The sequence below is a fragment of the Cololabis saira genome, chromosome 17 (assembly GCF_033807715.1).
Source record: "Cololabis saira isolate AMF1-May2022 chromosome 17, fColSai1.1, whole genome shotgun sequence".
In the NCBI taxonomy this organism is placed as follows: Eukaryota; Metazoa; Chordata; class Actinopteri; order Beloniformes; family Belonidae; genus Cololabis; species Cololabis saira.
The window spans coordinates 29381402-29525580 of NC_084603.1; the positions used below are offsets into that span (position 1 = coordinate 29381402).

The following is a 144179-nucleotide window of genomic DNA, read 5'->3' on the forward strand; positions in this document are numbered from 1 at the left end:
AATGTGAAGACTATCAGGATATATAATACCGACTCTTTAAACTATGAAATTTGCAAAAGTGAAGCACTTTGGGTTATGCTTGAGTTTAAAATGTACCGCATGAATAAAAGTTGATATGAGCTCTGATTTGTCTATCCAGCAAAATTTCAGTTTGGATCAGCATTTGTGGCCCAGCAGCATGAACTTAAACACATCTGACCTGCAAACGCCACCCTCTAAGATCTTTACTGCCCCAAAATATACTCTATATTTAAGGAAAACTCTACTTATTGGCCTTTTATAGTGTAATTTAAAGAATCTTAAGAAGAATCGACACCTTCAACATACGTAGATAAATATGTTTTAATAGTTACAGAATATCTGGAAGATATTATTTCAAAAGAGGACTATATCACATTTGAATCTTACACAGAGAAAAACTGCTACAACGGTCATGAGCTGCAATTTAACAAGAGGGAATTTGATAAATTGACCTTGAAGGACCCTTTTTTTAAGACTAAATCTTTTTTTATAGTGTGTGATAAGTCATTCCCTTTCATATTGAATTCATTCTGCATCCACATGTGTTAGAGTGTATATATATATATATATATATATATATATATATATATATATATATATATATATATATATATATATATATATATATATATATATATATATATATATATATATATATATATATATATATATATCATAGACTGATAAATGATTGCATGGGAACAAAAGACCATTAATGCCACTAATGCTAACATATTTTGTTCCTTGCTTATTGTGCTTGTCACTGACCTGACAGTAAACAAAATCATCCCGTCACTGAAAAAGAGACATCAAAACAGAAAGAGCTGTGCGTTGCTTCAGATGAGCCACAATATATCCCTCTGAGAACAGTATATCTGCAGCACAGTTGCATCACGCTGTCCGCTGTGCTCAGATTCACCGCCAGTGGTGACATGAGTTACAGCACTCTGTCTCAAACCACCTTGTGAAGATTTACGACTCTGGAATAAAACCCTGAATGGGAGAATATTTGGATTGAAGCAAAGAATTGAGGAAAAGAAGCAAAATTGATCGATTTTTTCCCATGAGAGAGAATATTTAGTTCAAAGAATGATTTGAATTGATTCAAAAATCAAAACAAAGTTGTGGTATTGTTTATGGGTTATAAACAATGTCAGATGAAAATGGTCAAACTTGAACGGGATCGGTCTTAAATATTTCATGTGACCTGTGATTATTTCCAAAATCAGTATTTTCAAATATTTCTAGTAACTGACAGAAGTTAAGGAGGGAACAATGGAAAGTTGCTGCTTTTGTTTTATTGCTTCTATCTTACAGTAGAATGAGAACTGATGAGAAAAATTTGACTCAAGCAAAACGTCCTGTTCCTTCAGCAGTATCTGCTCTATCTCCTATTTCAAACCAAACAACAGTGGTTCAGCTAAATGCTTTGCATGGCATTTGAAATGTATTGTACTACCACATGCTCTATTCTTTTTCACTTTTATGTATTTTCACTTCCCCAGGCAAAGAAATCTCTAGCAAATAGGACACAGAGCATTTTAGATGTATGTTAATGTTACAAATCCTACTTTTGAACTATTTTTTTTCTTCTTTTTTTTTTAAACAAAACTTGTATCCTATGAATCTGGAACCCCAAATCCCCAAAAATGTCTAAAATATAAATAAAAACCAAATGTATTATAGATATCATAAACACATTCTATTCTCATCACAAGTCCCTAAGACCTGAAGATCACAGGCGTCCAATCCTGAATGTCAGCCTTGTCCCATGCACACAGAGATTTCTCCAGATGCACACAATCTTTATATTTATATTATGTAATGTAGATTGTGAAATATTCCAAGTCTTAGCAATTGTGTGCTAAGGAAAATTATTTTTAAATCATTTTATAGTTTGTAGATCCAGTTTGTCACAGAATGGACACCCGCTGCCCATTTTTACTCCCCCCTTTGTCTGCATATGGTTAATACCATGTTTGGCAGAACCCGACAGCCACATATAAACGCGTTTTAATCTTGCAAAAGAGGGTTTTTTTGTGTATGCACGGGTGTGTGTGAGTGTGTTTCCTTCACCAGCCCTCTTGACAGTCTAGCAATATTTTATTGATCCCAAGAAGAAAAAGAAAAGATTCTGCCAAAGAGGACGACGATCATCGACGGTGGGACGTGAAAGACCAGGAGACAGTGATGGGTGCAGTTTGGTGACTGTGTGATGTGTTTTAGTGTATGTGAATGAGTGTATAATGTGTTGTGTTGGAGTAAAAGGAGACATTTAAATATAAGAGAAACTAGTATTTAAAAACAGAACAAGACCACTTATATATATGTACATATACACATATACTGCTCTTCATAAAATTGAAATATAACAAATTTGACCTCTTCTCATCAAATGACTGTAAATGAAAAGAGGAATAAAATTGGGGAATGCGTCTAAAAAACAAAATTATTCCAACTTAATGGGTCCCGGTGTAAATATAGATGTAACTTAATGGCAACAATGCTATGAAAAGCTATGAGAAAGGCTTTAACCATTTACTATTGTGTTACATATTTTAAATTACACTTTTTGATGATTTAAAAACTCTGGATTCACATTGTTTCAGATTTGTGCGACAGTCCTCTGTCAATCCTCTGTCCATCCTCTTCATGTCGAACCGTACATTTTTAATAGGACTAGTCAGGTTAGTCAGGCTAACAGGTTAACAGGCTAGTCAGGTGCACACACACACACACACACACACACACACACACACACACACACACACACACACACAGTCTCTGAGGCTGTGCCGTCGTAAGAGAATGGTGTTATTCTGTATTGCAGTACAGAATCATGCCTGAAGAATCTGTCATTGTTCACTTGAAGGAAGCATAGACTTCCGAATAAAGACTCACCTGGATGTCAGCATAAGTCTCTCCAAACTTCCAAAATTCTTCTTCTGCATCAATGTTATCCTCACTGATATGCAAGTCATCCAAGACACTCACACTGATGTACCTCCATTTAATCAGAGACGGTGGCTTTCCTCTTTTTTCCCGATAGCAGCCCGGTTTCTCTTTATATTTGGCATGTGGAGATTGACCGTCTTTCACATAAACAAGCCAAACTGAATCTCTTTGTTCATCTAAGATAAGCACGTGTCCGGAGAAGTCACTAAAATGTTCATACAGAGTTGATTTATGGCTTCCTGTTAGCCTCATACATTTTCAAATTACATTTCTGAGTCAAGCGCTAGGCTAGGCAGGGTGACATTGGTTTTCCAAGGGGCAATGGTTTTCCACGATAACTCAAGCAGTATCACCGGAGGGCTTGAGGACCACTTGCCTTGGTCTTTATACAGTGAAATTTCCTGTGACTGAATGTTTTTACAATACTCGTTACTGTAGATATTGCAAGACCCCAGTTCTTAACACATTCTTTTTGAACAATCAATGATTTTCTGCAGTTAAGCCTTTTAGGAATGTTCCTTTTGTACCCAATTCTGATAATTACTACCATTACTAATCAATGTACCAATTGCAAAGCTTTCCAGAACAATGTTTTTTGTATATTCAATACACTTTTCTGTCTCTAGATACAATGTTTGTTACTGAAGACACGGGAATTTTTTTTCTCTCTTTTTCTGTTAAAAGTTCAAATTGATTAACAATGTATGTTTTTTTTTGCATTGCAAGATTGAAAGAAAGAAGAAAGAAAGAAGAGACTTTCCAACTTTTCTAGGAATAGGTTGTGCAGTTGGAGACGGTTTCAAGATTCCTGGAAACTTCATTCATGAAGGCTGTTAATCATCTTATGATGCTCTGTTGGAGCTTCTACGGGAAGTTCTCTTCATATCCTGTTATTATGGCTCAAACTAAATCATATCTTTATTTAGCTTATCGGAGTATTGTATGACTATGGGGACCTCTTTTTTTTCCTCTAGGAATTCTTGGTTTGAAGGTCCATATCACTTTATTTCCCTGCACCACAAAGAAAACCTAAATTCAGTTACAAAATAAACTGATGTCATTTTGCATTTCTAAAAATAAAAATATCAGTCTAACATACATTTTCAATCAATCAATCAATCTTTATTTCAGACTACAAGATCCATATTGACAAACATGATACAACATTTTGATCAATTTTGGATGCATAACAAATGTTGGTTTCAATCAACAGTCTGGAAGGATTTAATTCAACTGTAGTCTTTTTTTAAACTTTGCATTGCCGTAGGGATCACAGACTCTGTCACCTGCAAATCAGCTTTTCATTGTCAAGAATATCTTCATTGTTGTTTTCTAAGTATGTCTAGGGACCAGCCAAAATTACTTTTCCGTCAGATTTCTATCTTAGCTGTGCAATGTTTAGAGGTTCTTTACCTCTCATGTGCACATGGTGAAGTGGACTAGGACAAGACATTGTACCCCACACTATGTTGAGGTTTATAACTGCATTTTAAGCCCCATTCACACAGACACAGATTTGTTTTGTCTTTGAAGCATCTTTATTTAGCCTGGTTGTGTGAATAGCAAGAACATGGAACATTTCTTTCTGTGGCTGTACCTCTTTGGGAGGTAGTAACAGAGGTGTAACAGGGATGTATTGGTGTTGTGGAAAAGTGTAAAATTGAAATTACGCTCTGATTACAGTCAATGCTTGGATGTAATTAGTCAGTGATGAGGATGGTGAGAGACACCACCTGATCGCTCTTGTCTGACTGCACAAGCACCTATCCAATTGAGAAGCAACCTAAAGACTGAGGAGGAAAATCAAAAACAAAAACAAGAAAACAGCAGGTTTTTGATATCAGTGGTTGAAGAGGCAAATACGGAGCCTCCTTTTACTCCGGAGGGGATCCAGTTTGGGAACCACAGGATTTCGTCTTTGCTTTTTGCGGATGACGTTGTCCTGTTGGCTTCATCAGACCGGGACCTTCAGCATGTGCTGGGGCGGTTTGCGGCCGAGTGCGACGCGGCATGGATGAGAATCAGGACCTCCAAGACCGCCTTCTCTGGGTGGGTGGAGAAGTCCTGCCTCAGGTGGAGTTCAAGTATCTCGGGGTCTTGTTCACGAGTGACGGAACGATGGAGCGGGAGATTGACAGATGGATCGGTGCAGCGTCCGCAGTTATGCGGTCGATGTACCGGACCATCGTGGTGAAGAAGGAGCTGAGTCGAAAGGACAAGATCGCGGATACAAGCGGCCGAGATGAGTTTCCTCCGCAGGGTGGCTGGACGCTCCCTTAGAGATAGGGTGAGGAGTTCGGTCACCCGGGAGGAGCTCGGAGTCGAGCCGCTTCTCCTTCACATTGAGAGGAGTCAGCTGAGGGGGCTTGGGCATCTGTATCGGATCCTCCTGGACGCCTCCCTAGGGAGGTGTTCCAGGCATGTCCCACTGGGAGGAGACCCCGGGGAAGACCCAGGACACGCTGGAGAGACTATGTCTCTCGGCTGGCCTGGGAACGCCTCGGACTCCCCCCGGAAGAGCTGGAGGAATGTCTGGGGTGAAGGAAGTCTGGGCATCTCTGTTGAGACTGCTGCCCCCGCGACCCGGGAACGGATAAGCGGCGGACGATGGATGGATGGATGGAAGAGGCAAATACCAGTTGGATTTACCGTTTAACAAACTTTATCACGCAAACTGAGCCACTACCGACTAGTCAAAACATGTTGCTTTACCTTATCATTAACATTTAACTCCATACCCTGTTGCATTACTGTCTTGTCATCATATTTATGGCATGCCAAGTAGTGGCATGACCATATTGCAATCGTCCAGAATGGCCCAAAAGGCAATGTTGCTAGTATCTAGTTAGAATCAGAATCAGACACAATGCCTGACAAGACAAAGTGAGAAATATTCCGTGCAGCCTCTCCCATTTGGCAGCCAGATTACCAAGATAATCAATTTGTTTTACTCTCATTCAAAGGTTTTGTCTCTGGTGAATTGCTTCATAATAGGGAAGAGTTTGAAAACGTTCCATCATTTTTGTTTACAATGGATAGCTTGCAGGGAAGTCTGAGATATCTTAGATTATCATAAGAAATTTCAATGGGAAACACTATTTCAGGAATAATCTTGTCATGTTTCCAGAGTTAATAACTACGCAAGGCTGCACAACCTAACCTAAGTCTTCAAATTACCGCTCAGTTGCACTTTGGGGTGCCGCACTTACGTAAACTTCAGGAGCAGTGCTGAGGGAAAAGGACAGTGTCTTGTCAGGCCTTGTGTTTCCATATTTTAAGGGGAAGAAAAACAGAATGAGGCAAGCTTTGGCAACATACAGCGGTGGAAGGCTTCAGGAACTCGGCCAGGGGGCTCCTCCCCTACAGGGAAACATTGCAGGCAAGTCTTGATATCTAGAGGGATTAAGTATTTGTTTGCTTTTCACATGTAGAGAACAAAGCAGCATGAAGATTTCATGTGGATCAAGTGGCAAATCTTTAAACCTAATCTACATGTACGTTTTCATATACATGTACATCACAATTTAAATCTACAAGCAGCTTGTTTTATCTCACTAGAAAGTGCTTTTTTGAGCACACTATTATAATATCACGACTTTATAACTTCAGATATTTGTCGTTTCACCCTGGGGGTAATATGGGAGTTAACTATCCTGCTGAAGGACACTTCAAAATGTTCAGAGGGTGGGGATCAAACCACCAATTTTCCAACTTGAAAATGACCAATCTTCCACCTGAGCCAAGGCCACTGAGTTAACATTTTATTGTATACCTGAGAATCCCTCCTTCCTCCTTCATTCTGCCCGTCATGCTTTTTATTTCCAGCTTTCACTTGTGTCCACATCGTCAGACGTAAACATAAAATCAAGCCAGCTTTCCTGTTCACTTCTCCAGTGGGCGCTTCGTTTTTCTGTGATGTTCAACAGACCGTAAACCCCTCACGGCCGCACTCCTTCTGCCTCTGTGTTTTAAAGACCCGGCCTGTCCATAATGCCATATAAGATAAACACATTGTGTTTGATTGGTAGACATAAACATTGACTGTGGCTGGAGCGCATTTTAACGCCAGGCCACAATTCACGGCTGCCGTTAACGGGCTTCATGCCATAACTGGGGGAGCGCCAAGGTCTGTGGCTGCCCTGCTCACTCAGGGTCGCAGAAGAAAACAAAAGAATTGGAAGATGTTTGGAAAATGATGTGGGGAAAAATAGTAATTTTAACTATTTGATAGACAGATTGACAAACTGAGGGGGGTAGATGGAGAGCTTTCAGGTCATTTGAGCTTATACCCCAGGTCAACATTTGTATAAATGTGAATAAGCCAAGGGAACCTGAAAAAAATCTCCAAAAGGCATCAATTTCCAGATGAGATAGTCCTAAAACATGTCAAAAAGAATCAGATCCTATTTACATCAAATACACTTTGAAAAAAGCAAAAAGGAAAAAAGACCCCAGGAAATGTTTGGCCACCATGTATAGTTAATACCTTGTACTGCCCCCTTCGGAAAGCTGAGACCTGAATTAACCTGACAATGTTATAGCTTGTTCTCAATCATCATTAGGAAAGGTGATGCAAATTCAAAAGTTTTTTAAATACCCAGACTCATCTGACTTTTCCACAACAATCAGCACCATGAGTTCCTCTAAGCAGTTGCCCATAACCATGAAACTGAGAATAATTGATGTGCACAAAGCAGAGGAAGGCTATCAGAAGATATCAAAGTGTTTTTTCACTGCCAATACTCAAGGTCAAAGTCTGGGAGACCAAGAAAAATATTAGAGAGAAAATCTAGCCAGGACCGACGTTTGAGACCGGCCCAAGATCTGGCAGACACTGGAGTTGTGGTACACTGTCCAACTATAAAGCAATACCTGTACAAATATGGTCTTCATGGAAGAGCCATCAGAAGAAACATCCTCACCACAAAAATCCGCATTTCCAGTTAGCAAATGAACATGTAGACAAGCCTGATGAATTTTGGAAACAAGTCCGGAGGACTGATGAGGTGGAAATAGAAGTTTTTGGCCGGAATGAGCAAAGCTACATTTGGAGAAGAAAGGGAACAAAATTTCATGAAAAGAACATCTGTCCAACTGTTAAGCATGGGCATGGATTGATCATGCTTTGGGGTTGTATTGCAGCCAGTGGCAGAGGGAAGCACGGATAGAAGGAAGAATGAGTTTGATTAAATTCCAGCAAATTCTTGACGCCATCTGTGAAAAGCCTGAAATTAAGGGGTGGATGGCTTCTACAAATGCATAATGGTCCTAAACACACCTCAAAATCTTCGATGGATTACGTCTCGAGGCTGAAGGTTTTGCCATGGCCTTCACAGTCCCCTGACCTCAACATACCGGTAATAGAAAATCTGCGGATAGACCTTAAACGAGCAGTCCGTGACGGACAGCCCAGAAATCACACAGAACTGGAAGACTTTTGTAAGGAACAATGGAAGATACATCAAACTAGAATTGAAAGGCTCTTGGCTGGCTACAAAAAGTGCTTACAAACTGTGGTACTTGCCAAAGGAGGCGCTACAAGGTATTAACTATGCAGCGTGCCCACATTTTTCCAGGGGGCTTTTTCCCTTTTCTGTTATTTTGAATGTGTAAACAATGATTTATTTATTTTTTTTAACATGTATGGGGATGGGCAGCACGGTAGCTTGGTGGTTAACACTGTTGCCTCACAGCAAAAAGGTTCCCGGTTCAATTCCCTGGCCTGGCGGGGTCCTGTGCGTGGGTTCCCTCCGGGTACTCCGGCTTCCTCCCACAGTCCAAAAACATGCATATTAGGTTAATTGACGATTCTAAATTGCCCGTGAGTGTGTCTGGTTGTTTTTATATATGTGGCCCTGCGATGGACTGGCGACCTGTCCAGGGTGAACCCCTGCCTCTTGCCTGAAAATTAGCTGGGATATGCTCCAGCAGACCCCCGTGACCCTGCAAAGGATATAGCGGGTATAGATAATGGATTTATGGGGATGTCTCATCTGTTATTTGTTGCCTTTGGGAGATTTTTTTCAGCTTCTGTTGCCTTCATTCTTCACATTTGTACCAATTCTGACCCAGGCTGCCCAAACTTTTGATCCCCAAGTCTGCTTTGGCCAGGGCAGTAATGCATCTCCTCAGCTATTTGAGATCTAAACTTACTAAAAACAAATGGATAGATGAGAAACTATTCCTGAGAACCATTTGATATCCCATCTGCCTTCTTTTAATTTCTCTGAACATGGTTGTTTTCATTACAAGTAAATAGTTAATACTTTAATCATGACAGAAGATGCTACACAAATGCTACCATTTAATGTTAAATGTTGAAATTTACAACTGTCTAGGGCTGATTTCTCATGAAATTGTGTCCAATACTGGTAACCCGAAAACCGCAAAACATCACGTGAGGGGGCACCACAGGGGTTAGCCGACTTAATACTGTCTGGTCTCACCTCTTGGGGATCAACATGCCGTTCAGAAAATCAAGGACAGAGTAACACCCCTTTTCCATTATACAGTTTTCGATTGGACATTACTCGCCTCTACTCTTGTTCCGCATTGGTCCACCGAGCGCCGTCTTGATGCAGTTCTTGGCCACAAGGCACTCGTTGATGCACCTCGTTGAGTAGGTATGCTTACCATTTTTCACTGTACCAAAGTTTAGTTAAAAACTAAATATCGTTGTTGCTGTTGCCGGTATTTAAATATGGCGGAGGTGACAGAGTTGTGAGATGTTATATTCTGGCCAATCAGTGGCATGCAGCCTGGTGACTCAGTTGGAACCCCGGCCAAGTAGGTGCGAAAAATTGAGGCACTAACTGGTAGTATCACCTAGTCAAAAAGTCTTAAAACAGAGTAGAGTCAAGCGGAGCTGAGCTGAGTAGGTACTAATGGAAAAGGCCCATTAGAGGGTATTTCACAGTGGAAGGGGATTTTCTGAAGAACAAGAGTTGATGGGTTTTGTTGCAGCCGCAGAGTGGGGGTATGAAGACCTGGAAGATTGCAATAAAGCCAAATGTGATCCCATACATACGTAACCATCTTGGTCTATGAATGTTTTTAGCTTGCCAGCTGACCATTGACAGTCAACAAATACATAAATACATGGGGAATCTCAATACATGGCATTTGACTGAGATTATTTTTGGATATGTAAACATTCAACTGAGATCTATTGTCTTCCTGCTGATTTAATTCATGACCCTGCACCTTTTGTGGTCAGATTTGGCTTCATCCCAGTCTTCCAGGTCTTCATAAATGATAACTCTGTGGCTGCAACATATATACAAATATACCAACTCTTGTTATTTTTTCCCCAGAAGTATATAATCCCTTTCTCTGTGAAATGTCGTCTAACTCCCTCCTTGATCTTCTGAAAGCCATATTGATTGGCAAACTCATCTTCAACTCTTCTTCATAATTTTTGAGACGAAACCAGAAATGACCAGGTTTGCTAACCCCCCCTTCTACTCCCACATGATGTGTTGCAGGTCTCAGAGTTGTTCAGTCTCTGAAAAGTTCATAGCATATTTAAACCTCTAAGTTTTTGCACACTACACTTTGTTGGCATTTGCCACCTTCTTTCAGGTAAATTGTAGAAACAAGTAGTCACGACAAAACAACAGCACAAGGAACATGAGCCACATGAAGAAAGCGTGGCTCAATTAAAATACCACGCCTTTCCTTGTTGACAAAATCATCTAAAATGTTACATGGAGGAATTCTTACTTCAAACATCATCGTAAGCTCACGAGAACAGATGCAGAAGCAGAAAAAGAAAAATCTGAAACTCTCTTTCACGATGGATTTATAAGTAGTCAGTTTCAGGTCTGCTGTGTAAGGATCCCAGATGACCTGCTACCTGAAGTGATCTGCGACCAACTACAAGGTTTTATTGAATCATGATAGTCCAAGTGATTTTGTAATTTACCAGCCTGTGAAAGGAAATAAATGTGATGATCTATGAGGTTTATGTTATTCTGCCTTTGCCTATAAAATCTTGACTGTTGAAATTTCTGCTACTAAATAAAAGTCAGCTATGATCACACTACCAAGGATACCATCAATCTCTTTCAGGAGCAAAGGAGATGCTCATAGTTTTCAGTTTTGCGAGCTAACTGTTCTCTGTTTTTCAAGATGAAACACTGGCTGTTGCCATTTAATGAGAAACCAACCAGAAAAACGCACAAAAAATATTTCTAACTTTAATTTGGTTTTGGTTATTTCCCTTACTATTTTGGGGGGGTCACAGATTTCTCCAAAAATAGTGATGTTTGTTGACAAAATGTCCTTAAAAGCTGTGGCAAAACGAGCCTACATTATCTGCTTTTCTTTACAACAGCTTTTTTCTGTCTATGGATTTTCAAATGGAGGGGTAGCTGGAGGGTAAACTTCTTTAGAGCATGTTGATAATGCAGCTGGAATAGGTTCAGCTAATAGATGATAATATACAGAAATCATATAACTTCTTTGCAGACGAATGCTGTGTCTTTGGGATTGTTATATTTACATCTTGCAGCATCTGTTAGTTTTTTTTGTTTTTGTTTTGTTTTTTGCTTTCCTTTTTGTTTGTTTGTGTGTAGGTGTGAGTAAGAGTGAATGTGTCCTTCACCTACCCTTTTTGACAGTCTAATCTAACATTTTTTTTATTAACAGATGAAAGCCTGTCGGAGAGGTCTAAAATCAATGATGTGAAACATGAAATGGCAAGACAGAAAAAAGAGGCATGACAGTGATGGGTGCAGTATGTGCAGTATTTCCCTGGTGTAGATATTAATGCAGTGTTTATGTGTTGTAGTGTATATAAAGAAATGTGTGGCGAATTATGTTTAATCAAAAGGGCAATATATATATATATATATATATATATATATATATATATATATATATATATATATATATATATATATATATATATATAAAAAGAAAAGAACAGAAAGAAAGAAAAGATGAAGAGCACTTTTTGCAGTTTTATATGTGTGTGTGGTGTTTGTGTGGCATTTTTGTGGGATGCAGGCAGGTCTGTATTTGATATTGTTGTTCCTAGTGTATAAAGCATCAGCTGCACGATAAAAGGAAAACTCAAAAAACAAACCAAAAAAATGGTAACATTGCTGATGATTGCACATATCTGCCTTTTAAGATCATGCCATGAGTGTTTTGCATTGAGTTAAACTGCCCCACATGCCCCACAGATGTCCAAGGATGCATCGCTTTCCAGGTTCCAGAGATATTACATGCCAGTTTTTTCCTTTGCAAATTTAAAACAAGCCTTTGTTTTGCATGATGCGTAACTGTCACACACAATAACATGGTTTAAAGTGCTTGTAGGAGTTGAAAAGTGCTGTTACACCCCAAACTATCACACCAGTGAACCGCATTCAAGTCCAATCCAATCAATATTGGCCAAGGAGTTCTCACTTTTCTGTTTCCTTGTCAGTCATGTTGCTAAGGGTTGAGCATGAAAAACACATGGAGAGGGATACAAAATACATGCTTACGCTTAAACGTTGATAACTACATAGTTACTGCGTTGCATGTTGTCACATGACCCTTTACAAAACTACAGGAAAAGTAAAATGTTATCATCCGCCCCTGTATGGTGACAGTGTGACTACATTCACTCTACCTGATTGAAATGATCCGTATCATATTTTTCTTGTCTTTTTCTCAATGTATGACTCTTTTCAAGGCTTTGTTGCCACAAAAATCCAATCCTTTTCAAATCAGAACTGTATCATCAGTTACATGGTCCTAGATTAACACACAGAGAGCAGACATATCAGCATTCATATGGCTTTTAGCCTATATGCATGAGCTGAGCGTTGTCGTCATGGAGCTGCAACAGCACCATGACAGAGATTAGTAGTCCTGACTTTAGTCCTTAGTCTTTACAGTTGAACAGGTCTTTGCCCTCCTTTTAAAATGAAATGTCCTAATAACATTGCTGTGACTGTTTCCATTCTGAACCACTTGCACCCTGCCTCAGTACAATCTCCATATCATTTCACACATACAACATCTTCTCTTGTTGTTGCTATGACCCATGCTAGATGGACAGATGACAGCTACTGTCATCAAGCCTTATCTTAGTCAGATAAATCCGACATGATTGCACAACACTAGCTGATAGATTCATATTTTATTCCCAATGTTATTATTTTATTATTATTTCTGGGGGTGCAAACGCACTTTCATGCACTACGTGTTAGTGTATTAGCAGCGTTACCCATAAAGGACAGATTTACTTCATGACATACTCTGTGTAAAAATGGATGCTGGATATTGCTGGATATATGTGGGATTCGGGAAAGCTTTAAAGCCTTCTCAGTTTCGCATGTAAAAACACATATTTAGGCCACTGCTAAGATAACCGTCTCACACGAGTGCCTCTTGTTTACCTTGAGATTGTTTTTGGCTCATTGGCATTCCATTTGGAGGTGATGACCCTGCTAGTCCATTTTCCTAATAAATTCAGCTGTGTGTTAGTCACCGAGCGCCAGCGTACCACTCCTTCATCCATCACGGAGCTTAACAATGGCTGCGTCTTCAGCTGCTTCTGCAGAACTAAAAGCTTTTCATGTGAAACCTGCAGACCTGCTGTGTGCGTTTGGGGGGTGCATGCATGTGTCCATTTGATGAGGCCTGAGAATTCTTGTGTTTTTTGTGTGATTCATGTGGCCTACAGCCATCTTTCAAGCCTCTTATCTGATGGATGTGTTTGATATCTCCACTGCCATGTATAGATAAACACCTCTTAACCACTAGCAGGTTACACCAACTGAGCTGCATGATTAAACTTGGATGTTTAGGACTTACGTTTCACTACCCTGTCACTGCCCACTATGAAGTTGAGGCTTTCACATAACATCAAAACAGTTGATTTTTAAAAAAAAAGAAGAAAATTGTCCTCGCAGGAGATTTTTGTCTCGTTTGAAAGCCAGTTGGAAGGCGTGTGATCAACAGCATCCTTGCTGATGTCAAGATAAGCAGCAGTTTGGCTGGCCAGTGTCTCATGGGGTTGCATCTCACCCTCCATTTACATAACAAACCATCCTCATGACACCAACGCCTCGACAGATGTCAGGCTTGTGAGTAAAGTTTTGGCTTTCCATCATGTCGAAGCTTTTGTCAGTTTTTGTTCCGGCTGTTCCTTCAGTGTTTTTAAACCACCATTGTTATTTTGAAGGGAGTCTCTTCCAGTCTCGTGGTCGCCCGTCTTGGAAAAAGTCACTTGAACGTCATAAGCATCATATATGGGCAGAATAAAAGTAAATCTTATCAGAAAAAAGTATCATTTTTGAAAAAAAAAAAAAAAAAACTGTGTCTAATAATGAGTATTGGAGGAATTAAACTTTTTAGATGGCAAACTGTGAATTCTAAAATACTTTTCTGACTTTATTTATATGTTTGTAAAAATGAGTATACCTCTAAAAAGCGATATGTTGTTACAGGTTAATCCCAGTCCAGTTTACATACCCTTTTACATGTAAAATTTGACAGCAATTTTTTGCAGATTTTTTCTCCCTTTTCTAGAAGAAAACAGTTTTAAGTACTTTGTTGATACAAATATGGATTTCTACTAAATAAACAAAAGATTTCAACATTCTTTTAAATACCAGTTGACATGCAAGGGGGAAAAAGATTGCTTTGGTAGTAAGAATTTATTATACTGCAGTAAATCTACATACAGTTTAAATAAATGTGCAGTTGATTTGGTCGAAAATGTGCTCATCAGTGTCAAGCAGCAGTATTGGTGTTTTTATGGTTAAATTGGCTTTAGACCATTGTCCACACATAGTGATTACTGCATGATAAATAAACTATCCAGATCAAACTCTTCAACAGTAATATTTTTCATCACGGCTCAAATTCCACTAAAGATACATTTGGAAACTAAACTGAGGGATACAGAAACCGCAAGCTCCACAGTCTCGGGGTCTCAGTGTTTCACACAAGGCTCGCAGAGTGTGGGGAATAAAACATGGCAGCTCAGATCCTCTCCTTCATATTTGGTTGGAAGAGTAAGTGGCCATTGGTGCTCCCTGCTGTTTCTCGTCGCAGGGGAAACATCTTTATCACGGTGTGTATTATTCCAAAACACAGCTTCCAGCATGGAAACGCTCTTCCTCGTCCTCAGTCCGCCTGCCTTACTGCATTGCTTCTTATAAACTGTCCGTGGTCCATAAATTGTGCTCTGCCGAATATAGCGCTGCACAGTGTTAGGACACCCGTCTCCCTATCCATCTTCTCTCCCTCTCGCTCTCTCTCTCTCTGTCTCTCTCTCTGTTCCTGAGCTCGCTCAGATTTGTTTTGTAAATTGTGCGATTAAGTCCTGGAGCTTGGAGAGCAGACAGAGAAAATGATGGGGAAAGAAGTTTTCATGGTTTTGTGTTTGTGACTCACTAGGCTCATGCAGCCTAGAAGATGTGACAGTTGTTCACTTTTCCTGAAGAACAGTGGATGTATTCATCATGACAAAGACAAAGAAAGCTGTCCTTCACTAGTTACTTTTGTGAAAAATGTTCAGTCCTTTAAGATACCAATTAACATGTTTGCCAAAATTGAAGACAAACTGCTTACAACCTTTACTATAGTACTTTCATCCCAAACATTTCAGAATTAAAAGAAAAAGCCAGGAACTAGCACATTTTCCATGCACAACATTTTTCATAGTTCTTATGCAGTTGGAGTCAGTCCCTCTTTTATGAGTCTTTACTGTCAGAAACTGAGCACAATAGTGCCAAGAACTTAACTTTGAAGATATTCCTCTAAGAAATATTGTCTCAGATGTAAACAAGTGTTCATTACTGTATTTATCCATCCACCCATCCACTCACTACAGCGTATCCAACATTGGGTTGTGGGTATGGGAACCTAAGCAGAGAGCCGCAGACCTCCGTCTCCACGGCCACCTCCTCCAGCTCTTCTAAGGGAACGCCGCAGCATTCCCGAGACATAGTCTCTCCAGTGTGTCCTGGACCTCAGGCAGAAGCAGAGGCAGGCAAAACCTTTTTTGAAAAAAAAAAAAAGAAAGAAACAGAGAAATGAGCCATTAGTGAAGTTCAATCTTCATTGAGCCAGTGAGTGAGGAAATACAAGGCAATTTTCCCTCATCTGACAGCTGCCAGCCAGCTGTTGCATCACTGTTGCATCGCTCCTATCAGTGATAGAAACTTTCTGTACAATAAAGCTACACATACCGTACAGAAGAGGTCAAGCTGACTGGATGGCCTACTATTTTCTTATTTTAGCCATCACTACTTTTGACCAAAGAAATGCAGTCTGTAACTTCAACTGTATGTTAATTTCCTGGCCAGTACAAAAAGAAGTGGACAAACCCATGGGTTCCTGCATCAATTTCTGAGGAGTGGTTTTGAAGCCCCCTTTTTCAGATATGAGGGAGAACAAACGCCAAAGTTAGCTCACCTGCAGGGACTACCTGAGCTGGGACTGAGAGGTTGTCAGTAGGCCACAGTCGAGCAATGGAGACCATGAGTTTTTACTTGTTTATTTTTTGATGTAAGTTGGACATTTTAACATTGGGGCCAGGGAGAGGGACATGCTTTTGGACGCAGCACCTAGTGGTTATTAGAAGAACTGCACATTTTGCTTCTTAAAAGTTGGAGACTGTTTATAGCAAGCTAACTTGATTAGATAATGTAACCATGAAACATAAGATATCTGTTCATTTCGTACTTCAACCCAAAAAGCCTTGGATATGAAAACAAAGCTTCTTTATTTCAACCTAATCCTCTTTCTCTAAACATAATGTTACACTTGTAGCTTCATACAAGTAGAAAAGTGTTACATTTAATTTGATCCACTAGAAAAACCTGGTTTCTTTGTATTTACATTAGGCTTTTAGTATCAAACAAACCAAATAAAGCATCAGCAGAGATGTGGAAAAGGTGACAACCTGACTGGACCGATTACCGGTACTTTAAACTCTTTACTTCTGCCTCTGGAATACTAATATTTATGTGCACTTAAAGTTGTAACACAGCTTAACACAAACACACTGACTGCATCTTGACTAACTTACAATTTCTGACAACAATCTGTAAACAATTATTACATTTAAATGTATTTTTTTTAAACCTTCAAAATATTGGGAACTAAATAGAGTCCAAATAGCAATAAATAAATACATCAAAGTTTTTTTTCCCCTTTAATAGAGTACCGACCCTAATAAACAGGTCATCCTTGTCTTTTCTCTTTTTTCCCCTGAACTGCTTCAGAGAAGATAAGCAGATGCAGATACATAGCAAATGCAAAAATTACTGGAAAACTGAAACGGGAGCGCTTCAGCAAAAAAAGACGCATTGCTTACATGTAGATCCACCAAAACAAATCTGCGTCCGGTCACCAACCGCAGACAAGCTGGATGATAAACAAAACAAAACAAAAAAGACACTCCTCAATGTATGTAATGTATGTAATCTCGATGAATCTCCTAAACATAGTGAAAGAGTTTCAGTGATCAAAAGTTAAAACCAGATTAGTTACATGGATTGGAGGGAAAACCGCACGAATTCTTGTGAGTAATTTGTCAACCACAAATCTGATTTGGAGTTTTTTTTTTTTTTTTTACTTAAATGAAAAGTGCAACGCTGGTTTCGCTGAAAAAGTTGCCCCTCCTTACAGTCACACTCGTGCACACACACACACACACACACACACACACACACACACACACACACACACACACACACACACACACACACACACACACACACACACACACACACACACACACACACACACGTCTGGGCGCATTTGCAGAAAAAGGGAGACAAAACAACAGCAGAGATGAAGACGCACATTTTCACGGTTGGAGGGCGGAAAGCAGTTGACAGGGCGAGAGCGTGGAGCTGACATTTTCCTTTCCCCATCACTGATGTGAGGCTGATGAATATGTGAGAAGGGTCGCACTTTCACGGAATCGGGCCTATCAATTACAGCAGTCTGGGGGTGGGGGTGTGGGGGGGGGCATATTTCTGCCAAATATTTCACTTTACAGCTTTGTTTGGTGAAGTGTACAAATGCTGGTGCAGCTCTGCTGAAATAAACTAAGTGGCCTAAAAAGGGAAATCATTTTCAGCTGAAAGCAACATCCTGTATTAGTTCTTTTGAACATTTTTCCTCAAACGTGGGAGTCTCTGTTAGCTCTGGATATCAAATATTTCTGTCTCTTAATTATGCCTTTAATACGTGTTGTTGCATTTCAGTGACAAGGTTGCAGCCTACTGTACCTCCGTGAGCTGTAACGCACTTTCAAGTGGCAGCATTAACAATTTAAACACCGTTCTCTTTGGTAAATAATCAAACAAACAATCTTCCACTCTTCATTGCACCCCAACAAGCGTCTAAAAAGCACTTAAATGCCCACAACAAGCCGAATCGCAGTTTGAGATCGCAGCCGTAGATTGGACCGCGGAGCGAGCGGTAAAGTAGCCTGCACACACAAATAAACTAATGAAAGTCGTGGCCCGGGGCCAATGCTTTATCGGGGCTTTGCTGTGGCTGGAATTCAGCCCCGCTGCTCTGTCTCGACTTGCTTCCTTACTGTTTACTTTGGGAGGCCAAGTAGTCAAGTCAGTCGGCAACGACAGAGCTGCAGCACAACCGAATTATAACAAACCCGCGCAGCCACGCACCAGTTCATGACGACACAGATTTAATAATAGTGAGAAATAACAAATAACAAGAATAATGCAAAAGTTTTTTTAGATTTCAAATCAAGTGCTTGACATTATGGGCCTTTTTTCCCCTGATGTATATATTTTAGAACTGTGGATGAAGTTTTCATTTTACTCCATCCCTCTTCTGGGACTTGAACAAGCGCATCTGAACAACTGAATCACTGCCATCAAGTGAGAGAAATCAAAATCCTGCCAGGATGTCAACACAAATAATCATAAGTTTTCAAAGAGCTGAATGAGGAAGAAGAAAAAATGTAATTGTAGTTTGATTGTGACACTTAACGAAGTATAAGCAGATGGGTCTTGATGTGTGTCAGTTATCCACTGGAAGGTGTGATGGGGATGGAGGGGAGAGAGCAGAGTGTGACTGTGGTGAGTTTGGGTCTGTGGTTGGATCCAGCCTCTCCAGGTGAGCTGGGAGCACTTGACCCCGCCTCTCTCTGCTGTTTTGGCTGTCCTGCTCTGCCTGGCGCTTCCAAGGTGACCTTCCACAGAGGAAGAGGGGGGAGATGGATATTCAGGAAGGTGCTGACAGAAACATCTCTGCTTATGAACCAGCCGCGGTTTGCTTCCCTCCGCTGGGAAGGTGCGCTGCCAGCCGCGTCAACCTCCCCGCAGCAGGGGCACCGGAGCAGGGGAGGGGGGGGATAAAACCCTGGCCAAACCCGTGTTATCCCAAGCACCGGATGAGAGTCTCTGGTTTAAAGCTGCGGAGCAGCGAAACACACCACGCGCACCACAAGATACGCCGAGTTGTGTGTGTTTCTACCAAGCAGTGGCTTCAGTGTTTACCTGTTGCCTTCTCGTTTCTCTCCGAGCCAGGCTCTCTGTCGCTGCTGCGCCTCTGGTCCCGGCCCTGCATGCACATTCTCCGGTCCCCGGCCTATAGTAGAGCTGCATACACCTACATACATATGCACCACATAGCTGCTGACAGGCGGCCCGTGTGCGCAATGACGCGCAGCGCGCTCAGGGCAGGAGGCAGACTCCTCCACGGAAACTACGGGAAAACATCTCAAAGGAGAAAGATTTTCTTCCTAACAGATCCGTTTCGGTTATAAACTACACGTCATGTTTCTCTTTGCTCCAGATAACCATTTATCATCATCTATTTGGGGAAAATCATGAGCTGGTTTAGAAACGTTTTAATCACGTCTTTTTTCCCCCCAGAAGAAACAAACAGACGTGAAGGCTGTTAACTATTTCTCTGAAGGTCATTCGGTTCCAAGTTAAAACTTCTTAATTTTGTCTGCATTGATGATTATTTAACTTAATTTGTGTCTGTGTTAAAAGTCTGTAACTGTGTCTTCTTTGTTAAGTTGAGAATTTGCCAGCTGTATCCGTGAAAGCCACTTATGATAAAGTAATAATGTTGTTGTTCCTAATACTTGTTTAGTGAGATGGTAGGCCTGTCATAATTGTTTGGGAGTCTCCGTCGGACCGTGAAACTGGATCTCTCGACTCCATCTTTCCCAATTCGAACTTCTGCAAAATGCATCATCCGCCTTATGATCCTGAACGCATTTCCCCAACCCATGTGGCAGACACTAAATATCTGAGTCACATATCTTCAATTCAGCCAGATTCATCTGTCAATGTTTTTTTTTTTTTTTTTTTTTGACACGCGTAAGGTCAGTTTGAACTCTAAAAAGCAGAAGGGCGTGTTAAAGACGTTTGTAATCGTCACAGATTGTGCGGCAACTGCAGCTGGAGACCAAAGTTGCGCGCTGCACTTCTCGTTTGTAACAAGGAACACAATACTTAAACATGTTGCTTTCACTTTTTTTTCTATAACTTGGGGTTAAACAAATGAAACAAACTCTTCCCCTTTTCCCTTCATCATCCCCGTCTTCCTCTCCTGACAGTAAAGCCTCGGAGGAGAGGAGTGCAGGCTATTTAGCCTGAACGCAGAAAGGCTACAGATAATGAGAGCTTGGTTGCATTAAATGGACAAACAGCAATCTGGCATCTCCTGACCCCTCGATGCTCCTCTCGGCTCCATTGATCATCCCCCCCTTATGAGATAATGCAATTACAAACATCAATAAGGAGCTGCGAGGGGAATCATTATGTGGTGACAGTGATAAATGATGCTGCAGAAAATAGCGGGCTCCTCTCAAACAATCCGTGCGCCCAAGGGGCTTTTGAGGGCCGGGGCCCCGTCGCCAAGGAGACAGATGACATCCAAAATGGCTCCCGCTCAACAGTCCTCTTCTTTTTTCTCTCTTGTCCTGTGTCTTTCCACCTACAGATTTTTTCATTCTCTCCCTCTTTTTCCCCCGCTTTCTTTTGTTTCAGAACCAGCTGCCACGCGACGTTGGGAGGCTGGGATTTTCGGAGGGTTTGGACAGTTTGTCCTGCTGTCTAGAGATTAAAATGGCATTTATGTTGTTGTACATAATGATTTCATTAAGTTGCCTAATATTTACGTGGTATCTGAAATATTATTTTAATGTGCAATTAATTTTTGCTCAGACAATTATGAAAATAAAAACGGTCTGGTATTGCCTTAACGGCGTTGCTATATTTCTAACACTATTTCCATGTATTACTTCTATAGCCAGTATGGGGGAGAAATAGTATTGACATTTTTTATTGTATAGATTCCGTTTAATAATCCCAATTTAACCCGTGGATTTCTAGAAAGAAAAGAAAAACAAACTAGGCTATCCACAAAGACTAAAACGTGGATAAATTGTGTGATTAAAATTAGATTTGTGAGTTAACAAACTGCTGTGATGTCTCAAGTGTTGCAATTTGCAGGAAAACACACCAACAATATTATTAAAAATGCACTAGCATGAGGAAGAAACCATCAGGACAGCATACAGGTTTGATGCAGTGCAACTGGAGCATGACATGAAGATGATATCAGTCTTAACTAAACACACTAAACAGTATTGAGTAAGAGGCCGTGGGGTTTCAGGCCGGTGATTTTTGGACTCGGAGCTGAGTCTTCACACGTTGCAGTCGAGATCTGTCATGGCTTGTACTGCAGGACAGAACAAGAGGCGCACGGTTTAGGCTACTTGTCCAAGTTCCCTGTTTCGGTCATAAAAGTGCGTAAATATGTGGCATGTGGGAGGACGACAGGCGTGTGTGGGCACCTCCACTGCTCTGAAACACACTTCATTACTCACCCCGCGGTCGGAGCGTGTTGGAGAGGCCTGATCTGGCCTAATATTACCCCCGACTGCAGAATGCTTCATACTTACAAATTATTTGATGCCGAATGGCAAATGACGGCTTTAAAATGCGGAAAACGTCAGTTTTTACATATAGGTCAACTATGACCTATATCTCCCGAAGCAAAAGAGAAAGCAAATAATAATGTGAAAGTTACTTTTACTTGACACTGGAAGAGTTCAAATTAAAAAAAAAAAAAACTCTGCATGAGTAGAAACGTATGACGCATTTGGTCTTTAAATGTATTTCATTAAAATGCTTAAAGAAAATATCCCTTAGTGACTTTTGTGTAAAAAGTAGGCAGGACTTTAATCATAAACACTGAAATTAAAATGTATCGACTATTATTAGAGGTAATTACTTCACTAGTCTGGCAAGTTTCCTCTGAAATAGTCTAAAGAATCGTTTGGTTTTCATGTTAAACATATGGTCAGCTAAGATACTGGAGAATGCATTTCTTTAAATTTGATATTGTAGATACCTTCCTGGTTGCAGACAAACGCTCTGTGTGAGCCACCTCAGCTTTTCCACTTCTAACAAAAATCCTAACTTCTTTTTTTCTTTCTGTAAACGCTCTACTTCCGTGCGTAAAAGGAGACGTGGTGCCGTGCGCCGTTTCCAAGAGTCCCTTTTCCCGGACAGTTACCAGGCCTCCCTAAAGAGGGCAGTCAAGCATGGGCTTTCTGCTATCTCCACAGCTCCCAGCGGCCACAGACCCAGGAATTCACATTTCACAGCCTCGGATTTTCCAGCCGTGGTGGAAAGGCGAAGCAATTAAAACGTCGCCTGGGTTTTTTAAGAGCGTATTTTTTTTTTTTTTATTCCTTCTTCTTTAGTGTAAATAGAATTCACTTCGGCAAAGGCAGTAAAAGCACAATAGTTGCTCGGAGGAGAGATTGAGAGAAAGGAGGGCTGAGTATTGATTTATACGCGCATATTGTTATGGATAAAACAGACTCCCTCTTGTTTGCTGGTTTAGAAGAGAAAAAAATAACAAAAAGAATACAGTGACTTTGGTATTCGAGTCTGCTCCCCGAAACGTATTAATCAGGGATAACTCGGCCCCTCTTGTGTTGCCTCCTCGCTCGGCTCAGCCTCTCCCTCCTGAAGCGCAGTGTAATCCCGGAGACAACCTCGGCTGCGTGAGCGCTGCGCTTCAAGCGGAGCCCTTTGACTGCGGGCAACAAGGCGTGAGGGAGAACTAATCTTCCCATTTACACGTTTGTAGCAATTTTACCTAAATGAATTTTAATGCCAAATGAAGGATAGTTGCCTTTTCCTCGCATCCCCTCAGTGTGTGAGGAAATTATGGCAGAACGCATGCATTAGCTGCACATTTTCTGCAGCAATGGGAGGGAAGTTTGAATGAAATCCGTGCTCCAGAAGTAATAAAAGGGACTTCTGCACATGTCATATCCGTGTGTAAGAATATAATTTGAGACTAGTTCTGAGTTGTGTTATTTCAACAAAAAAAGTATTTATTTACAACACAAATGTACACATATACCCTCCAAAGTAAAAGCATAAGAATCATGACTCGTCTTAAAAGGAATTTTAAAGATGTGCGTAATACATGTTGAAGCAATGGATAATGGAAGCATGATAACACACGCAAGCTCAAACGCACACAGACGCTCACTTAAACAAGCATACTGACCCTCACGTGCACACACACACACACACACACACACACACACACACACACACACACACACACACACACACACACACACACACACACACACACACACGCACACACACACAGACCCCCAGACGCAGTGATTTTTACATTCTCCCCTGTCTGTGGATCAGCATTACATCATCTGGAGAAATCAAAATGAAAGGACTGTGGCATAAATGGTGTTTTCCCGGTGTCTCTGCCTCTCCCTCTTATCAGGCCGCATCAAATGAGGAGGGGAACAGAACCCATTGGCCATGTGAGTGCTCAGCCATGTGACATTAAACACATCAATAAGACACTGGAATAGACCGGAACAGGCACACACACGGAGAGAAACGAGGAGCAACATGTTCGTGGAAAGCATTTGTAGTTTTCCCATCCCCTATTACTTTTTCTTTTGTAAGATTTTTTGACAGTGTGTCATGATGCTATGTCTGTCCTTGTTAGTACAAACTGGACAAAGGCAACCTTGTCCACTAAAAATGTGAATTTCTAGAAAGCATGTTTGGCAGATTGAGAGTTTGTCCAATGAGTCTCTTGATCCCAAAACTGTCCAATATTTTCCAGTAAAAACTTTAAACTGATATGAAAATATATATATATAAAAAAAGAAAGAAAATCACTCCGTTTAGAGTTACAACATGTAAACAAAGCAACAGTGATACAAGTAGCTGTGCCCTGCATGTCTGTGAGGGGCTGTGTGTACTATGTACTGTATCAGGAGAAAAACAAAAAGAAACTTTCTGGACCGCCATCACTCTCTAGAATAATCCAAATAAAGGCCACAAGAAATTAAGAGTGATCGCATTGTTCATTTATTCACTCCTTTCTTAAAAAAAAAGCAGTATGACTCAATGGAGGGTGGGGCAGGAGGGCAGATTTGATGGCGAGCGCACACACACGCACACACACACGCACACACACGCACACACACAGTGTGGAAAGAAACCAGATAAAAGAGAAAAAAAGTTCACATCCTTTTTTAAAAAAATCTATTAGAAACAACATAATATGCAGAACAATACAATAGCATTTACAATACTTAAAATTCCCAGTTCTTGTGAGAGTCCAGCGTAATTTTACAACAGTATACAGTATATTTTCTTTATCCACTCGCTTCCCAGACTAGGGGCTGATATAGTTATTCTTAATTTCTTTTCTCTTGCTTTCCCTCTTTCCAGGTTTCAATCCACTATATTTTTAAAGGGCGGCCTCCTTTGCTTTGCTCGTGTCCTGTCAGATACAGACATTGGCTTCTCTTTGGTCCAATTCCATCGTCCCAAAGAGTGGCGTGCTCCTCACAGGAAGCCTCTTTTGTTCACCGAAGAGTCAAGAATAAATCATCAGGTGTCACATTCACCGAAGGTAAGGGCAAATGACCCCATCGAGTCTCTCGTGTGTTGTCTATGCTTGCAATCACAATCACTTTAATGGAGGAATCCATGCGGGCCTAGTCGGCGGCGGCAAGGGGGCATAGTCTTGTGCCCAAAGGAGAAGGAGGAGGAGTCTGTCAGGAGAGGGGGAGCTCGTATGACGTGGGCAAGGTTTCATATTCTTTGCATCACCATACGGATGCAGAGAGAAATATTGTTGGCAGCCATGGAGAGCTTCCATGCTGTGGACATCGATCAAATGGTGTTGGGTCTTGGAGGTGAACGGAGGGGTTTCGGATGGTTCTTGTCATCAGGAAGTCGGGGAGTCCCGTTACCAAGCTCTTCAGGCCTCTGTGAGACACATGATCCCCGGTTCGCCCTGCAGCTCTGAGGAAAGAGAAGATCAAACCGGTTAACCATCAATGATCATTTTTCCACAGGTCTCACAGATGAGATGGTTTTTTATCACTGTGATGTCAAAACTCAAAACAGTTTTCTATAGATTGAAACCCATTTGGTGTCAAATGACCAGTTCTGATGTTGCACAGACAAAATACATAAATAAATGAATAAAATAACACTCCCATTTACATGCAAATATTGATCAAACACATAATAGGTTGGTGTAACATTACCACCACAGAGGCGGCAAGCATTTAAGTCCAAAAGAAAACTATTGAATGAGTTAGATCTCATTAATCATTCATTAAATACAACAATAGATCACCCTAGACCTCAGAAGGCAGACGCTTGGGTTACATTTTCTGGCCGACAACACACGAACATTATAGGATCTGCTGACAGGACCCAGTAGGAGCCGTATAGTATGTTGTTGGTGCTGCAAACCCAACACTGTGCTAATCTGGGTCAGAATATAGAGCGGAGCCTGCTCTCAACACACTGTGTGGCTATATGAGGGAGACAGAGAGAGCACTGGAGGGTTTAGTAAGTTAATCCTACACCAACAGTAATGCTACTTTAACAGTAGGAAAGGACTTAGAGGCCAAACACACACGATCGACTTGAAGTGATACGGAGGTTAAATGAGTAGCATTTCCTGGATAATCTGTTTAACAGGACTACAAGGATACCTAAAATTAGCCTCAGATGCTCCTCTTAAATGTTTGCAGTCAGCATTTTTTTTTATGTCTACACTGATTAACAAGACTTGAAACTGTACTATTTCTGTCACTCAGCCAAAGCAACTAAAACTGGTGCAACCTGCTTCATGCCACCAAACCTGCTCAGACAATGAGCAGGTTTAAGTAAAGAAATCCCTCTGCACCCTCTCCTGTCCCTGCATTGGGCTCTTTGACACCAACAATAGCAACAATAGTCATTTTTCTCTGCAGGTGGAAAGTCACAACTGGGGACCAACAGCAATTGTTCAAACCGAAGAGGGAGAGGTGATGCCCACGGCTGCCCGTCACCTGAGAGCGCCCCGAGCCCGTCCACGTGCTCGCCGTGCACGCAAGAGGACGGGAGGATGATAGCAGTGAATGCATTCGTTAAATCTTCACATTTATCAGTTTTAACCAAAGCCGCTGAAGAGGAAGGTTGCGTAACGCAAGTGTGAGTTATTGACTCAGATTCATTTAGCTTGTTTTGATTACATAACCTAACTAGTCATCAAATTAGTGGCTTTTGAAGCATGATGGCGAAAGAAAGATCAATTACTTTTCAGTAAAGGTGAGGTCAAATGGAAGAATCACCGCAAAATTTAGATTTCGTACATTTTTACAAAAGACAAGCATCTAGAATATATTCGTGCATTGATTTGCCAACACAAGATATTTGACTTTCTGGCATTTTTACATGGGGATAACGAGACCGCCCTGATTACTGCAGTAAACCCATGTCAAGGGTCTAATAAATGCTATGCGTGCTTGAAAGAGCACACATCGCTAATAAGGTTTTTCACTTAATAAGCCAATCAATACATTGAGCTGAAAGCCTCAGTTTTTAGACTCAGAGGGAGGATTCCACAGGGGCCAAATCAACAGGGACACACATTCACACGGACAATACAAGGGGGCACAAATTCCCCACTGGGACCTGTGTTTCTCTTTTTTCTTTTTTTCCCCTCTCCACTGTTCGTTAATAGTAAAAGTTCATCCAGCAGAAAAAGAAGTTTAGGGCTGGGGGTGACGGTGGAAGCCGGTGGTTGGGGCTGAGGGAAGGGATCTTGACCTCTTCAGCGCAAGGTTAACAAACTTGTGCTTAATGACTGCAGCAATGAATTCTGGGACAAAGGGTCTCCAGCCGAGATTGGTAGCAAAGGGGTTGCAAGCGGCGCTCACTGAAGCGTTCTGCCCGGCATTTTGCGAAAAAAGCTCCTGGTGGGTAGGGCCGAGAAAAACCTCATAGTCTTTGCATCGTAATTAATTCTTCCTCTCTGTGATAACTATTGTCTAGAAACTGAAAATTGCGGCTTCCAAGGGGCCGCCCCCCCCTAGCTAATTTTGTGGAAGAGGGAGAGCAGGGGAGAAGAAAAGGGGAACGGGGGTAAGGGTCATCCGAGAGTCACTCTCGTCGCCTATCAAAGGCTCAGCTCGCTTCTGCTTCAGTTGCTGGACTTCATCTCTGCTGACAGGTGTATTGTTTCACAAGGGGATATGAGCTCTGTAATCATCACTGGGTGGAAAGCATAACGCTCTTCAGTAAGCAGGACTAATTGGCTTTAGTTTTAACTAATGTTGCAATGTGACTGCTAGGCACACCTTCTGTATCAAGGCTCAGCACTCGGCAAGCACAATAACCGCTAAATTCAGCCCCGCGGTAACAAAATCTCAACTCTGCTAATGAAAATTGCTTATAAAATAAAATGAACCTGTGCTCTCTTAATCAAATAAGCTAACTGTCCCCCCTCCCTCCTCTCGTGTAATAACCTATTAATTTAATTGGTCATGAAAGAATATAACACATCCCTTACAGATAATTGACCTAGAAAGGAAAGTAGCAGTATTTGACAAAGGCTAGCTACATTAGCAAGTGGCTCACTGGTGACTTGGGAAGAAGAGTCTGCGTTTTTTTTCGCCACTGTCCCTTCTCCCGACTCCCATTCTTCCTCCTCCCCTCCCTCCACCCCTCCCTCTTGTCATTTACTCTTGGTTGCCATCTCTTCATCCGCTCCTCCCTCTTTCCGTCTACCTCTCTGTCTACTTCTCTGCGCTCTGCCCGTCTCGCAGAGGATTCCTCTGGTGGCCCAATTACGGGATTCAGCAGGCAAATTGAAGCTGTTTAAAGCAAGGTCTGCTGGGAAGGCTAGCAGCTGCTGCAAAAGAGGCTGCTTGGACACGGCAAAGCAGCCCTCATGTTTGCACACTCGCACATAAACACAGACGCACACGTCTAATCCTGGAGTGCCGCTTTTTCTGTTTCTACTTCCTGCATTTTAAAACCTGCAGCATATGCCCCCTTCCATGTGACGGTTGCCGGTCTCTTTTGTTTAAGTTTGTGGGCATTTGTTACAGAAACAAGGGTGGTACTTTTTCACTCCAGTGCAAAAGCGAATGGGAGCATTTTGTGCGGAGGGTTAATAGTCTCTATTTTTGTAAACTGAATACGTCAAATCCATTGGTCACACCTCTGTTGATGGCATATTTAATTTGGATCTAGTCAATTAGGCCCAGCTAAGCTCCATACCCTGCTGGCTACCTCCTCCATTTTGCACCAAGTTTATGTCCCCCTCTCTGGCAGGAGTAATCCTAATACCATACACACACTTATACACCCAAACATCAGCACACGCATGTATTTCACACATGAATGTGCTGTGGTTTACGTACAGTCGCAGTGGTCTAAATGAACGCGGTGACACGGTGACTCAAAACAATGAGGTTTTGGACACAATTGGACTCAGAGCCACTTTTTTTTTCTTTTCTTTTTTCTTTTTACACACTGTGCACTGTGACAACACCAAGCCTGTATACATCCAGATTTATGTGGGAGACTGTTTTGCCCTGGGGCAAGAGTGAGGGAAAGAAAGGGAGAGCGAGGAGGGGGATGAGGTGAGAGAAAGAGGGGGAAGGAAAAAAACAGAGAAAAAAGGTGTTGTGTGAAAGAAATGGAGGAGGAAAATTGTCAGTGAGAAAAACCACAAAGAGGGAGCGAGACAGAGCGAGCATTAGAAAGAAGCAGAGAAGGTGATGGGGTGGGGTAGCAGGGGGGGGTGGGGGGTTAGCATGTGTGTATTAATGTGGCTCATGCACCAACAGCAACCCGGCAGATTTATGACACTTAAGGGGCGCTCACTTCTCTCCTTCTCCTTGCACCAGCTACGACTGCTTACATTTTTGCCAATCAGTCTGTTGCCATAGCGACGTCATACCTGCTACCCCCACTCCCTAGTCCCCCCCCACCCACTGTCCCAACCCATCCCTGTCCTTTTTCCTTCTCTCCTCTCTCTCCCTCTTTGCCCCCCTGTTAATAAAAGCATGCGTCAAAACCAGCGTACACCACGCGATTTATTGATACTCATATATATAATCACTGAATATCAATAATTGAGTTATGTTTTTTTTTTCCGCAGTTGTTATTAGTCTATTTTTCTTACTTTCACCACCTGATATGAAAAATGTTCATGTGCTGCTATTGGTTGTGCGAGAGAACGAAGCCCTGGGCCGTGCACACGCGCAGAAACATTACACGCACAAAGAGTTACAAGGTTGAGATCAAAGGCTCTTATCGCCCGGCCGAGGGTGGGAGCGTTAGAGAGAAGGTAGCAGAAGAAAAGGACTCTGGGAAGAACAAGAGCCTGTTTGTATATAAAACAAATTAAGACACAGAAAGTCAAAATGAATCATTATCAAACATTTAAGTTTGGGGGAAAGTCATTTTTCTGATCAAGTACTTGCAACATTTAAACTCCCATGCACTTCGTGTTTTTAGAGTTTTATGAGAGTACATTCTTTTATAAAATGACAACAATTGCTGCGTATTCTTGCAAGCTAAAAGCTACATATGTATCATATTAGAAATGCACAGCATATGTGAGTCTGAGACCTTTTCCAGTGTCTTCAGTGCTGAAAGGCTTCTTCATCAGCTGATGGAGAAGCTAATAAAAAAATAATCTGTCAGTCTAATCAGTTTATTTGAGTGTGTACTTACATTACCATTTGTGTTGTGACTGGTCGGACTCGGGTTGGGCTACATGTAGTGCCACTGACCTTCCATGCCCATGTTCATACCCATTCCTCCCATTGGTCCTGGAAAATGCAGAGAGAGAGGAGATAAATAAAAAGCGCGTGTTAAGTCCTAATTCATTATTTATTAGTTAATGCAGAAAATTGTAAAAAAAAACAATGAGTTTATGGGTGCGTGATGGGTTTTACTGTGAAACTAATTTGACAGACAGCGTAACAGCCGAGCCCTCTAGCTCTGGCGGCGGTGGTGAGATGTGTGAAGAGGATGAGGAGTGGTGCAGGCTGGTTAAGTAGCCCGGCAGTTTATCCAAACCGGCTGACTCTCGAGTGTAGGGTGAGGTGGGGTGAAAGAATTGAGAGAATCCCAGAAACCAGGGGGATATAGGCAGACGAGAGGGGCTTAAGGACAAACTCTGGGATTAAACCTGATGGCGTGAGAGAGGGACTCGGTGGGAGTGAGGAAGAGGATGATGGTGTAATGTGATCGATCACACCTGTTCTGGTTTGTATATGAAGGAAGGGATAGTGCATGTGCTGCACGGTTAACAACTAAACCACCACACAGCAATGCAATAGCCTCTTCTAAGTGCTTATGTAAGGGAGTTGGAGGGGGGACACAGGTCCCAGTGGGGAGGTGGATATTGTAGATTGACATCTAGATCTAAATAAAGTTAAGGGGACGGCATAATTGAGAGGAGGGAAAGACAAATCTGGAGAGATTCGAGGGGAAACGTTAAAGGAAGGACGTTCAAGAGAAGACAAAGGTATGAAAATGAGGTAACAATAAAAAGACGCAGGAAAGAAAGGGACAGACACGCAGAGGAAGCCCTACCAGGTGGTCTGATTCCCATGTGCTGCTGGCCGTCCATGACGAAGCCCCCCATCGGCTGACCATCTGGATTGTAGGGAGCTCCTTGACTTACTGTGGATGGAGGAGAAGACGGGGAGGCAGGGATAGAGGGGTGGGAGGGGGGAGGGGGAGCAGAGTGGTCAATTAGTACTTTTAATTAAGGCTCAGTGGCCAGACCGGGATCATCTGTTGGCTGTTGCACGCACAGGAAGCTGCCGTTGTCTTTAACGTCATTCTGCTCCATGTTTGTGCAGCACTGTAAGCCCCTGGTAGACTTTAATGCAGCTAAATACTCTAAGAGGGATCAGACTGGGAGTTTCATATACAGTATACCATGGTGCATTTAAGATAAAGAAGGACTTTGGTTTTAAAGTCATTATTTAATTATAGTCAGAAGCAAACCACTGTGGCGTGTCAGCGTATCTGAGTCCCTGTTTAATCACAATTTCATGTGGAAGATACTTTTGTTCATTGCCTTTGTGGTTATCACTGTTACTGGTCATAATCTGATTCCATCATCTCACAGCATCATGCACATTCTTTATAAATTTGCTTAATCGTTTGTTCTAAGGTTTGCACAAAACAAAAACTTCAAAGTTAGGACCACAAACATGCTGCATCTGACTTCTGTTAACCTTTTCTGCATTAATAATGGCGTAAGTTTGCCATTCCGGCATTTTTATTCAAGACATTGTTGGGATTTAACGCCAACTCACAAGTTTAAAATGTCTGTCTTGAGCTTGAGCATTTCATAAAATGATGTTTTGCCACATATTCATACGTAACCGTGGCACCCTTCGATGTATATTTGCACTTATATGACATTCAGCCTGATTTCATTTGTGACAACAAAGCTCTAGTTCATTCTTGTTGAAAAAAAACCCCCAGGATCTAGCTCCCACCTAGAGGTTTTATCTCATAAATACTGCCTAAAACTGAGCAGCGAGGATAAGTGAAACCTGATAGGGTTCCCATTTTTTGCTCCCTGCCATTGTTCTTTTTTTCATAGAAAACCACTTACCTTCAATTTAGGCTGTTTGGGGGTCAGTGAAGCAAAAGCAAGGCCTCGGCCCCGCTGAATGCCTTTGAACTTTACTGCGCCCCTAATGCCACCCTGACCTCTGAACCCTATTACAGGTAATAAAGTTTACGGCAGTCCAAACCAAGCCATGCACCAGGGGGACTGCTCACTCGCTCCCTTTGCTCCCTGAAACAGCCGCAAATGGGGTTGAGCAGGGGTGTTTAAAGAAGGGGAGGGGAGAAGGGTTGGGATGGGGGGGGGGGGGTAAAAACAGGTCTGGAGCCAAAAAGCCAATCAGCGGGAACCCCAAAAAAAGAAACGGGCATAGTTGTCGAGGGGGTTAAGAACACAGCTAGTTTTGTTTACAGCATGAGAAGCAAAAATAAATCCACTCATCAACTCATTTTCAGCCAAATTATTATATTCTTCAGTCAAAAGGTTTTTTTTTTCCACAACAAATGGCATGTCAAAGTTGATTAATGGTTGCTGTTAATGCTGTAATGTCTTGGTTCTTAACTTTAGTGGTCAGTAATGACAGCTGAGGGGGACGGGGGTCCCCGTAGGATTTGGAAGGGGCATCAGTCCCGTATTTACCAGCTGAGAGGCCTCCGGGTGCATGGAGTGAGGACGGCTTTCGCTTGCGCGACTTGAAAACAGTAACTACAGGAGACTTGCCTGCACGGTTTGACTGGTCGATCATGGGCTGCACTATTCTCCTCCTCGCATTAATGAACCTGAAGAAGAAGATGGAAAAAAGGGGAGGGGGGTGGAGGGGGGGGGGGACATCGAAACATAGTCAGAGCTTGATACGAAACAAGATTAAACAAAAAAAAAACGCTGATTAATATCTTGAAAATGTTGGCATGTAGCACAAAAACAACCGCACTGCCAAATCAGCCTCTTGCTCTCAGCCAACCATAACAGTGATATGGAGTAATTATTCTCCCATAAGCAACCCTGAGCCCCAGTAAAGCCCTGGTTAGAGCCACAGCGAAAGTCACATCTTAACAACCTTAATAACCGAGGCAGTCGTCTTTGAAAAAGTCCACAACTTGTGCAAACTTGCTTGAACATACACACAGTAAGCCCGAACACTGGGGTCTTTGTGGGGGGAGGCTTAACCGGGATTTTTTTCTCTGCCTGTCTGAAACATTTCAAGCCATCTCTGCTTTGTTGGAGAGGTTCCACCTCACAACGAGCTGAGACTGCTGACTGTTTAACACGCTTGGCTTGGAAACGTGGCGGTGTGAGAAGTGTTGCTGACAGAAACATATCGCGTTGCCACTGGTGAGAGGCATTGTTTGGGGGCGATACTCTGCTACGACAGGTGACCGCGTGCTACTCGTTCCTCTCCCTTTTTTTTCCCGGCGTGTACGTGTTTTAGGAAGGACGACATATTCCTTGCATGACCTTCTTCCATTTATTGAACACACACACACACACCATGACTCATTTTAATCTGCTTCTCACTCATTTTCAGCGCACTCTTAATCCCTCTCCCTCTCCCACCACTCCTGCACGCGCACGCACACATTCACGCTCTTGTGCACGCTCCCACAGACAGCACACTGGCCTTGCTCAGCCTAACCCCTTTTGAAATGACCCCTTGGCCTGTAATGACCCCAAGGAGAGAGGGCTCTTGGGGCTTCTGACTTGATTTATGTGTTCCTGCTGTTGCCCCACCGGACACTTCTATTTCTTCTCTGAAAGGGGAGCATTAGCTGAACTTAAAGGGAACAATAGGGCTGCGAGACTTTTAAAGCTGGAAGGCCAAGCATTTAAGAGCTCAAGGGAAGGTGAGGAGAAAAAAAGGACCAGAAACAAAAGGACACAAAAAATGCTGCATCTGTATGAACCCCGATACGTGAGTCCGCTATCAATGTAGCAACTTTTTAGTATTGCCTCAAAGCCGTTTTTTTTTTTTTTTTTTTTTTATCCCGCCTGCTATCTGGTCTGTTTCATGGGCTGAAGACAGAGTTCGAAGGGAATGAGGAGAAAGAGGAGGAAAGAGATGGATACCAGGGGTGAATGATTAACCGCCTAATTGTTTCCGTGCATCGTTTTCAATAACTGATCTGTTATGTCTTGCAAGCTGCTTTGAAAAGCACTTTCGTCAAGGATGCTGGCGGAGCTTTTTTTTTCTTTTTTTTTGTTGGTGAGGTGAAATCTTATCACTTGAACTTGAGGCTTTGGCAAGTTTTGTTGTCTGTTTGTTACAATGAAGTATGCTGAATAGGAACTTTGGAGGGGGAGAAAGAAACAGAAAGAGCAAAGGGAGGAATGTAAGAATGCACTGACATGGCAGAGCACCATCAAATGAGGGAATGTCTGGAGTTTTATCACCAACGCCCTCTCCCTCCCTTCCTCCCCTGCTACCCTGTTTTGCTGGGGGAGATATGCGAGGAGGAGCAAAGGAGCAAGGGCAAAGAGCGCAGAGGAGGCCCGAGCATTCCTGCAACTCTTCTCTCCTCTGCTCTCCAAACCTTTTACAGGAGGACGAGGTCAACCCGAGGCCAGTGCAGGCTAACTGTTGACCTCTCCTTCTCTTCACCTCCTTCCTCTCGCCCTTCATTGCCGTCTTCCTGCCCCCTGTTCTTCCTCTGTCATGCCTTTCCTTGCTTCCTATTAATGTCCTGCAAAACATGATTCCTTCTGCCATCATCAAATACACTGATGCAGCAATAGGGGGTTGTTTTTTCCAGGAGATGTGCACGTGTTTCTGACTACAACTTGACTCAGGGAGGAATATAATTGACTCGAAATGTGTCACCAGTGCTTGAGTACTGTAAGAATCAAACAGGCTATGTTTAGATGAACTAATATGACATATAAGTGTGTTGTTGTCACTACTCCTAAAAGAACAACAGTGACTCGGCCTCCTGTTATCTGTTTCCTTCTCCTGCTCGCTCCCTCCTTATCATTCCTTCCCTGCGTGGTGGAAACTGGCAGCCCACCTCCCATGCAGCGATGGATCTAGAGTCTGACCCACCAAACTCCCTCCTCCCAAAATCCCTTGCCGGTTTCCTGTCCCCGTCGTCCCCATATCAGAGGCCAGATGCACCATGGGGCCTGGAACAAAGGATAAAATGCCTCTCATAATAGCAGGCAGGGGAATGGAGCGATGGAGAGCAGGAGAATGGGAGGGAAGAGGGACTGGGAGAGTTTGTGGGGGGGGGGGCTGCTCTTGTCTGTAAACCAGACACTCTTGCTGTGACCGTTAATAAGCTGACGGAGAGAAAGAACGTGAGAGACGGAGAGAGGCTGTGGTGGGGAAGATGGAGAGAAAGAGGAGAAGAAAGAGAGGGATAGAGAGATAGAAAGAGAGAGAAAAAAGAAAGGCAGAGTGAGGCTTCACCTTTCGCCGACCCCTGGGTGCTATAGGGCCCGTGTTTATGGCCTGTTCACTCCCCTGCCTCCCATCACAACACAATGAGCTGCACTATTCGCCTCCACTCCCAGCAACAATAGTGGGGCTATTTTGGGGTAACACACCACTGGTGGTACGCCTGAAGTTAGCGAAAAAGATGACAAAAAAGCACAGAGGAGGAAGGATGGCCTTGTACCGTTCAAGGAATCCAACATCCAAGGAGTTGGAGCCCCACCAGGAGCACACATGTTGGACATAAGCATGCACCCATGAAGCGGTGGATCAAAATACATGTCGGCCACATGTTATACCAGAAGCTCAGGCACTAAAGTCATTTAAGGAGACTTTGTGAGTCTCATTCTCTTTGTCTTCACTCTATTTTGCCTTCTGAGATTGCTAATGTTGGGATTAATTCTCCAACCTCTCTCTCTCCCTCCTTTTCTGGGAAGACTGGAACTGATTGCAACGCCGTCTGCCAAGCCCCTCGCTAATGTCCTATTCTCATTACGGCCGAGGCGCACACACATGCACAGACACTCCGAGCCGAGTCGTCTGCACACAGGTGTACACGCGGCGCACGTGAAATGCCAAATTAAAAGCAAGAAATTGTCTTTTTCATCAGCTGCCTTTGTTGCGTGACCAATTAGGGGATAATTTAATAACGAGCAGTGGAAAGATGCAGATTGGATATACAAAAGGTTACTCTGCGAGCTCATTGATTTAAATTCATGTGCAGTTCTCGGTATCTGCGGCACACATACTCACACATGCACATCTCGTGAGCCTACGACTAATATTATATTAGTAATACGAGACACACTGAAACACACGAATGTGCACATGTCCTCAGCACTCACTAGTAGCATTGCATTAGTAATCTGAGAGAATTTGCACACCCCGAACCTGCACAAACCCCACATTTGTACACAGCTGGGTGTTTCAGCAGCACATACATTCATCAGGACCTGGCGGTGTACATGCATATTCAAATCTGAGAGCCACTTAAAATAACTGTGTAACCACACACTCCTCCGGCCTGCCAATCAATGTGATTTAAAACACTAAAGAGAAAGCGAGCTCTGACGGGTAGAGTCGTGTAGTTATCATCAGGTTGTCACCGCGCGGCTAGCATTGATTGTCTGCTGCTCAACCACAATTAACGCCCAGCCCATATAAATCCTTCCTACACACCAGTGACGCACGGACACACACTTACACTTTAATATGATGTAGTACAATATATTCAACTTTCTTATTTTGGATTTGCACTTGTGCACACACGATTACAACAAATTATAAGATACTTGTACTGCCTGTTTTGACTGCAACTATACTACATTATCCCATTCTGTGCCTCTGGAACTCTCCATCTCCTTAAGTGATTAGTTATTTTTATTATAGAGCTTATGCACAGCTGGAGGCGGGAGTGCATTCAAGCTTGTACCTGCACACACAGTTTGTGTATATATATTTGTGTGCATTCTGTGTGTGGGTGTGAGAGGGAAGTGCAGTTATGAGCTTCTCTCCTTTTTATCCTCACTTGACGAGCTCAGTCATAAATCACCTCCTTCTCGTTTCCCCCTCCATGTCTCCTTCCCTCCTTCCCTTCCTCTCCTCCTCAGTGTCGTTTGCAGGTCAGATGCCTGGATTAGATGTTTCAGATTAGTTTAAATAAACCAACACAGCTGCTGGCAGAACTCTTTTAGCAACTTGTACAAAAATAAAATCCCTATTAATTGATGGAAACTTAAGTAATAAATACAAAACTAATACAAATAAGTGGACTACTGAAAATGCTGTCATAAAATCTGGATGATTTATGATCCTGAAAGTTGTTCAAACTACTAAAGTCTAAATTTAATAAATTTCAAGGAGTTACAGGAATGTATTATATATAAGTGCTTTCTGAAAGGTCATTCTGATTGCTTCCCTAACAAAAATGAGATTACTTGATGTAAAATCCACCTGCATCTCTTTACCTCAGATTATTGCTTTAATTAGCAGTTAGCAAATTATTATATATATGTATATATATATATATATATATATATATATACCGTATATATATATATATATATATATATATATATATATATATATATATATATATATATATATATATATATATATATATATATATATACCGTATATATATATATATATATATATATATATATATATATATACCGTATATATATATATATATATATATATATATATATATATATATATATATATATATATATATATGTGTGTATGTGTGAAAAAAGTATTACTACATTGATTTTACTTTAGTTAACCACATATAAAATTATACACCTACAATTACTTGTTTTTAATTGAGGATTGACCTTATTGTATGTCTAAATTACATTATTTGTGAGAACATCGTTAGAGAATTATTCAACAAATGTCTCGATGTCTCGTTAAATTTTAATCTCAGATCAGTTAAACTACTTTATCTTCATTTTCTGGGGCTTTGGTTGGGTCTGCATGACTGGTGTCGACTATCCATCTCCATCTATGTTAGTTTCAGTTCGTTTCCCTGCCAACCACCTTTACAGATATCCCATGCCGAGTATTATGAAAGAGATATCGCATAATCCGGTTTACTACATTTTTATGACCATTTATTGAAGTTTCTTCTGAGGTTTTTAGTTACAATTTCTTTACAGTGGTGGATGTTGTTTTTTTTTCAAAAGATGAAATATACTTAAGTAGGCCTACAAGTAAAATTACTGATGTAAAAACTACTCCAAAAGGTACAAGAGCACACACGTAAAACTACTCAATTACAGAAAGACGAGTAAACGTAATTAGTAACTTTCGACACCTCAACAAGTACAAACATCTCCGAGCGCGCACACAGAAACCGACATACAGGCAGCACGCCATTCTTTACATGCTCTCACTTGTCACTGCATTGCATCGCTCCTACCATTTTCCCCAGAACTTTTCTGACCGACCACAAAGAGCTATACATACAAGAGAGGTGTGTAACTTCAACACAAACATTGCAACACAGCATTCCCATGATTCCTTGTTCTTTTCAACATCCCTCTTTAGAAAATGGCTAAGTGCATCACGTCTGGGTATGAGGTGTGCACAGATATGTATGGGCATAAGAACCATATGGACACAGATCTATGATTAGTATGGGGGTGGGTGAGGCCATGCAGGAGTCATGTGACCAAGCCCGAGTCCCGTTTGGCTGCATCCAGTTTGTTATGAGACAAGAGGCCTATGTTTTGAGTCAGCACAACATACAAGCCTTTTATTGGCAGGCGAACAGGCCCTGAACCATCTCCAAATGCATGCATGGCTATGCACAGACACACCCACAAACACACACACATAAACACATTCAGTGCATGCAGGGCTGCTGATCCAGCTTCTAATAACATGAGGTGGATTAGCAGGATCCAGCGCCACATATGGAGGCAAACTTAAGAAAACAGTGTGAAATTTAAAAGGAGCTTTAGACTGAGAACAGACATGGGGTCACTTAATCCCCATTACTGCACACACATAAAATGCAAGAACTTAAGTGTGTGCGCACACACACGCACACACACACACACACACACACACACACACAAGGTCCCGGTTGCTCCACTACCTAAGAGCCCACTGTCCATTAAGAGAGCCATGAATCTACCGCTAAAGCTGGTTTTACAGAGTGGAGCAACAGGCCAGGCAGGAACACACACACACACACACATCGAAAGGAGCTTGTTTTGTGTACGTGTGTGTGTGTGTGCCTGACAACCAGGTGCCTCAGTTATATAGAGGAAATGTTGACCACTTGAAAAACATACATGAACTCACTGGCTTTCCAATCTTTGCTGATGTCCAAAAGGGACTTGCCAACAAAACAAAACATAAACAACGTTAAGAGTAAAAAGGAGAGAGAAACACAGACCCTAATAACATAAAGAGAGTTAAAGGGAGCCTGTAGCTGCGGCATGTTGCCTCTGTTATTCTCTTTATCTCTATTCCTGCTTCCCTTTAGAAACATTGGACCAGACGTGGACGTGGTCGGCCAGTCATCCATCAATGCCAGAGGGAGGGGACGGCTTGAAGCCATGGCGGTGCCCTCAGACAACATGGCTGTCTCGTGCTGCCCAGTCCACAAACACGACACTGGATGGAGCCTGTGTCCTTTAGCCTTTTTGGCTCGGATCAAGATACGTGTGTCCAGACTCCCGGCGTAAGCCTATGTTGCTGCTCAGGGTTTGCATGTCCATGATGAACATGAATGCAGAGGAAAAAAAAAACTGTTTAGACTGCAGATAAACAACGGTGTCACGCTGAGCTAGTACTGCTGACTGGGCTCGCAGCGGTGACAGTTGCAGTCACCAGAGTGGTTGACCTAAATCCCCCCCCCCCCCTCCACACACACACACACACACACATACTGCCTGTGTCATATCCTGCGTCTGCACGTGTCACTTCCCCCCGCCGCCTCGCGACACAGCAGCTTTCACGACAGGGGATCCCTTCGGCTGTCCAGAAACTAACAGTTTCAGGCAGCAGATCTCTACCGTAAGCAGATGTAAAAGAGAAAAGAGTAGCACTTTTTAGCACGATTTTTATTCTTTCTCCTCCTTTAAAAAGACAAATCTCCCTGAGAAAAGTCAATATATCAAACCGTAACAATCTGAAGCCCTTTTATGCCGGTTGGGTTGTGGCCGACGGTGGCCACATCCATGTGAGAGCCCACAGACACAAGTCATTTACATGGAACCATCTCTTATTTTAACCAGATGAAATCAGTGCCAGCCCTCTGACTGTTAACGGCTGCCCTCTTTCTCCTCCATGTTTCATTCTGGCAGAGAACACTTGCCCCCGTGTCCCGCTGATTTCAATTCACAACAGTTGTTTGATCAACATAAGAAATCATCAGCATGAGAACCTCAACCGCCTGATGGCAGAGAGTGCGACAGCGGACATGTGTGCCTCTACACAGACCCCGGCGTTCACATTCCACCGCCTTTCATGTTTCAGAGCCCCCCCCACCCCCCCCACCCCAACCCTCCACTACAAAAGGAGATTGAAAAGCAAGGGAGAGGAGTGGGAAGAAAAGAGGAGGGAATAAAAAAGACAGAGAGAGGGGCGAATGAAGAGAAATGCAGGTTCAGCCTCGGGCAGCGTGCTGTGATGTAAGAGAATCAGAGAGAGGAGGGGAGAAGTGTGGGGGGGGGTACAGGGTGGCATTTGGTGTAGTGTGCGTCTCTGCACATGGATACCTGTGTGTTTAAGCACACAACCACACTGATTTCTGTTGACATAATACAGTAAAAGAGCAGGTTGTGTCTGCACAGAGCTGCAAGTTCCTGTAAAAAAAAAAGGATTATTGTTAGCCACGCACTCAAAACAGGAGTGGGGGGGGATTGGTTTAGAAATCTAAAGGTGAGGTCATATCTGAAATGTATGTGCTGGAATGTCACAGAGTTTCAGACTGAAGCAGCTCGACAGAGCTACAGAGTTTAAAACCTGCTTCAGGGCATGAGCTGAAACTTGGCCTGATAATTTCAAAGCAAGCACACACACACGCATGCACACGCACACACACACACACACACACATGCACATGCACATGCACACACACACACACACACACACATGCACACGCACACACAACTTAAGAGGACTTTCCATGAACAAGTTCCAGCATCTTTTTCTCTCTCAGCCTGTCAACACACTCAAACATGCAAATCATCTCACTCTACCTGTTTCTGTTTCTCATATTAGGAACAATTCAACTCACTTGCAAATCATGTCCAACTTTTAGTTGATCAAAAAACCCCCGTCAGATGTGATAGCACAGTATTCTTCACATGGACTGCCCTGAACTTTGAATATTTGATGGACATGGGACAGATTCAATCAGGGTAACACATTATCAGACCATCTACATCACCAGTGAAATCACTAACCACAATGAGCTACGGTGGGCAAAGTGTATTGATAAGGATTATTTATGGGGGAAAACCAGGAACTGCATCCCCTACTTTCCCCTCAGAGATGACTACGATAAGCTCCGGCGGAACCCCGTGACATTGAGCAGAATGAGGTGGTGCAGATGATGGATGGATGAGTCAGGTATTCTTTGAATATGACACAGTCACAATCTGCTTCACTTCCACCAATGTTTATGTTCATTTACATCTGAAAAGGTGAATACAACCAGCAAAACAATTACTTACTCATCCAACAAATGATTATTATGTTGGGTTTACCCTTTGTAATTAAGTAATAGTAACGCCAATACCTCATGTTGACCCAGCATATTTATATTTACGTCACTCAACAAAACAATTTCTTGCTATATGAGCCTATTATGATTAGGTGTAAATACTTTCCATAATTTTTTTTATGTTCACCCAACAAATTATTTTTTTGAGTGCAGATATGAGTTTTAATTCTCAGCTGAGATGGGTTTTTGAAAAAGAAAAAAAAGATTTGATCTGTTTTGAATGTTTTCCTGAAGTAGCGGATGTTTAACCTGCTTGAGGATCAGCTGTTTGGTGTCCAGACAACAAACATCTCCAACTTTCCTTCACGGGTGACATGAAGGAAAATCTTAAATGTTCCAGTTAAACAAAAAGAAAAAACAAAACCCGAGGAGTTCTTTTCCCTTTCAAGTGTGCTCAACGCGTTTTATTTGCTTCGTCGTCTTTCAGAGTTTGTTTCCAATTAGCCCCCACTGGACCTTGCGTAACATGGCCTGTACCTCCACGTCCTGACGGCCCTGTGCAGCCCGCTTTATTTGTTCCAAACCAGTTAGTGGAAAGTTGCCTGGTTCTGATTTTCTTGTTAAACATGATTCAACGGTTCGCCTCTATGTCGCTTGCCAATTATACGGAAACACGGGGCTGCGCCTCCTTTGTCCTGCTTTACATTTTCAGCTGTTTCACAACATTGCCAGAACATGACAATGTTAATACAACTTCCAAGAAACCAGATCCACAGAAACACAACCTAGGATGTAATGGCATGAACCCTGCATGTACGAATTTACCAAAGTCTAAACACGATGGGAACGCATAGCTAAAAATAAAATAAAATAAACATCTTCCATGTTCCCGTTTCTTTATCCCTCTCCCTTCTCACCACTTCCCTCCCATTCCTTCACCTCCTCCTCTCCTTTTCTCAGCTTATGCTTTCAGAAACCCGATAAGCGGCATATACACATGTGCCACACCGCTCATTCCTAAGTAGTCTAAACGTCCGTCTACTCTGCCCTTTTAAATACTCCCCACTCTTTCTCTCCCCGAACTCTCCCTCTCTGTCCGGGCTTTTAAGACGTTCGTAAAAGGAGGTCTTATTGACAAAACAATTGCTCAGCGGGGCTTAAACACTGCCTTTAAAGGGGTATTATTAAATTGCAGGCAGGAAGGGGAGGGGCCGCCAACAAGGGAAACCTGATGACCTCGCCATTGATTTTTACATCACCGGAGCGTTAGGAGAACTTAGCAGAGAGATACTGACTGCATCCAGGGAGAGACGTTTTATAAGTTGCCCGATGAGCTTTCAGCCGCTGCCTCTAGTCAGGGCGGTATAATTTTGTGAGCTGGTAAAAAGCTTGTGTTGTTCAAGAATAGTCTGATGCACTGCTGCCGATACATCCCGTATTGATAGGTCAATAATGATTTTGTGTACTCCGGCATTAGTGAAAGTTTCCATGCAGTACTAAAACAGCTGAGTATTGTCTTGTTTTCTTGCCTGCCAAAGCCTGGTTAAATTATTTCAGTTAAAGCCGGGCTATATTGTCTCAGATCCCACGTTTATACATATATATCCAGATGAAATACATATTTTACCTTCCAATGAATACGAATCCATGCGAGATTGGTTTACAGTGACGGCTGAATCGGTCTCCAACAGATCATTATTGTATTTCAAGCACTTATACAGACGTGTTTGAGTCTACTTATGTAAAAAGCAGATAATGTCCCTGGTGTTTAAACAGCTTGGACAATCTAATCCAGCTCTTACTTGCCCAGACAGATGCACTTCTGATCCCCAAGTATTTCTACATAAAGGAACAACGGAATGGCAAAAAAAAGAGTTCCTTTTGAGGAAATAAAAGTAAGTAGGTAAGTACGGCACTATAACTGCAATGTAAATGAATCTTTCCAGGTTTTATGGACTTTCACCGCACCACTTCAGCAGGGACTTCAGACTATATGTGGAAAACCTTTCATTTCAATGACCTTTGAGGGAAAAAAGAACCAAAAGACATAAAATTATGGTATATATCTTATAATAATAGAAAATATTTTTTTTTCCCATTGTGAATCAATATGTCCTGTAATGTATAATGTATACTGTATGTGTATGTATGTATATATATATATATATATATATATATATATATATATATATATATATATATATATATATATATATATATATATATATATATATATATATATGTATATATATATATATATATATATATGTATATATATATATATATATATATATATATATGTATATATATATATATATATATATATATATATATATACATATACATAGTTAATTGCATTTAGCTCATGTTCATGTTCTCCATATATGATTTTAGTGTGCAACTATGAACGTACCCCCCCCCACCCACTTCCCTGCTCACACAGATATACTTTCTCCATTCAAACTGAGATTCCCTGGTGCAGCGTATTTCTGCCAATAATTCATGAGTGATCTGAGCCCCTCGCCGGCCTTTAGCATTTTTATTTAATCTGCTGAGCCCCACCACGTGCTCTCTCATCAATAATGCACGCAGACATGTGTGTTAACACATCCGTGGTGCATGAGAGCAAGAGAAAGAGAGCGAGTATGGATAAGTAGCAGATAGTATGGGATATTTATATGTATGGTGAAACGCATGATAAGGATATCGTGTGTGTGTGTGTTTCTCCACTGCATTCTGTAAGTTGAAAATGCACAAAATTAATTGGTCCTGAAGTCCTCAGCTGTTGTGATGACATACATACCCGACCCAAAGTTCCTCTGCAGCAGTTTGACATGATTCAACACCAGTGGGCCCCGAGTGACTATGAAACACACTCCCTCGGAGTATTTTATATTCTCTGGGGTCCTGTCCGGTCTGATCTCACACATGCAAACCTCATTCTTTTGCAAGCAAATGCACGAGGAAACGTGTGTGTACAGTATTTGCGTTCTGGTGTGTGAATTTCGGCGGCACGCACGTCTGTCTATTTGTGAGTAAGTGTGTTTTCAATAGCCACTGACAAACAGAATCACATCTCGGGAAATTGACTCCACCAAATCAGTGGGTCAGGAGGTAACATCACTGGGGGTTGCTATGGAGACACCCAATGACGGGGCTTCCCATCCAGCACAACAACACGCCTGTGAAATGGCAGTTCCCCTAACATAACCTCACTCTGTCTTCCTCCGGCTCTCTCTCAGATTTTGTTTCATATTTTTCTCCATCATCTTTTCATTTTTTGCCAATTTTTACTCAACTTCTGTTCTTCTACTTCTCATCATTCTCCTTTTCTTTAACTGTCACCTCATTTTCCCTTCCTGTTCTCCTTCTCGATCACTCTTGCATGCTACAATGTATAGCTTGCTTCCTCAGACAACTGAACCATGCATGGAAATGTGCCTGTGGACAAGTGTGCACATGCGCACACACACACAAGCACGCACGCACACACACACACACACACACACACACACACACACACACACACACACACTTGTATACAAGGAAATGTGAGGGGGCAGCGGGATCCCAGCATGCAGGGTTTAACATCTAATACCCCTTAGATTAACCACCCCCGGTTCCTCTCTCTCACCCTCACACAGACACACACACACACATCGACACACATACATCTTCCACAAACCAAGATTAGCCACCTACGATTAACACATTGTGTGCGGTGGTCTTACGCAAACACACACATGCACACCTTCAGGGTTTGTTGCTATACCCCCACCAATAAAAATAGCAAACAGAGAGAGAGCACACAGTCAGCCTTAAGTGACCAGGCTACAGTTCATGTGACTGTCTGTCTGACTCCCTCTCCCTATCTCACACACACACACACACACACACACACACACACACACACACACACACACACACACACACACACACACACACACACACACACACACACACACACACACACACACACACACACACACACACACATAAACGCACACACGCAAGGGCACACACAGTTCGGCTTTATCACAGCAGTAAGAATTGATCCCCCTCCATGGATTTGAGAGGAGGTCACGTGATTTGATAACCTCTACAGGATTCCCTCTGGTCAGGAGTCAGTGTGTGTCTGTGTGAGTGTGTGTGTGTGTGTGTTTGGTTTTATGCCTGGTGTAATATCAGGTCTCCACAGACTGATACATCACACCCTAATCTAACGTCTGTCCATCTCTGAGGTCTCCGATTGAACAATGGCTGAGAATAATGTTAACATCATTAGGCTGCCGGTAATGGGGCGTTATCGTGTCTCATCTCTCGCTCTTTTCCCCTCTGTTCGCATCTTCTTCTCTCGCTCTCGTTCCTCATCTATTTTTGACTTGGTCTCGGCTCTTTAGCGATTCCCTCCGTCTTCTGCAGCTTTTTGCCTTTTCGGCACACTTTCCTGCTCATACCTTTGCAACTCACCGATACTTCCAAGAATTATTTTAAGGGCCGCGCAGATCAAACACCCTCCGCCTGGGCTTCGCCTCACTTACTCGTACTTCAGCCCCTTTAATTAGACATGGCTAATAACACTAAGCATGTGCTGATAGCCATCTCTGTGGTAAGACTAGCCGCACAAGGACATAGGGCCCCTTTCTAGCTTTTACAGTGTTACCTAAGGTTAAAATGGATAGTTAGCAGCCTTATTTTATGGCCCCAGCCCGTCACACTAGTGCCCAATTAACTGCCTAGTTGGCACTTACAGAGCAGTAATTTGCAAAGGCAGGTTAGCAATCAGGCTGTACACTTCTAAGCGAGTCTCCTTGTTAACAAGGATAACTTCAAATACTAAATGCATTATGAAAAAAGGCCAAGTACTCACCCAATAAAATCATTTTCAACTAAATAATGATCTGAAGACAACCAGCAGCTCCGGCTCAAGTGACCAAAAAGGCTGCTATCAATCAAAATGTTAAATTAAAGTCTTGCTTTTTCTCATTTTCCTGCTCAGACGTGTGTCGGTGTGGCGATCACGCCGTCCCTTTCCCAGCGTAAACACGTTGGGTGGCCGGCCATCTCTGTTTAGAATAGCAGGGGCATCAACTTTTTGCCAAGAAAGCATAAATGCGACGTTCACCCAAAGATTAAAACAAATGCTAATCACAGCAACGCTAGAAAAAAAGCCGCAACCTCCAAAATAAGTGAGCCAAACTGAAACCCTATAATTAGTCTCTAAGCTACCACTTTTCAAGTAATCATTCTTGTATAAGCTGTACATGTTGGATGATTTTATTGGATTTTTTGTTTCCAGATAGTAGTTAATTAACATGGATGGTCGTGTTTGGGCTGAGTTAGGCAGTTGGTTTGGAAAATCACTCCAGGCCAAATCTTTTCAGATGGATTGATCTAGGTGAGGAAGATTTGGTCGTGTGTGTGCGGGAGAGAGAGGGAGAGAGATGAAAATAGGGGTGGAGTGGAGGCATTAATTCCAATCATTAAGAACTGGGATAGCCCGGGGGGTCCAACCCCTGAAATCGACTGCATGTAAACTCTGAAAAGACTCACCAGTTGTTCACTTGTAGGATGGTGAGGCCCGTGTCTTGTGCCAGCTGTTTCTTCTGTTCTTCTGACGGGTAGGGATGCTGCAAGAAGGAAAAAGACAACACGTATGATAAAAGGCTGACCGCTAATTGTTTAATGAAGCTTCTTGTTTTGGAGAAAGCGCTTGATGCGCCTCGTAGCAGAGAAAAAGATGTTGCGGGGCGTAGGTTACGCGCACACACTCTCAAACACACAGAAGCGCACACCGTAATGAGAGGTAGAAAATGAGATGTGTGCTCATGCTCCATTGGCACGTAGGTGTCAGTATGCCAGTGTGTATATCTGGATGTATACTGTAAGTATGTGTGAGTGTATGCACATTAATACCCCCCCCCCCCCCCATCCTCCATTCATTAATGGAATATGAAATCTTGTAATTAATGGCAGCCAAAAAGGCAAGCCAATTAGAAAGTTAAGTGAAGTGGAGAAGCAGCTCTGGTAATTAGGCAGCTTTTTACACAAATATATTCGGGTCGACGGCCCCCCTTTCACCCCACTGCATATGTAATCAGTGAGTGGGGAATATGTAGCATTAACCCGATGGAATACAGACAAGCGGATGAAAAATCTCTTGTCTTTTTCTCCTGCTGGTTTCTTTTATCCAGACTGAGGTTGGTACACTGATACGACTCTGTTCATTTTGGCTTTTCTTCATTGGAGTCATCGCTGCAGTCTCAATGCCAAAATTTAACTGCATCCTTTCATCCTTTTGAGCTCCAGCTTAATATAGGAACCGGGATTTCCCCAAAAAGTGACACTTGAGTGAACGATTTAATCCAGTCATTTAGTCTTTAAACTTGAGATATCAAACCGTCCCCCGGCAGGAGGATCAAACGCTATCAAAACTCCACAATGTAGACATATGTTTTCACACAGAGATGAGTTAACTTCATCTTGATTTAGCTACTCAGCGTCCTAAATAAAGCTGCATCACTTGATTTTAGAGGCTTTCTTTCATCATTATTGCAAAGACACTAAAAGATAACTGACTTTACGTAATTTCAACTTTAGGTTTTTCTATATTCTAGCATTCATAGATGCAGGAGCCGTGACAAACAAGAGGTCGCTTGTTGGAGAAAAAAAAAAAAAAAAAAACTCAACTGACTTCAAGTCCAGTCCCAAACCGCAACCCCCCCCCCCCCCAATAACCAGCTGAGAACAGTTAACGCTGAGCCACCTGTTTAAATATATAGAATGAATAAATCGGATGAATGTGAAGTTGGCAAGTGTGTTGATTTATATTAGAGTGGGTAGTACCACAGTTGCACGGCGCCTTGTTCATATAGGACAATGAGCTGTTCATGACTGAGACAAGACACGAACTGTGCTGGACAAATTATAGACAGGCCATAAAAGAGGGGAAGAGGAGGGAGGAAGAAGGAGAGCAAAGGGGTGAATAGATTTGTGAAGTGATAGCACTAAATAGAAACATATTCATCATTCAAATCTGTGTATATATTTACATTAGAAAGATGTTCAGGACAATAATAACCAAAGGGATGTAATTTCAGTATCAATGAAGCTGATAAATGTTGGTATAAGTACATGTTTTAGATTATTTTTGCTTTCTTGGGAAACTACGCTGGAGGTTGCTAAAAGCCCCCATTTTTATTAGTTATAGCTGACACTCTGGTGACCAGCGAGCGCCGTCTCACATGTACGTGTAAGAAGACGGTACACTGCTGATAGTTAATCAGACAAGAGAAATCAGTGCGGCGCCAGCATTTTCATTTTTTTCATTACGGTTTTTTCAGCACATAATGAACAGGATTGTGTTTAATGCTGGGACGACCCAGCCGAGAGAGCGTGAGAGGAGACTGATTTTTTTTCCCAGCATTCCCTTGCACATGTGATTAGTTGCAGGGAATAGGAACACAAGGAGGCTAATTTCATGCGCTAAGTTATAATTGCATTGTCGCCTCTGGCCAAATTTGTGTCCGTTTCTCCTCAACAGCCGTGCTTTTACTGGGCTGTGCATGTGTGCGTATGCATGTACGTGAACCGTCCGTCCACGTGCCGCACCGTGCAAGTGTGTGAACAACTTTGTTTTCTATAATGTGGACTTGATCAGATAACTAGATTGAAAATAGCTGCAGAAAATCGGGGCCGCTGCTTTCCCGCTTGTGCTGGAAGTGAGAAAATATTATTCTTTTCGGGTCTTTGTCATCTGATGCACTGATGCATGAGACAGTGTGTTCATATCACTCCGCCTGTCAGCAGGGTAACATAAGAAAATAACAAGTTTACCTCATGAGAGAGCGTGGACAAAGGAAAGAGCCATCAAATTTGGGTGAGGATCGCTTTCTATTACAGTGTAGGACTACAGTCTCCACATCCCCTTCTCACACATAAATTATCTGCTGACATGTTAATTTCAGCTAATCACGTGGGGAGAACTTGTCTTTGAGCTCTCCCCTTCTCAAGAAAGAAATCAGCATGAGTACGGAAAGATCAATGAGTCCATTCTATGTATCACAGATCTGTGGAAGCAGGAGTGTCTTCCTCGTGATTTTGGGGGGCTCCAGCCATGCTAGAGGCCACAATAAAGCACAAATACATCCTGTTTCAATGCTCTCCTCTCTCTAGCTCCCAGGCATTCACACACACACCCTTTGACACAACGGCAGAGCTGCAAGACTAGTCACACACAGTCCATCTCCATCTCATGCAGGACATAAAGTACTCGGTTGCATGAGTGTGACTCTGGTTGATGTCAAGGGCAGTAAAAAGCCTAGGCTCAAAGTTGTTGTACTTACAATATGAATATAGAGTAAAAAAAAAAGTAATGATATGAAGAATAAAGAATATTGTCACTTTTTGTTCTTTAAAGTACAATTTTCTGGGCTGACTTTGTTGTGATGCTAATTAAACCTGGAGCAAATAAAGGTCACAAGCTTCTCTATTCATCAAAAACCTAATAATAATGAAAACTTTGGAAGACTATGAGTGTAAGAGACTATGAGAGACTAAGAGCAGCTGGCCTTGTAGCTAGTACATAAAAACTGTTTTCGTCCTCCTCTTTTTTCTAAACCTCCAAATTAGCTGCTATCTGTCAAAACATTGAGATCCAGTTTCTCGCTCAGCAACAAGTTGCCCGGTTTTAATATTGTGTGTGAGTGATTCTGGTGTCTTTAACGGCTTTTGGCCGTGGTTCAGCGGGTTGAGAGAGAGGGAAAGAAAAGGCCTTCAGTGAGTAAAGCAATAACATGTTCTTTAAAGGAGCAGATGGAAAGTTTCTGCACATCCTTCCCTCCCTTCCCTCTTCCCCGAGCCTATCTTAATGATATGTCTTCTCCAAATATACAACTCCTTTCATGAGAATTTCCACCCTGCTTGCTGCTCTCTGCAGGGCTCTGAGCATGTGGGTGCCAGGAGGGGAGTGTGTGTTTCTGCTTCTCTCTTGTGTGCGTCTTATCAATCCGAGTGTGTGTGTGTGTGTTTTATGGGTCGATTACACTCCATGATACTTTTGTTTGTCGATGTGCTTGTTCTCGTTGGAGATGCCGGGCTCACATACGAGTCCAGCTGTCCATGGTCGTACAGTGTTGTGTGAGAGCGCGTGAGGTTTGTGTGCTCGTGTGTCACGGAGCTTCAGTAGCATCCCCTCCCTGTCTGACCACCTTCCTCTCGGACCTCCACAGACAAGAACAAGAGACGAAGAGACAGAAGACGGGGACAGAGGAAGAGGAAACAAGGAGTCCGGGGAGCGACAGGAAAAATGGATATCTAAATTGTCGTTTCAAAAGTTTTTGGACGTTTTCTGACCGGAGAGTCCCAGTATAGCGGCACCGCTGCAATTCAAGACAAAGTCAGGGGCGACTGAATGCTTGTTGCTTTGTTCCAGTCTATCTCAACGCAGACTGAACAGGAAAGGTTGTCCAAACAAACGCTTAATCTCATCTGCCGGAGAAACAATTCTTTAAGATAAAAAAACAAAGGATGAGTCTCGGTAGGAAGAACTAGGGTGAAAAAAAAACAAACATGAAATAAGTTTGCACCTTCACAAAAAGGATCATTTCAAAAAGGTCTTTTATCTCGCACCTAGTCTTGCCTTGTCAGCAAAAACTGTCCTGTTTTCTATTTCAATTTCACTTTAGCTGACAAACATGGAAGATATTTTTCTGGTTGGGTTTGTGAATAACCGTGACGGACGTGCGGAATAATTAGTGAGCGCTGCGTAATGTTAGGAAGGATTTCAGGTGTATCCAGTTAGGCCACTAATACTGCTGTTGTGCAATCAGCCCTTAGTCATTAAGTTCAATTGTCAAGATTACTTATGACAACATGAGCCTGAACAATTGGCAGGTGAGAAACAACAGTTTACGTGAAGTAATAATGTAATAATGACAGGCCACATATCCCAGAGTCACAAGAAGACGTGTGTTTCTTGAAACGTCCGAATTGGACTAGTGTCACAATAAAAGCTGAGGAATATTACTTTCACGGTTTTTTAAAATGCCTGACAGATTCATGAAATGCAAAACATAAAGGGCATGATTTTAGCAACTTTTCTGGAGCCCAGAGAGAATAGTAATTTTAGCCTTCTTCAGCTTTTATTGTGACATTGCCACGCTTTGTTGCCATAAACCAAGGTGAAGCTGTGATAGAATTAAAGCAGAACGGGTAGCGAAGGGAAAAGCCAGCGCTGGCTGTGTGTGTTAGGGTGTGAGAGGTTTTGGGATATGAGGTGTTCTCAGAAGAGATGAGCCGCAGGAGATATTCTCGAAGGTGGAAGGGGACTTCCTCGCTCCGATAGCATTTTGGTGGCTCATTCCACGATGGTGGAGTGAGATATTTCTATTTAAAGCTGTGCTTCCCAAGCCTCCGTGCATCCCATTAAAAAGGCTTGACACGCCACATTAGCTTTATAAAACTGCGACCATGAAACAGGGTGGAGGGGGGAATACGAGAAAGGAAAATCATATGTTGTTGCAGCCATGTGATGTCCCTCAAAAAGAGGCCATGAAACTGCACAATCTGTGGATGAAAGACATGGGTCAGTGGTATTTTGACTTGGCTGACTTTACCAGCAGATGGTTGGGGTTCGCCACAAGGCACAAAGATGCAAGAAAACGTAATGGTTTACAGTAAACAACTTCACTTTTTGATCTCAACTCCATTTTCAGTAATTTAAGCTACCTTTAGTTATTTTTGGGAGTGCTCATACAAAAGAAACTCAATCCTGCTAATACCCTAAACCCCAAGGACCTTACACGCCAAGCAGGTGAAACACCAACAGTGTTTCCAGTTTTGGGTAAACGGCTTTGACATGGCCAGATCTGCTTCTCCCGCTGCTCACGGGCCAGATCTCAACGGAAAGCAGGCTGCTCATCAGGAACGCCTGACAGCCAATCTGGGGGACTTTTGGATGCATCATACATGCACACACACCCTTGCAACTAAAGTGTTTACTGGAAGTGCAGCCTGCTCTCGCCAGACATGTATGAGATTACCTTAAATATTTGGGAAAGGCAAGCACATTGTTATGCTAACAGCAAATGTCCTGAACCCTGAGCATGAGCAGACTTTAAAACAAGCGTTCCAAACTATAAGCCTGTAGTATTTCAGACAACAAGCCTCCAATTTCCCAATTTTTCTGCTCATTCAGTGGAAGTTTTATACTTGTGTGTTCATGCTGCGCTGCGAAAGCAACGCCATTTCAAATTCCTTTCTGTGTAGGTGGCATCGACTGACATCCCTTTGACTTCATTAGGGAGCAGGGACCCAGCAACAAAGCTGGCTCTGGGAGAAAGGGGGGATTAAAGAAAAAAAGGGAGTGAACAAAACAACAACAGCAAAAAAAAACAAAAAAAAAACAAAACAAAGCACCCCTAACCTAATTTCCTCTGATTCAGGCTGCTCCGACGCAAAATAACAAAACAGTGCAACAACAGATCTTTTGAGAGACTCAAAACGAAGCAACTACAAGATGAGAGTTTCAGACTCCCTTCTGCAAAATCTCTGCAAAATAAACGTCCCTTAGACTGTTACAAAAAAAAAAGAGAGAGGCAGCAACAGCCTCTTTTATGGTGTTGGTCTATCGTAAACCAGCTCAAAGCATGCATGAATAATTCACCGCTCTTCTTTTTAAGGGGAAACCTCGATATATGCACCAGAAATTGCGAACAAACCCCCTTTTCAAACTGTTTTTGTCATCAAATCTCTCCATCTCTTCTTGAGATAAAGAATAGGGGGGGGGAACAGATGTTCTTGGGTTTTTCCTTCATTAATGAGCACTTTCCTTCTTAAAAAACAGCTTTTGTTGATTTAGGGAACTCTCGCAGAGTTCTTGCCTATGGGAACAAGATAAATCTAGTTAGCTGGTGTGGCAAAGGGTGAAAAGTATGTCATTATAGCTTGAGTACAAAGTGGATTAGACAATGATCTGTGTTACCAGCGTTTCCACTATGATAATGGACGATTAGTATCATTCATTGCAGTCTCTAAGGGCACATAGAGTAACGTGCAGCAGCAGCAGCAGCAGCCACCACCATAGCCACTGCTGCTGGGCTACAGGGTGTGAACAATGATCCATGAGCCTTTCAGTTGGGTGGTTCTCTTACCTACGTGCGCTCAAGCTTTCAGCATGTATGCACATGACCAAGTCACAGGTTTTAACAAAGTGCCATAAGGTTTAATGCAGAACTTAAAGGGTGAGGTCTGTTGATAATGAAGCAAAGCATCTCGTATTGTCTGCTTCATGTGAGGTGTGCGTACTTGCTGGTTGCCTTCACTCACAGTGAAGGCATGCTTCATTAGTCCTCCCTATTCCAGCTCAGGGGAGGCTAAATTTATTAAGAGGGCCGGATGTTGCACAACACCTGCCGCTGAGCTTCCCTCTGTGCAATAAAGGGACGGGGGTGCAGCATGCTAGCTAGTGCTAGTGGTAAGTGCTGCTCTTTGGACTGAGGCTGATGAGCTGGGACTAATTCAAAGGGTGATTATGTAGTTTGCTGGACCACTAAACCTCTTTAAGCCCGTAATTACCGCCTATTTGAGCAAGGGGAGGCACTCCAAAGCAATCGGTACTTGCACCAAGCGGTGCAGAGAACAGCAGCCACAGCTGGAGGTGGGCTGCCTCGGGGCTGCCTGGGAATAAGGGGGTGTGTAAATGGAACCGAGAAGAATCCACAAAGCTTCATCCCAGTCAGGTACCACAGAAAGCTGACAGAAAACAGAAGGATGCCCCTCAGAGAACCAGCCAGCTCCGAGGTACAGTGCTCGGAGCTAGCATTTTAGCAGTGATCTCTGAGCTTAAAAACAAATGTTCTCTTGTTAAACACAGCTACCCTCCATGTAAGTCGTTACGAGGGGTTGCGAAGAAGCTACAAGCTCTGACAGGTGAGTTCAAAGCAAAACGCAAAAACAACTGCGCAAACAGACATCCTAATCACAGAAACCCTTCAGACAGAATTGTCCCTGGAAGTAATTGCAGAGGGAGTTGGATATGTCATTATGGTGAGAGACTAAGAAGCTTTTTTTAGACTCATGTCCATGACATACAAGAGGGAATCAGACTCTCAGATTGCAACTCGACCATAAGGGAATCTATTTCATTTCACTTGACTTTCAAGGAAATTTGACTTTATGTAATGCCACTGAAATCTGATCTCTCAGAGGAAGCAATTTGGGGTGCAGAGAACATTCTAATAACCCTGCCGATATTATTATGCTATTATCATAATTACCCTTTTGCCCCCAACGTTTTAATTAGAAACTCACCGTTTAGCCTGGGGGGAGGGAGGGGGGGGTGAAAAGAATCGGAGTTGGGGGAATGCAGAAACGAGGTAAAGGTATTTCACAATTGCTCCCTTATGCTCTTTGAAGCAGCAAGTCTAAGAAGACAGAAGGATGATGCAGTCAGAGTTATTGAGAGATGAAGGTTTTACTCTCTATCTCCCTCCTCTGTCTTTCTCTAAGCACACCTACGCCCCTCGCTCCTTCCTCCCTGCTCCCTCTATTTCCCCATATGCCTCACCCAACTCCACCCCCCTCCATCCCTCTGCTCTATTTTTAGCATTTTTCTTAACTGTCTTTTGGGCCGCCTCCTCCCTCCCTCCCCACATTTTCTCTCACCTCCATTTAACTCTCTTCTTTACAATTAGCAGTCATGTTTTCCGTCTCCTTACTTTTTCCACAGCCAAATGTTTCCCTTCATTTCCCTCCCTTATGGTTTATCTGCCGCCGCCTCCTCATCCTCTGCAGCAGAGGACCTTCTCCATCAGTGCACAGCTTTTACAAATCAATGACTTAATCTGTCGTAACAAATAAGTGAGCAGCACCCTCAGCTCTGTTCACTTCCTCCTGTTATTGCTAACACCATGGAGAGTCTTTGAGAAGTGAAAGGAGTAATTAGAGGAGAACGCTAACAAATATACTGTGTGAAATATACCGTACATCAGAGGGAACATATGTTGGAGGACACAAATACATTCTGTGCTATACAATCTCGTTATAAAGGAGAAAAAGAAGAGCAAGAAAGTGAAAATTGGAGAGAAAATGAGAGTATAGGAGGTGTTGATTTCAAGCTGCATCTTTTTTCGCAGCCCTCAGCTCCGTCCGACGGCTCAGCCACAAATGCCTGTCTGCCTTCACCACCTGGTTCACTAGTCATTATTTCCTTCAGTCCACTGGACACTCAGCTATACAGCACACATCACAGAACATACAAACATGTCCACATGACCACAGTCAGTCTGTCCCCTATCCAAAGGGCATCTTGGGTCAGCTGATCAAGTGTAAACACACCACCAAACTATGCCCACAGCTTGCGTACAACTTTCCCCTACAATGCATCCGGAGCTTGACAGCGTTTGTCCAAACATCTTCAATCCTAAGAACGGATAAGTGAAAAGATAAGGTGGTCACTGGATTTGGTCCATACATCATAGCTCTCTTCACCGCGCCTTTGAAACAACACAAGTGCACCAATATAGCTGTGATATCATAGTTCAAGGCCATAAAAATGTAAAGCAACACAGCTGTTCATTATAGAATTAAATGAGAGGGAGACCTGGAAGAAAGAAGGAGCGGGAGAGAGAAGCCAGAGAGGCAGAAGGCATCCATTAAAGATAGGGAGCCATATAGTCTCTCAGAGAGAAGTATGTTTTTCTTTTTTCATTGGAGACGGAGAAAAGGGGGAAAGAGAAAGGGTTTACGCATGGAAGAGAACACAAGTGGAAGGAACTGAATTGATAAATTAGTTCAGCCAACGTGCAACCTGATTACCACAACGGCAGAGCCAGAGCATCTATCGAGCACATGCATGGAATGAGACACAAAGACACACACACGCACACACACGCACACACACACACACACGCGCACACACACACACACACTGCTAGCAAACGAGACATGAGCCTGACACTTACAAATAGAACCACAACTGCATATGCAATCACACATAGATGCAGTCACGCACGCACGCGCACGCACACACACACACACACACACACACACACACACACACACACACACACACACACACACACACACACACACACACACACACACACACACACACACACACACACACACACACACACAAGTGTATCTAGGCCAAGCTGCTACAGCTGCTGTAAGTAAAAGGTATTGAGCTGCTGACTCCAGCCAGAAAATATCCACCAATCCTCTGTATCGCCAAACACAGCCTAATGGATAATGGCTAACAGCTAGCGCTAATGTGATTTCACACTTAGTAGAGTTAATATATCACTGTTTGAACAAAAAACATGCTGCACACTCAAGAGGGTATGCTAATCCCCGTTTCTTGATGGGTGGTAAACAAAGTTTTCTGCCAAAGATTCATTTGAATGGCTTAAAACAATAAAAAATAATCGTGAGGTTGTGTTCGCCCCACCATGAAAACAAGGAGCTAGCAATGCTAAGTTAACCTGTTGTTGAGTTAAAGATAGAAATGTTTCATTGTGCTAACTGCAGACTCATGACAACACTTTCCCTGATTTCACCGTACGTCAACTTGCCGCTTGGTCTCCAACAAATTCCACAGCAATGTTGGGGAACGCTCCCCACCCAACCCCTGGCCTCATCACCGTGGGCCCTGGTAAGAGTGTATACGTGTGTGTGACTTGTGGAGGCTTGAATTTGCATCTCAGTGTGCGTCTGAAAGCCGAGAAAGAGCCCCAGCTCTGGTTTTGGCAGATTATTGTAAACTGATTAGTGCGTACCAAACCAGGAGTGGTTTCACATATCTGAGTTACTGGGCCTGTAGCCACTCGGGGCACACAAACACACACGCACACACACACAGTACTCACATGCAGCTGATAATGAAAACTAGGACTAGTGTGAAACACAGCTTCAGCATAAAGCCATCAATCAATCTGACGTGCAACAATGAAACCACACACTGAACTGTTTCATAGTTTCCCAACTATGAAATTATATTTGAGTTGGAGGGGTGGGGGAGGAGAGACGGATGGCAAAGGGGACACGGGGAGGTGGTAGATATGATGATGATACGGTTTAAATAGTAAAAGAACATTTTCCCTCAGCTTGTTGTCTCTAAAGGACAAAGTAGATGAAAACAAGGATTTCAATGCAAAAACCCCCCCAAAAAGTAGACTTTTTTTACAAAAGGTTGTGTGTCTGCATGTGTGTGTGCGTGTGTGTGTGTGTAGTCTTGAGAGGCATTAGATCCCTTGATCTCCTCCAGTGCTACTGACCGACCTTGAGGGTCTGTAAAGTTCTCACGTTCTCAAGGAAACACGCTGGCCCGCCCCTTGACTGGAGCCAGATCAACGCACACACTCATGCGCTCGCTCTGGGTCTCGATCTGTGGCAGACGTTTTGAAAAAGTTCAAAGGTGACATGAATTAAAAGTTAACTGCCCTGGAGGGCTTTTAAACTGTAGGGTAAAATGATACAAGAAGTAGAGAGGAGAATGTGGGATAAAAGGGTGAACCTAAGCGTTGTCAGAAATGTAAAGAGACCTTATAAAAGACTTAGACTCGCATCTATATAAAGTCGTATCATATTTCTTAGCCTGCTGGGAGAAGAAGAATAATGGAAACATATTATCCTGTATCCTCATATGACAATAAATTTGGAAATGGAGAGCACACTGGTGTTAAGGTGCCTGATGGGGCTTTTCCCCCTTTGTCTCTTGTGGTTAATGTACCAAACAGGAGCGGCATTTTCCCTTTTTATTTCTGTTATTGACACAAAATTCTGCAAATTAAAATTAAAACAGGACTAATATTAGTGAATCCATTTGAGTTTGACACACACGCAAAAATTATTTTCAAAATTTCAAAGCAGCTTATATTTTCCCAGAATCAGATTACTGGTAAACTGGAACCCACTGGAAACGCAAACATGTGAAAGTACACTGGTTTCAAATAAAGAAATAAAGAATCCATCTGAGGTGTATAATGTCAAGATGTTTGAGAGCCAGCATGGATCTTCTGAGCTGCCAGCATGAACCGTGTGTGAGTCGCTCCATCATCTACTGTCCATCCATCTGCTCATCTACTCAACCATCCATCAGTCCATCCATCAATCACAACACAGATGGCCTTTCAGGGGTCTGTGTCAGGTCTGATGCCCCCTTTCTGCCCCAGCCATTCCATCACCCCCTCCCTTCCCCCACAGCCTTAGTACCCCACATACATTTACACACTCACACCTCCGTCAGCATGGACTGCATTATCTCCAGCACCCAAGGGCCATTATCTATCCAGTTGACCGGGAAAGGGTCATCAGTGCATCAGATTTTTGATACTGAGACTTGAAGTAACTTGTGTGTTTGTTCGTGAAACGGTTGCAAAGTGTGTGGGATGCAGGTCTGTTCGTCTGCGAGGGTCAGTCCACAAAGAGAAGCCCCCAAACAGAGCTGTCTGCCTTTGGTCCCTGGGGCCTGTCAAGAGGGATAATTGATGATGTTTTCATTACAAGGTGTGGGGTAATGTGGGGGCTGGGGCACAGTGTGTGTGTGTGTGTGTGTGTGTGTGTGTGTGTGTGTGTGTGTGTGTGTGTGTGTGTGTGTGTGTGTGTGTGTGTGTGTGTGTGTGTGTGTGTGTGTGTGTGTGTGTGTGTGTGTGTGTGTGTGTGTGTAGTGGGGATGGGCAGGTTGACTCAGCTGCCGCCTCTTTGACACTAACCTCTCCTGTGATTGGTACGGACAAGTCATTGCTTCCAAATGCCCTCGTACAAACATGCACACACACTTTTTCTCACACGCTCACATACTAAAGCAATCACACACACACACACACACATTTACACAAACGCTGGCCCTCAAAGACAGATGCACACAAACACACCCCAGAGCCAATTCCATTCCCAGAGATAAAGTAACTGCAACCGAATATAAATGCTGAGAATAATTCTAAGTTGTTCTCTTGTTTTCTCCTGCTGCTCCGTCTCGTCACAGTGTCATGCCAGGCCTTTGGCAGATCTGTCCGTCTGTCTGTCGTCTCTTAGGACCCCTTTGAAATCTCCATGCGCTGGCGCCAAAGATTCTGACTGCCACTTAGATTGAATTAAGTCCTAATCTGAGACACCAGTACACATATTACTTTACAGTATCAAGACAGATATCATGCCTTTATTGTCGTTTATGAATAAATGAAAGAAAACACATAAATAGTCAGCTGAGGTCCTCCTTTAAAGTTTGCTTCATGCTGTCTGGTTCAAAGCGATTCACAAGGCGTCCTGCTGGCTTGGACGGTCAATTGCAATCATTTTTCATGAGAAACTTAATTTGTGCAGCGGATGGATAAGACAAACAACTCTAACAACAATCACAGGACAACCGTGTCATAAAAATGGGAAAAATATTTGTGATGTCCCTGCGCTCTGGATTCAGTTCAAGCATTGTGCTTTTAACAAACAGCCAAGTACTAAAGATGAAAGTGACCAGAAGTAACCTTCTGATCCAAGACGGAAGACAGAACCAGAGGGGTAACACTCCTACAGGAACGGGTCGCCTCGGTGGGCCAAGGTTTCCATGGGTGACCAGGGTGCTGACATATCCAGGCTCCAGCAATAAACAGCGGAAGAAAAATGGTGTCTGAGGCAATTTTGAACTCTGACCTCAAAAGTTTTTTGCCCTCCCTTCTATTATTCAGGAAAGGATTTGAGTTTCTGGTTTGCAGTAAGGGTCTGCAGACTTTTCATGTTGGTTACGAAGGAGAAAATACAAGCGCTCGTCCCTCTTTCCCTGTGTTCTGATCACCGCAAACAAGAATAGGTCTTATATCTTGTCCCGTCCATATATGCATCCATGCATCCATGCATCCATGCATTCATCCATCCTGGGCCTCAATTCCTTCACCACCCAGGGCCCACCACAGCAAGTCTCCTGGCCTCATCTGCCAGTGCAGAAATGAATTATATCACTTTTCACACCTGTTTCTGCTCAAACCCCACTTCACACTGCTGTGTTGAGGGGGGAAGAAAAAAAAAAAAAAGTCCAAGGGGGGAACAGCGATCCCCTAGTTCAGCTACATATGCGTACGCAAGCGGCTAAATTATACTATAATTGCATTAAGAGAGGATTATGCCTTCCAGTTGGATTTTTTTATGCTCTCCCTCTCACTCTCTCTCTGCATTTTACACATTTTAAGGGAAGAAAGGAGGAGGCAGTGGGGGAAAGCAGCTCATTGAGGGTTTGCGGGTTGGCTTCTTTTATGAGCTGCGATCACGGCTGCCCCTCGTTACACTGCATCTGTGTACAAATAGGAGGGGAAGAGAGCCAGAATGAGAGCGTGTTAGTGATAATGTGCATGGGAGTGTGTGTCCCAGGCTGTGAATATACCAGTGCTAACACTTCAAATGCCAAACCCACTGCCCTTCCCTTCCACACACACACATCTACACCAGTCTAGCAAGGCAGCAGCCTAAATGGGAATACGGGTGGTGTATGTAGCAGGGAGGCAGGGGTGAATTCCATCTAATTACTCTATCACATAATTTCACAAATTGCCTTTTCATAGGGGAGTGGAGAGCAGAGCATGGGGCGCGTTGGGAATATGAGGCCTGAGCTTTCATTTACTACTCATTTCTTGTTAAATTAAACAAGAAAATACCATTTGTGTGGAGGGGTTGGTGGATTGCAAATGCAAATGATAAGACATTGTGGAATCTGAGATAAAACAGCAGTTTCTTTGGCTGGTATCAGATATACAGTCATCTTTTCTTTTAGTTATGTTTATCACATTAGTATATTCTACATGTTGGTTAATTAAAAAAAACATGTAGAAAAACAGAGAAAAGCACGTTTCTCCTATCAAATCTTTTATTATTCAGTTAGTAAAACCAACAACTTTAACGGAGGAGGTCAAATGAAAACAGACCTCAAAGGCCCAAATGGAAAAGCCCTCCCCTCGCCTTTGTTTTGGTTCTCCTCCAAGTTTACAGCTGCATGTCGAGCTGGCAGCGGGTCACATGCTCCAGCCATCAGTGACAGGAGGTAAACACTAATGGTTTGTGGTCGCTCCACGTCCAGCCAGTCAAATTCTTGTGAGGAACTTGTCTCACAAACGTTGTCAACAACACATGAGATCATTGGTTGGGTGTGTTGGAGAAATTGAGTGCCACTGCTCCGTCCGTTACAAGCAACGTTGCTTTTTTTGTGACCGTCAACAGCTTCCACTGCACGCACGATGAAACCTACAGGCTAGTGAACGGCATGCTTTTCTCTACACTGCTTACATTTAGAAGAAAGGATGGAAAATTAGCAGCGTTGATGGGTAAAACCTCTGCAACATAACACTAAAATAACAGCTAGATAAATACAACATATCACTTACCCTGGTGGTGCAACTCACTGAATAGCCCCAGTTTACTTCCCACCTTCCCCCTCTGCTTGGTTAAGTGTACAAACATCCGCTTTATTTCTAATCTATTTCTCCTCAGCCTCTCTCCATTCTGCTCATGCATCAGTGTAAAATTAATTTCATATTCCTTAAACTTGAGAAACAATAAGCCCTGGCTCTGTTATGCAGGTCTGTGTGGTGAAGATGATCATGGAAATGATGTGTTTATGTGTGTGTGTGGGTGTGCATGCATGAATCCCTGTGTTCCTAATTGGCATTGTGTCTATCTTTAAGAGGGCAGACTCACATCCCACATCCCTCTGAGAAACAAAGGCAGAGCAGCTGATGAATCCATGAGGATGAGCCTGGATCAGCTGTCTGCGCTTCTGTTAGTACCGGCAGAGACAGCGTGGCATACTAACCATGAAGCAGATACTGTAAGGGTTTTTGCATGAAAGATGCTACAAGTTGTGTTCATTAACATCGACATATGACTGCGTTAAAGACAGCACCGTACAATCTTTCAAGTTTGTTCGTTTTTTTTTGTTTGAAATTCTTTATTCAGTCACATCCCACTACAAGCATTCTCAACACAAACATTATCGACAAAATAGTGACTGAAAAGGCACAGGCAGAAGCATAGTGCTTATATTAATGCCTGTCCTACATACCAAAAAAGCAAACAATCAAACAAGCAATAGCAAGTAAACAAATAAGACCACAGCAAGGCATCTATGGAACACTAGTGGTATTTCGTATCACCAAAGATGTTTGGCATCAATTTTTTGGTTGTTTTCTTTGACTGTTTTGTGTCATAAATGAGTTTACTCATACGTGTCATTGTCTGCCTGCTCGTGCATGATTCCTCTTTGTCTTTTGCAAGAGCAGGGAAATGTTTGTGGATCACTCTTATCCCCCCTCTGCACGGCTTCGCCTTCTCCTCCTCAACCCCTGCTCCCTAGACGCACACTTATATCCTTCTAACTGTTTGAAATCTTTCAGTGAAAAAGCCCTCTATAAGCCCTACTCATGGTGTATTATGACTCAGGAGGTGCGTTGCCGTGTGTGCTGAGCTGCCTTTCCTCAGAGAGGATGTGTGCCTGTTTCAAACACCTTTCCTCTTTGGCTCTGCAGGTTTAAGGGGTGTGTGGGTTGAGGTCAGAAAGTTAGCCGAAAGGCTATCATATATGTGTGATGATGGCTTAGAGCAGGGTCATGAGGAGGTGGCGATATATACGAAAGATGCATGAAAAGAGGTTTGGAGAAACAGAAAAAAAAAGATGTAAAGTGCAAGTCTAATGAGAGGCATGAGGGTACGTAATGTGTACAAATACAAAATATATAGTTTTGCTTACATTCCACACCTCAGTAAATACGACGGGAAGAGTTCCTGCACTGTGTGGCTAACTGTCATCAACTAAGGAAGATACTGCACATTGCATGCCATCTGACATCAAAGTCTGGCTACAAATAAATAAATTAAAAGTTGAGCCCATGCAATATCTATAATCCAACAAATAAATTACTTTCCTCGGCTTCCTCCCTGTTGGCTTGTGCAATGCAAACCAACACCCACTGAGCCGAGCTGTATCATGTTCCCCACAAACCCCTGACGCAGGCAGAATATGAGTGACGCAGGGCTTGGAGAAGTAGTTTTGAAACATATTTCTGGAGGACGGCTCAGAGAGGAAATTTTAATAAATCAAGCAGAAATGAATACAAGTAAATAACTACAGTATTTCGAACTCTCTTTTTAAATTGCTTGACCAAAAATGTTGAACTTCATCTAAGATGCTGTTAATGTGAGTAAAACTTTTTATAGAAAATACACAAAGTTTATGCTATTGATATTTGATGATTTTAACAGGGTGTAGGAAGCTTATAAGAGGCAATGAAAATAAAACAAGAAAAGCAGAAAGCAGAATTAGACACAATTTAATTTAGGGGACATCTTCCCTTCAAATCAGCAAACTGCACCAACTTCCAGCTGAAGCACTTCACTTGACTCCCCACTGCAGCCACTTGTGCAAAACGCCACATCAGAAAAAAGAGGTTCAATGTGAATTGAACTTCTTGAGCCTTTGGATGTTACAGTTTTGAGTAAGATTGTTGGATTGATTCTAGTTTAAATAAATAAGTAATGAACTTTTAAGACCATAATAAGCTTACTATTGGCTCAATTTGAACAGTCACATTGGTATCTTGTGCTGTCAGAAAACATTTCTCCCCACAGTTTGTGATACTGTCGGAGGGTGATTGTTTTCTCTTATATAACTGAGGAAGAGCAAAGACAATAAAGCTGGGCATCTGATGAATAAAGGCCGATTGTGGAGTCATGGATGTATCCGCAGCAGATATGGCCAGGGGTGTCTTACCCTCATCCAGTTTCAGAAGATGAGGAGAGATCAGTAGCATATTACACCGGCCTCTGTCTTTGAAGTGTTCAATGTACAAACTGGGATACATGAAGACGGGGAGGAAGTGGTGCATTTTTCATAGTGTGTATGTTAGTGTGAATGAGTGGATCAGTCTGAGAGTATGTGTGTGTGTGTGTGTGTGTGTTCTTTTGAGTTGTTTGAAACTGTGTTAACGTTGCATGAGAGAGCAGCAGAGCCAGAAAGATATAGGTATGAATGTTGGTGGATAGGAAGTAACGTAGTCTTACTGGACTCACCGTTAGGTGCTGGAAGAGCCACGCTCTCATGATGTTGGTGGCCACCTTTGGGAAAATCCCCCTCTTCTTGTTGTGTTTCTTTTCTTTATCCGGGTCATCGTCATCCCCTGTGCTCGGCGAAGCCACACTGTTGTCCAGGCCATCACCTGTCACATGACAAGAAACAGGAAGAGACAGTGAAATATCAGACACACACTTTGTTTACTTCCCGCATTCGCTACGCTTCTGCGTTCAAAGGGAATAAATAAGATTTTGAAGGAATTCTAGAGGGCTTTGTATGCATGGACGAATGGGTATAAAGACACAACAATGGCAAGCAGAGAATGGCTGGAAAACAGCACCTCATAAATGCATTCATTTTTAATACATTTATAAATAACCCTGCCTTTCATTTCTCCCCCCCCCCCATCACTGAAAACACAGAAAGCGCTCGCATCTTTCTGTGAGAAAAAGAGGGAGAAAGGGGAGCACAAAAGACTTGTAAGGTCGCATTTCCCCACTCTCCCATCCAAACCCGCGCAGAATTGAAAATGACAGAGAGATTTAGTCTTTATTATCCTGAGGGAAAAATAGTTATTGAAGTGTCGCCCCGGCACATTCTGCCATTTTACCTGAGGTGGAAAGAGTAACACGGCACTACAAAAGGCTAGGTAGCGAGAAGGGGGGAAGGCAGGAAATAAAAGGAAAATAGGTGGGAAAAAAAAGGAAGTCAGAGGCACAAACAGCACTAACAAAGCTAGCTGCTTTTCATAACAATGGCGTTGTGTCTGCTTACAGCAACCTGTAGGGCTTCGATAAGACTCTATTAAGGCCAGTTAACCTCACCTAAGGGAAACAGCTCAAAGTATTTGAGCACTGAGAGAGAAAAGTGAAAGGAACGCGCTCCGTGGGCCTTTTTCTCTGCATTCAGGCTCAACAACATGCGCACACAAACACACCGCACATATTCAAAACCACCCAATTACTGTAAGCATTTGATACAGCTCCAGTGGAGAAAAAGCTGCTCTTCCCATCTGTGGCTATGAAAAGCCTAATTGTTATTATCATTATTCAAAAATGCGAGCCACCCTCATTGAAGATGACAATCATAAAAGAAACATGAGGCGAAGTAAACAAGTGGCGCCCTCACTGCTGGATATTTTAGTGGCAAATAACTGACTTTTGTCCCGCTTCGCCTCGCTTTACTCCAAGAGAGAAGAATTAAAAGAAGAAAAAGAAAAACGCGCCGAAGCAGTGCACAGAAATGGATCCGGTTATTTATTGATTACACACAAAGCACTTCTAAAGCATCGGGGTCTATTCACTGCAGCACAAGTAGATAACTGCACCAAAGCAGGCCGGCGCTGCTCTAGCTTGCAGAGGGGCGACATCCAGCACCTAGCTAAACCCTAAGCCCAGATTCATCGATAATTAATAGGGATGTTGGCGCTAATCCGGTTGGAGATGACTTTTTTCCAGCCTGCCACATCAATGGAATAATCAAGTTCCTAAAACCCAGGCCTTTGCTCCCCATTACCTCAGGCAAAAGAATTCCTGAAAGCATGCCTGGAGGGCACCTGAATTATATACACCATTAGGAGAGAGAGCCTCTCAACGATCCATACGAAACAACACACTTGACTACCACTAACTCTCTCTCGCGTCGACTGCTCTGGCAGAAGGAGATACATATGCACACATATTGAAGGCTTTTTAATGAACCTCATATGGGAGTGGAGGTGACGCGGCTGATGGTGGGGGAGGGATAAAACAAGAGCCAGCTTTGCATCGATGTTGCAGCGCTGATGCAAACGCCACCCACTACACACTGATAATGCACACATGGAGATGGAGCCGGGGGTACAGTAACAAAAGGGGAAGCAGCATCATAGGGCTGAAGATTTTGGACCAAAGTCGTTAGGGCCTGCCAGTTTAAACAGATGCACGTACAGGTCCTGTTTTAGTTTCTTTTCTTATTGTTTAACGAGGAAATACTCGTTCCACAGGATTTCCATGTCATAATTTCCTTATACTTTTGTTTGTTTGTTTTATCCTGAAACGGTGGCTATTTTCAAAAGCACATATTACAGAACAGTATGTACTGTATACTGACCCGGCAGTCATTGTTAGTATGTAGCATGCCACTGTAAAAACAGCTCCCACTGTAATGGTGCTTTGGCTTATGGGATGTAGTTTGACGGTAGACTGGTTTGTTCCCACATACAGAAGATTGTACAGTTTTTTGCACACCTATCCCAGCTCGAGGTCAAGGGCGTCTGCTGGAGCTTATGCCAGCTTGCTACAAGTGAAAGGCAGGGGTTCACCCTGGACAGGTAGCCAGTCCTTCTCAGGGCACTTTGTACTACAAGTTAATAAATGTACACCCTAGTCATATATAATGCAGTTTTGAAAAGAGTGAGTTTCTTCTTTATCCATTATGTATTTTTTTTCTTCTTTGAGTTTTCTCTAAGTTTGATAACTTCTTCTGTAGTTCTTTATTTTCCATTTTATTACTAACGCTGGGGTCCTGGCCAAGATCAGGAGCTCAGTTTAGCAGTAACACATTAAGTTTACTCAAAATAATGATAAGTATAGACACGATATACTAGAGGTATAAAGCATTATAATGTATACCATCAAAAAGTTGACCCCCAATAAGTTAAATATGGATAGTTGTGCTTATTTTCTATTGATGTTTAATTTAATAATTTTCTTGACTCTTCAAACATACTTAATGTTTTACTCAATGCAATCAAATATTTTGTGTGGGAAACAAAGTACCCAGGAATATCTCAGAGAGATGTCATATTCGTCTTTTCCACTTTTCCAGTCAAAAACCACAAAGATATTCAATTTATGCAAAGAAAAAGAGAAGAAAAGTAGCAAATCCTAACATCTGACAGTAAGTACCCATCAATTTTAGTTTGTATTTAACAATCAATTACAGTTGTTGGTTGACCAATCCATCAATTGATTAACTTGCCATTTCAGTGCTACACTCCAACACACACACACATACACACACATATACACAACGAGAGAGCAATATCCAGCTTCTCAGCCCCTCTCTGTCCTGAAAACACACTCACATTGCAAGCTTCAGTTACATCATTAGCCTGGGACAAACACAGCCTGATCCTAACAAGTGAGTTGAGTTTTTCCTTCCTACTGTTTCAGGGCTAAAATACACACACACCCCTCTGTCTCGCCTCTCCTCTGCCTGCTGGAAAAAGAGGGGTGAGTCGAGCTGAGGCTCTGTAATCTAAGACCAGATTTTCATTGGAAGCAAATGCTTTCAATCCGTTGTAAAGACCGGCTCATGTTCAGCAAAGCCTACAATAACAAACCTAGGGGCTCGTCCCATGCGAGTTGAGAAAACAGAAGCCAACGGCCGGAGCACCAGCTTGGAGCATGAGTGAGCGGGCATGCACACCCAGGGAAAAAGGTGAGATATCACGAGAGTTGTACTGATAAAGAGGAAAATACTACAAAAACAAAAAAAAAAGCACAAAAGTTAAAACTAAAATTCTCTTGCTACCATTACCGTCACAGATAACCCAAGCCAGACAAGGAAACACTAACACATCCGAATATTCCTTCCTTTCCTCTCCCTCACGTCTGACCTATAGACACGTATTTTACCTAGAAGGCAAGAAAGACGGAGCAGGGCTGGAGAATGGCCATCAATTTTATTGGCATTTCCATTTTCAGTGCAATTTGATACCAATCACCTCTACAAGGTCTGGGGCTAATTTCTGCTTTTCTTTAACTGGGGCGGGCGAGCGAGGGGACGAGCAAGCGAGGGGAGGGGAAAGAGTGGAGTTGGCAGTGAGGCAGGCTGAGGCAGGAAAGGTGCTGAAGCTGTGTTCAGTAGCGATGTTGGGGAAATGTCAGCGGTGTTACCACAGCCTGTCAGAGGAAGAGAGGCAAAAATGGGGGAGGAAGGCCAGAGAAAGAGAGAGCGGGGGGGTGAGATTGTGCAAGAAAAGAGGGAGAGATAGAGGAATATTCAGAAAAAAAACAAGAAAGGAAAGTCAAACTCAAGCTGCTGATGGAGGCAATGAAGGGGGAGAAAATAATGGATGTGAAGAAGAGACGCAGTGGTGCGCTGTAGTTAATCAGATGAAACAAAAAGGGAGTCCGTTGTTATCTAAATAATATTTTCTTGCTTCAAACTTCTGAAAATGACATTTTCTCAGAAGTTACTGTTTCCATGTTATGTTGGACATCCCAGTATCAAAGTGTTTTCTGTTTTCTCGACGTTGGCTCTGTAGTAAAAGTAATCATTCTGAACGCGGATTAGCATGCAGCAGAAAGCAGCAAGGCTCAAAGTGTTGCATGATTGTCCTCCTGTCAAATTGTGACTGGAGCCCATTCCGACTCCCCCATAAAGACGGCAGAAGATCATGTGAAGAGATGTAACAATATGTGGGGTGAATATTATAAAACAGATGTTTTTGCTGAACGTTAAAAGACGCTGCATAATTGCCTCAATGTAATGCATGTTGATATGCTGCAGGAGTACAAGCTACACAAACGTGTTTTTATGTGAGCACACACACTGGGTGATGACTCAAGCCTCTTGGGGCTTTTTCTTGTTCAGTAGACAACATTTCAACGTTTTTGTACTTTGTAAATATGCAGTCGCATGTGGCAAAGTTGAACGGGCAGAAATGATTTCAAATACATTTCTGTTCGCGTAAAAATGACCTCAGTGATACAATACTCGGCCGCTCAGCCAATTAGCCTTTTCGGTGGACTCATTTATTCTGTCAGGCTGTGAGCTGTCAGTCTATAAAGCCACCAAATCACTCAGCCAGTGAGCAAGTTGGTAGGTCTGTCATAAAACAAACTTGTCAGTCATTCAGTCATTCACCAAGTCACTCAGAAAGCTACATCGGCAGCCAGCAGGCCGTTCAGCCAATAAAGCAGTCAGTCACTCTCCATACGCAGGCTGCCAGCCTTATTAAGGGCCTCGGCAGGCTGTAACCCTGGGCTCCATGCATGCAGTGCGGGGAAGCTAAGTTAGCAAGCTCCAGTTCCCCACGAGGAAAAGCCACAGGCACAACTCTGGGCCTGGCCCACTGATCAGCCATGACAACGTCTTTGAGACTAGTTAGAGGAGGGGCTGGGAGGGGGGATGGGGGATGAATCAATGCAGGGTGGAAGGGGTGCATGTTTGTATGTGAAGAATGTATGCATGCATAGATGTGCATTGGTCTGTATGTCTGTGTGTGCATCTCTGCCTTTCCTCACCCATGTTGGTTTCCAGCCACAGAGGATCAGTGTGTGTGTGTGTGTGTGTGTATGTGTGTGTCTGTGTGTATGTGTGTGTGGCAATTAGGAGCAGGCCACTGACTGGAAGGAGCCAGGGGCAGTTGAAATGCCCCGGGGCCAACCAGGGGAAGGAATATTTTATCAGTCCCCTCTCACTCTGTATACAAAAATACACACTTGCACACAAACTCAAGCTCATATACTGAGAGCAAGGGGATGATGACTTCAAATGTTGTTAGCTTTCTTCGTGCATTACCACTAGCTTTGCTAGCATTAGCTAAACGGACACTGCTGTGTTCATTCAGCTCGGTGGCTTCGGTTTGATCCCTTCCTACTTCTTTCCAGGAGCGTGACAACCGGGTTGCTGTCGTCTCTCCTGAATGGAAGCTAGAAATGTCCCTGCTGTAAATCAAACTGTATCTTCACGCGCAGACATGAGGTTGACATTTTGTAGCGTGCCCAGTTATCGTGTTTTCAGCCTCTTCATCCAGCGAGCGCAAATTAAGCCTCACCTCCTCTGTTTCATCATCTCCCTCTCGCGTCTTTATCACTTCTCTGCATCTCTCTTTCCCAAGGCGTACGCTGGCATTATCAAAGAGTATCTAGGCTAATCTGTTATGATCTGATTATGAGGCATCTCTCAGCACAAGAGCGACACTGGTACTACCTGCCCTCTGCGCACGGGCACACGTGCCATTCTGAGGTGTCAGCCATTTTTCTGCTGCCTGGCAAATTAGCAGCCACAGACTCGCCAGTCATTCATCCGCGAACAGGGATCCTGTCAGCCATGTCCCTTCTAGCGCAGCGCGAGAGAATTATGACATTTAGCTTTCTTTTTTTTTCGCTTCTTTTCATAGTAACACTGGAGTAATGAGAAAAAAAGGTTATAAATATTAGCTTTGTGCCAGATGTCATGGGTGGGATCCTGTGTGAGAAATAATTCACAGATGGCAGAAAAGTTTCTGTTTCAGAGGGTACACTGAGATGTTTTTGTAAGGCTTTATAGGCTATGGATGGCCTGAGAGGAGACGGGTCTTTGGAGTTTATGACAGTGCATTTAGTCGAAAGGTTTATTTGTTGCAGGAGAGAGTGACTGTCTTTTACTGTGAGTGCAAGTGACCTGGAGCTGATCTCTCACAGGCCCCTCCTACAGTTTCACACCCCAGAAAGCTCACATGACCCTGGATTGGCTGGCCGGGCAAGGCCCAGGCCTCAGGGGCCCGCTATCCTGTTCCACATGGGAGACACACACATCTCATATCAGCAGGCGAGAAATTCATACGTACACACATGTGCACTAAAAACATTGACGGACAAAAGTGCGCGCACACACTTGCTGGTGTACATTCACTAAAGTGCTCTCTGTCTCACTTGTTTTTTTTTTCTTCTTCTCCTTGGCATTCACACAGAAACACACACTCACTCAAACACACATACATTACATTCCCAGAAATCCTCAGAGGGGTAAAGACGGGCTTGCGAGAAGGGGGGAGCAAAGAAAAAAGTGGCGTTTATTGTATTCAGGCCATTCATAAGCTCTAGACTTGCGGAGGGAAAGAAAGTGTGGAGTGGAGGGGTGTTCTCGGGGACCGGGGGTGGGGAGGGCGGGGGGGGGTTCCCTTCGCATGGATCTGGTGGCCCCTCCCACCTCCAAATATTCTCAACATGCAGGAATTTCATGCAATGCAGTTCCCAAGTAGTAGCACATTTTCAAAAGCATCTGCCCCCTTTTAGCACACCAAAACAGACACACACACAGACACACACACATCCACACACACACACACACACACACACACACACACACACACACACACACACACACACACACACACACACACACACAGACGCACGCACGCACGCATGCACACACACACGCTGCTCGCAGGCAATCGTTTCCTGAGCTTTCGATGAGAAAACTTTCCAATAATGACGACCAAAGTATTCTAAACCGACCCGCACACATTCGCTTCAATACAAAACACTCTCTGTGACCAATGTTGTTTCGTCTCCCTTTTATTCCTGCGGAGGAGGAGAGATGGAAAGAAATCCCCTAATCTACTCCGCGGATAATGACATGCATCCTCGACAAAACAATATGGCTCGTCTAGACTTCCCTTCCTGCCTTTGCCAGAGCGTCTCTGCTGTCTTTTGGATCTTTGCTTAAAAATTTCAGCCACTGGTTGGAAGACATGTCTGTTCAGAGCGTACAGCGGCTAAAATGTAACAAATAGATAGATCAGCAAACAGAGAAAGTCGTCATCATAACAAAGGGTAACAATTGGGGCCTGCCAGGTAAACAATCGGGGGGCCGAGCAAAGTAATTGCTTCCTGTAATCAAAGACAACTCCATAGAAGTAATTACAGAAAATAAGGAATGCTTTGTGAGAACAAAGCCAGTTACTTTGAATGATGACAGTTTTGTGGATCAGCACTGACAGATTCAATAATGACAGTAACTGGTGAGTCATTTACAAGGGTTATTTGTTATTAAAGCATACTGGAGACTTCTTGCTGTGAGAATATGAGCCAAGTTTAGGGCAATTATTTCATTTGTGGTGATCTGATTCGAGGAGGGCATCGGAAGTCAGTCGCAGCAATTGTGTTTAACTAAAAAAAAAACAAAAAAAACCCCCAAACCACTAGTTTCATATTTGGGAGATAATTAGAGATTGCGAAAACTTCAGGCCCTTGAGATTTACTGTACGTCACTTTCGCTAGAGCGGTTTGTATGTATTGTTTTTCATATAGTGAATGCCTTTAGAAATTCAAGTATGCTCCATGTGTAGCGCATTATTATGTGTGCTGGTAGCAATGCACATGTGTAGAAATGGATATAGCAGACTTGCAGACATCAGTTTGTTGATTTTGTTGCGGAAACTGATAATTCAGTTCACAAAAATAAATAAATCTTTACCTTCCTGTTCACCAGCGTTATGAAATATCCAACGTAAGAGCTGTGTTAATAGCCATTTCTCTGTGAAAATGTTCTTGTTCTCCTGTGTTATCACTGATAGAGGTGGTGGTGGTGTGTGTGTGTGTGTGTGGGGGGGGGGGGGGGTTGAGGTAGGGATTGGGGGGCTCAGGCCTGTTGACATAGCCATAGGTGATGGCAAAAATGTCAGTGTAAATGTGACTGCCCTCTCTGTGCCATTTTCCTGAAAAGGGTCATCACCACAGGCTGCCTGACACGCTGGAAAGCGCCTGAAGCGCAGGGCACCGGCTCGACATTAAACTGCAGTATGCCTCCGCGCACACCAGAGCACACACACCGGGACACACACACCAAAAACAAACCTCATATTCCCACTTCTAGATCAGTTGAGAAAGAAAAAAAAATGAGCAAGAAAGAGGCCTAGAGTACAAGTTAAAATGAAAGTGGAGGCCGATGAATCCACCCTTTCATGTTGAGCACTTTTGCTGTGTAACTATTGATTTTTCCCTTCTTGCCTTTGTGTTGCCGTTTTCTTTTTTTCCTAACCTGAAGACTGAGGGCCAGACTTGGTTCAAATGGGAGTACTTTTAAGAGGGACACAAATCTTTTTAGCCTCCGACAGAAGCACATACACACACATGCACGCACAAAAGACATGGTAAGAGTCCTTAAAATGTCTGTTTTGCTGCTTTCTGACTCTTAGCGCTGCCTCTCAATTGTTTCACTGCCTCTCAGATAGCTTTTGACACCTTCAGCTCACCGAGCTTCAGTCAAACTCGGCGCACAGCGAACAGAGAGGGAGAGAATCAAATGGACTATGGGAGAAAAACGGGAAGGGGGGAGGGGATGGTAGAAAGGACAAGGGCTACAACAAAAGCTAAGAGCACTTAACAGCACAATGGCACGGCAGTCTTTTCCAAAAGTCAGCTGATGTGCTGAAGGGCGTTCCAAAGTCCTTCAATGTAGATGTGGGACAAAAGGGGGGACCTTCAGCTCACCCTAATCCTGTCCGACTTTAATGTGGACCAAAACCGCAGCAAATAAAAATAGAGAAAATAGATACACTCGTGAACGTACTATAATCAACTATCAAACCATCCACACAACAAACATGAGGACTGAATGATTCTGCCTTGCAGAGCCTTCTACTAAGTTACCAAATTATCATTTTAACCAATATAAATGTGCCTTTTCAAATGAACCAATGCAGCCATAACTGTTGAAGTCCATCCAGTCTATCAACACAACTAGTTAAATGGAAAAATTAAGTGCAAATGCATAGTTTCAACGCCAGCGACTGGTCTGCTCCATCTCTAATCACACCTTCATGTCCAGGGTCTAGTCCCATTAACCAAGCTAAAGATACCCAGTTAACATTTAAGAGCTAACGTGCCAAGCACTTGTCTTTGCCTGCAATTTTAATAGCGAGTATATTGTAACTGTATGAATGACAAAACCTCTGATAAACTATTTTAATGCACATGGATTTTCCCACTCATGCTAATCAGCACCGGCCACACTGAAGTATGTTAATAGATAATAGAGGCACGCTCATCCTGCGGTGGCATGCTAATAATAGTGCATTAGCTTCCAGAGAGATTGTTTCTCTCTCTTTCTCTCTCTCTCTCTCTCTTTTTTCGAGTCACAGAGGATTTAAGTATTATGTGCGAACATAAGACCGTTTGTATCCACAAGCTCTAGTTAGAGAGGAGATGGTGGTGAAAACAAGATAAGTTCTTACCTGAGCCACAACCCACTCACTCAGATTGCTTAGTGGTTGCATTTGCATTTTAGGGGTTTAGCTTTGCTTTTTTAATGGGTATACACCCATTTATATCATAGAAAGGCCTTTTAAAAATTAATTCATAAGTGATTGGTGCTCCTCTGTAGTTTTAAAGATCGCCCCCTCACAGGATTGCTGGGTCTTCTCTCCCCCGTCCTTGTCAAGGCCTTGATAGGCACAGGATGTGGTGTTGTGTGGATGTGGGGCATTTGTAGTCCTATCAGCCTACCCATATACAGCCCTGATAAGACTTCTGGGACAGAAGAGGAGGAAAAGGAAGTGTGGGCTTACATCGACCCACTTCCTGTGGAGTACGGGCCCATGTGGACGGGAGTGATATGCCCCCCGTGGACGCCAGCGCTCTCGCCAAACAGTCCCACCAAGACACTTCCTGAAAGAGGCAGATCTCTCTGGGGGTGACTTCCTGTAAGACTATGACCTCTCTGTGGCTCAAGAGAATCTCAATGGAACAAAGACCCAGGACTGCCCACGGGAGCTGGTGTGTACAATACATATATGTAGTTGGTGTGTGTGTTTAACACCGCCATTCAGGCCTTTACTCCAAAGGTTATCACTAGAGAGAATCTCTGCCCTCAGTCCCTGCTCATCTCTTTGAGTTTCACTGGCTCGGAGCGAGAAGAGACGATCAAGTTACTTCCAAATGTGTGTGCTCACGAGTGTGTGCACCACAAGTGGCAAGCTTTGTGTTGCTCTGCAAACACAAAAAGTAAACACCCATGTTACCCTCCAGCCCAGCCTGGTGCTCCTGTGTTTATCTACAGGTTTTTGTTATCTAGCCCTCTCTTTCCTCCTCTTCCCTCCCCGAACTCTTAGAAAAGCTTGGCGAGGTCTTTATCTCTTCGTCGAATCCCTATAGCAGGTATCCATGTCAAAGGGACCAATAGGAGGGGGGTCTCTGGGGACAGCATGTTTGGTCTGGGTCAGCCTTGGGTCAAGCTTTGGCCTAGAGAACTTGCATTAAAACTATCCCTTACTTTTAGCCTACTGGCTGCCTGGTTACCTGGGCACACTTCATCAACAATAGTATTTCGGACATTTATGCTCTTTACTCACACAGTCGGCTAAACTGAAACTGAATGTTTAAACAACTAGTGTACAGCATAACTGCAGCAGCACCATGTGTCTCTATAAAGACACAGTTTCCTCCACAGATCCAAAGTATGAAATTACATTACACCAAAGTAAAAAAAACATAATCATTAGAACACAAGGAAGATGTATGTGTCACGTAACAGTCATAATTTCAGTTATGGCAAAAATGTAGGTAGCACTGACCTATATCGATACTAAAGCAAATCCACAGAGATGCAAGTTGTGGCCAAAGATGGCGCTTCTGCTGGTGTTCTCCTGGCATGAAATTGGCTTTGTGTGGGTGTCGTTTGGAGAGCTGGCTGGTAAATTCTCCCCTTCTTTTGTTCAGAAAGGCGGGGGGGTGCCTCCATGCATAATGGTCTTAGCCAGGGAGGTCTGGAACAGTGTCCATAAATTGAATTATTTCAATTTGAGGGAGCGAGTGAGAGAATAATGGAGAGTAGCTGTGAGAGTGTGTGTTGCATTTACATGTGAACATATGCATGTGCACTGGCAGAGAGAAGCTCATCTCTATTCTTCTACTGGGTTCTTATTTACAAGTGAGAATATAAGTTGCACAAGATTATAGAGGAGGCCAAATGCTACCTTGCAGCTGGAAGCTATAATAATAGATGAAATTTGGATTGCTGATTGTCCCATCTGAATGATACAGTTTCTGTATCTTTCACTTCTAGCCAAGACATTAACAAGTTATTTTACTTTATATACAGTGAGAATCCCCTAACTTTAAAAATATTAAAGCAACTGACAGGTTTTTTTTTACATATGTGCATGTCTGAGCCTGTAAAGGTGGAGGTGGGGTAAAAATATATTCCCGACACAATATAATCGCGAGGAGACCATATGGCAAACTGGAAACAAGCTATTTATCCTTATCCTCTTTGGAAGCTAAAATTAGCACTTTGCTGTTTGTAGCTTTAAGCTGGACTCCAACTACTGCCATAGTGCTAATAAAAATAAATAAAGAAAAGAAAAGACTTAAAAGGAAAGAAAACAGTGGGCGTTCCACCCCTTCTCATTTTCTAACTTTCTGTGCCCAAGTTTGTCTCTTTTTCACTTTTCTGTTTAGACTAGTTTCTTAAATTCACCTTTCTGACCAAATGGCCCCAATTTAAAGATCAAATAATCTGAACTCAGTCATATGAGCTGCATTAATGTCAAACAAGTGTTGCTTTAGCCAGGTTCCCTAGTAAGCCCATGTGTCAGGAAAGCCAGGATTTCCTGAACATGGACCCCCTTGGATAGCTTAAAAGCATGGGATGATGAGGCTAATCTCTTTATCAAAAGCCTAAATAAACGTTGGTGCTCAGTGCATGGTGTGTGTGTGTGTGTGTGTGTGAGAGAGAGAGAGAGATGCTTGTGTACTCTTGTGTCCCGCAAGGAGCCAAACAACAATTCTCCACCAAGCAAAAGTGCTAATACCCTGTCTCTTTGCTCTCCCCATCCCGTCTCTCTCCTGCTTTCCTCTCATAGCCTATTCATGGGAAAATGTTCATCTTGACCTTCACTCCTGCCAGAGTGGCAGAGATGAATTCACAAGTCCTATCAGGTGCTGTTTTTCTTTCCTAAAAAGTGAACATCTACCTGATCAGAGGCCTCCTGGGCCCTGAGCTCAGCTACTTCTCAAGTGAAGAGATGGAGAAATGAGGGAGGCACAGTCAGCAGTTAAAGGAGCGCAAAGAGGGAAGGAGGGGAGAGCATTTAAGGTCATTTTGTGGGCCAGGCTTAATGTGTTGTGACACATCAGCGATGAACGGCTGTGATTTTGCTGTCAGATTCCCTATGAACCTGTACCGCCACGATGAAGAACCAGAGCGTTTTCTGCCCGCACATGCATGGGATTCCAGGCAACGTGGAGCTGAACTAAACACTGACAAAATAAAGAACAAACGCTGGTGATATTTCCATATTTGTCACCGTTTTGCACCTCTGCAGCAACAACACAAGCGCATTCAAACAGACACGCACATGCATAACTGCACCAGTGAGCGCTTTTTATCCCGTTCATTTGCATGACTGCTGCACGAGCACACTTCAAATCGTTTATATTTGTAAATCAAAGCTAAACAATTTACTTCCAAAAAGGAGATATCTAGTAATTTGACAAAAGCGGCATCTTCTTTTGGGACACGATTACACTGGGATTGAGCAAATTATGGTGCTTTGTACAGAAATAAACCCGACCAGAGCTCTCAGATGACATTTTTCAAACAAGATAAATTCAGAAGCACCGCGTGACAACGTCTTCATGTTTAAATATGCATCTCCTGTGTCACTCTCATTTTCCTTTCCCGCAGACAGGTGACAAAATCTTGTGTATACATTTTCAAACAGAGCAGCTGTCCCCACTGTTACACGTTCAAGTTTTTTCTTGTCATAATCTCCCCGCCCTAAAACACAAGAGACATCTACAAGGCACAGTGGATGTGTAAATAGTATCTTTTAGTAAAAACCAGTAATTAGACATAGGCATTTGGCATTCTCACCAGTCACAAATTAAAGAAGAGCGCTTCCTGTGAGCAGACAGTGCAAATGTGTCTACATCATTAGTGTGCCACAATTATAATATGGGAGCTAAAGATACATTTGCGTCCTGCTTGCACTCCCTCACTGGAGCAAATGAAGTAGAACCTCTGTTTTTTTGTTTTTTATTCTTGCCTAGAAAGGCAGAAAACTATATGAAGTAATCAAAGTAAACTTATAGATAAAACAAAACAAGATGAAATGAATAAAGGACATATGTGATACGGTGGTTGTATTTTGACAGACTTTCTGAACAGAACACATCCAAAGCGAGCACAGAGGCTAAGTGAAGGCATATGAGAGGCAGGGGTGGCGAAAAAGAAAGCCATTTCATGTGGAGGGATGTCATGAATGAATATGTATTTCATGTAAATTGTGCACACAGGCACATTGTAATGGTCTGGGCTAGACTTTGCATTTCTTTGGTCATGCAAAAATGCTCACATGTAACCAACAGACAGACAGAGACGCGGGCTGAATCAATGCAGGGGAGATTTAAACTAACAGAGAGCGGAGGAAACGTTTCATTCACTTTAAAAATGTGCCAGTGTTTCCACTGAATGTTATTACAGAGAAGTCAAAAACAAAAAGTGAAAGAGACAAGCAAAGTGGGGAGAAATACAGCCAATATGCGGAAATATAGCGAATGCATTCAACACATAATTCACAACGTCGAAGCGTCTGACAGGCTGGGAGAACTTATCAAATGGTTTCATGACTATTATCTTCTCACGTATCAGTTAGGGTGAAAAAAAACGTAAGCTGACATGATTGACAAAGCAGATGGGGATCCCATGTGGGACGAGATGAGAGGAGAGGAAATCACATTGTTTACCCTCATTTCAGACCTCTTCCTCGCAAACTCAGCAGCCGTGTTACACCGGCCTTAATCCCAAAAGCAAACTGACTCCTCGCTGTGGGAACCTGATACAATTTCCTCTTTTTTTAAGAGGGGCAAACTAATGCCGCTCGGGTTTGCGTGTTGCTTATGAGGCAATAAAAGTCATGGAAGTCCATCGTTGTCCACTACATGATGGATATGCATCAGCCGACGTGAAGGAGGAAGGTTGTAAAGCTCTCAGGGAATCAGAGCAGATGACTGGACAGTGAAAAGCCAAACAGCTCTTTTCCCATGTCAACAGGTAATAATGTTTGAGATGCAGTAAATCCAACTGAGACTGAATAAACACGCTTTATGCCTCTCATATATTGATCTTCATAAACAATGTGTGGACGGAAAGTTAGCGCTTCTACTCCCACGTGGGGACTGCGTGCAAACCGATACTTCTCTTTGCCAGCAGTGATGTATGGACTTCATCAGACTCCAAAGCAAAACTAATCAGCACTTAACGCAATAATCAGGAGCAACTGCTCTGCTTCTGTCGTCCGCTCACCTGCTTTTGTACAAATGGTTTCAAAGCATTCTGCATGAGATTTTCCATTTCATCTCACTTTGGAGTTTTATTGTCTTTTTCTGTCTTTTTCTGACACTTTCATCCTTCTCCTCTGCGTTCACACCCAGAGGAAATCAGAAAGAGAATCCTGTTTGTGTCTGCCAGCTACTGCAGCTACTGTACTTCCACCTCCAATAACACCAAGTGCAGAATAATCAGGGGAGCAACACACCTTTTATCCACCCACAGAGCCTCACATTTAAACAGATTACCGGCAACGCAGAACACCACTAAGACATTTACCGGACCAGGGATCTTGCTTAGTTGTGTCTAGACATGTGTCTACACATCACACACACACACACACACAAAATAGAAAATATTATACAATAAACATAGTCTCTGTTAAGGTCCAAGACAGCATTTTGCAGATTTATGTATTTTAATATTTGGTCTAAATGAATCGATCACTGGAAGTTGCTACTGGATCACTGAATGTCTTTGTGGTAGAACTTAGCTCCTATCACAAACATATTTCTAGCAAGAAAAAAATAAAACTGAACTACTGGAAGAGAAAAACAAGCCAGGGAGAGGAATACAACGCACAAACACAGAGTTATCCCTTCCAGTCTACTGGACAATCGGACCAATTAATCAGTGACTTTGAGAGAGCCACGTGAAGCCGAATGATTGGCCGAAGCGGAGCACGTTGACGAGCGCCTGGCATCCCTGTCCCTCTCCACATTTGCTCACCATGGCTCTGGAAAGCGCCCAATGAGACGACTGAGAGCAGCAGCTACTCTGCAGCCTGACCTTGATGGAGGGCAGCGGGGTTGGCGGGCGGGTGCATGGATGGATGGATGGACGGTGGATGACAAACATCAGGAATATTCCAGTCTGATCGATGGGGATTCACAGTCAGTGCAGATTACACACACTGAACAGCAATAAACGGGCTAAACCTGGACAATCAAATACGCAACCGGCGAAGTTGACGGTTCAGATGTTTTTAGAGCGACATATTTTACCACCTTCATCCCAGCTGGGAATAGGAACAATATGGACAAATGGTTCATTTCCTTGACTTTAGAGCACCATCTGTTGTCTTAGTCAAGTGTCACTTTGTCTCCTTCCATCCCTTTCCAGCATCCATAAAACTTGAGTTCACTCTAATAATAATCATTTTTTTAAAGAAAACTCTCAAAGACGTGACGTGGGTCACGTCGCATTTGTATTGGTGTATATTTAGTTCACAAAAAAGCATTGAAACATCAGGGCCAGCGCTCAGACAGCAGCAATCCAGACAGACAGAAACACACAGCCTTACAGGGAGCCATTTGTCTTGGCGAAGCACACTGTACTCTTTACAAACGGTCTGGGTAATTGGTGATACATATCTAATATCACCAGTCATCGCCTCACTCCCTGGATGTTTCTGACTCGCAGAGAAGGAAGCCCTGTAGCTTTCAAAAACAGTGCAAACACTCTCTGCTCTGCTCCTCTGCTCAGCCAGCATCGACATCACTGCAGCTGACCGATTCATTGCCTGAATGTTATTCTGCTTCCTTCGCACGCCAGGCCCTTGGAGAAGCCAAGGGGTGTCCTTACAAACTCGCACAGGCAAAGAGAAGTACTTTATACTAGCGAGAAAAAGAGCAGGCTCGCTCGTGTGCATGAGGGACTCCTTCCCATCGCAGGCGTACACGATCTGTTAGCTTTTCCTCTGCCCTCCAAGCATTACTTTTCAAAGAAGAGCATGATCCAACGCTCCAGAGAAGCGTCTCCAGAGGACTTGTGGGTATTAAACAAAGGCGTCTGTTGGTAGGAACTAGTTAACACATTGCTGGGCTAATAGAGTGGGACTAATTAACTACAGGGTTGCTCTCTGACTTGACATGTCGATGCTTGCTGGATGTTTACAAAGATCTCCCAGAAAAGGGAGGAGGAAAAAATAAAAAGAGGCGTCTTTTCTTTGTCTGTTCTTCGGGGAGAAAGGAGACACCCAGGACTGATTTTAGTGACATGTGTGAAGCAAATGTGATCCTCTCTCTGTTTTTTTGGGGGGGTTTTTTTTGCAACTGCCAATGGAATTTAGCACTAAAAAATACCACTGGCATTGTGGTCAAAGCATAAACACCATAACTAAGGATGCAGCATGTGAGAATTGTCACCACATGCCAAAAATAAAAGGCTGACTTTTTTCACGTCGGCACCGTGACACCAACAAAGCGCTGCAAAACATCTGCGAGTTTAAAAGTTATCATCGACTGTTTTTTTGATTTTTGAAAAAAAAAAAAAAAAAAAAAAAAAAGGTTTTAGGTGATTTTCATCTCCCAAAACTTTTCTTTGAGCAAATGGTTCCTCTTTTCTCACACTCACCACCGATCGTGCATGATGCAGGAACCTCCTCACAATTCCTCCAGCTCCTGGATTCGAGAGTGTGAGAAAACATCCAAGTGGAAACACAAATTTTTATACCGGTGGGCAGTGACCCGTTAAGAAAGGATGACGGAGAGAGGAGCACGTGTTTGTCTCAAGGACAGCGTCAGAAAAAAGGCAAAAAAAGGAGAGAAGTGGGCTCACGGGTTAAAGGCCTTCAACTATCCAACATCCGTCCTCTGAGCCTCTCCGCTGCAGCGCGCCGGTACAGGGTGAAGGTTGGATGACCTGTCATTTTCTACATTTGAATTCAGACAAAACCAAGGTCATTTTCTATCTAACTCCACAGTCGGTGCATGGCATTACCTCGGCCTTCAGTACTACTGTGAGTAACCTTCGTAGCCACTCTTGACCACAATTGATCACTTAATTTACATATTATAAATGACTTTTGAAGAAGCCTTCCTTCATCTGTGTATTACGAGAATCGGGAGCATAATATCATAAAGCAACACTTAAAACCGGTCCCTGTCTGGCACCAGCCACAAAGATCACATTTCACCTATTTCAGCTTTTCTACATGCCACTTTGGGTTCAGGACACTGACACCATCTCTGCTTTCAAGATTCAGCCTTAAACACGCTTATATTTATCTCACTGACCTTTTCTGCACTGCCAGTCTTATTTTTTAACCCTTTTAGTTTTTCTTTAGTTTGATATTCATCATAATATTTTACGGCTATAAGCATAATGCTATCTCATATGTTTTTGTTTGTAGTTTAGTATGTAGTTGTACTTGCGTGTGAACAATATATAAATACAGGTCAGTTGAGAAAAGGACAGACAGCAGAGGGATCGGATCAAGGGGGAAGTAACTTAGAAAAAGTTTTTAAAAAAGAGGGAAGGAGAGAAAAAAACTGAAAGAATGAGTGAATGTGATAAAGATGAACATTAGTTGTAAAATTCTGCAGATTAAGAGGAAGTGTGAGAAAAGGACTGTCCTGGCCAGAAAGAAGTGATTTCAAGTTGTGAAGTCATTTTTAAAGATAACTTTAACAGCTTGTAAAAGTTCCACTTAGTTCATCATTAAAGCCACCTAAAACCCAGATCTTTGAAACTGGCTTTCAACGTAGAAGAGCTGACACATCACGCCAGTATGTAGTCTGCTTCCAAGCATCTTTTCCTAATCCTAACCAACTGGTTTCATTGCTTGAATCTAAGCAGATCCAAACCAACTGAGAGAGGAAGTGAAATTGAAGTAAAAAAAACTAAAAGAAAGAAAAGGAGCGGCCTCGAATGTTGGTGGAAACATTTAATCTGATTTCAGAAGCACCTCTGCGCTAATTTAGGCGGGAGGACTTCCTGAAACAGTCCAGTGGAGGCGGGAAGAAATGAAAGTTAATGAGAAAACTTAAGAAGTAACAGAGAAGGAAATGAAGACGGGCGAAGCTGAGAGAAAAAATAGAAGAAGGAAGGATGAGATGAGAAAATAAAAATGTCAGGGGAAGGGGAAAAAGTGAGCAGAAGAGCAAAAGAGGTGAGGAATAAATGATAGGAGAAGGAATGTTTGGAGGGAAAAAGAACGTCAAAGTGAAATCAGGGAAATAAAAGCTGTGAAAAAATGGAAGAGATGATGATGGGGAAGGATGAGAGCGCAAAGGGAACAAATACAAAGAGAGGTGAGAGAAAGGGAACGAAGAAGGATAAACAAAAGGTGGCGTTTGAGAGCGAGTGGGAGGCATGGAAGAAGAAAAAAAAGGGGGAGGAGAGGGAAACAGCGCAGGAGTTACATGAGGAGAGAGAAACCAACTGACAGTAAAATGAAAGAGAGTAGGTGGGAGACAAGGGAAAATTGCAGAAGAGAGGGAGGATGTAAAGATGAAAGAGTGAGAGAGAGGGGAGAGAGACAACAGGGTGAAGCTGTCAGTGAGGGAGTGAGCAAAGTGCCAAACCGATAAATAACCAGCTTACTGGGATTACCAAGGGAATGACACAGAATTTGCCAGAGCCAATATGACGTGGCTGCGATAGCTCTTAACCCATATAAACCTGAAACCGGTCCAAGATGTCCTGCGGTATTCACTGTTGTCACTGTCCTGGTGTTTTGTGTGTGTGTGTGTGAGTGTGTGCAAGTGTGTGTGTGTGTGTGTGTGTGCGAGTGTGTGTGTAGTTTATGTGGGTACAAACATATCATAGTGGCTGCAGGCTTTAGAGATCCAAGCCCTGCTGATGGTACCTGGCTTTAAAGATACAAATGAACAAGAATACACCTCACACCTCGTGTATTCAAACACCAAACATTTACCAAAGCTACAGGTGACTTAAAACTGTGAGGAAACGTAAAAAGCTGCCTGTTTTTTATCTCAACATTCTTCAACCCTTGCAAGGCGCTGTGGCGTGGGTCAAAACAACCCAAGCCAGAGGGAAAGATCTCAGCTCCTCGGAGGGCTCGTCTATCCCTTCGCGCCTTGCAAGGGTTAAAAATATACTTTTATTCACTTCATTTCAATGCCTTTCCTAAGGATCATGAATTCAGTTCAACAGAGCCAAAGTTTGGTTTTAAAGGTCCCAGAGTGTAAGATTTATCATCTGGAGGTTGCAGTTTCAGATTGCAGCCAACTCTTTTGACTCATCCTGGCTTTCCAGGTGTGTAGTAGAAACTGTGGCGGCTGCAAAATACAATACGGAGTTTGATTTAGTTCTGCTGGGTTAAAAGAGCAAGAGTCACCACGAGGAAAAATAAAAACGGCGCTATCTGTAGACGTATATCAGTCTTACATTTGAAAAGAATCCATTCATGACAGCATAACTAGGAATATTCAGTTTCTGCCTGGATATAATTTTTAATTATTTACATCAAACAGATGAAAAAAGGATAATGCAGTTAGCTGGAGTTGATTTGTCTACGATGTTAATGCAGCTGATTTAAACCTGAACAAGAATGCGGATGCCCACTAAGTTTTCCATGATCTGCAAAGACAGCAGAGGTTGTCACAGATGTGGTGTTTGTAGCTTTTACCGACAAAACTCAAACTAGAAAGAGAGTTTCAGTGGTCAACGCAAATAAATAGTTCTTGTGTGCAAATAAACTTGTGCAATATCAAAATATCACAAGTCATAAAATATTATAGTGGCATTAAATTAAAAGACCAAAAGAAACTATGTAATCAAGAATCACAGTTTGTAGCATTCATTGTATGACTTTGATGAACTTGACAACTCAAACCAATTTAAGCTGCTAATTCATTAAAATATTTTTTTCTGAGGTGACATTGTCAACTTTTTGTGGAGTTTTTTTTCAATTAACTGAAAAATTAGGCTATTCTCTGGTGCTGCCATCTCAAGTTTTCTTTATTTTCAAACAAGTTTAAAGACGTTCAGACACATTGCACGCACATGCACACACACATCACCTTTAGCTCCCAACTTGTGACACTTGGACAAATGAATATGACAAATTCAACATACTGACACACGTACAGGTTTATACACGCTCCAGCTCACATGTTACACTCTAATGAACTCCAGCAGCAGACGAGAGTGTACAATAGTCAGAGAGAGTTGGCGAAACCGGGATCAGAGGAGACAGAGAGATGATGAGAGAGAGCGTTATCGGAGGGGGACAAACATAAGGAGTGAGTCTATAATTGGAAAGATGTGAAAAATGAAGTGTCAGTTTGGTCAATAGGGGGCAAAGGTCGGAGAAGCAGGAGCCAAAACTCAGCACAGAGCACGCTCATTAGAGCGACCAATCAGATCTTGCCTGGCTGTCCCAGCCCATTACTCATCAAAGGTAGAGCCGTGCACACACACTCGCACAATATCTCTTTGTGCAGCCCTGATTCACTGTAAGTCCAGCGCTCTTTCATCAGTCTGTGCTTCTCTTCCACGTCATTTGTCCATCTTTTATTTTTATCCAAACTCTCAACGCTGACCATTACCGAAGCGTGAGAAGGAAGGGAAAAAAGAGTATCTGAGAGATAATAAGTTAAAAAGACAAAGGGGAAAACGGACGAAGAGGGGGGGAAAAAAAAGACAAAGTGTGGGCTGTAAATGCAGCTGCTTGTTGGAGTGGGCGCTCTCTGCTCACGCCCAGGCTTTGCCTTCTGGCACTGGTAACCCTGCTAACTACCCGTCCTGACATGGCCTTCAATAATACATGCTGTTGCTTTTTGCCTACAGTTTGTTTGCAACGCTAGCTCAGTCTCCCACCGCTGCCTCCCTCTGTGTGTTTCTCCCTTTAATGTACAGATGCACGCATAATCTTACAATGCACAGACGTCAAGCCGCAGCGGGGGGCTGGGACCATTAAAATAAGGGTCTACACAAATTAAATAACGGATCAAAAAGAAGCTGCATGCACATATTACAGTTTGCAAATTCAGAGCACAGTCGGATTCAGATCATTTTTTATTACAGAATAAGCTCAAGTGCAATGATTGAGCCTCTAACAAAGGCTGCAAGCTTCAGTCGTTGCCTCTTCATCGCTCTGCATCTTTTAATGTCAGAAACACTCTTTAGATGCTCTTCACATGCTTTCATCTAGACTGTTGTGTGTCTTATTGAATTTGTTGGAGGATATGAGCAGCTGTCTTGTATCTTGTATCTCTGGGAACAGGTGAATAAAACTAAAAAATCGCACCGGGAGGAACAAAACCAGAGGGAAACCTGGATGCTGGCCACATACAACAGAATGTCTACTCTGTTCCAGAGCAGAGTAAAGAATCATTAATAGGTCCAAGAAATGCTCTTTTTAAAGCTAACTGAGACCTCTCTGTCGGTTATTAACGGCGAGCGTGAGCGGTGGCAAGAAACTAAATCCTTTTGTGAAGTCACGTAACTGATGACACACTCAGCGTCTTGGTCTTCACCATGTCCGCGTCCTCCCATCATCGTCATTCTCCACGTGAGCTCTTACCCTGTTCGCTGCTGTTGTCACCGCTGTGTGATGTGTGTCCGCCGCTGGACGGTCCCGGTGTGCCGCCGGAACGCGTGGACGCCGTGTCATCATGATCCCTGTTCCAGGATGTCTGCAGGAGAGACAGAATCATGTCAGCAATGACGCGAGGATGCCAACGCAGACACAAAAAATGACCTTCAAAAAACACATCAGTCATCAGTGACGACTTTCGTGCAAAGGCGTTCAGGACCAGAAACCGCTTTTATGGCATACAGATTATTGGGGGTTGATGAAGAGGAAGGCCCAGACGAATGGTGAGCAAACATGTTGCATTAGTTCCCAGATTTCTGAAGCATGCAATCCACGGCTGCCTCCATTTGGCTCAAACCACTAGCAGATGAAAATACAAAACAGCTACAACTTAAGATGGGCAGAAGCAAGCGCCAGGGAGTGATGTCATCCAGGCAGAGCGAGGGAGGGGGAGGCAAATAACTCAAGTATTGCCACATCAGGATAAATCCTCTGTTTTGTCAAAAAAAAAAAAAATCAAAAACGAAACAAAGATAATATATATATATTGACCAGCTAATACAGAATTACATTTCTTTTTGGGAAGAAAGGCAAAGACATAATCAAATAAGCTAAAAATGTCCCATAGTCCTTTTCTCAAACAGCAAAATGAAACAAAATATTGCATGACCAACCAAACTGACGGGGACTGAAAACAAATGGAAAAAGTTTAAGAATAGCCAACTTTGAGAATAATAACCAAATTTTTGATGCTAAACTGAGACTAGTTTTTTTCCTTGCAGCAGCTGACTAGACAAGACAGACTCGGGAGACCTGTGTTTATACATAGTAAGTTGAAATCGTCGGAGGCCAGATGAGTGTCAGCTGCACAATGGATAGTGGGGAGCAAATGGCCCAGAGAGGAGTGAAAACATACACACACACACGCCACAAATTGTGTCAACAGATAGGTGGGCTGACAACAAACACAGACCAAGAACGGTCTCAAGTTTCGTCCCCGCACATGCAGATTTGCAGCTTACATACATGCAGGCATGCATACATGCTGCAAAGAAGGAAAAAAAAACCTGCACCAATCTCCCCCTGCCCCATTCGAAGCTGCTACACATTACTGAAACAAAAACAGATGTTGCTCCCTATCTCCCAATGCTCTGAGAAGTAACATTAGCGCTCGGGACAGGGGAGGAAAAAAATAGACTGATACGGAATCTAATGTCTTATCAAGTCCAGCTCGCTATCAGAAATAAACAAAACACGTGCACGCTTCTCAAGCCTCCTTTACCTCCTCCTCCTTCCTTGCTCTGTGAAATCCAATGAAACAGATATCATAGGGGCAATGTGGTGCTTGCATCACACTTTTAAGGCTCTGCGACGAAATGAGTGATAGAAACCCACAAGGAGGAAGAGAGGAGGGAGAGGAGAGGAACACTGTGGGGAACAACTGGTTTCAATTGGGATATTACAGCTGGCGCTGCTGCTGTGAAAAGGACTTGGAGTTGAGTTTAACTTTATAAAAGGCAAACCAAAAAAAAAAAAAAAGGAAGAAGACATTTATTCACGATGCCGGGTTTGTTTGGAACAAAACGTAGATGGAGTAGAATAACCGAAAAGAATATACAACTCAGCAAATTCAACACATTTGGGGTGTATTAAAGCTTGTTTGAAGTTCCTAGGCTATGAAATTGTAATCCAGTGCTTACATGGATGATATAATCGTTGTTTTCCAAATTAAGCTTTTGAGGATTTGCAATATAAAGAAGAAAGTCACTGCACAAGCTCATGCTTGGGATGGTGATTGGGAAGATAAACGCTTAATCAACAGGGATAATAACAAGGATAAGAGATTTTTTTTTTATTGATTTTTTTTAGCTGACCGTACAACGCACACGAAAAAAATGAAACGCTCATGCATGACCGAAGGACTCCTGAGAACATCAGAACTGAGGTAATCTAGACCACATGCGGAGAATACAAACAGTTAAAACGAGCTTTTGCCAAATTCTCCAGAAGTGCAGCTTTTGAAAATGAGCAGAACTTGTTTATTCAGAGTTCTGTGAAAAAGAACTGCACAGTACCCCAGGGATGTTGAGCAGCAAGTATTAAAAAACCCATGAGCCTCAGCTCACAAAAAAGGGGATGATTTTTTTTTTCTCATGTTCTTTTTGTTTTAATTCTCTAACAAATTCCATTTGAAAATATAATTAGAAAGTGCAGGGGAAAATGGCAAACTACTGCATTAGCTGTAATTGAACAAAAGAGCGCTTTGCCTGCTGGGAGGTGGCCACTGAGGCCCCATGGGAAATGGGGCGGGGCTGAGACAGGGCCTGGTGGCGTCTCCGCAGGGACGGGGAGTCTATTTATAATCAAAGGCCGCCCCTTGGATGGAACAGGCCCGGGACTGATCTAACACGCAATTAATACACACACGTTGTGAAATCACACAATCCACACTTACTGGTACACACAGGTCACACAGCGTGAGTGCTCACACACACACAGACACCCATGCACTTTTGTTTTTTTGCCACTAAGCTTGCACACATGCTCCCACACATTAAATACTTTTCATCTACCTTCAGCAAACACACTTCCGCGCACCTTGACCACAAAACACACAACAGCGAAAGCGCAGCGCACACTATGCCAACATCACTTCAGACCACAATAACGAGGGACACTTTCAAAATACGCACACGTAGATTCACAAGATGAAGAGATGCACAAACTGGAGGAAACAGAAAGAGGAGTGTTGCTCTGCACCCAATGTTGCACACTTGATTTATTCCGACTGCTTAATGAGCCACTGTGGTCTGTCACTCACTCTCCCTCTCTCTAAATCTTTCCCCATCTTCCTTGTTGTCTCTTTTGTACAGTATTGATTAAATTGATGCTTAAATGTTAAATAAATTACACATTTCCAAACTGTATTCTGCCTACGGCTTTAGCTGAAATTCTCAAATCCACCAAGCCATACCGTTTTCTTTCTCTCTTTCTTTTCTTTTTCCCATCACCATTTTTCTTCCCTACACAGGCCTAATTCACCGTGAAAAGATTTTCCTTGCTGGAAATTTTGATTCCACTATGATCGGTGAGGCATTCCAATCCAGCGCATTCTCATTGTGCTGCGTACTAAGATGCAAAAGGGGCTTCCCTTTTTCGCTGTGCCAGGTCCCAAATTATACAAGCACTCATGCAAGAAATGTTACTTTGCCAATTCATTTGCAATAATAAAGAAAATGGTTGAGGTTGTCGTGCTTTGCCCCCTGCTATTCCCCCTTTCTTACTCTGAAATTTCTTTTGTGATGATATGGATATTTACTTTTTGCTCCATGCCATCGAGCGTTGGGAAATAATCATATGTGCATATTTAACGCCACAGACATTAATATCCAAAATAACCCCCCACACATACACTCCTCAGTGGTGGTACATCTGAATTGAAGATGACAGTTGGGTTACTCCATCCCCCTGAATTCTTTGATGCATCCGTTCTCTGTGGTTGTTTTCTTTAACACCATTTTTGACCTTTTGCAACAGCACTGCTTCCTCAAGTTGAAATCGGCGACAATGCCATGTGTTGCAGCGGCAGGATGGCCTGCAATAACTCCGGACACATTCTCCCACTCCACTGAAAGCTGGTGGGAAAGCTTTAAGTGAAAGGGGCTGAAAGGCCAGCTATTGTAAACTCTTGTTTACTTTGCTTTCCACTGTGACTAGATAAAGCAGGATCTGCCTCTCTGATAACCGGCCGGGCAAGTGCTCGCCCAACTACCACTGCTTTCTCTGCCTTCTCCACCCCTCTCCTCCCCTCGCTGCAATATTAGTGCTTCCAAAATGAAAAGAGGGGCTGATAATGGTATGCGTGGCAAAAAAAAAGGAGAGCAAAAGACCCCTCGCTCCCTCCCATTCTGTTCAGCACTCCCCTTCTTCCCTAACTCTTAACAATAGACAAAGAAAGGAGAAATAACCTTATAATTGCTGAAGGGGGTGAGGGAGAAAACTGGATTTGGTCTCTTGGGTGAGTAAAGGATGCTGCATTGAATAGCCGTCAGGTACGCTTCAATCAGCTTTGTAAAACCGGTGGGTTAACTTCATAGAGACAAGCAAAGATAATTACACGTTTGAGATAATTACCAGAGCTTTCAGAGTCCATTTAGATACCTCTCGCGGAAACTGACAAACTGATTTTCTCCCTCTGTGGCATCTTCCACTTTAGCTCTCGCTATACACTCCTTGTTTACCCAGCGAGGGCTGACAACCAAACAAAAACATTAACTCAAGTGCTCTCCCCCTGCACGCTATATCTAAACCCAGCCAAAGCATATTTCTATTTTCTTTTTTTTCCTCAGTTGTGAATGAAAAGGCGGACGTGATTTTCTTAATGACATGTTTCGCTGCGGTTACTTGGTTAGCCTAGCCTAGCTTGACTTGTGCTGGGATGTTCTCGGCGGATTCCTTGGAGATGGGCTGTTTGTGATGGTGGCCATTGTCAGAGGCTTGCAGGGGGTTAAGGGGGGAGAGGAACTTTCCATTAGCTAAGTACACATGTGTTAAGCCAGGTTTTTGTTTACTTAGCCAAAGAAACCGCAGCAGGCCTCGGGGACAGACGTGGTCGCTCATCATAAGGAGTGGGAGGCACAAGCCAAGAACTTTATTTGTGATCGAGATCTTGTGGCTTCTCTAAGCACTACTTTCCAACAATGCTGCGAGGCTGAAAACAACAACCTATAAAACAACAAAAACAATTAGTACGCAAACTAAAGAGCATGAAGGTATGTAGGAAGTTCCCGACATTTCTATTATTTGAAGTCACTCCGGCACTGAGTTGCATAATCATAATCGCCCCTACTTGTTATTCTGCCACAATAATGAAGAGGCTAAGAAACACACGAGTCACGTGGTCGCCTCTTTGTATCACTTGTTGAATCCTCAACAGCCGACCGGCATTCACTCAGCAGTGAAAAAAGAAAAGGGGAGTTGAGGAGAGGAAGGGGGAGAAGAAAAAGGGAGGGGGTTAGTGGCGGTGGGGGTCAAACCTCTCCTCTTTCAAGCTGCAAAAGCTGCTATTACCAACAATAACTGCAATGCTTCAAAAGTTTGTATTAAGAGCAGCAGTGGGCCACTGTAGGAGAGCCGGAGAGCACGCCTGTTAAGTCGGCTGAAACTCGATCCATACCTCAACGAGAGGCAGATAGATTAGCGATAGCAGCGTACTGATTGGGAAAATAGTGGCTGACCCCTGCAGTCATGGTTTCCATTGAGTTAGGGGTTTGGGGGAGGGGGGTGGGGGTCACTCTTTGACCAGCAGAGTTACCTAAACCAACACTGCTGGGTCTCACTGACCTGGAAACCCACACTTGTACTGCATAACAGTGCCATTTGTTGGGAAAAGATACCACGATAGTCCTATCAGGAGTACATTTTTACGCAATGACCACAACACTTAGCTCATACGAGCGGGGCTTGTTTGCGAAAGATTACGCGGATGCAAGAAAAACAGCGGCAGATCCTGAATGTATAGATGTAATTTCAGATTGCTGGCCGTTTCACATTCTTTTGACATGATTTCAACAGCAGTGCCAGGAAGCCTCTTTAATATAAAAATACCTCTCCACTAAATTAACTCAACAGATTGACTGCTGAGCATTCATAATCATTTAAGACTCTTTACAGCCAAAAGAGAGAGAAAAAAAAAGAAAAAAAATCAAGCACTGAATATTTTTTAAGGAAGTTTCAATTATTTCCAGCCCCACTTCAGCCTGCATGGCTCAATCAAGTAGAAGAGCTCTTGAGACTTGGAGTGAGTCCTCAGCACTATTAGTAGTGTTCAGCTCGACAGCGGAGAGCTCGGGTCCTCAGAGTTCATTAGCAAATTGCTGCGCCCCTCCCAGTGCTCTTGGTGCAATTAAAGGCAACTGTGCAAATGACGTACAGCAGCATGGAAATACCTCCCCAGCTCTTCAGACTTGAGGTGAACATGTGTGCCAGGCAAACGGGAGCACAATCAGCAAAGTGACTGCAGCCTTATTTCCACAGTTTCAATGTGGACTAAAGCTCTCCCCCCATTAAAGGACTTGGGGAAGGCAACTTTTGTCTTTTTGTGTTTGTATACAAATGAGCTCAAAGCAGAACTAATGGGGCATCTAGAAATTTGCAGCTCGAGAGCAGAAATCGGAGGAAGGCTCTCCAGAGAGGCCGGCAGGGAAAGAGTTAAGAAAGTCCAACTGGTGCTAACCAGTCACTCCACTCACATAGTACCTGAGGGGGGTGCTGCATTTATCAGGCCAGTCTGAACACACACTTGCACGCAAAAGAGTGTACACACAAACACAGACGCACACATATGCATACACTTGCACACAGAGAGACATACACAAACATCGGAGGGTGAGCCCAAACTAGCTGAGTTGCATTCACAAGCCAGCACAGAGCCTCTGACTTTTTCACCTCTCAGCTATGCTCTGCTTTCTTTTGAAAGGGCCGCTCGGCGTCCCCTCAGCCTTGCCTACATGCAGGCTTAACAAAAAAAGAGGAAAAACAATGTAAAGACAAGTAGAGAATATGCTGAAAATTACTGTTATGACGCAAGGCTGCATAATGCAGCGAGACTCAACGCTGTAGGATTGTTGAGTTTAATAAATTCAAAGTATTTTTTTTTCCTCTGACATTTTTTCCTCTGCTACAGTCGCCTCGCTAGAATAAATTGGTTTATGAATAAATGAGCCCGCTTTCTCCATCTTGTTAACATTGTTCTTTTGTGTGAATTCTCAGCATTTTTTTTCCAGTCCACTTCAACTTTATGCCCGAGGGCATATATTAAAAATACATATGGAAAGAGATAATGCACACACAATGCAGATTCATTAAGGATGTCACCGCCTAACAACTGCAGATAAGATGTCACATAAAAAAGCCTCTCTCTCGCTTTCTACATACATACATACATATACAGTGTGTGTGTGTGTGTGTGTGTGTGTGTGTGTGTGTGTGTGTGTGTGTGTGTGTGTGTGTGTGTGTGTGTGTGTGTGTGTGTGTGTGTGTGGATACAGTCATGCAATGCACTGCTATTACACTGACACTACACTATAAGTGCTCAGCGGTAAGAAGCTCCACAGTCTGTCTGTTTGGATATGCTCCTTAAACACACAGCTTGTTGCTGTGGACAGTCTGATCCTGTGAGAACATCAGCAGCCCTCAACGCTATACATCTGTCAAAAAGTTTCCCCCTGTTTTGTTGTAAACTATGTCTGAAAATCGCTCAGATTATTCTTTTGGTGTAAACATAAGCTTATGTGGCTTTGCCCTGAATTTGCTATATGCAGGGGCCATCATTAGGAAATTAGAATCTTCTTACACTCAATTAAAGATCGGCATCAGTGCCTCGAGCACAAATATATATATATATATATATATATATATATATATATATATATATATATATATATATATATATATATATATATATATATATATATATATATATATATATATATATATATACATACATATAATATAATATAAAATATCCAAAGGTTTTAGCAGTCTATGTCCACATACCATAATGCTCCGTCTATGACCCCACCACCAATATCTATTGGTATATTTAAAAAAGAAAAGAAAAACTTTTTAACATCTGAATCCCTGAGAGAATACAACAGGCTGCTCAAAGAGACACTTAAATGCACAAGTGGCGTCTGTGTTACTTAATTCTGTTCCTGGATTAAATGAAGTATTATCTTCCGCGTGATCTTTCTCATTTCCATAATCAGCCATAAGGGCCGGGGATGGAGGAGTGCATGCGGCGGGGTGGGGGGTGTTGGGGTGATGGGGGTGATGGGGGTGGGGGGCTCTTCCCAGTCGGCCCCAGTCTGTTCCCAGTCCTGCCATTCAGCCCGGAACATAAAAGCCAGTGGCTGCCTCGCTCTCAACTCAGACCAACCACTCAACCATATGGAAGACCGCGGATTTAAATTATTTAGCCTAATCGCTTCATTACTTTTTATGTCGGACTATCCAGCTAATCCCTTTAATTTGGACACTTAATTTTTTTTTCCCCCACTCGTCCCCGTCCTATAGGTTAGACCCGCTCCTGATATAGCCCACTTCAAACTCAAATAGTTGAACTTATTTAAGGTGTTCTGTGCGACTCGGTGTCCCGCACACAAGACTGGAGACATGATTGGCCCAAAAATTCAGATTTGCATAATTTTAATCATCGGTTGCCGTTATCATTATTTAACGGCATTGTACGGACCATTAGGGTCATGCCTGCGCGCATACGATATCCCTGGAGTGTCAACAGTCAGTGGAGCACATAATGAAGGCTATGGTTATCTCTGATATCTGCACAAAAGGAAACACTCGCTAATCTACCTTTAATGTCCGCTCCTTCTGTAGCTTTGGAAATAAACCTTCTTATTGGTGCCGAATCTGTGCGCTCCGAGCGAAATAAAGGAGGGGGGGGAGAGGAGGGGTCCCGATAAGCAATGTGCACTCATGTCTAAGGAAAAATACTGACAAGACGCATAATGAACCGTGAACTCTACAGTGGAGAAATCGAGGCATCTAAACCGCAGTGTGCAGCCTATTCTGATCCGCTGCACAACCCAGAGGGACTCGGGACGCTCCCTTCATATGTTCAAGAGGAAAAAGAGGGGAGAAATTAAAGGGAGGCTCTAAATTAAAATCGACATGAAACAGGTCAAGTTTATGGCGATGCTTTTTCGAGGTAATCTTCTCAGGTCAGTTCCGGGTTCCAGTCTTAATGGGCCAATAATAGCAACATTATTCAGAATTTATTTTTTTCTTCTTCATTCCGATGGATAGAATGTAAAACGGCTTTAATCGTATGCAAATAACAGCGGAGCGGAGAAATGACCCAGAATAGCTGAATAGCCAACAGGGAGAACACATAGACACACGTACCACACACACACTCACCCTCACACACGCACACACACACTGAGAGAGAGGTAGAGAGAGAGGGAGAGGGGGAGAGATAGAGGGGGAGTTGTGCCCTACCTGATCTAGGGCCACCGATCTTGTGATTTCCTCGCTGTCTGATTTGGAGCCGCCTTCTCTGTCGTCTATGACCAAGTCGATGGGCATCTTGCCTTTCAAGCAGCTGATGTACCGGTGACAGAAATTATCGCACAGCTCGTGTACCTGCAGAGAGACGAGGCAGAGGCGTCACGCGTGCACGCTCTCTCCCAAAAGGGACACCACGCGTGCAACCACATCCCCCCCAAGACTTGGGCATATTTGACATTTTGACATGCAGGAAAAAAAAGAGATTTTTAGGCAGATGTGCACAATAGAGAATCCCAATGCATCTAAAATGTTTAAATAATCAAGTGATGTTATCCGCTGATCTTCTGAGAACAATGGCCATTATACTCAAAACTAATATTCACACTTTTTTGCCATAAAAGAAGTAAATTATTTGAAATTAAATGATATATGTACATTTAAAATAAGATCGGGGTGGACTCATTCCTGCGCCCCCTTCTGCGCCTGTGCGCTCTGATTGCAACTTACATTTTTTTTCTCCTCTCAAAATAGAGATATCGTTGGAAATTGACAGTGACAAGAGGACTCAGAGGCTACAACACAGTCAACACCCGTGTTAAATTCATCATCGGTGCCCCGGGTAGTGGCCATTAGCAGGGGATGACCCGCTTGACTGACATTTAAGGTAAACTGGTTAATTTCGTCCACTTATTACATTATCAATGCCAATGTGGCACAGCCTATGCAGGACCAAGTACAGAAATGGCAGCTTAATAGAGGACGAGGGGGAAATAACCTTAATTTAGTGAACTTATCAGCTTACTCGGCTTGTTTTCAAGCTGCAGCCTTTGAATGCATAACATTTAAAAATTAAAACGTGTAATGGATTTGGGTTTGGTTGATAAGCTCGAAGTTTAAGTTATAGTGAACTGCAGTCCCGCAGAAGCAGCGTCTTACACCCATTATCTATCTGTAGATGACCGCTGGGCCTTTACCCCCCAGAAGAAATCTTACAAAAAATAAATAAATAAAATAAAAATAAGTTTTGTTATGCATTTCACCTTGCATGCCATCGCTGCCAACATTAAACTTCATTAAAAGATGGGGGAGATTTGGACACAGAGATACGTGTTCCAGTTGTAACAGCTTGCGTCGTGATTAAACGCGGAAGAAAAATGGCCTCATGATTGATTTTGACGCTAATTATAACCGACCAGCAAAAATACATTTATGCAAATACAACCCATAGGTCTGAAGTGGCAACACTGGACAGAAAAAGGCGAGAGAATATTACCTTCTCGAGCTCCAGAAGATGAAATCGTAAAACTTGAATGGCTTGAATCATCTGAAAAATTAAAAAACAATAAAAAAGGAGAAGTTCACATCTTTTTTATATTAAACACGCACGTTTTTCTCGACACAAGTAACTGCAGATGAGGAAAATATTCAGATGGATGGAATTTATGTGGTACTGATATTAAACTTGGACGTTATTGCAATATGGGCTACAGGCTGAGGCTGCAATAAGACTCAGAGTCAGAGATGTATGAGCCACCGTAGGAGCGAGGAAAATGTTCCTCTGACATCACGATTTAACTCGTACAAAGTGAAAAGGATGAGAGGATAACTTTCCAGGCAAAGTTCAAAGGTGCGTGACAGTTGCTGTCCAACAGCGGCCCTTCATGTGCGCGCACAACCGGGGGCCATCGCCATATCAAACAGCCCAAACGGAGGAACATGATGTGCAGTCCTGCTTTACGTTTGCAGCACCCCGTGGCTTTCTGACACTGAGGAGCAGCCAGCCAATAAACATCCAAACAACAGCTGGTGCAGCCCATTCAAACACACTGCCTGGAAAAATATGAAGTGTAATGTGCTAAATAGTAGAAAATGTCTTACCAGATTATCCAACTCTGGATTCGATGAAAATAAAGGTTTTTCTGCCCGAATCTATAAGCCAAAAAATATGTACAGAGAATGTATGAATACCCTATAAGACAGGCACAATAAGGAAGGAGACATGCACACACATAAGCAATAAACTCTGTTGTATTAAACTTATCTGCACACAGAAAAAAATCTTATCTACACAAATGAAATCCTATGAAAAATTATTTTTTCTTTGATTGTGATTTTTTTTCTTTTTTTTCCAGTTCAGAGTTTGCTGCAGGCACAGAAAGTCAGAGCTGCACTCTTTTAAGTCATGCAGGTCGGAGCTCAACCAGCCCGAGCATGCAGCTCCCAGAAGTCAAACTTTCCTGACCTGTTTTGCAAACACGGCTATGTCTTCATTGAAAGATTCCGATGAACAGACGTCTCCTCCCGCCACCCCGGGCTCTCTGGGGGTGCACGTCGCTAATTCACATTTCTCAAAAATCAGTGCAAGCAAAGGGAACAGGGGGTGCCTGCGTGGGAACACACACAATAGCAAAATGTCACCAGAGAGAACAGCGCCGGGGTCAAGACTACTGCAGGCTAGATTTAGCCAGCCATGCCACTCCGCAGCAGCCCGTGGGGACCGCAGCAGGCTGCAGCATTACATTATGGAGAGGAGAGGAGAAACGCTGCAAACAGCGGTGCAACTTCTGCTATTAAATCTGCCCGCTCCTAATAGCATAAGAGCGTTAGAGGCTGACAATTTCTTGCACAAAGTCTCCGCTCGGATCACAGGAGTGCATGTGTACGTCTGAGACACACACACACACACACACACACACACACACACACACACACACACACACACACACACACACACACACACACACACACACACACACACACACACACACACACACACACACACGCACTGGAGGTGTCTGCGCCTGTATATGCACATTTGTTTATTATTTATTAAATCCAGAGAGGTACGGGCAGCCAGTGTCGTTGAGGAAAACACTCCTCCTAAAGCAAGACAGCAGGATGAGACTGACAGTGGTTAAGTTTAATCAGCCTGAAAACACAATTCTAAGAATTTTAATTAACTCCTTCAAATTAATGCGATGCGCATTTATGGGGTTTACTTTAATTATTATACATTTTCTGAGGCTGAAGCCTCGAAAACTAGCAGAGTTTGGTCGAAAATACTTAAAGAGTATATAGACAGTAATTGTTTTTGTCATAACGAAAAAGAAACTAATAAAAGTAAATTATAAAATGGAACAGAAATGGAGAAAAATTTAGTAAATAAAGGAGACTTTGTTTCACAATGCAAGAACACATTTTATCTGAAAATGCAAACCAAGGTATTTATTAGTATTTTTTATTTTATTCTCCTACTTTTAAGCTCATTTAATCAGCAGTAATGAGTGGTGGAGGTCGCTGGCTTAATTTAGAAATAAAATTCCAAATTATGCGAAATGAAAGAGGGAATGAGAACCGCGTGCAGCCTCTCCTCCTGCAGCGGCTCCGCAGCTCTGAGCGCTCCGGCCGCAGAGCAGCAGAGCCGGGCAGCCCGCCGGAGCGTCCCCGCGCCTCAACCCCGCTCATGCTGCCCCTCAGTCCGGGCGTGGATACATCCGTCTCCCTGCTCATCAGGCAGCCACTTCTTTCCACGTTTTTTAATTATTATTTTTAATTTTTGTTTTTTATAATTTCTCCCCGCAGATCCCAGGCTTGCACCTACCCGTAAATAGCGTCTTTATCTCTCTTGAGAGCGTCGTTGACAGAGGAGCCCATGCTGGGGGGCATGGTGTTGGTGTGGGCGGTGTGCGGGTACTGGTGGGAGTGCAGCTGCGGACCGTGGTTCAGGTGCACCGCCTGCATGGAGCGGGCGCCGTGCGGGTCCCCGTACATGGTGGTCGGGATGCCCACACCGTCCATCCCGTAGTGGGGCAGGTCTTCGTACTGCACACAACAAGCACGCGGGTTCACGGTTAACACAACTCTGTCACACATTTACAGGAGAAACACAAGTCAGAATAATGCTATAAAAGTTCCCAGTAGAAGTTCTCCATCAAAGGGTTTTTTAAATGAAAGCAAGTACAATTGTGTCAACCAAGTTAAATTGTTTTTTTAAATAAAAAACAGACTATTAATATTTAATTTAATTAAAATGGCTTTTTGCATTCAAGTGCACAAGTTGCCTTTTTTCCAACTTGCTCTCAAAAGTCAGACACTTAAAACACATGACAAACAGGTGAAATCGATTCACCCCAATGTTTTAAGGCTATACACCCCTCTTGAGAAAAGTTTTAAACGGTAAAGCAGGACACTGTGTACAGCAAAAAACAAGGACTCTGAGCAGAATTTGCTTTGGTTCTTAGTTTATTGACAGGGGCCATTATAACTCAGAGAAATAAATAAAAAAATCCTTTTGAATTTTTCAAAGTGTTTAATTTTTTTTTGTCCCAAAACTGCAGCAACAGAGTTCAATCAGTCTGTTTTTTATTATCATAAAGCAGGCAGTTGGGAAGTTTTACCAGGACCTGCCTCGTTTTCACTGTGGACAACTACATACGTCTTAAACTTTTTAATTGCAGCGCATTCTAATTTTAAAGGCTCATAATTTCCCATCGAGCCCATGTCTGATTGGTGCACGCAACAATCGCAGGCAAAAGCGTGTTGTGCTGTTTTTCAGACGTCGCTCAGCCGAATATTCCCAAACTTTTTCACGTCTAAGTTGAACAATTCTGTCTTATATTAAACCTACTATTTGCCACTTTTGAAAAATATAGATATACATATATTACCTTTTTAAAAAAGTAAGACATTTTTATTGAGTTCTAAAATAAAATAAAATAAAATAAAAACCTCAAAAGCAAGAATCTTCAAATTGAGGTTTGCCTGTTTAGTAGACTTGAAGATACGCTTGAATTATTGATAGAGCTCTCAAGACGTGAAAAAACAAGTGTCGGGGAGAGAGAGTAAAATGCATTATCACTTAAAGCTGAGCGTTTCGACCCAAAAGGCAAAGAGGTGCAAACCCCAGCGTGGTGCAGCTCCAGTGCATCCAACATCCCTACTTTTACGCTGTTAAGTATCCGTGTGAAGCTCCAACCGCTGTTCTGGGGCACTTCTGCAGGACCTATATGATTCACAGCGTTTGTCATCACCTCGTTACTAAAAAACCCGCTCTATAACTATTTTTTTTTTTTACAAACTTCAGCGCCGACTAAGAAAACGATTAAAGAACCAACGCTGCAATTTAGAAGCGCGTGTTTTTTTCCGCCTCGATATGAAATCGCGACGGAACAGTCAGTTGAGAAATGTTGGGGATTTGTTTTGCCTCTTTGCCCTCCCCCCATTTCGCTTCCAGTAACTGGCCTGTCATAACTAATCTAAAAAACACAGCCGATGTGAGATATGATCACGCTTCCAGTGTCCCACAGTGGGGTGGTTTGTGGAGCAAACGAGTGCTGCCGTGCGCACCACCGTGCCAAAACACGCCAAACATGAATCCGCGTCCCCCCATGTGTCAGGGGGAGGACAGAAACTTTCGCCGCGTGTGCGTGTCCGTGTGTCATTAAGCCACGTTACAGCGCAGCTCTGAAGCCGAGCGTATAGTTGGACTTATAAAGAAACTTTTCTTTTTTCGGGAGGATTGCCCCTACGTACCCGTTGCGCCATAACCCTCCGCACTCCCTGGTCGTCCTTTCAGTTTGGGTAAATCCCCTCTGAGGCCAGGGTGGATGCGTAATAAAGAAAGAAATTCCAACCAAACGAGGAGATGTTGCAGCCCAAAATCCCGAGTGCCTTTTCTTTTTTCCCCTCGGAACGGTGAAGCCAGCTCCCGCTCTCGGAGCAAGTTTAGCCCAGGCGCGGCGAATATGTCCTCCGCTATCCTCGCAGCAGCAGCAGCGGCACCGGGATCCTTGTCCAAAAAAAAAACCAGGGTGAAAATAAAATAGCCCCTCAAACAAAACTGGCGACTCTCATGGCTTTTTTTTTGCCACTCCGCCTGTCAGTCAAAACGCGAGGGCTTGTCAAAAGTACCGGATGAATGATGGTCCGACCGACGCGCGTCTCCACGGGATCGGCACCACCTAAATGTTAATGCTCACAATCACAGTTAAAAAATGAAGCAGCTCTCCTTCTCGTTTTCTTTGATCACTCTCGGCTCCCGGCTTGATTTTCTTATGCAAAAGCGTCTGAGAGGAGATCAAGAGGAGGTGGGGTGATAATTCTGGCTTAGGCTTTTCTTAAAGGAGCCACGATCGATGCTGTTGCGTGTGTGCGAGTGCGTGTGCAATGCGTGAGCCGCCTGCCCCTTTCGTGTACAATGGATGTGTGTGTTGAGCTGAGGAGGAGCGGAGGATCTGGACCAGACTGCTGAAACCCGGAAGTAGTGGTGGCCATAACAGGTCGCGTCTTACAAAACGCACCGGGCTGCAGCAAGTCGTGCGGAGAGGAGGGGTGGGAGGACCCTGCACGCAGAATACACACCGACGGCTCCGGATCCGCGTCTCATCCTCAAAACACCGACTTTATTCTGCAGTCTGGGAACACTGAACCGTGGGGAATGAGGCGCTCGTTTGAGTGCAGGATCCATTATCCACTTGTAAATAGTTCATAAACATCTAAACCGAGCAGCGTTCAATTCTGATGTGCGCGTCGGTCAGGTATGTGACAGACTTTATAGGACAGCATAAAACTTTATAACTTTTAGCACCAGTAGGGTTAAACCTCCGGAGGGCTCCCATCATGTCTCCACGGTGCAGGTTGAAGCCAAACATGCACTTTTCTTTTGCATGTTCTGGCCCTTTTTCCTCCTCATCAGCTATACGTAAATGTCCACAATTTGCATCCCGTGTAATGATGCATGCATGTGTGTGTATGCATCAAAAGAGACAGTTAACATGAAATAAAAAGTAAAATAAAATATTAGTTATCTGGAAAGGATGCGTACATATTTTGCCTCTAAAGTTTCATTTTTGAAACAGAAACACATAAAGTTTGAATGTAATGACTAAGTTATAACTGAACGGTAATTGGGGAAATGTGTCATTAACGTGGCTGCAGCTTTTTAGAGTTATTTTATGTTTAAATAAGAGTGAGCGGTGTCCCTCTCCCCTACAGCTGCGCTGAATGGGTCGCTCCAGTCTGCCCGGGCTGTCCAATGGCAGGGAGGCACAGGGATGGGAGCCCCCTATTGGCTCCGTAGGTGATCGATCCGCGGTTGATTGATCGCTTTTAGGCCACATTCGCGAGCAGGCGCAAAACAAAACGTCGTCCGTGGATGGAAAACACACATGCCTGCGCCTCTGTCAGCTTCCACCGCTTGCAGTTTCACCGTAACACCGAATATCCGAGGAAGAAAAATCTTTGTTTTTCTGTCCCACTGCAGACACAAACACATTTTCACATCTCACCACTTACAAGTCACTTTGACAAACTTCTCATGCCAAGCCGAGCTACGGTCAGAGGGGATAGTGACAACTTTCTGTTGTCTGAATCATCAGTGTTAAACTTTTATATCTGTTTAAAGCACCGTCCTTGCGCCTCGAGGTTTACTCTTGGAGGATGATACAAGTCTGGATAAATAAGGAAGAATAATAATAATTCACAACAGTGGGCAAATTCACAACTTTTGATTTTGGTGGATTTCAATAGAAGTTGTGTTGTATGTGAATAATTTGTGGTTTTAAATAAATCACAGTCATAACTGACACTTTATCTCGATAGATTTGGTTTCTCACAAGGTTCTAAATGTGTACAAATCTTGTTTTATTCGGTCGATCCTTGTTACTTTTAATTAAATGTGGAGTTTAACTACTATGAAATGCGCATACTGTATGAATGTAATATTTAATGATTTAATGTCACATACCGACTAATAAAAACGGAATCACACAGTACTTGATTCCCTTTTTCTTCTTTTTACAGTAAAAACATTCATGCATTAAGGTTTTTTCCAGAAATGTCCAAACAATTGTTAGTTTTTAATTTTATTAATACAACGTAGACCCTCTGGAGCTTTGCCAAACTTTTCCTTTATCCATACGTGCAGCCATCAGCAGACAGTGAGTAAAAGAGCATTGAGTTAATATGGTGTTGCTGGTGGGTGACAGCCAGTTTGAAGTTTTTTTCCCCCCCGTGCAGCGCGTCCAGTCATCGATCATCTGCCCCCGGTGCCACAGACGGTGTCATAACACGATAATGCGGCTTCTTCACACGTTCGGCGGTGATTCCTCATAGGAAGCCGACTAAAACCAGAGCGATGGGATCCGATGGGACAACTTGCCAGGCTCATGATGAGCGTGAGAGCGTCCCGAGAGCAGTCCGGCCGGTAGCGCACCGGGACGCGGACGACACAGCAGCCACGAGGCGCGGACTTTTACGCACGGGATCAGACACTCACCGGGCTGACTGGTCGGGCTGCAGTTCGCTATTTACCTAGTTTATTGGTAAGTAGAAGCTCCTCTTTTTTTTTTTTTTCCAAATTTGACACTATATTTAAAAATGTATTCCATTAATTAGAATCTATTTTCTAGTCGTAAAGTTATTTCAGTTTAAGGTAAGCTGTCGTTTAAAGTACATTTGCGCGTTTAGTGAATACACGTTGCACACTCCGCAACAAGGTAACATTACATTTTAGCGAGTAATTGAGAAGAAGTAAGCTGCTTTAACATGAAAGGAGCTCACATCAGTGCTTGCTCACTGTAAAATAAATACTATAGCATTATAAAGCAATTAAGCTCCTTCAATTAGCATCAATAAAAAGCAAAGTGGAGCAGCACTTTCTCTCCTGGAGCTGCTCTTTCGTGAGGGTCAGCGCGTTTTGGGATTCTGAAAGAGAGCGTGGGGGCAAATACCGTCACTTCTGCTTAATCCGCTTTGCGATGACGGTAATGCTTTGAGTCGTTTCAATAAAATCAGGAGGTATTACTTTCAAATGGCTGAATGCAAATTGACAGCGAGTTCGACTGCGGAAACAAATGAGGGCGTTATTAGATGGCCTCTGCGTCTTCACTTGTGCGTGGAGACAAAAGAAAATTTGCCTTTAGTTTAATTTACGAAAAAGGAAAAAAAATCAAGTGTCTAGATACTAGAAATAAGCAAAGCATATGTTCTATGATATTCTATATACTCCTATTTGAGAGAGCTTATAGTTCAACAAATGTAAAGTCACTTTTATTAGTATTGGGTTGCAAATAAATAATCAAACTGCACCAGGTCAGGGTTTTTGAGTAATGTGGGACTCTGTGGTCGTGTGTGTCTCTGCTCAGGGAACAACTGGCAGTCTGTGAAGTCAAACTGAGGTCAAACTTTTAGCAGCCCCGCAGCTCTGCGCAAACATGTTGGGATCTGCAAAGAAGGCCACCGACTCTCTCTGGTTTGTGTCACTGCTTCAGCGCACAGGAAGACCAGCTGCAAAGTTTTCACAGCTTATCTAATTATATGAAACTACTACTACTATGTTATCACCTGTCAGGACCTCCAGCAGCATTCATTAAGGCAATTTAGGAGCCGCGAGCTGCGCCTGGAAACGATTCTCTCTGAAATAATGCGCACAAGGATTTCTACAAGTAAATGATTTCTCCTGCTACGGAGTTACAGGTTGGTTTGACAACCTAAATTAGATGGTAATATGCAGGTATATTTCTGTTTTTCATGTGAAAAACACGAGTTACACTACAGTAATCTATCATTATTAAGACATTGTAAAATGCGTAGAGTAATTTATTCTAAAGAACGATTGGTGCAACATTTGTTAAGGTTTTTCAACTTTATTATAGAGAAATAATACTATAGTGTAAGATAAGATACCACCCAAAAAGTCATGGAAAATAGCCGTTATGGCTGAGTTTTGGTATATTAAAATATTCTAACATATCGCAACATTAATTTCAGTGCTCGAAATTCATGATCTTTTTTAATTCATCAAGAGTTCGTGTTTCCTCTGGGAGTATTCCCTCCTGCTGGATCCCGCAGTTTGGCTCAAATGTTTGTCTGAGCTGCTCTCGCCTCCCTGGCAAGTCAACGCTTAATCATTTGCGCCTTCTACCGGACGAATTGGGAACTGCACCTCATCATGACGACGATCCCTGCTCAGAACATTGAGATAAAATGTAAAGGCTGAGCTGCTACGATATTAATCCACTGTTAATCTTAATGTGTGCATCTTTTATATATCTTAAATCATCATTTAGATTTAACATACTGAAAAAATACGTGATTGTTGAATATACTGTTTGTTTGTGTTGCCTTTGACTGCAGTTGTCAAGTACTTAACTGTTTGTTTCTTTTATTTTAAGCAGGAATTAAAGTATTTATGTTACAATAACTACAGCAAAACTTGATTATTTACTTTTTAAATGAAATTAAAAAAAGATTTCACTTTATCTGGTGTGGGAAAAAAGGTCTTGAATAGAACTGTAAGTATTAAGGATTACACAGGAAAAAACAGCAATTAAATTCAAAGCTTTGTTTAGTTTGTTGTTAGAGACTGTTATTTTATTTAATTAATTCTCTTTTATCACCCAACAGGTGTTACGTAGGTGTTGCATTAATGTGAACATTTGGATTAATGACAAAGAGCTGCAAATGGCTGAACCTGAGTGGATGTGACGGTAACACTGACATCCCTGCATCACATGTATGTGATAAACAGCTGCGTTCCTACATAGTGAGAAGAGTGTAAAATTAGATGCAGCCCAACACGTAAAGACATATGAAGATGCACGTTCAAGCAAACCTACGGCAGGCGGGCTCCTGCGATAACGGCCACGGAGGATGCTGCCAGTCAATTTTCACGTTGCTACCACCGGTTGCCAGGTCAGCGGCTCCACTTTTCCTCTGAAACGCTGCTGCTGGTGAATTAACCCCACAGACAGAACCAGATCTCATCACTCTCATCACACACACCTCTTTACCTCTGCACCGCTTTCCCTCTGTGTCTCTCCAAGCCCTTCCAGCAACATTTGTCACCAGCACTATTATTTCAGGTGTGCTAATGGTGTCGCAGACACTTTTGCAGAGAGCAGAAGCGACAGATGGATATTTAAAAGAAAAAAAAGACAGGAGGGAGTGAGAGAAGAGCAGAAAGAAAAGGAGAATCATCACCATTGTCACATGAACTACCCATAACCCCCCAATCCATGGGTGAAAGATTTTTGGGTGAGGAAAGGCTGAGGGGGTGATGCATGCTGGGCAATAGCAGCATTCAGGGTGGGTGGTTGTGGATGGATGGATGAGGATGAAGGGAGGGGGTTATCACACCTCCTAGGGAGACTGTGAATTGATCAGCACCTTAGATGGGAGGGAGGGAGAAAGGGTGAGAAAAAAGGAGAACAGCAAAGCAGAGAGATGGAGGATGACAATGAGGAGAGGATGAGTGGAAAAAGCTGGGTGTTCGTCGCCGAGCGATAGAGCCAAGAGGGGGAAGGGTTAAAAACAAGAAAAAAAAAATCAGCCATTGTAGCGGAGGAGTGAGGGGAAGGCTGCAGAGGAGGTGTGAAGACTCATCTTCTCCTGGAACGGAGTGGAGAGTGGCCTGGGAGCACAGCATAGCCTAGTGGTAATAAACCTGCACACCCCTGAGAAACAGCAGCACCAGCGATGAGGAAGCTTTCTGATTCACATAACAGAACGTAAGATTCAGTTGGCGCCGAGAACATCTGTGAGAAGTTCAAGCTGCAGCCCTGCAGCTTCTGAAACCCCACTATAGGATTTAAAAGCGTAAAACAACAGTTATAGTACATACTTGTTAAGTTGAGCTATAGCGATGGGTGTTAAACTTTTGAATTGATAAATAATCAACCTTACGGAAGTATCTGGAGTTAAATATATTATTTTCTTCTTTAGGGGTTAATTATCTAAAATTACTGTGTTGGAAGACTGTGAGAGAAATGCTGTTTTTCTCATGCTCTTACACAGACTGTTACATTTTCCTCTTTTTGATTTTTTTTTAGAGTCCAACCATTCATCCAGATGATGGCGGGTTTCTTGCCACAGTGGCTGACAGAGTGAAAACCTCATCCACAGTCAGAGTTTGCTTTGTGACTGATCTGTATCCCACAGACAGCACTAAACACCGTCACCGTGGCCACTGTGAAATCCCACTGTAACACACACACTTCACAAAACCCCCGAGCAGCCCTCAAGTATTACAAGTTTAAGGTAATTTAACCTGAAGCGTCTCAGTGGCTTCGCTGACTCGTCCTCTTATTAGCCAATTCTTATATTTTTCCAAACAAACAGAGTAATACATGTTTAGAGATACACTTTGACGAAGGCAATACAAAGTATAAAGTAAATATGAACAAAAACCCGACAGGAACAACACAAATATGGAATACTGAAACAGTATTCCATATTTGTAAGCAGCGGTAATAAATAAAAAAATAAGTGATAAAATCTGGTGGCTAACGGGTGATGTAAGGACCACCACAGGCCATCAGGTTGTGGTTTTTCATGTCCTCCGAAGGCTCTGAAAGCTGCTTCCTTCCTGCCCCTAATACTGATGTGGAGCCTGGCTCTGAGTCCATTACCAAAGGTTTTACAAGAATTACAACACAGCTCTGCAAGGTCTTGGCAACATACCGAAAACAAAAAGGCAAGTTTAGCGACGGTTGTGAATTGGAATTAAAATCAGTCAAATGTTGTGATACAAGTGAAAGCAAAGTATTTGGCATTTCAGGTCAGGTACGTGAACCGCAGTTCATCTGCGGGGCACTCGTCCGTCCTTGCAGTCGCGAATCAGATTACCAAACACACTGATTGACTGCAGCGGTTGCTTGCAAAACCTACCGACATCCCTCCTAAACAAAGTTATCTCTACCGAAGTTCATGAAGAGGTCAGTGGTCACATCATCTCATCAAAGCTCCCATTCATACTGTACAACCCTCAGGAACTTAATAGTGAAGCTTTCAAAGCATAAATTCCTGCCGTTACAATAAATGTCAGAGAGATGGTGAAGTGCGGAGGACTCCGGCTGCAGACTGAGTGTCGATTTTCTGCAGCAAATGGAAGTGAAAGTAAAAGATCCCAAGGATTTTCAAACAATAAACATAAACTTGTTTTTCTGTAAAATGTTTCTCTGTACTCACATGCAAACTGTCAAAGAATCAAGGTACCCTGATTTGATGTAAACTAATTCAACGTGGCTTTTGTTAATTATCGTAAGTGTCATAACCATCAAAAGACAACAACAGATGACTTGGCACGCGCTATTGTTTGACATGTCTATCTTTATATTCTTTGTTCTGCCCCGCTTTAGTTCCTTCTTTGTTTATGACACGTTACTTCACACCTGCTTCTGATAATTATTCTTCCCTCACGTCTGCGATTCATCCTTGAGTTTCTAAAAGGAGACAGGACCTGTGAGTTTGAACATTTCTATTCTAGAAGGAGCCACATTTTTCATCACCTGCGGGGTGAGAATAAACCTTCAATATTTTGACAGGGAGACAACTTACATTGTAGGAAATATGCACCTGGAATCTTTACATAGGATTGTTTCTAATAAATCTTACTTTTATGACAGTTAAATTGTCTCCAGGAATGTGATGGGTTCACAGGGGACATTCACGCTCTACGCATGCTTTAAGTGTGCATTAATTGCCAAGTAATTAATTTTTCTTGTTAAGACTTAATTTATGTTATTCCACCTGCGTTTACTTCTGGGTACAGTTCCATATTATATAAAAACACACCAATAATGATGTGATGAAAGCCTACGCGTTAAGACAGATTTGTTTAATTACTTATTAAATAACTTCTCACAAACTTTCTGTGGAAAAAAACTGATTCTTGAATTGACTCATGACTATAGTCAAATTCATAAATCATCGTGAAACAACAAATACAAAATGTTCAAGTCCTCTCAAAGGCAAGGGATGAAACAAAAGTGATCATCAAATAATGAAAATCACTGAAAAAAGAAAACAAACCCTGAGTTCGTCATCTATATTGTGAGAGAAAAAAAGAGAGAAGTTGTGGCTCACCGCTTTAGTTTTCCAAAGAGTAAAAAAATAAGAAGTAAAACTTTCCATCCAAAGGAGTGACAGTGTTGATCAGTCTGGATTGACATGTTTGCAGTGATTTCATTGCGCCTGGACCGACTCCTCACCACCAAACCACGAGAACTTCCACTGCAGCAAGAGTTTCTGTTCCTGCTTTGGTCATTTTCTGCAAATCCTGAAATATTACTTTCATATGAAGTAAACCCCAAATCTAACATGTTTGATTCTCATCACGCAGGCAGACTTATGGGCTGCAGGTAGCAGTGCACGCACCTGTGACTGCAGAAACAGCACAAGGCAAAGTACTACACGTGAAATATGTATATTCTACACTCCCGCATGTGATTAAATCAAACTATCTGAAGGGACGGAAAATAGCAGAGTTATGCAAGAACTGCATCTAAGTTTAGTTTTGCTACTTTACATTTTTTCTTCAGTCAGAAATATTACATTCTTTTCCTTGCAAAATTAGTACATTAAATCAGATAACAGTAATAGTATTTAGTGGGCACACTTTATACATGCCAATAATATTAAAATTCAAAAAGTTGCCATTTTTTGCTGCATTTTGAAGATTTGACTCCTTCCTGCATTGAAGTTAACCTCACCTGAACCAGCTCCAACATTAATGACAGTCTAATAGATGCAGGAAATATTCACCAGGGAAATAAAAAACCTTACTCAGACTGGAAAAAAGAAAAATATTTGAACTTCCTCTGTATATTTTCATGATGGAAAACCTATACTTTTTACTTAAACAGACCTCTGAATGCAGGACCTTTACACATGACAGACTACTTCTGTGTGGTTTTTCTAAAAAAAGAAATAAAAAATTAAAGGGTCCAAGGCTCTGTCAATGCACAACTATCCAGTTAGAAGTTTGAGAATTTTTGCAACTGTATTTTGACTTTAGCATCTTATTGTCGCTCTTTCCCATCCACCCACTCCGATCTGTGGAAATTTAAATCTACTTCTGATTTCCGAGCACCGAGGGTTAATCTGATCCTCCCCAGGGGGGGGTAAACATTTTAAAGATTGCCCTTTCACCTATCAAGCACTAGAAAAGAGTCTGGTGGGGTCATATCCTCAAAACCATTATGGATCACATGCAATTTCCCCTCAGACTGGTGGACAGGTAAATTACGGGAGTGCATGCCACATGCTCATGCAGCAAGCTGCAGTGTCAGTGCCCATAACTAAATGCTCCTCCTATAAACAAAGATACATGTCTCCTCTGGTCTACCAAAATCTACACATCTAATATGAAATATTTGTGAAATTTGTCTTCATGCAAATGCACACGTGCACTCTCAGCCGGTCTGAAAAGCAGTCTCCGGCTGACGACATCAATGCAACCCGATCTCGCTGTATAAAGGCCCGTACCTGCATTTACTGCTCCGTTAAAACGCCCTCTTGTTGTTCTACCAATTCGCCACACTGTAATTGCACCGAGGCTGCATATGGTCCTCATCTAGTGCGCGGCGCAAGATAAAAGCCTGTGGGTCTGTGGGTGCACGGTGCAGGAGAGAAGTCAGTGTGCACAGACAAGTTCACACACAAGACTGTTGTGTACGTGTGTGCTTCTGTGCATGCATGTTAACATTTTAGGGGAAAATTGAACTCAGCAAAACTCGGGGAATAGTTAGGGGAAACTGCATGATGTCACCGTTATTATATGTAAAAGCAGTTGATTTGGCTTTGAGGATTTCTGCACGCCCTCTGACATGTGTGCAGAGGCCGGTGCACGGATCCCACCTGCACATCCGGGGTTCGAGCCAGAGAATCAGTACAGATTATTCACACAACACGACAAATCAGTCAGTCCTTTAATGTGTCCATTTTATCACTTTCGCATTCAGATTTGGGACACATTTACTCTACAGTGAGATAAGAAAACCCAAAGTTGAGTAATTAAAAGTGCAAAATTAACCATTCTCATGTTATTTTAAAAGATAGTAGGTCACTCCCGTCCTGATTAAAGTGTACCATCCAACCAGCCAGCATCGGCCAGGACTCTGATGTTGATTTTGTTAAAAAAAACTGAGAAATTAGATTGTTTTCATCCTGTAATCGACTATAGCACAACGTGGAATTAAATGTTTAATCCTTTTCATACTTACTCTGGATTCAGTTGAAAATTTGCCATTATTTTTATTTTGGTGTTAAGCTTTACCTCTGTAGCTGTACTTGTGTTTGAAATGTGGTCAACGTGAAGCGATTCAACGGATGTAATGTGACGTATGAAATTGTCATAAATGTTGAAAAATGGAGGGTCCAATCTGCCAACAAAAACAGGAAAGAACAATGTGCAAGTACTTTAAATGTAAAAAAAAAATCCTCTTCCCCTTCCTTTATTATCAATATAATACTTTGGTGTTCACTGCTAAAACAAGTATGATGTGTAGTTCACGTATTTAAGAGGGACACTAACTAAACGAGGCTCTTGGGTTTTTCTGCTATTCAAATATTTATTCATCTTTAATGAAAATAACAGCTAAAAACAGCTCTCTTTTAAACAAATTCAGAACATATTTTCTCCAGGGATCAGTGTGATTTTCTTTAGCTGACAAATGCCCACTGGGACTTGTACAGATAGGGGCATCTGTATTTTCCAACTGATGATCTTAACATGATGACCTTGGCAGGAACCTAAAAATACTAAATAAACAGCTCAATAACTGGATTAAGACTGACAGAAGATTGGCTTCTGCTTGTGTCTGCTCTGCTTAGTCAGGTTTATGAAAGTCAGTCGGATTAGAGCCCAGCTGGGGCTCAGTAAACCAACACTCAGCCCTCGGACTCACACCGCCATACACGAGTTTCCAAACAAACCTCCTTTATTTTGAGCTTCTTCATCATTCCACACCCATAGTCCCCCCCCCCCAGCCCAAGCACTGCAAACACGGCATTACACTGCAGCTCACACAAGACTCTCCAAACGCATGTTCTGCTCCAAATTAAAATAGCCAGGCTTCTCTAGCAATGCCCCTCTAATGGTTTTCTCCGCTGACGGGTTTATTTATGCACACATAAACACACAAGCAGGCTCTCCGCTCCAACCAAAAGGAGACGCTTTCCTCTCTTCTTACGTAAGCTGGCAGAAAATCTCTTAAATCCCTCTCTCTGGCCGTTGTTGTGTTGCGTTTCGGCTGCCGCTTCCTCTAAAAGAGCATCTGAGACCGAGGCAATTAGAACCTGAGCGGGGCCTCGGCGCATCAGACCATTTAGCACAGAGGCTAATAAGACCGGCTATCGAAAAGGCCTACTGAACTGAAGCAATGTTTGATATTGATGGTGATTTGACAGCACTGAATCATATCAAAGAGTTTCAAGATGTTTGGGTTTTTTTTTTTTAAACCCAAATTCTGGTTGTTTTTCTGGAGTAAATTTGAAGAGTTGATCCCCACAAAGATTTTCAAAACTGTCACCATCTTCCCTTCACCAAAATCTGCTTGATCTTAAGAAAAAAAAAAGAAAAGGAAAAACGCTGCAGGACTACAAGTGGAAGCAAGTGCCACATCAGAACCCAACACAGATGAAGAATTTTATTGCCAAACTTTGTCACTTCCTAACTAAATGGTGTGGAAAAAGAAAAAAGTGGTGACGAATATGACCAGTGGTGCTATATTCCTGACACACTGACAGGTGCTTAAGTGCACGCATTTGTCAGATGACCAGAAGAAACAGCAGAAAGAGTCTTACATGACATCCAGGGACAAAGTGCATGCGCGGAACAATGAGAGAAGAGGTCATAAAGACAGAAGGATTGGAAAAAAGAAGGGGATGAAGCAGAAGAAAGGCAAGAAAGAGAGAAGAAAGAGCGGTGGAAGGTTGCTGCTAATTCTTCCATATCTAAGCCTCTTTGCTGAAACTCCCTTTGTCTTCCAAGTCCCAGTCATTAGAGCCTAATCCTATCAACCAAGGGCTAATCTGAGGGCAGAGGGTTCAGCCCCCTCTGCACCACAGGCCAACACACACTCACACACTCGCACGCACACATTGCACACGCATACATGCACACAAACAGGTAGGGTACACATATAAACTCACATCCGTGTTGTTTTTACTCAGGCAAAATGCAGATGTACAAACAATGATCTAATAAAAATGAGCTGTTATAGCCTGACACAAAATCAATCATCTGCCATCAAAAGGTATGCTTCAAACTTTGTGATGATCTACGTGGTAGAGCAGAGACCCTGTGTGTGTGTACTGGTGTGTGTGTGTGTAGCTGCAGGTTGGGAGGCATCTGTTTCGCACACATTTCCAGCAGAACCTCTCCCGCTGCCATCATCATTCTCCTCTTTATTTCAGCACTGACTATGCCCAAGATTAGTTATTGATCAGCAAGGATATAAATTATTCTAAAGTGAAAGCCCAACAACACGGTCATTATAGATCGACTGTTGACCAGCGCCGATATATCATTCCATTTCCACCGCAGTGCACCCCTGCCACCAGCCAGCGAAATGCTCAAATAATGAGATGGGGATTTTTATGACTCGTGCACACTCTGTTTGACCCTGTGCGGAAGGTAGACCGATAATATCAGAATCGGGTTCTAAGATCTAGTGCCGTTCAGAGAGTTTAACCTGGTAAATGTTCAGAAACTGTGGGAGGGTTTGTCTGAGGTCAGCAAACAGAAAAGTGCTTCAAAAGTTCACATTAAGTCACAACACAGAAGCCACTTAATAGCAATATGGAGCAAATATTGAAACATAATCTGTTGATATCAGTTATTGGGTCATTATATGTTGTGTTTTTGTGTTTATTTCAACATGTCTGAGCCCTGAAATCCCTTTTTTTCAATTTGCTTACCTTCAAACAATCAGTTTATGACAACAGGCAATGAATTCTCACATTTTAGAAGTAATCTTAAAATATTTGCCACTTTAATTGGTACGGAAATCAATTCAATTGACAGCTACCAGCTGACGATAATTTATTTCTGTCAACTGAATAAAATACAATTGCTTCATTGTTGAAGAATGGAAGGGCCGTAAAGTCTGGTCTTATTTCATTTGCTGCAACAGGTCATTTGCCTTTACCTGAATGTTATCATGGCTGAGACTTGTGTCAAGCATCTTCGTGAGGTTTGGAAAGCTGACCATGATGTGGAGTCAGGGACAGCCTGTTCTCACTCTGGTGGTGGCATAGAGCTGATTTGTTAGTTAGTTCCCCTTTGAGGCACAAATCGATGCTTTTAGTGTCAGCCTCCAACTTGCCAAGTGAACCCACTGAAACTGTGTATTCCCACATAAGGATCCAAACCACTAATTAATGTTTAAAAGTTATGAATAATCAGTTATAATGATTTTCTAAACCGAACCAGCAGCTTTGATACTTAACACTGAGCTAAACAAACACTGGAGACAAAACACGAGAATCCTGCTCTCTGTTCTTAAAACAAATCAATAATGACAGATCGTTAGGTCTTTGGGTCTAACGTCTGACTTTATTTTAGGGTGTCACAGGAACTTATGTGTAACCACACTTGAATAAGCAGTTGTTTATGTAATAAAGGATTGAGGGTTGCCATGATGCTGCTTCTCGTTATTGTGTCTCGTTGAAAGTTTAAAGATATCCCACTCCTGTGCCGCAGGTTTCCCTTCTTCACAGTGCCTTGTTCTCTTATTGGCTTTATTTCAAATAGGGAGCTGAATGACGGCTCCAGAAATGTAGCGTGCTAGATATCAGTCATCTCTCAGACACATGACATGACACACATCTTTGGTCCATATGTTCAATTGTTCTACTAAAACGATGAAGTGCTGACCGCTCGCTGATTTGGTTCTGACCAAGTGCAGAGCTCAGCCACCGGCAAATATCCGAAAACCGAGTAGTGTCAAAGCAACTTTAGATGCGTAAGGGTGTAAAGAGCTGCTGGCAGAGGAGGTGTCCTCTGAAGAGACAAGGGACCATTAAAGGTTTAAGGCCGGGACACCAACACGACGGCCGACCGTCGGCAGAAAAGCAGTCACTGTTTCCCCCAGTTGGTCAAAAAAATACTGCCAAACACACCAACCTCACGCAGACTAGAACGTACGTTCTGCGTATGCGCAAAGTGTAATACGTCTCCATAACACCGGGTGGAGCTAATCTGTGATGTCGCACAAAAACAAAAGGACAAAAGAACAACCAAAAATGATGGATCGCTCTGGTCTAGAGTTCTGAACTGAGCTGTTTTCACGTCTGAAAGAAGTCAAGAACGATCGAAAATACGATGCTAATAATGAAAGTATAAAACAGTCAAACACGAGCCAAATTCAAACCGATGCGATGATAGAGTGTAGTTTAGCGTTTGTACCATCGCTGTTTATCTAGTAAGTAAACCATTGTCATTTCCGGTTTACTCTGATTTGCTTGTCAAGGGCGAGCACTCCACCAATCAGATCGGTCAGAGAGGTCACCGGATAGTGGCTGATTCTACATGTCGAATCGGGTGAAATGAGCGCAGATGGACGACAGCACGGGACACACCAACTCGACTCGAGTCACCGACCTCAGGACGGCCCGATGGCGTCCGACGGCCGATTATCGGGTTGGTGTGTCGCGGCCTTTAGCGAGACGAGCCTGTTCTGGAAGTACTGTAGCCGGTTCTAACGCCTCGAACTTCTATGAAAGAATTTGAAAATTGAAGCTCACACCAAAGGTGTCTTGAAAGAGGTTATATAGTGGTCAGAGATACAATTCTTTATGAGCAATTAAGAGAATGTCCAGTTTCAACTGACAAAGTTGCTGGTAGGTGGCATGTAAAGGGACATGTTTTGATTAAAACATTTTAACTAAGGATTGAAACCCACAGAACGTCACAGAAACCACAGACACTTGAGTACTTAAAGTTTTTTATCAACACTCAAAACTTTGTTTGTCAGATGGGATGGTATAAAACTGTATAAAACTTGTGTCACTCTGTTAATTACACCACCAAACTCTAGGTGGCAGTCTAGGTGGTTTTCTGCCAGACTAGCTTGCTTGCAGCGGTGCTTGTCCTTTAATTTACTTCCTCCAAGTAGCTCCGACATGACAGCAACGTGAATCGTATGTGATCTGGAACTGATAAATGTGGAGCGTCAGTATCTTTTATTAACATAAAATACTCTTTCCGTCCATCTGGCTTGAGAATGACGTAGGAGAAGTAACATCAAATATGCAGTGGGAAAGATCATGCCACTGAATTGGACCAATCAAATATGCTGCGGTCAACGTGAGCCCAACGTGTAGTTACATTTCTGGGGAGTTGCACATCAGGGTTCAGAGGCCATTACAGCATTGGGCTCGTAGCCACGGTGGACATGTATCGTTAGTAGAAGCATGAATCACTAATTAAAGAGGGCTTGAGGTCCAGTATGGGGTAAACGTGTATCATTATGGAGCACAAGCTGTAATAAACGATGCTTCTTATGTCATGGCAGAACATTCCCTCATCCCAATGTGCACATTTTATTTTTGTTACCCTGTGGTGCTGCTGCCTCTGGTGCAGGCGTATAACTGGGGCCCAAACATACCCTGCCTATCTGATTGTAAGGCTGTGTAGAGCCTGTACCAATAGGCTATACTCAGGGCAACAGGGTTGGTTTTGTTTGGACGCGTGCTTCTGATTGATGCAAACGCTCAGACTTAGGATCCGGGTCGGATATGCCAATCCATTTATTTTCTTGATCAGCAGTAGTCAAAGCAAAAGTAATTCCACTATTTAAAATAAACATAAACTTATGACAGAACGCCACTCTCTGTCTTTACACGTCTTGCACGGTTGCACGGTCAAAAACTGTTTGTCTTCCCCCTGTCGCACCTGAGTGCAATCACACCCAGGGGGCTTATAATGGTTACCAGGACAACCACCCACCTGGCTGATTGACAGGCTAATCATGACGTAACAAAAAGAGGGTATGACAACTCATATTCAGCTAAATAAATAAAACAATAAATCAAAGTATTTTGGCTCCAACACACCGGCCCCTAATTGAGAACTGCAGGATGCCGTGAACAATTCAATATTTACACAATGGAGCCAATATTCATAAAGAAAACTCAAAACAAAACAATCCTCTCGTAGAGGTTTAAGTGTCTGCTTCTTGAATCAAGCAGAGCTTGGTTCCTGGTCTGACCAGTTACTGGTTCTGGTCTTTAATTCTCTGTTTGATGTCTTCAAGTTGTAGTGTAGTTTCTTCAGTGATGGCGGGCGCCATCCTTGCTGTCTGCTCAAACTCCACATCTTCCTCAAGCCTGCTGTTCCCAGGACGGGTCTGCGCCGTCACCTTTCCCGACAGCTGCCACGGCTTCTGTGTGTGAGCTGCTTTCTCCAGCTCCTCGATCTTCTGAGAGCTGCTTTCTCCAGCTCCTCCATTTTATGCCACATCTTTTCTTGCCGCTTCTCAAATGAAGATTTTACTTCAGGCTTGTCTGTGGTTGGTGCTTTTCCTCCAAAAATGTCCATGTCATCATCATCCTCATCATCATCATCATCATCATCATCAGAAGGCAGGTCCTGAAAATAGTCCAATTCATCCTTGAGCTTCCTGGTGAAGTTTCTGTCAATTTCCTTTTCCTTTCGGTCCCAGTTTCCCTTCCCCCCAAAGGGATCAACGCGGGAAACCTCAATGTAACGACCCCCTATGTAGTCTTTATTCTTCTTCTTTCCCACTTCTTCAGAGCGTAAATCTACATAGACGTAACCTGTTCTATTCACACTTTCATTCTTGCCAATCCTGACTGCTATAGGCTTCAGCGGGGGCATGAATTCTCTGATTAGTTGCTTTTTAACACTGAACGGGATTCCTCTGAGCTTCACTGTGAAACCTGTCGTCGGCTCCGTCTCCTGTTTGGCCGTTTTCTTCACTTTGCTCTGCTTATCATCAGCGGCAGGGTTAGTTTTTGAGATGGTTTCTCTGTCACTGCTCTCATAGGCACTATCCGGTTGCTGAACAAGATCGCCATCCTCTTCTTCATCATCACCGTGATTCATCTCATCCGCCTCCTCTTTGGTGTCCTCTGATGACTTCTTATTAAAGTCATGGTTGTACTGATTCTGTAGCAACTCCTTCAGGTGTGTTATTGAGGTCCTGTTGACACTAACACTTTCATGCTGCTCACTGTAGCTGGAAAGGGGACCATTAACGACCCACCCCAATAGGGTCTTAATGGCGTATGGCCCACTGCCACGACTGTTCACAACTTCCCACGGTTCAAGTAGTTTAGAGGCATTGGTACCAATCAATAGCTCAACGTCAGCTTGAATGCGTGGGAGAACAACCCCATTCAAATATGGCCACTTAGCCAGCTCCTCTTCATTAATTATGTTTCTGGTTGTCACAGGCATTTTATTTTGGGTGTAAACCTTGGGCAGGCCGTAGAACTGTTCTCCAGCGAGGCTTGAGATTTCCAAGTCCGTCAGGATGTAGCTGGAGACAGATGCCTTTGGGCCCATGGTGAGAAGGCTGATTTTTGCTTTCCTCCCACTCAAATTCAATTTTTCCATTAGCGTTTCAGAACAAAATGTGTCTGTGCTGCCGGGATCAAGGAATGCATAAGTTTTAATTATTTTGTCCCCCATGCTTGACTTCACCTGTACAGGTAGGATGGATAGAATGCCATTGCTGTCACCGGCCCCCGTTTGTCCACAAGAGACTTGTGTGTTGCTCACTGATGGTTTCTTTGGCTGGTTTGTGTTGCTTGCTCTCTCTTTAAAGTCAATATGAAGAAGACTGGGATGTGTTTTATTGCACACTTTGCAAGTCAAACGTTTGTCACAATGTTTGCTCATGTGTCCACCACAAAGACAGCCAAAACAGATTCCTTTTTGCTTTATAAAGGATACTTTGTCCCTGTGGGATTTCTTCTCCATCTGTGGACATTTATCCAGAGTGTGATTTTTTGAGCAGCATACACAAGCGGTGGTGGTGTGAGCAGATGTGTTACTTTGCTTGGGACTTGGTGGAGATCCGGTTTGGTCTTTAACTTCAGGTTGAGGGGTTTCAATAGTGGTGGCAAAACTGTCTCCCTTGTACATGGGCTTGCCTTGTGACTTCATTCCTTTGACCGGCCTTACTGTGCTTTGTGAGGTATTTTGGATGTCACCAAAGACTGGATCCGACTGGATTTTGGCCTGGCGCTCAATGAAACTCACAATATCTGTGAATTGGGGTCGGCGGTGGAATCTTTCCATTATGCCACATGCAGACACTCTCCAGATATCTCTGAGCTTATATGGAAGCTTTGAAATGACCGTTTTCATGTTGGCGGGCATGTCAAGTTCTCTCATATATTGTATTGTTTCCATGGCATTACAACACTGACGAAGGAAAAGTGAGTAAGCTTGAAGGGATTTGGGATCTTCAGATTTCAACACTGGCCACTGGAGCACCTTCTCCAGGTATGCTGCTGTGATCTTATAAGCATCTCCAAAGTGTTGCTCAAGGAGAAGTCTGGCCATGTCATAGCCTCTGTCTGGTGGCATGAGTTGACAGCTGCGTACAAGCTCATTGGGCTGGCCCTTGGTGTACCTTTCCAAGTAGTACAGACAATCACCTTTGTTCGTTGTGTTTCTTTCCACGCAGTGTATGAAGGCCCTGACAAAGGTTTTGAACTGTAATGGATCCCCATCAAAACATGGAATCTCCCTTGGTGGCAGTAAATGAGAGGTTTGCTGTTCCATTAGCATGGCTGTGATTTCATTTTGCTTTTGCAAAAGGTCACATACAGTTGAGGTTTCATTGGGTTGGGAAGAAATTTGAGGCTTTGTCACATCATGGTTCAGGTAAGTAGCGGGTTTATTGGCCGCTGCTGCGGGCCATGGTAAGTATTGTTGGTCAGATGGATTATTGGATGGTGGTGGTTGTTCTTGTCGAGGTGGTTGTTGCGTTTGTATGCATGCTTGCTGCTGCAGTGGTTCTGTTTGAGTTGGAGTAGGTGTTTGGATAGATGGTTGTACGGATGGTACATACTCTGTGGCTAGGGGGTTGAATGAGACTGAAGGTTCTTTTGGTCTGGCTCCTTTCCTATAATATGAGTCCATTCCATCAGAGTGTGTCCGTGAAGGGGTTGGACTAGGAGATTGTAGAACTGCTATTTTGGCATTTGCAGCTGCTAGTTGTGCATCCATCTCCATTTTCTCCTTTTTCTTTCTTAACATTTCTCTTTCCCTGTGCAGCCTTTCCTCCTCTTCCTCAATGGCATGCTTTTCTTGTAGTGCTGCAGCACGTATGGCTAGGGCAGCTCTCTCTGCCTCTGCCTGCCTGCGAGCTGATGAGGTGCTGGACCTGCTGGACCTGCTTGTTGCAGACCTGGTGTGACTTTGATGAGTGGATTTTCTGCTTTCAACATTTGAAATGCTGTCATTGGGACATATTTCATCCTCATCACTTTGCTGCACAGTTTCACTGCTTTTGGTCCATTCATTCACCTCTTCAATGAATTCATTGACGTTGATCATTTTGGCTTGGAACCATATATCGTGTTTGCTCTGTTCCTCAGGAGGGATTAGTGGCAACAGAGCACTCTGTGCATCTCTTGCATCCTTGCACAGGTTGAGATATTTCCTGAATTCCTCCTGAACTTCTTGTTTGCATCCTCTTCGCATTAACTGTCCAATTGTTTTCTGCAAGTGGGATGCTTTGGTGAACTTTGATTTTCTCTCCTTTTGAAGTGAGTCAATTTTCTCCATTAAGGCCTTGGGTGTTAATTTTATCTTGCGTTTTGTGATAACCTGTGATCCAATCTGTGATTCATGTTCACTGTGAGCACTGCGACCTGCTGTGGTCACATCGGACTGTTTTTCAGCCTCTGAAGGTTCAACCATTATTTGCATTGCATCATCATTAGAGCGCGTAACGTGCGCGTCAGCCACGGAGGGCTCTCCATACACGTTTGGCTCAGTTTGAACCAGAACACCATTATCTGACTCATTTGGACCCAGAACACCATTATCTGAGTACATCTTTGCAATACCAAAAAACCAACCAACAGTGTAAAAAGTAAAACAGTACCTTTGCTATTTCAGTAAAACCCACAGTTGTTCATCACAGTTAAACCCAGTTTATTAATTCCAAGTCCTTGAAACCATAAAAACCACCAATGCATTGGATTTATACCAGAGCGCTCGTTTTTGAACCTCTTTTTTTTTTTTTTTTCAAAGTACCCTTTGTGTGCACACAGTGTTTTACTATATGGCCATCTAACCAGCTGGTAGCGCGCTACATACCTTGATGTGTATGCATTTCTTCAGACCGGTCCACTTTGAGCTGGTAGAGGCTGCCAATGCCACGATCAAGCACCAGGATGCTGAGGTGATCCTCCAACTCCTCCGAACAGCGTGTAATCCCCCCGCTTGCCGCCACGTAGAGGAGGTGATCCAGCCAGGCTCTGCTCCAGGCTCTCCTCCGAGCAGCACGTAATCCAACCACGACGCCGCCGGGTAGAGGTAGTGATCCAGGCTCCGCTCCGAGCAGCGCGTAATCCAACCGCGATGCCGCTGGTAGAGGCGGTATCCAGGCCAGGCTCTGCTCCAGGCTCTGCTCCGCGCAGCGTGTAGACCCTCCGCGGTGCCGCCGGCAGCCCGGGTGGTGCGCTGCGCTGCGCTGCGGTCCTCCGAACGCCGCGTCTCAGCAGCGGCTGTGGCGTTGTCCTGCACACTTAGAACCCTTCCAATGCAGGTTTTGCTTCAACTATAGTCCGTTCCAAACGAAGACTAAAGTTTCTTTGACAATAGTCCGTTCCAAACGAAGAGTATAGTTTTTGACAATGTAGAGCCTGTACCAATAGGCTATACTCAGGGCAACAGGGTTGGTTTTGTTTGGACGCGTGCTTCTGATTGATGCAAACGCTCAGACTTAGGATCCGGGTCGGATATGCCAATCCATTTATTTTCTTGATCAGCAGTAGTCAAAGCAAAAGTAATTCCACTATTTAAAATAAACATAAACTTATGACAGAACGCCACTCTCTGTCTTTACACGTCTTGCACGGTTGCACGGTCAAAAACTGTTTGTCTTCCCCCTGTCGCACCTGAGTGCAATCACACCCAGGGGGCTTATAATGGTTACCAGGACAACCACCCACCTGGCTGATTGACAGGCTAATCATGACGTAACAAAAAGAGGGTATGACAACTCATATTCAGCTAAATAAATAAAACAATAAATCAAAGTATTTTGGCTCCAACAGGCTGTGTAAGCACTTTGCAAACCATTTCTTGCTTCCTAGTTGTGACAAGATTTGATCACAATGTGTTTCGCTTTCACTTGTTGCAGAGTTGCAATGAGGCGGAAATAGGGCTGGAACAGATTGTTCTGGGGGGCGGGGGGGGGGTTATCCATGGAGGTGCCAGAGAGTTTATCAAAGTGTAAAATACTTAAAGCGTCAGGGCAACACAATCTCTTGCTGGTCGCCGTATAAATCACCATATTTTCTTATTGGCCTAAGCCCTTGTTATGAGTAAATATATCCACAGGCAAGGGAAGCTGGCAAGGTTCGCAGGAGATTCATCAGGCAATAGTGGAGGGAAAGTCACTGGTTAAGTGTGGGTTTGTGTGTGTTTGTGTGCAGCACATGGCGCTTAGAGAGGCTAAGGAGAGGATAAGGAGATAAGCAGAAGGGGATATCACGCCTCTTAAGCATGTATACACTCTCTAACTTTTACTTTTTCACCCGAAATCTAAATAAATCCCCGCTCATCTAAGCGTGATAGACTCCCCCTCGCCCTTCTGTAAACTTCCTCAAAATAATCAAACTGTATTTACCGACTTTGGCGTTGTCGCGACGCCCTCAGCCAAGCAAATCTCAAAGAAAAACCAAATAAATTTAATGACTGCATATCATTTCCAATCAAACTTTGCTTGTTTACAACATTTTTCTACTCACTGTGTTGGAAAACCTCGTCGTATATTAACCGAAACCGCACACAATCAAACCTTTTTTCCACCACTGCTCCGAATATTTTGTAACTTTCAATTCCCTGTCTATTTAATGGATGAACTGGGTTAACAGAGGGAGTGAAGAGGAGAGGACAGGAAAAGGGAGAGGAAAGGGAGGAGAGGACTGGGGTGGGGGTGAGGGGGGGGCAGTTTTATATTTCTGTAAGCCTCAAACTTTTGGCAAACAGAAAAAAAGAGAACTTGGCCCTAATTCCATCTCACGCTGGCGTTTGTGCATTCTAAGTTCTCGGGGGCTGCTCTGGCGGAGGGCCTGAGCCCGTAAATTGGATATTAGGGGGTGATATAAAGGAGCCTGTGTGTGCTCCCATCCCGAGGAATTATTGCCTCCAATATCCCTGTGTATGCGCTCGGGCTTCCGAAGCCCGGCCAGATAGATCCTCATCTCTTAAGGGGGCCAAGACTATATCCATCGCTCCTTAACTTTTATGAAGCTCCCAAGCTCTACAATGGGATTTGCCAGGGTGTCTTTTCCCCTTATCCAAGCAAGGGGGGATGTGACAATGCAGATATAGCTGCATTCTTCGGCCTCTGAAGCTCCAACCTCCTATTTGAATACAAGCATCCCAAATTGTAAAGTGGCATTCTTCTTTTCCTCTGTGAAGCCAGCCCCGCTGCAAGCTTTCGCCTCGGTTTTTAGGAATGGTTTTTCTACCTCACATTTCACCCTTTTCTTCCTGATTCTCACTCTGTTCTTTGCCCCAGAGCTTTTGTCTTCTTTATAGTGTTTTCTGTAATTTGTTGTTTTTTTTACACTGACTTTCCACCTTTCCCCCTGTCGTTCTTAAGTCTTGTTCTCCTTTACAAATGGGTTCAGTGACTCCCCCCCCGCTCCTTGAGCCTTGTCCCTGTGGCCCCCACCTCCACCACTTCTTCCCTTGAGTAATCCTAAGAAGGGGCAACACCATCAGAGGGTGTGAAATTAAATACATTACAGCACTGCGGATTAAAGTGTTTCATAGGCAGTTGCTCATCCACATCAAACTTTAGCTTTTTAAAGCCTAACATTTGATCTAGGTTAGAAACCGGGGCCAGAGGGGGGGATTGGGACACTTGTGGACCCCAGAGAGCAGAGCTGTATGTACTGTAAAGAGAGGACAGGGTTTAGAGGCAGACAGTGTTTTGAATCTCGCAGTATCCTGTTGCCAACCTGGGAAAAGGAAAAAAAAAAAAAAATATGCAAGTTTCAGTGAAAAGAGAAGTTGAAAATTTACTGCTGTAACTGGAAATGGCAGCTAGCAGGAAAATAAAGCAGTCATGTGTTCAGTTTCACAAGCCATCTATATATATATATTTGGGAATTAAAAGTTCCTGCACATGGAATCGTGCTCAGCCAGTGCAATTGCGGGCAACCATAACACTTTGTGAAGCAATAAATGTTAACATGCCATTTCCCGGTAAATGAGAATTACTCACATCATCCATCACATCATCACGAACCGGGCCACACCTGGCTGCCTTCTCGCACTGGACCAACGCTGCATGCTGGATGTGGGCAGACTTGGAGTTCACTTTCCTGCAGACACAATCGTCTGTTAAAAGTGATGTTGCACGCAGAGCTCTGAAACACCGTATTCAGCAAGATGATGTCAGCTTCATGTGCAGCCTTCATTATTAACAGTTTCACTATATTATTTAATTTTGCTGAGCAGTTAATAGGGCTGGGACTTAATTATGATTAATTAATTACAGAAAAATAATGCAACAAAAAAAAAAAAAAGCATTTAATCGCAATTTACTTTTGCACTCCAAACATTGCGTAACATTTCTCATTGCACGAGTTCCTGGTATAAGTTACCTGTAATACTGATGTACAGCACTCAACACGAGAAACAACAATGGAAACCGAAACCGATGGGAAGTCGTTGCTGGGTTCGTTCGGTGGGCGGAAATTTTAGTTTTAAAAAACTACAGAGTGGAAACCTGGATAAAAGCACAGTTGTGTTCTATTGTGCAAGAAATAATTTGCCTATCACCGGATCTCCTCCAGCCTCCGCTACCACCTCAATGCCAAACATGAAAAATGTTGCTACTCTTGTCAAATATTGATATGCGATTAATTGCATATCAATATTGCAATATTGCAATAATTACTTACATTATTTTTTTTAATCGAGTCCCACCACTAATATACCGTATTTTCTGGACTATAAGCCGCACCTGTATATAAGCCGCATCCGCTCTATTTAAAAAAAAAAAATATGCAAGCCGCAGATATTTATGTTGTTGGATTAGATATTTACTACATGTACAGAAGGATTTTGAACTGTAAATGATGTACATGTATGTACCTAAATAGATCCTTTCCTAACAGTGTCTTTTAACACGGCAGCAACTTTGCTGATTAAAACGGGACAGAACCAAGAGAAAAATAACCGGTATTTATTTATCTATTTATCTGTTTGAAATCTGCTTCTACTTCTATCTGCTAAAGAAGAAGTAGTGTATTCTTCTTTGCATTTATTTTGTCTTAGTTTTTATTCTAATTCCGGTTAGAGCGCCCCGAGCGGTGGAAGAAAAATCCACAGAATAGCTGCACCTTTGTATAAGCCGCACGGTTGAAAACCTATGAAAAAAGTAGCGGCTTATAGTCCAGAAAAAACGGTATATATGGCAGTAGAGGGAATTCAGATGTTTATAAAAGAGGGGAATCGTGGGGCCAAAGGATGCTTAAGAGACATACACAGATCACAGATTAAAAACAACAAAAGTGCAACAGTCCGTTTTGGTTTTGTATATATCGCTAAGTTATAAATAAAAGCAAAAACTGTAACTTGAATAATTTTTAAGGTGTTAAAAATACAACTTCACAAACTAAGAATTTAACCAATAGTCTTGGATCTAAAAAGTGATGCCAAAGGTTACTAGTACCAAATGTTATTACCTAATCATTTACAATAAATATTATCATCTTTTTATTCACTTTATGTACATGCTATATAAAAATGTAACATGATTCAATATAGATCTTGACAACCTGAGGAGGTGCATTATGGTCAAGGTTGGAAATATTGATGTTGTTATAGGAGTATTTTTTTGATTGAGATGATTTATGAACGTGGCAAAATGCCAAACACAGCCACAATTTGTCAGCATGTCCCATTTTAGTTCTTTCATTATCGGTGCAAGTGTGTTGATTCTGTGTTTCCACTCAGATGGTTCATCTTTTTGAAGTTCAATCAGGCATTAAACCCACTGGGATGAAAACTTGCAGACATTTCAGTTTTCCTTTTATACTCAGTTTTATACCTCTGATGATGGCGCACAGTTTGTTCCGCTGTATGTTTTTGTTATTTGACCAGATGGATATCCATGAAGTTTTTCCTGCTGATGATGTCAGATGTAAAGGGAAGTCGGTCCAGCTGGTATCGGTCCTTTTCTCTCTTTCTTCTAATTCCTGCTCTATTCTAATGAGTCTCCAGGGACGCCGGCTCTCACTTAATCCACTCATCTATTTTGACTTCCTCTGTAACCCCAGAACTCTGCTAAAGGTCATGTTCTGTTTGTTCTGTTCAATGACATCTTTCGATACAACTTCCATGTATCAAACGGCTGAGTTTAGGTTACACAGCATCAAAACATCTGCAGAATAAATCTGATACCTACAGTGGTCAGAGTTCAAAGAAGGATACTAAAATAACTTGTCATTGTAAAAGCATTCGAGGTAAGAAATAAACTGAAGAGTAAAAGAGAAAAAGAAGAGTGTAAGGATTTTTATAAAAATGATTTCATTTCACGGTTTTCTTTCTACTCATTCATGAACTATATTCATTGAATGAGGCATTTCTGTCCTCTCTCCAAGACCGGCATGGCCAAGCAGCACTAAAAAAAACCAGCAGCAGCTGCATTTAAGACTAAACACAACAAGTACTTTAAGGTCTAACAGACACAACAGAAACATCTGTTGGTTTCTAGACATAGCAACATATTAAGAAAGCCTGAGAGAGACTGAGACAAGGTTTTCACTGTCCATGCTGACAATGAGAGCAACGGCTTTAAGCCCTTTATTGTAAAGGGTGCTGGCAGCAAATCAGTTTTGGGGAAATGATGAGAAGCCGTTTTCCACTAATACTCGCACTGCTCCTCCTTTTGCATTTCAGTTTAAGATAACAGTAAATAGTGGTCATGAGGTTTGGTTTTTATGGTTAAATGCGCTGCATGGCAGAGACAATAATACCGGATACTGAGGTCATAGATGACAAAACCTCTCTAGCTAAAAGTAAGTGTGTGTTTTTTTTTGTTTTTTTTTTACTTTTCCACTTATATAATACACTTGTGTGTATACTTTCAAGACAGTTGTCAGAGTATCATCCCAAACCAGAGCCAAGTGTTTCGGTTTTACCCGTCACACACATGAACAAGTTTGTTGGTATCCTTCCATTAAAGAAAGAAAAACCTATGAAATGAGTTAAAACTGACAAACGTAATAACAAATAATACTGTATTGAACACTGTGAAATGAAAATTGGACACTGCTTTTGAACTGTGGTTCAACAGAAACAAAGCCAACCGGAGATGGATAAAGTGAACGGTAACAAAAGAGCCCAGAACGACGTCCAAAGAGATTAAAGGTGAACTCCAAGGTCAAGGTACATCGGTGTCAGATTGCACCATCCATCTCCGCCTGAGCCAAAGTGGATTTTAGGGATGACAACGTTATGAAGACTCGACTGTTGGAAACAAAACCATAAAAAATCCAGACTGCAATTCATATTGACAATCCAAGAAAGCGGGGAGAATATCTTTTGGACAGATGAGACAAAACTGGAGCATTTTAGAAGGCCACATCAGCACTACGTTCACAGAAAAAGAAGAGGCCCGGTCAAGTTCTGGAGCTGTTTTTCTACATCTGGTACAGGGTGTCATGAATCTGTGCAGGTACAATGAAACCTCAAGACTATCAAGGGATTCTGGGGCAGAATGTGCCGCTCAGTGTTGGAAAGCTTAGTCTCAGTCGTAGGTCATGGGTCCTCCAATAGGATAATGACCCAAAACACACACCTATAAACATCCAAGAATAACTCAGAAACAAAACACTGGACTATTGTTGAGTTCCTCTTTGAGTCCTTAGCTAAATCCTATTGAACATCTGTGGAAAGAGCTGAAACATGAAGTGTGGAAAAGAAACCCTTCTAACCTGAGCCAGCTGCTGTAGTTTGCTCTGGAGTAATGAGTCCAAAGATCTGTCTGCAGGTGCAGAAGTCTTATTGAGATGAAAGAAATCACGTGATTGCAGTGACTGGCTCGAGAAGTCGAGCAACAAAACATTAAGATGAGGGTTCCATCATTATTGTCCAGACCACTTTCATTAGCCTGGTTGATTGATCTGTTAAATCCCAACTGAAAAGCAATTCTGAAAGTTATTTCTTTGACTATTATGGGTTTGTCTATCTTCAATGGAAGGGTATCAGCAAATGTGTCCATGTGTCTTTGCTTCTACAAGTTTCTCTCTTCTCCTACCTTAAACCTTAGTGTAAGTTAGTTCTGAATGGTGATGTTTAAGCAGCAAAAATGGGTTTGGGTTAGAACATGATTGTAGTTTTGTAGCTACTACTGATTACAAAACCCTGTATGTTTTTCATTAGAATCACAGTGTGAAGCTGCAGTCTCCTGGCTGAGAAATGTAACCATGATTACATATCGCATGAAATGATAACATTTTACAGTCAAAGGTGGCCGGACTGTCAGATACAGATTAAATTAGATAAACACAATAGGCCGTATATTAAACCACTACATACCTTTTTGCAGCCCGGACTCTACAAATGTGACTTTTTGCGTAAGTGATGCAGCCACATCTCTCATGTGAGTATTAATGCAAGTGCTTGTGATGGTTGCTGTTTCACACTCCTCATGCTTTGGCATGGAATATTTTCCATTCATCCAATAGAATCGTCAATACAAATCAAAAATATGGATAAATAAATGCATTTGCAGTCAAGTGTGTCTAACATTTGGAGCTGTACTGACCTGTACCGGGTAACTGAGAAAAACCGGAATCAAAGAGCGTCACCCAGCGTTTTGGGTGAACTGCAAAAGAAATCCAGCTTCTTCCATCGTATACTTTTTACATCCCTTTCTCTATCCTCTGTGCTCTGGAGGCACGTAACTCTAGAGCGCTGCCGTGTGAGAACATCTTCAACAGGAAATTTCATGTTAGAACAGCAACTACATCATTTTCCATATATTCTGTAGAAATATAACGAAAATGTTCCCACATCTTTCCAAAGCTGTGCTTCCCCGTCACTTCTGAGTCTGGAAGTCATACATTTAAGGAGGTTTGATGCGTCATCTGAAGAAGCATGTGAAGATTTAAACATACTTCTCAAGGAAACCCTCTTATTTATAGACTTTTCTCTGATTAGATTTTGTGAGTACAGCAACATGAATTTGAATTATCCTAAGCTTTCCAAGAGGTACCTGTCTTAAAAGTCATCATGTCTTTACTGCTGTGGGTGTGCCCAGCAGCTTGCAGCCATAAAAATGAACTTGCTTCAGGAAAAATGTATTTGCACGTTTGAATGTAAGAACCCAGTCTAAAGAAGAGCCCAGAACTATAAATCCAAGCTACAGCTGACCCGTCCTTTCCCATGTATTCCAATGTTTATCTCCAAAACTTCTCCCACAAGACTATGCAAACCTTAACGGACAGATATGATTAACTATTAACTCAGTATCAATTGTAACAGTGGCCTTGCCCTCTCTTCCACAAGGTGATCTCAGTCCAGACTCCTGCGTGGTTCCTTAATGGTGGAACAAGTTACCAGTTGCTACAAGAGCCGTTCATCTCAGTGTTCAAGGAAGCTCTCCTCCTCCAAGAGAACTTCCTGTCACAAATTACGTTATCTCGCTAACTTTAATCTGCATCTCTTAACTGCACCTACACTTCAATTGACCATGTTTACTGTAACTTTATTGCTTTCCTCTGTTGTAAGTTGTTTTGGACAAAATACTAAATGTAATGTCATGTGGTATAATCCTCTATCAGAATTTTGCTCATATTGAAATTGTTGCATCTCATTGACGTGATGTGGAGAAAATGTGAGTGTCAATGATTATTATCCTTCCATCCATTATTTATACCTGCTTATTCCTACTTTAGGGGTCACATGGGATCTGCTGGAGCCCATCCCAGCTCTGTTTGGCCAGACGGCAGGACCACATCAACACACACAATCACCCCTATAGGAAATGTAGAAACCATGTTTTTGGACAGAAGCTGGAGAGAACTCACACAAGCACAGGAAGAACTACATCCTTGTATCTTTTGTTCTTTTCATTTTCAATAGACAATCAAAAATCGAAAAAATGAAAAAGTGACTTCTTATTTTTCTTTGAATCAGATACCAAAAAATTAAAAGGGGCTCAATTTTCATAATTTAAATTAAAAAAAATAGGATGTGGAAAAATCCACCACAGGACCGACTTTGATTTTAATATTTAATTGGCGTAGTTCATGTGTCTAGAAATCATTCTGCGTGTGAAAGTGAAAGGTAATGCAGCGACACCACTCAACAATTTACACATATCACCAAATGGGCTGAAATCTTCCGCGCACTGCAGCAGATGGACATAACGCGAGCGTCACCTGTGACACTACAGTCACGCCAGCCACCACCAAGATTGTATGTGAGCACATCTATGAGAAAGGAGAACGTGTACGGTATAAAACCGCCATTATGATATTATATCTTCAACTGAAAATTGAAAGAGCGAATGGTACACAAAAAGTTTTTCTGTATCAGTTTGTGGAATTAAACTGTGGAATGGTTTGAATCTGGAGTTAAAAGAATGTACAAACATAAAACAATTTGAGAAGAAATATAAAGAAATGGTTTATTTGAGGTATAAAAGTGAAGACTGTGTTTAAAGATCACCAGCTGTGTGTGTTCTGGTATTTTGTCAAACATGTATTTGTATGTTTATATACTTAGATGTACGTATTATATTTATATCACAGTTATATTATATTTATGATAGAGCTTACATCTTGTATTAAACAGGTTATTTTTGTAAAAATTATATATATTTATACAAATTAGTGTATAGTATAAAAAATAAATACAGAGATATCATTTATGTTTAGTTGTGGAAAGGGGGTGGGATTAAATACGTTTATACTTCCTCCCACTCCTTTTCGAACATGTAACTTGAAATATGTGTTTTGATGTTGGCTTTTTTCTTTCTTATGTGGTGGAATGCCCACCTGTATTTGTTTTCTTGTCTTTTTTTCAGTTTTTTTACATGTTTGAAATAAACAAAATAAACTAAACTAAACTAAACTACATTGATTAATATACAATCTCCACACAGAATATGAACCAGACTCTTCTTGCTGTGAGGCAGCAGTGCTGAGCACCAAGCCCCTGTGCTCCCTCAGGTCTTAAAAGACTGTAAATATGCACCTAAAATGAAAGCAATCCAACCAGATCTTCTACTTAGTGGGCATGAATGACCAGAATGACATATGATAACTTCCAGAGAAAAAATGTATCTAAATGATTAAAGGATTTCTAGTCATAGATGGGTTTTTTAATATACTAGGTTTATAATAAATGGGAACGCATTTAAAAAATCTCAGGTCTTAAAACGCAGTAAATATGCACCTAAAATGAAAGCAATCCAACAAGATCTTCTACTTGAATGACCAGAATGACATATGGTAAGTTCCCGCTGAAGCTAACCTGACGAATGTATTTATATCTCCACCCCAGGGAAGAAAGCTGGCTACACCTTTGTGTGTGCTGACTGAAACATCTAGGTTGATACTCCTGTCATCCGATATCCACTGTACCAAAAAGCTTTTGCCGGCAACTAGTCAATCATCCTCAGCGTTCCCGGGGTAATCAAGCAACGCTGAAAGAGCTGCCACGTGCTAACCAGGCAGCACGCTAGGACACTCGCTCACAATAACACCAAAGGAAAAACAGATTAAAAAAGAAAGAAAGGGGAGCAAAATAAAGATAAACACAAACAGAGAAGAGCAGTCGAGGTGAGGGGAGGGGGGTTAACAACGGTGCCTGGCCGTGTCTTTTTGGTGAAATCTCAATGAGTGTGTATAATATGGGCCCTTCATAGGACTGATCCAGAACATTCCCCCCTTCACTGAGCTTTTCTTCCTACTCAAATTGAGGGATTACCCCAGGAGGAAGTGCTTTGATTAGGCACAATAGGCATCTATCCTCTGTTGATATGTGGGATTGAAGAGGCAAATCCCTGACAAAAAGCTGATACACAGAGAGGGCCGCTGATGATGCCTGGCTGAGGGAAACTGGGAGGGAAGCAGGGATACACAGAGAAAGAGCCAGGGATGAGACCCTTCCAAAAAGTATTTTGGCAAACGGAGAAAAGGGAGGGATTGAGGTTGGGTCGGAGGTCATGTGTGAGAGAGGGAGAAGGGATGTCTCTCAGAGTTCATGGCAAATGAAGATGAGAGCAAAAAAAAAAAATCTAATAGAGATGCAGATTCTTTGCTTTAGTCTGCAACAAAGACAGATGTTAGTTCTTGAGAAAGAGTTGTCTTGCGGTATCCAAACAGGTTTTAAAGTACTTTGCAGTCAAGTGAAGACGGAAAAAAGAGCAAACACTTTTGAAAAACAGCTAACTAAGTTAACCCTATGTGACAAAAAGACAGAAACCCAAAAAAATCAGACTGAAAGAGAAGATCTTTTTTCAACATCTGCTTAACTGCAGACTCCCGTCTCCTTTGGCAACCCCGCAACTGCCGAACTCATCAGGAAACTCACAGAAAAAACGAACTTAAGAGATAGTTTTAGGGGAAACAAGTTGTGATAAACTTTCAGGTGAATAAAAATGACCAGTATTTAACAACTGATATACATGCAGAGATTAAAGTCTACCTTAAAACCCCCATGATTGTACTGTACTGTATGTATGCACATCGATACTTGGAGTTGTCTCCCTCATTCCTGCCAGCATCTTCATGCACTGTACACACCTATCAGAGATAAGGGAACACCATCTCCCCAATACATCCCAGGTAACACAGCTTCACAAATCTATCAGCAAAGACATTGAAATAAGATGAGCAATTCAACTCAATATTTGTAACCTTTTAACCAGTCAATAAAGCTTTACTTTTCGGTGTAAGGTGCGGTTCAAAGGGAAATTTTGCCACTATTTGACATCAAGGCAGAATCAAACATTGACAATAAAACAAAATCACATGAACATTGTGTTGTTCCATGATGTAATGAGTGTCAACAACCCACATGAGTTGTTCGTTGGTTGTGATTGTGACGATAGTGATCAATGAAGATCTCTAATCTGGTCTAATCCGTCACTTTAAAGTCTGGTTTATGAGTTGCCCTTTCTATGTATTTGCAAAGGCATCCAGTATATGGTGGGTGTGATGTGTAAACAGTCCATGTTTATAGACAGCGGAAGGAAGCCAGAATACCTGGAGTGAGTCTGCACGAGCATGAGGAGACTACGAAAGAACCACACAGGGAAGGGATTCAAATCAAGAGCCTTCTGGCTGGAAGGCGACAGCGTATAACCACGACTCCTTCACTCATTTCTCGACCTGCTTTGATCCTATTCAGGGACGGGAGGCCTGGAGCCTCTGCCAGCTATTAACCATCAGTCAGTGCGGTTACATCCGCATCTAAATCAAGCTATTGGCAACAATCTAGCTAAGGATTAAACTGGAGGTTCAGGGAAATCCAAGTATACTTGCACGAGAAGACAATTGATCACTGAGTGAGGTGCGTTCGACTCCGTGATGCTAGGTGGCGCCACACGCACTTTTGCGTTGCCGTTCTTCCGTTCGTTGTTGTTCGTCTTGTTCTTCTCCTACTGTGTTGATATTTTGGCTTTCACAGTGTTGTCACTTCTAGAAGGGGGAGTCCCAGGGCAGTCAGTAGCTCGGCTAAGCGTGGGTTGTGTATACATGCTGGAATAACTTGGATTAGGACCGCGTTATCTGGCACTTATAGCTCGATCTCAACAGCTTCAGTTTGGTTCGACTACAGCCCGGCTAAGGTGTATACATGGCTTTTAAAAATTTGATATCTGTCGGATGAAGGCAACAATTCGACTTTCTGTGTGTTGAATAATACGATTAACTAAACAACCTTGCTGAACTTTTAATATACATGTCAGAGAAAAGAAGGAGTATCTATCAATGTTTATCCGTCTTTTATGATATTGATATGATATGATATGAGATATGATAACTGCAAATGTTTCACTTGTCAAAAAGTCATGAAAGTAGCTGTGAGGTAAATAAGAAGATCCGGCTCTTTAGCTAAACAGTTACCTCAGTCTTTAATCGCCTCTGCCATCCCCCCTTTCTCTCCGGTGGCTGCTGCAGGAGACCATGGACGGTCCCCGGGCCTGTCAGGCAAGCCCTGTTATCCCACATGAATCCCAAGCTTCTCTAAACACTGCTGTTATCCAGTTTCAGTGGGGACCTGGAGCTACAAGGCACAGACAAACATGGGCCGAGTGGGAGTGTTGGGTGGGGGGATTTTTGTCGGATTTACACATATACGATTTCAGGGTTTTGAACTCCCCAAGGTCACAGCGCAGACATAAGGGGCAGCGGGCGTCGGCCCGGGCTGCCGACGCGACGCTCAAAGGTGTAACAGAGGCGGCACGCGGTTGTAAATGAAGGAGTGGAGAGTACTGGGAAAGTGGGCGTGTTATACCTGTTAAAGCCTACAAGTGCAGCTTTGGTCGTGGCGAGCTGAAAGGAGCCAACTTCAAAGGGGGAGTGGAGGGGGTGGGTGCTCATTTAAATTCTTCAGTCCAGTCCCTGGGATCTGGTTTAATGAGCTGAGAAGCAGGAGTAGACAGCTGACTCCTGACTGTGTGTGTGTGTGTGTGTGTGCTTGTGTGTCCCCGTGCTCACGAGTAAGGGGACTTTTCCCACCAATAAGTCCCAGAGTGCATGTGTGCACGTTTGCCAGACTTCTGTGGCAATGCACAAACTCACAAACACACACTTCTCTTCCTCTGAAGCCTTTCCAGTGCTGGAGACACTGCGTACACACACACACACACACACACACACACACACACACACACACACACACACACACACACACACACACACACACACACACACACACACACACACACACACAGACTCATGCTCAGGCCGGACTGTAAAGGTCCAGAGGTTTGCCAAGATGAGGCAGACTGGGTTTCCACTTAGAAGCCACATACTGCCCCCCCATCCCCTCCCCTCTTCTGTCTGCAATGACACTGAAACTGGTCGAAGCTGGCTGTTGTTGGCAGCTTTGCTTCATCTTTTTTTTTTTTCTTTACTTGTCTACAGGACTACTTCTGTGTACATGCTTTTTTTTGTTTGCAGAAACAAATGTCCTTTTAATTTGCAGGTGCGAGCCCCCACACGAGCCACAACCAGCAGACCGGCAGCCTTTCTGAGCCAAACACTTCTTGGTCCTGTGGATTTATACATGTACGATGGCACTTTTGTCACCAATCGGCGCCTCTTCCTTTCTTTTTTCACAGATTTTGTGAGCCTAAAAGAAAGAAAATGATCAAATCCAATTTAAAACTTTTTTATTTGTTATACAGGAAATCAATAATTTCAACATAACTAATCATAATATTAGTATAGAGTATATTTGATGCTATATATATATATATATATATATATATATATATATATATATATATATATATATATATATATATATATATATATAGAGAGAGAGAGAGAGAGAGAGAGAGAGAGAGAGAGAGAGAGAGAGCGAGCGAGAGAGAGAGAGAGAGAGATATTCATATGCACAGCAGTAACTTATATGAAGATATTAGGTCTCAAGCCTGTGAAATGCTCAGGCCTAGTTAGGGGTGTGAAAAAAGGTCCAGCTCTGTCTGCCAGAGCTGAATATGACACTAGTGTTAATCTCCATCCCTGCAGGGGGAAACAGGCATACAGCGAGATCCTATTTCATCTTTCATTTAGTCCCAGTGGGCCCCATCACGAACAGAGGGATTACTGGGGGCTCTGGCAATCACTTAGTTGTACACTGCCCCCAACCAAAAACCCACAATCCACCTCTGACATCATCAGATAGGGACAAGGTAGAGTGTGTGTGGGTGTGTGTGTCAGCAGGAAAATAACATCACCCCGAGGTAAAACAGTTCAACTTTTTTTTTTTCTTTACGGACCGCAGATTATTATTTGTTAATGAGCTTCAGTTGAGCGCAATTAAGCTTATCATCAGCAGATGTGATGTTCAAGGCTGAGATGGTGGCATGTTGCCCAGAAGTGACTGGAGGGGTGGCAGGGCAGAGACGCTGTAAGAAGGATCAAGGGCAGAGGGAAGAAGAGAACAAGAGAAAGTGTAAAAGGAGAATGAGGATGGATTGTGTGCAAGAGAAAAGAATTAGCTGTTGGCAGTGACAGCTGCTTCGGCCTCAGAGCCCAAGTTTCAGCTTGAATCTGAGGCTTGTACTGTACGACAGAGCGGCCGTGTACAGAGCTGGACCTCCGATGTACCTAATAACGTGGCTGATGAGCGTACGCTCTGCTGGGCGCAGGATGGAAGGAGCTGATAGGATGACATTGAGTCTATTGAGCAGCTCTGTGGAGATCTGGTTTTTATTTATTTATTACATTTTTCTGGGTTCCCTTGTGATTATTTGGTAATACGCAACACTGAGACATCAGCCTGCAATCTAAGAAGCACCTAAAGTCTTGTCATCTTCTCATGCCTCACTCAAACTTTTCCTTTGTTTTCTTTTTATCCGCCACTATCAAAACTGGTCTCAAAAGTGTGAATGCCTGTGGAGAAAACTCTCCTCTGGTTCCCATCAAAGTCAATCCCCTCACTCAGTGACATCCACTAACATCCACTAACCCTTTGTTTGGAAATATTCATTTACACTTTGAAATCACTTTACAATTATTACTTTCTAAATGTTATTCTTTTTTTTTTCACAGAGCAGCAGTGAACAAAACAGCATTTTGTCAAATAGTTAAACAGGTTAGTTGCATGCCTAAAGTGGTTCAAGTGATTCACTACTTTTTCATTTTTAGCATTAAAGTTGCTATGAAATAAACAATGACAGTCTATCAAAGGTAGTGTGTGATAATATTCTCCTTCCTATCAGTGTATTATCTATTTAAGTTGCATACCTTCACCCTAATAACGACTTATGCATTTATTTGTCACACTTTTCTTTTGAACACAGAAAAACACAGACCAAATATTTGATTCAGGGTTACTTTTTGTGATAAAACTTGAGGAAAATACAACTTTGGCCATTATTTTGAGATGGTGGTGATACTTTAAGAACAATACAGCAATAAAGAAACGACCACAAACTCTAACTCAAATGTTTCATACCGAGTCAAGTGCAAGTGCAAATATTGAACAATCCTTTTTTTTTTACAGTACAACATTTTAGCTGGTACTCATGAACAATCTAATAAATGCTTTGCTACTATGACCATCATTTAATCACTACGTTTTGTCTGTCTTTCTGTCTGGTGCAGTCAAGACAAAATTCAACAAAGCTTTTTTTCTGCTAAAATCATTTTTTTGCTGTAACTAAAACAAAGTTGACTAATGAAGAAAGAAAGTGTTGCATCATAATATCAAAACTATTAATTGAAACTAAGTCAGCCATCTCAAAGCCATCTCAAAACGTCCTCTAAAACAAGTCATAGTGTGCTTTAACTGGAAATATACTTAGATAATTAGGGGTGAGACAAATATTGGCATAAAAAGAAAGTTCGATGTGGCACTAAATATTGATGCTATAATTAATAAAATTAACAGATTTTCTGCTCCCAGAAGAAAATAAATAGACAGATTAATGAACAGATAAAATAGACAAGAAATTAAAGAAGTATAAAAAGTTGGCCATCATAATGATGTATCTTACTCCAAGGAATAAATTAGTAATTAGAAACTGACATGGATTGCAGTGAAAAGAACGTTACTGTTACGAGATTATGAGATGAACCAACCACATCTAAGTTCAAAGTCTAGACCCACTTTTTATACGATTGACAGACAAACACAATCAATAAAATTTGTGCATTATGCAGTAACAGTCTTGAAAAAATAAATACGCTGGAACTACCAAGAACATGCAGAGCCACGTGCAACGCCATCACCTGGATCCCCCCACTGAGAAGGCAGCTAATGTTGTGAGTCAACCTGCAGCTGTGAATGCAATGTTCAATTCAAAGCTTCCCGTCTCACCCCCGAGAGCTGCCAGCCTCAGAAAGGTGTGTTGTTAGGTGTATTTCCAAAGACCTACCTTCATTTTCAACCACCAAAGTGGTTGAAAATGAAGGTTTTCCTCACAAGCGGCTAACACTGGGACCAAGGTATGAAATACTAAGGAGAAAGTATTTCACCCAAATAAAAAAATCAAACTCTTTATGATGAAATTAGAGGAAAGGCTGAGAAAAAGGACTCCAGTCTTCAGTTAAATGTGTCCAGAGAGACACAAAAACAAAACATTCTTTCAAAGTTTAAGCACTGAATTGTGTCCAGATTTAGACGTGAAGACAAGTTTATTGGGCTTTTATGAGGCTAAATCAAACACGTACATGTTTACATGCACACGTTGGTCTTGCACTCAAGTCTTTTAAGTGACTTTTACACATTAAAGCATAGTTCTTATAATAATAATGTGTTTTAATATTCATAGCACTGGTTTCTAACCGTTTGGATTTTTGCTAGTTTGATCCTATAAAGATATTTACAGCCTACAGCTAGTAAGTAATTCTTTCTTTTTAACTTTTCACTGACATGTTGTACTTCATAGGTTATTCATTTCATATCATTTTATCAGTAAATCCCTTATTGTAGAACTGCTGTAGCATGATATTAAAAGTAGCGTGGGCCATGAACATGAACCAGCTACAGTATCACATTATTAGCTATCCTGTGACTTCCACCCCTTCCAGAAATATCTGGCACCATTTCATTTTGTATATTGGTAACTAATGTAATCGTTCTGCAATATTCATGTTTTTCATGCTCAAAGAAACAGTTTCATGTATATTCTTGAGCCCTATCAAAAGGTGAATTTCTGTTACTTTTGAAAAGACCAGTTCGTCTACTAATCTACTAGTCTACTAATTTTCCACTTTTATAAATATATCAGTATAAAATTTTAAATGAAATGTCATTTCATAAATTGGCAAGCAACCTGTCCCCCTAAAAAGACATAAGTGTAGATAACAGATGGATAGACAAACCTACCTTAAAACGAGTCATTTAGGGATGTTTTCTCTTTTGATATTTTTGCAGTCCCCATAATACCCAACATGTGATCAAATACCAACCGTGCAGCAGGAACCATGGTTTTCAGGTGAGATGCCCCTCCCCCAGCCTTTCCTTTTGCAGGTAGCGGAGTTGCCGTGCAGCAAAAAGCAGACAACCTCAAGCAGGTCTTCACTCGGACTCCACGTCGCCGTGCTTGCTGTCCTGGCAGAGGCTCGGTCTGAGGGGGATGCACACTGCGGGTTTCTGTGGCCGGTAGGCCAAGAGATCACAGAGATAAACATATGCTCCCTGGCAGCCGACAACCCTTGAGGACGGAAACTGGCAACCTTTTAACATCTGCTCCCTCTCGCTCCCGTGTGCACACAGACACACATACATACATACACACACATACACTCTTATGTGGGCAAGAAATGCACATATATGTTACATAAATATAAAGATAAATACATTTTTTTTAAAAAGCACTGGCTTGGTGAGTTCCTTTATTATTGTTAAATACAAGTGCACATATAACCGCACATAATTCACAGTGTGCAATGACTCAGTTTCATTCTTTCTCACACACACACACACACACACACACACACACACACACACACACACACACACACACACACACTGAGAGAGAGAGTTCCCATCCAGCAGCAATATTTTGTATTATTCATGAGGGAGAAAATATTCAAATAATCATGAGCTTCTGCTGCTGTGCCAAACACCATTTCTGTGGTTCACACTCCAGCAGAAGATAGAAGTGAGATGGGAAGAAGGGGTGAGAGAAAGGGAGAGAAATCCCAGCACACTTCACTGCGTGTTTGTTCAAATAAAGTTGGATTAAAGAGTTAAACAGCCGCACACTGTGCAAAACTGTTTCGACAAGTTGGTATTTTGTTCTCCCCGTGACTCTGAATAGGAATAAGCAGGTATAGATAATAGATTGATGGCGTTTTGTTCTTATTACTTATTGATATAAAAACATACCAACTCAAAGCCAAATAAACCTGAATGATTATTGTATTTTAATTGTAATTTTGAGGTTTGTGTGGCCTAGACTTAATAGAACCTTTCATTAATGTGGCTATTTGGCAGCTTATCTTTCAGAGGAAAGCTGAAATGTCTTAATGTTTAAATGGACTGCAAAAGACTTGGCCATCCATAAGTCTTCCAAGATAAGGCCAAAGTAAAAATGCCCAAAACACAACGACCTCCAGTGAAGATTCACAAGTCAAGGCATCAGGACTAGGTTGAGAACTACCTGAAGACATGTTCCTCAAAGGTTTTACAGGGGCGAGAGTGATGATTGATGGGAAAGATGGCTGCGCCCAAGCACCCAAGATCACTAATGGACACGGGGAACCACTCTGAGTCCGGCGCCACTAAGGTGGAAGGTTGGTGGTACGGGCAGATATCAATAACGGTTCCGTGTTCAATACCTGTACGCTTAATATAGTGAGGATAAAACAGAGTAATGATGGTCTTACAAGACGGTACAGTCGCTCAGGGTCCTTCGTTGTGGCAGCCAGTCAGGCTGTGTGCATGTACTGAGTATATGAATCCCTGTCATGCATCAGAGAGCAGAAAAACTTCCAAGTTTTTGTCCGATGAGTAAAACATACTGCTAACATTTGTAGATAGTGCGTCACAATAAAAGCAATGTGACTTGTTAAATCCATGGCATCTGAAGCCAGTTTTTGGTTTTGAAGCAGAAGTAAACAACAGCATGAAGGACTCCTGTGTGTTATCTTTTACTCCTCTTGTTCATTTTTAAATGAGAGTCTGATGGTGATTGTTGAACACTCATTGGTTTTAAGTTATGTTGAGCTACGTAAGTCTTTCAGGCTGAGGTAACCTGAAAACCAAGTCTCACAGTCAACTCACATACTTTCTAGAGGACACGTTCTTCAAACAGCTGTACGGGCAGGACGCCAGGATCTTTTTGCAAGGAAACTGCACTATCAACTGCATTCAAGCTTGTCACTCTGACATATTAGGTGGAACCTTATTATTCTCAAATGCCAAGTATGCTATTTATCATTTTGTGCTCCTTACTTTCAAATTTAAGAATGATTCTATTTCCTTTCCTTTCATTAAACAGGTTAGAAGTTCTATAAAATGTAGAGTTCAGCAATGTAGGGTTTTAGTTTCCATTTGGTAACCTTGTCAACACATGAAAATGGATCCTGGAGAGCACAACTTGCCAAATAACTGTTTAAACATTGCCATGACTGCAGAAGACTAAACTGTATTTCATTTCCCTGGAAGAAAAGAAATAAGAGAAACCGAAGGAAGACAAGTTTCCGCCACAAGATTTACATTTAAAAAAAAACTGCAGGACATCACCCAAGGAAGGCAATGTGTCTCCAGGCGTTGAGTTGTCACTCAGCCTCCTTAGCCACCAAATCAACTCATACAAACTGGCTCGGCAGACCTCGGCGTTGCTCTCAACGTGTTAGCTGTCCATCACTTTGATTGGCAGACAAGTGTCAGAGAACGAGAATGTCGCTGGAAGCCGCGAGGAGAGCAAAAACCATGGCAGCAATCTCAATATTTCATCTCCACCGAAGAAGGTCTCGGCACTCTCATAGTTTAAATTCTAATCATGTTAGGCCACAGGAGCATGTCATTTAGAAAGCCAGCGTCCAACTCGCCATCCGTTTACTTCCCTCCTCTGGCCTAAACAAATTATTAGAAGATTCCATTATTTCACCATTATGCATATGCGTTTGCGTATGGCTGGCTGAGAAAGTGAATGAATAAATAGGCTTGCTTTAGCTCGTCATGGACCAATACGTCTGGTCCTGGACACAGCTGGGGTCCTCGGGGGTCTTCAAATTGGTCATCATTAGGGCCATAATGCCACTGTTTTGCTTCTGCTAATGTCTCAGTGCAACTAATCAGTGTGTAAAGAGGCAGTTTTTCTGTATATTATTAAGACTCTGTGATCTGTGAGCAATGACTTTCAAACTCTTTAAAAACTCAAAAACTCAAATCAAATTTCATTGTCATAATGTTTATCTTGCATAAAACTACCGAATTAATGATTTTACAATTTTTTAATTCCTGATGTGTCATTCATTTACATAAATCCCCTCCAGGGATGAATAATTATTGAATGGAATTGAATTGAATTAAACTGAATTGAATTGAAGTTATTTGTCAAAAGCACAACCTGATGAAAGGTTTTGTGAAACTGTTTCTAAGAAGAATAAGATTCCAACGAAGTTAAAAAGCAGGAGGGAAACTGGACGCACAATGAATGTCGTTTTGCTGACCTTCACTGCATTAAAGTTCAAGTTTTACTCCGGGACACTATGGCCCTGTCCCAATACACCCACTTCCCCTACTTTTCAGCCCTACCCCTAAATTTTGCGCATTCCCGTGAGGGTAGTGGTGTCCCAATTCCTCTTTTCATCTAGGGGGAGTGCGGAAAACGAGGGTAGTGGCTATGAATCTGGCCCTTCAGAGCGAGGGTTTTCCGATGCACCCTAGATGACCTAGGGCTAGAAAAATTTCCCAGAATGCTTTTCGTCTTCATTTGCGGACTGAATCAAAAAAAAAACATGGCAGACATTTCTTATTTTTTAGTGAATAAAATCAATATTTTGAGTTAGCTTCTGCATAAAAATGCATTTTGATTACATTTCTAGCGAGAAATATATATTTTACTTTCATAATATTCACTCAGTGATTGTACATAATCACTCGTTTGCCCGTTGTTGTGAAATCTTTTTCAAACCGCGCCAGAATAAAGGCTGATTTATGGTTCCACGTTACACCAACGCAGAGCCTACGGCGTAGGTTGGGGATCTTAACGGTTACTTTTACGGCTGAAAAAATATTAAAACTTAATAAAGTGGCATATTAACAGCGCTACAGCTGAAATTAAAACAGCTTTTGGCTCTCGGCTTCCTGATATGGTGTGACGTATGTGCAAAAGTAACTACGCAGTCGCTTACGTACCCGAACGTAAACCACGCAGTGACGTAGCATGCAAAATTACCGGTGGTGCTGAAAAGTAGGGGAAGTGGGGGTATTGGGACAGGCCCCTGGGAAGATTTCAAGTGCCCTAAAATCTGTGGCTTCTTTTTTTAGGGTTAGTGGTAGAAAGTAGGGCTAGTGGTAGAAAGTAGGGCTAGTGGTAGAAAGTAGGGGGTGTATAGGGATTGGCCCTATGACTGGGACTACGGATGTTTTTAGATTAGACCCCATTATCATCCCTGGGTGAAGAACACGTGATTA

The 144179-nt window shown here is 42.6% G+C and overlaps 1 protein-coding gene and 1 long non-coding RNA gene across 3 annotated transcripts; one reads left to right on the plus strand and one right to left on the minus strand.

The window, feature by feature from the left end:
- Positions 1 to 23360: 23360 nt before the first annotated feature.
- On the minus strand, positions 23361 to 102128 carry meis1b (Meis homeobox 1 b). 2 transcript variants are annotated; one of them, XM_061745953.1, is made up of 13 exons: positions 101417 to 102128; positions 99486 to 99706; positions 98127 to 98268; positions 97763 to 97813; positions 97158 to 97208; positions 95876 to 96019; positions 86843 to 86954; positions 64542 to 64687; positions 47049 to 47125; positions 32605 to 32663; positions 30891 to 30980; positions 30029 to 30121; positions 23361 to 25301 (listed from the first exon to the last, which is right to left on the minus strand). In XM_061745953.1, the coding sequence occupies exons 1-12, from the start codon at positions 101426 to 101428 to the stop codon at positions 30063 to 30065; spliced, it is 1164 nt and encodes a 387-aa protein (XP_061601937.1). In that variant the 5' UTR covers positions 101429 to 102128; the 3' UTR covers positions 23361 to 25301; positions 30029 to 30062. The 2 variants fall into 2 exon arrangements, with proteins under 2 accessions (XP_061601937.1, XP_061601936.1); XM_061745952.1 differs by having other exon boundaries at positions 30024 to 30121.
- Positions 102129 to 102246: 118 nt separating this feature from the next.
- LOC133463748 (uncharacterized) lies at positions 102247 to 106187 on the plus strand. The gene is made up of 3 exons (XR_009784367.1): positions 102247 to 102420; positions 103901 to 104205; positions 105028 to 106187. It is a non-coding gene; the product is annotated as an uncharacterized LOC133463748 (long non-coding RNA).
- Positions 106188 to 144179: the final 37992 nt, after the last annotated feature.

Excerpts from the sequence above, each read along its gene's own strand:
- meis1b (XM_061745953.1), bottom strand. Across the intron at positions 86,955-95,875 it reads GATCGGTGGCCCTAGATCAG|ACATCCTGGAACAGGGATCA; the intron begins GTAGGGCACAAC and ends TCTCTCCTGCAG. Across the intron at positions 47,126-64,541 it reads GGCTCTTCCAGCACCTAACG|CATCCCTACCCGTCAGAAGA; the intron begins GTGAGTCCAGTA and ends TCCTTCTTGCAG.